The sequence below is a fragment of the Chenopodium quinoa genome, unplaced genomic scaffold, assembly GCF_001683475.1.
Source record: "Chenopodium quinoa cultivar QQ74 unplaced genomic scaffold, ASM168347v1, whole genome shotgun sequence".
NCBI lineage: Eukaryota > Viridiplantae > Streptophyta > Magnoliopsida > Caryophyllales > Amaranthaceae > Chenopodium > Chenopodium quinoa.
In genome coordinates, this window is record NW_018744874.1 from 526,550 (window position 1) to 667,695 (window position 141,146).

The following is a 141,146-nucleotide window of genomic DNA, read 5'->3' on the forward strand; positions in this document are numbered from 1 at the left end:
GTTTAATTTGTCCTGATCAAGCCTATTTTTAATAGGTTAAACAGTTTAAATCACTCCCTCTTACCATCTTTCAAAAAAAAAAAAAAAAATCACTCCCTCTTACCATAATTGACACAATTATGCATAATTTTAGTTATTGCGAAATGAGGATTAGCATAAATAAATAAATTGATTGGGTTTAAAAAAAAATTCTTTGTTTGAAGGATTTAGGGTTTGTTTTGTTCATCATATTTTTGCTTATCTGAATTGACAACCTTATGTGTACGATAATCTATAAAGAACAAATATATCAAGTGGGATCTTGTTATATTCGTAAATATTGTATATATTTTATTAATGTATACTTCTCATAATTTTACACTGCAAAATTAAAGTTATTTAGCGATAAAAAAGGAATATAAAATGATAAAGTATATTAGAACTTATTATTATTTTCTTCTAATCTAATATGTACTTATCATTTCTGTGGTTTTTTTTTTCTTTTTAGGAAAATATTTATGACCTGATCTAATTTGAACTTAAAGTTTATGAAACAAGTTAAAAAAAAATGAATTAAAGTTACTTCATACTTGTATTTTTTTATATCATACTTGTATTTTTTTATAATTTTATTTTTTTATTTTTTTTGTTTGCAGAAAATACTTGTTAACTTGTACTATCATGTTCATAATGACTTTATTTGAAAAAAAAAAAAGTAAAACGGTGTCGCATTACTGGGAGTGAGTAGACCCAAGGTGTGAGGTGTGACCTCGATAATCGCTCCAGCCATAATCAAAGAGAGGGGTTTTAGGAGAGAGAAAATTGAACCAAAAAAATAAAAAGCAAAAAAGCTTTAAAATCGTGAGAAGTGTTATGATTATGAATTGGTCCGACCAATTTGTTGCTTAAGATTTCCTCTTCTCACTCTCTCTTCCTCTCTCTCTCCTACACAATTTCTAAGATCTCTCTTTATGAACTTGAGCTTAATTAATGACATTTCCCATAAACCCAGAAATTTTTAATTATAAATCGTATTATAATTGACAGAAATCTGAGCTTTCTTTGAGATGCGCGGTGCTTTTTCACCGCTTTTCTCTCTCCTCTTCATTCATCATCTTCTTCAACAACAATGGCTGATGATTCTCTTCTTTCTTTCAAGGTTTGCTTGATTTTTATCATTTTTTTTTCTTGTTTTTATTTGGGGTTGATAAATTATATTTATTGCTGAATCTTGTAATTTTAGTTGTAAAATGACTATTTTTATTTGTTTTTTGTGATTTAAGTATGTATTTATAATAAAACATGCATTTATACATAAATAAATATATAAAAAAATTTATTAAGGCATGCAAACAGCACACCTGAAGAACCCAGATCTTTGTTTTGTTTGTACTATACATTTTTATTAGATTCATGAAATCTTTAATTTAGTTTTTATTCTAAAGAATTCAACTTTCCTTTATTTTGTAATTATATGAATCAAATCTGGGGTTTATTTGGATTTAGTTGTTATATTAGTAGTTCAATTTAGTCTATCAACGTGACAATTAATTCCGGACAAACGGAGTATGTAATTATAGTATGTAGGAAGGTAAATCAAGTAAATTAATTGGGTTTTTATGAGTAACATTTGGGTATCTTTTAAAAGAACAGGAGATTTTGATGAGTAACATTTGGGTGTCTTTTAAAATTACAGGAGATTTTGGTGCACAGAAAGTCTCCACTGCTGTTGAGGTTGATTGTATTAGTGTTTGCTATGGTATGTGGAATCTACATTTGTTTTGTCTGTCTCAAGCAGTTTAGTGTTAGTACGATTACTACCACCGGGTTTTTAAACGTTCAAGTGAGTGATCGGCCGTGTCCTAGGCCTGATCTTGAAGATTGGGAGGTTCCTTATGTGCATTACCCTAAACCTGTTACTTATAGCAGGTATATACCATTGTTCTGTGTTTTTTGTTGCAAGAAATGATTCATTGTGGATTTTCAGTCTGACTTATATGCTAGTCTGTTATCAGGGCGGAATGTGCATGCCATCCGGTCCGGTACTTTGCTATATTGTCAACTCAAAGATCAGGTAGTGGTTGGTTTGAGACCTTGCTGAATAGTCACATGAATGTGAGCTCAAATGGGGAGATATTCTCTGTAAAAGTTCGGAGAGCTAATGCTTCGACTATTGTGGAGACTCTTGACAAACTTTACAACTTGGATTGGTTTAGTAGTGCTTCTAAGAATGAGTGTACTGCTGCAGTTGGCTTGAAATGGATGCTAAATCAAGTGAGTGTATTTTATTTAGTACTCGCTGTTTTCATGTTTAGTGGATGTAATTCTTGATCATTTGACAATTGAACATCCCAATGTGAATCTGCTTCACCTATCTGCATTGCTACATTCAAGTATCTATCATTCTGAGAAAAACGAAGTTAATTTATGTGAACATATAACTAAAATATATAAGTTTCATCAAAACTTTCTAATTATCTTGCATTTCAGGTCATAATAAAAAAGGTCATCTTGCACTTAGAACTGTATATTGTGACTGATATTCTGGATTGGTAAGTTGAACTTGCCAGGGACTAAATATTCACCTTGAAGCTTAGATCATTAGATGTTGATGATTCGATGTGGATACTTTCAGTATCAAATATGGTTGTCTACCAGCTTTGTCTTTATTCTTTCAGTATGATATTCTACTAAGGAAATCTGTTAAGTGGAACATTCTCCCCCGTCCCCAATGTAACAGCTTGAAATCATGTTCATTTCTGTTAGCACCACTGTCATTGACGTGTGTAGGCTGTATCTTTATCTACTAATGTTCCCACCACTGGCAATGACAAGAATAGGCTGTATTGTTACAACCAAACAACTGAAATATGGTATGGGCAAGTTCATGCGTTTAATATCCAACCCCATTCTTGATATAACTAATACTCTATGTCAATTTCTTTGGAAGCTGCTAAAATGTGTCATGAAGCAACAAGTTTGCAAATTTAATCCCTGAGCTTTTGCCTCTGTTAGTGATCAGGATGTTAGCAGGTTTGCCATTTTGCCATGATTGTTTTGCTGCCCTTGGTTGCCTATTAAGTGAATTGTGGATATTAGGAGGGTGGGGGTGAAGGGTGTGGAGGGCTGTCCCCTGTCCTTTTAGGCTGTGGCCATTTATTCCATGTTACTTTATCATAGTGCCTGTTGATATTGTTGTCGATGAATAATGATTAATGAGTGTTTGAGAATTTCATCATTGTTTGTAAAGATAAGGAATCCTCACTGGCTTATTTTACCACAATAAATATGGTAGTGCACTAGTGCTTTGTAGAAATAGACTGCCAGGAATTTCTTTGTGAACAGTATAAAATGCCAAACCCTGCAATGTATCCTGTACCCAAGCTAACCTTTTGTTTTTGTTAGTTGAACCGTGAGCTGTAAAAAGTAAATTTTGGTCAATTTATACATACAATTTTGGCAGTTAAAGGGTTATTGTTGCTTGTGTAGCTATTAACAAACCAATTGGATGAAGGAAAAGGGGATTGCTAGAAAGTAGAAACCCTCCATTCTGTTCACTGTTTTTGTTAATATTTCAGCCACTAAGGAACTTGTTTATAAGAAATCTGATATTGGTAAGGTAGCACTGAGCAAATGGAGTATTACATGTCACCACAAATGGAAAATTGTTTGTGATTTGGACTTCGTCCATTATCAGATGCAATTCTTGCCTCATGTGGGGAAAACTTATGGTCTTCTGGAAGACGACAGAATTGGGATATCTCTTAGTGTATGTTTGCCATTAGGTCTAGAATGGCAAATTTTGTTTTGTGCAAAGTATTGTGTCTTTATTGTCTATAATTTTGCTGATAATTTAGTGTTTTTAAGAAGATGCTTTTCCTTAATTGTGTAGAAGTAGACTTTTGCAGGCTGTGATTTCCAGATTGGCAGCTTTACGTGCTGCATTTGGACTCGCTCTCTGAAGCTACTTATTTTTTTGGCTGTTGATTTTTCTGGGATGTTAGTGAAAAATTCTTGTGCATGCCTTGTACAGTACATGCTTTATTGCTTGAATATCTACAAATCAAAACATACTGGGGAAGGATTACTTTTATATAGCTTTATTTTGCGTTTGTTGGATTTTTCTGGGTACAGATTAGAACTTTTATTGGCAGGAAATAGGCAGCTGCTTTTCCTTTGCTTAAATCTTTTGTGTAAATTTCTGTCTGCAAAACCTATAAACTTATGGAGATGATATGTATGCAGGGATTAATGCAGCATCATGAAGATATAGTTGATTATTTCACCAAAAAAGGTGTTTCTGTAATTTTTCTCTTCAGAAGAAATCTCTTGCGGCGAATGGTATCAATTCTTGCAAATACATATGACCGTGATTTTAAGCTGTTAAATGGGACACATAAATCCCATGTCCACTCTCCCCATGAGGTATGGTTTTCCAATTCCTCTGTTCGCACAGACAGCTTTGGTAACTTTTGTAGATAGATGTTTATTGGTTTGCACGGCTATCTGTTGCAGGCTGAGATACTTGCAAGCTACAAACCTTACGTAAATGCCACAACTTTGATACCAGAGCTTAAGAAAGTCCAACAGATGGCAGCCAAAGCGTTAGAGTACTTTAATAGCACCAGACACACATTGCTCTACTATGAGGATGTAGTGAATAACCGCACTGTAAGTCTTCTAGGACTATTACCCCAGAAAGGTTTTGGTTCAATGTTCATGTTTGAAATCAAACATAAGTAATATTTCTTTCTTATCAATTTCCCTTGCAGAAATTATTAGACGTTCAGGACTTTCTAAGGGTCCCTAGAACTAATCTAACTAGTAGACAAGTGAAGATACACAAGGGATCCTTGTCAGAACAGGTCGCGAACTGGGATGATGTTCAAAGGACTCTTAACGGGACCGAGTTTGAAGGGTTCCTACATGCTGATTATAGATTGTAGACTTCTGCATTTACAAATGTATATAGCTTCAGTTTTTAATCTCATTTCTTCCCCTTCATAGTTCATTGCAATGTCGGCATGGGGGGCGACAATTTTGGTAGCAGAAAATTTGGTCATCAGAAATTTGCAGCTGCTTGACTCTAATTTAATGATTCATTTATTCTTTTCTCTTGGTAGATCCACTTTAATGGAACACAAGTTTTGGCATTCTGTTTCGTCTTGCTGTTCTCACTGCTTTTTGTTTGTGTTGTTGGTCGGTTAAATGACTAGATTTGGTGGTAACTGGTGAGAAAGGAGAGTGTTTTTATCAATAGACATTTAATGTGTTATGAAATAAATACTTCCCATGATTTGAGTGATTTGCACCTTTTATTGCACAAAAGAGAAAATATGCAATTATTCGACTTTTTAAGTTGATCAATGTATAATATTTGGTGTTTTGCTACCCCGTAACAACAATTGAGAGGGGATTGGAACCTAATCACCTAGATTGATCCCCAAATCCAAATTAGCCCAAAGAGTAAATCGGGTGGAACCAAAAAAAAAAAAATTAAAAAAAAAAAAAAGTTTTGTGACCATCGAGGGAGAGGTGGTGGTATCGAAAATTATTTATTTTTGGAATTTCGATATATTCTCTTAGATTAAAACCTCCTCTTGCTACAATTATAGGTACGAATCTATGATATAGAATAATGTAAAATAGGAAATTTTATTTTATCTTTGTAAATATTATCTCATCATAACAAATTTCCCATAGAGTTAGGACTACTCTATCTTAGAGTTTTATCCTTATAAATATTAAAGAATTTTATACAATCTAACAAAAATTGAAAAACAAAAATCCTAGAAATTCCTATCATGGCTACCAAAATTCCCATGGACATAATGTTCACAGAAATACTCCTCAAATTGCCTACAAAATCTCTTATTCGTTTCAAGTGTGTTTCGAAATCATTTAACACCGTTATTTCTAATTACAAATTCATAGACCCTCAACTCAATCACTCTCACAATTTACTCATCATCAAAGGTTTCGACAATGATCTCTACTTGTTCGACTCGGACACCCCGAAATCTTCCGCCATCAAACTACCATTGCCTCCGACTTGTTCACGATTTTTTGTTGGATCGTGTTATGGCTTACTTTGTTTAACCGATATTAGGTTATTAAATCCATATACTCAAAGTTACCATGATATATTTTATCCCTATGATTCTTTCTCCCTTACATTCGGATTCGGATATGATCACGAGAACAAGGATTATAAGATTGTTATACTATATTCTAAATTTGTTACGATTTATAGTTTGAAGGCTGATTCATGGAGAGACGTGGTACAAAAAACGAGGCTTGAAGATTTAGGAAGGTTTTGTGGTTCCAAACCTGGTATTCTCGTCAATAGTAATAATCATTTACTCCATTGGTTGTTTTCGAGTTTGAAAGATAATAATATTCGAATTCATTGTTTTAATCTACGTTGTGAGCAATGGGAGGATATTGAGGGATATATTTTGATAATATCATAGGATATATTTTATTCCCTATTTTTATGGCTAGAATATCTTGTGAATATATTTTAGGTAGTTTCCTAATTCTATCAAATTAGGGAATATATTGTATTATATATTTGGATGAGAGTAATCAATGAAATTCAAGCTTTGAGGTTTTACACGATTTAACATGGTATCAATAGCAGGTTAAGTTTCTTTCGTTTTTTTTTCCTAATAATTCTCAAATATGGCCGGAGATGATGTTCCTCCGCCACCACCGCCTCCTGAAATTAAACCCAATTCCCCCTTTTACCTTGGTTCTCAAGATCGGCCCGGGGATTTTATAACCCCTACTCGATTGAAATCTGACAACTATGATGATTGGGCTGCTGATGTGCAAACCGCATTGGAAGCTAGGCGCAAATTTGTGTTCTTGGATGGTTCTATTAATGCCCCTATTTCACCATGTACGCAGTCAGATTGGACGGCTCTCAATGCGATGTTGATTTCTTGGATTACCAATATTATTGACCCAGAGGTACGATCTTCTCTTTCTAAATTTCGTGAGGCTAAATCACTGTGGGAACATCTTAAGAAACGATTTGCTCAAACTAATGGCCCTAGAATTCAACAATTACGTTCCTCGATTGCTAAGTGCGAACAATCCCGTAGTATGTCTGTCTCAGTGTATTATGGCAAATTACATTCTTTATGGCAAGAGTTAGATCATCATGAGCCCTTACTTTCTTGTTCTTGTTGTTCAAAGTGTATTGCTGGCCAATTAGATGAAGCTAGGCGTGAAAAATCGAAATTACATGATTTTTTGATGGGATTGTATCCTGACTTTTATGCATCTTTATGGTCCAATATTTTGTCTCAAGATCCCCTTCCTAGTTTGGATCGTGCATATCAGTTAGCAGTGCAGGAGGAACGGGTACGAGCAGCAAAGCTAGAGCAAGAACAAACGTCTACTGAGGCGGTTGGCTTTGCTGTCCATGCAGCAGCAGGTCGAGGCTATGAGCAGCAGCCTTCTGATCGTGGTAAGGCAGCTCGGGAGGGGCAAGGTTCAGTGTGTTTTTTAAATGCAAGAAATTGGGTCATGAGGCCTCACGTTGCTGGTCAGAAAAAACTTGCAACTATTGCAAGAAACGAGGTCATATTGAGGCAAAGTGTTTTAACCTTCACGGAAGACCCCCTCCGAAGGATGACAGCCAGGGGGGGAAATATGCGAGTGGTCGAGGCCAAGGTCCAGTGCGGGCCAATGCTGTTTCAGGTTCCAATACATCTTCTCAAGGAGGAGTGTTCTCTAGTGAACAATGGAAGGCTATCACGGGTCTGTTTGGTAACTCCAATGTTCCTGATAATCGCTTGAACGGTAAGTTTGATGTTTCTTCCTGGATTATAGATACCGGAGCAACTCATCATGTTACTGGAGAAAAGTCTTGGTTGATTGATTCTAAAAATTTTGAATGTCCGGTTGGTTTACCTAACGGTGACACTGTTGTGGCCTCTTTGATTGGGTCGGTTCATTTGTCGAACAAAATTACTCTTACGAGGGTTCTTTATGTTCCTCATTTAAGCTGTAATCGTATCTCTGTATCTCAACTTGCCGATGAGCTTAATTGCACTGTCCAATTTAACCCTTTTATGTGTGTTATTCAGGACCAAACGAAGGAGCTGATTGGAATGGGAGCTAGAAGAGACGGATTATATTATTTTAGCAATTCGGATTTGGTGCATCATGTTGGAGTTGGTGAAGCAACCTCAAATTTGGAGTTGTGGCATCGTCGAATGGGTCATCCTTCCGAGAAAGTAGTTAAGTTACTTCCTCATGTTAGTAGTAATAAAGATTGTCTAAATAAGGGGTGTGAAGTATGTATGCGTGCTAAACATCCTAAAGAAAAATTTCCTCTTAGTGATAATCGAGCTTCTAGAATTTTTGAGAAAATACATTGTGATTTGTGGGGTCCATATCGACATGTTTCGTCGTGTGGAGCTCGTTATTTTTTTATTATAGTTGATGATTATTCTCGAGCTGTTTGGATTTATTTGTTGGTTGATAAAACTGAGGTTTTTAGAATGTTTTTGGCCTTTGTTGCCATGGTTGACAGACAATTTTCTCAAACCATTAAGATTGTGCAAAGTGACAATGGTACTGAGTTTAATTGCTTGCATGATTATTTTGTTGCTTCTGGAATAATTTTCCAAACTTCTTGTGTCGGAACTCCACAACAAAATGGGAGGGTTGAGCGAAAACATAAACATATTCTTAATGTTGGGAGAGCTTTGAGATTTCAAGCCAATTTACCAATTTATTTTTGGGGGGAGTGTGTTCTTGCCGCTGCACATCTTATTAATCGTACACCTTCACCCTTGCTCCAAAATAAAACTCCCTTCGAAATTCTTTTTCATAAACCTCCTTCTTTTGATGCTATCCGCACCTTTGGTTGTTTATGTTTTGAGCATAATCAGAAAAATACTGGAGATAAGTTTGCAAGTCGAAGTAGGAAATGTGTTTTTGTGGGATATCCCTTTGGGAAGAAAGGATGGAGAGTTTATGATCTTGAGTCAAAAGTTTTTTTATTTTCTCGGGATGTGAAATTTATTGAGGAAGTGTTTCCCTTTGCAACCCCGGATGATGTTAATATTGTGTTGGCTTCACTCGATAATAGTGATATTCATGAGGATTTCATGGAGTGTGTGGCATTCGATGAAGGTGAAATGCATAATCATGATGGTGAGGTAAATATTGGTGATGCGAGTAGTGTGTATGACGTTGTGCATCCCTCCCCACAGAACGAAGATGCTGGCAGCCCACCTCATGACATGCCTATAGCTGCCAGCGAGCAAGAAGCTGCTGACCAGTCAAGGCAGACTGCACATGGGCAGCGCACTGACCAGGCAGAGCACACCGCGGAGGGGTCTGTTTCGCAGCTTCAGCCAGCAGAGCACGCTGCCACCCCGCGACACACTGCCACTGACCACGAGGGGGCCGAGGCAGCTCCTGTTTCACAGCAGCAGCAGCTGGACACAGGGCAGAGCAATGAGCATCAACCCTTGGGTAAAGGGCATCGAGAAAAATATACTTCGGTTAAACTCCGTGACTATGTGACTCACTCCGTTTTTGCTAATAATCCGTCTCCGTCCTCTCTGTCATCCAACACTCCTTCAGGTACGCTTTATCCTTTAGCACACTATATAAATTGTGACATGTTTTCTGTAAACTATCGAAAATTTCTTGCGGCAGTGGTTCAGGAAAAGGAACCAAAATCTTTTAAGGAGGCCATGAAATCAGAAGGTTGGCGACGTTCGATGCAAGAGGAGATAGAGGCTTTGGAAGATAATGGGACTTGGACGCTAGAGCATCTTCCTCCTGGTAAGAAAGCTTTAGGTAGCCAATGGGTGTACAAGACAAAATTTTTGTCTAATGGTGATATTGAACGTCTCAAGTCTCGTTTGGTTGTCTTCGGTAATCATCAACAAGAAGGCATTGATTATAGTGAGACCTTTGCTCCGGTTGCGAAAATGACTACTGTTCGTGCTTTTCTTGCTATAGCAATTGCAAAAAACTGGGAGCTTCAACAGATGAATGTTCATAATGCGTTTCTACATGGTGATCTAGAAGAGGAGGTGTACATGAAATTGCCTCCGGGTTTTGAGAGCTCGGATCCGAGCTTGGTGTGTCGTTTGAGAAAGTCTTTGTATGGGTTGAAACAAGCTCCGAGATGTTGGTTTGCTAAACTCACTACGGCTCTAAAAGGGTACGGTTTTATTCAATCTTATTCTGATTACTCTCTTTTTACATACACTAAAGGCAAAGTTCAGATTAATGTCTTAGTCTATGTTGATGATCTTATTGTTTCTGGGAATGATTCCGCTGCATTGACTGTTTTCAAGGCTTATCTTGGTGATTGTTTCAAAATGAAGGACCTTGGTCCTTTGAAATATTTTTTGGGTATTGAGGTTGCTCGTAGTAAAGCAGGTTTGTTTTTGTGTCAACGAAAATACACCTTAGATATTATTTCTGAAGCGGGTTTATTAGGTGCAAAACCAAGTGGTTTTCCAATTGAGAAAAACCACAAGCTTAGTCTTGCTAGTGGTGATTTACTTGGGAATCCTGAGTCTTATCGTAGACTAGTGGGGCGGTTGATTTATCTCTCGGTGACTAGGCCAGACTTGGCTTATTCGGTTCATATTCTTTCACAGTTTATGCACGAACCTCGGATTGAGCATTGGGAAGCAGCTCTCAATGTGGTTCGTTATTTAAAAGGTACCCCGGGACAAGGTATTTTGTTGAGTGCAGACAGTGACCTGACTTTGCAGGGTTGGTGTGATTCAGATTGGGTGGCGTGTCCTCTCACTCGTCGTTCGTTGACTGGTTGGCTAGTTTTTCTTGGTAAATCTCCTATTTCGTGGATGACCAAGAAGCAACCCACGGTCTCTTTTTCCTCTTCTGAGGCAGAGTATCGTTGCATGGCTGCAACCACACATGAGTTGAAATGGTTGAAGGCTTTGCTTTTGAGTTTAGGTGTTCAACACCCTAAGGCGATCAAGTTGTTTTGTGATAATCAATCTGCGTTACATATTGCTAGAAATCCAGTTTTCCATGAACGAACAAAGTACATTGAGATTGATTGTCATATTGTTCGTGATGCTATTACAGAGGGCTTAATTGCTCCTTCCTATATTTCCACTAAGGAGCAACTTGCAGATATTTTCACTAAGGCGCTTGGGAAGTCTCAGTTTGATCATCTTCTTTCCAAGTTGGGCATTTACAATCCTCATGCTCCAACTTGAGGGGGGGTATTGAGGGATATATTTTGATAATATCATAGGATATATTTTATTCCCTATTTTTATGGCTAGAATATCTTGTGAATATATTTTAGGTAGTTTCCTAATTCTATCAAATTAGGGAATATATTGTATTATATATTTGGATGAGAGTAATCAATGAAATTCAAACTTTGAGGTTTTACACGATTTAACAGAGGAGGATGGCGTACCATTACCTGAATACAAATGGTGTGGTATTAGGACTGATCCAGTTTTAGGGGTTCTCGATGGTTGTTTGAGTCTAATGGTGACGAATATAGAATCAGTTGATTTGTGCGTTATGAAGGAGTATGGAAATAAAGGGAGTTGGGTGAAGTTATTTAGTGTTTCGCATTTAAATCATGGTAACCCGTTATTACAACATATTCCCTTGGCACACAGTAGAGAATCTAACTCGAAATTTTTGATGTTGAAGAATTCGTGTGCAATAACGAGGTGTTTATTGTGGTATGATAGCAAGGACAATACATCTAAGAAAATCGAATTCGATGGGGTTACTTGTGTTTCTCAAGCTTTTATGTGTAAACCAAGTCTTGTTACTATAGAATAGAAAGTTTGAAATTAAGTTTTATGGGTGGTATGATCGATTTGAAGAGGATTGAAGGAGGCTTAGGAAATAAACACATTTACATTTTATTTATGATTTTATATCTACTAATATTTATGGAGTATTGCGCAAGTTCTTCAAATGTTGTGTTTTTATATCTGCCAATGACATTAATAATCATTGTAAATGTCGTATTTTTTTTTATAATCATTGTAGATGTTTTATAGCTTGTACTGTATTACGATTGCTAATGCTAACTTAGGCCTTTTCACACCAAACCTTCCAACTTTGAAGTTGGGAATTCAATCCCCACTAGAGACACTTTGAGGATGGGGATCCCTTGCCCTTCACCTTCACTTTTAAAGTGTATGACCTGCAAATACCGGACCAAAAAAACCGTGAGGATTAAGGGCTTGTTCTCATTGACTGAACTGAAGTGAAATGAATATTTTATAAGAGAAGGAAATTAGGAGCGGAGCTGAACTGAACTGAATTTCAACGTAAGAGAACAGACCCTAAGTATTGTCACAATCTTTCTCCTTATCCAAAAAAAAAGAAAAAGAAAAAAAAAAACTTGGGCCTTTTTACCAAAGTAAAATTCTACAATTACTGGAAGAATTTTACTTTCACTTCCTCAAGACCTTAAGTAGTTAAGGGAGTACACTTTACAGCTTTACAATTATACTTTTTTTTGAGGAAAACTTTACAAATATACTTGTATAAACTACGATGAGTGAATAAGTAATAATGGTCCACAACTCCACATATTAGCCAACAACTTTAAAACAAATATAAAGACAAAAACACAAAACTAAGAAAATTCATGCAAATCCTTCCATGCTCAATCATGACAGCTTCATATAAATCAACATTATAATATGATTAGTTAAAAAAGAATATAAATAAATTATTTAACTAAAATATAAAAAATTGTGGATCATATTGATTTATATATGAAAGGTACTAAAATGGTGCATGTCTAAAATCAAATAAACTAACAACTTTTATACAAAAGGCGGCCTAAAATAAAGCCCAAAAATATATAACCAAACTTCATTTCTAGCTAGCTTCCTCTGTTTTCCTTGGTCAATTTTATCAATCAGCCTCCAAAAACATACTATCTTTAGTTCACCAACTATATTTATCAAACCCAAAAAAATAAATTAAAAAGCAGAAAATTAAAATATACAATAAAATCTTAGTGTTATATTTCAACTTTAAAAACATACTTCTATATTAGTAGCAAAAAAAACCAACCAAAAGAAAGTGTGGGTTAAGGAAAAAATGGAGATGAGAGTTTTGACAGCAGAAAACAATTTACCTGCTGCAGTTGATCATATGAACAGCAACTGCTCAACTCCATACATGAGTGCTGCTTCCAGCCCTCGCCGCCCTCGGCCTCAGCTCGACTTCTTCTTCTACAGCGCTCCCACCAGTCCCCGGTCTTATAATCATCAATCTATGTTTTCTGATGTATATGATGATTATTCAGCTGAGGATATCGCGCTACTGAAGCATGATCATTCCGCGGCTGTGCCTTTTGATTGGGAGCTTAAGCCGGGAGTTGCGAAAAGTACTGGTGTAAGTTACAGCAAAGAAGATAATCAGCAGCATGAACAAGTGATGGAGCATGAAAAGGAAGAGTTCGAGTTTGATTTCAGTGGGCAGTTGGATATGATGGTTAGGCCTTCTTTGTCTTCTGCTGATGAACTTTTTGATGGCGGTAAAATTCGGCCGTTGAAGCTGAAGCCTCCTCCTAGCCTGCAGATCAGTAATGACAGTAAGATCAGTTCAGAAAATCATTCTCCTAGATCTCCAAAATCAGCTATGTCTAAGTTTAAGGACGCGCTTAATGTGTCACCTAAACATAGGAGAAAGGGGTCAGATGAGGATCCGTTTGAGGCTGCTATTCGCAGCAGTAAGAAATGGGATTCTTCTGCTGCTGCTACTGCTGCCACTAATGACGATGACAGTGTTCAAGATAGAGGCAGAGGTAGAGGCAGAGTTAAATCGATTACGACTGCAAATACAAATATGAATAAAAGAGGAAGTAACAGCAGCAGGAAAGGCATCAGCAGGTCACTGTCTCCTTTAAGGGTGTCTGAATTTGCTCTGCTTCATGAACAACAGTTACAGGAACATCAGTATTCGAACGAAAACAGCAATTCAAACAGGTTTCTAGGAAGAGGTACTAATACTTCTTCCAAGAAATGGAGGTTAAAAGACTTGTTTCTTTTCAGAAGTGCATCTGAAGGGCATTACAAGGATACTCAATCCTTTTCCAAGAGATGGAGTGTCAGATCATCATTCACAGGCTCGGGTTCTGGTTCTGGTTCCGGTTCTGTTTCTGAATCAGGATCAGTATCAAAGCGAAGAGGGCAGGCGGCATCTGCTCATGAAATGCACTACACTACCAATAAAGCTGTCTCAGAAGAGATGAAGAAAAAGACTAGTCTTCCTTACAAACATGGTCTATTGGCTTGTTTGGGTTTTAGTCCAATCCTTCCTCAATTTTCCTACACTTTTCCTTCCTCTTCTTCTACTACTCTTTCATGAATTATTTCATTTTATGTTTTCTTTGATTAATCTGTAATTTGGCTATACTGTTCTGTATCTATAGCATCCGAAAATTGTTCGTTGTTTTGGCGTGAAATAATCAATTTCTAGTCCAACTTTGTTACTCAAAAGTTTGTTTATTACATTTATTCATAAAAATAGATTTTTTTTGGTACGTACATGTTGATTAATCATAGATTACATTTCTAAGCAAGAATATATGAAAGACAGACAGTTAAGGCTTATCCAAAATTTAAAACTATGATCTTGATTGCTTTGAACATTCAATTTCAGATTTCATTGAATATAGAATTGATAAGATGAACCAACCTATTTACGCATCTAACAGGAGACAAAATGTCCTATATACCCTTAATAAGCAGTATTAATAATTCAACCCCGTAAAGAAATTGGGTAGAATCTTGAAAGATAAAGAAATATTAGCATTGTGGAGATCAAAACGGATCCTACTTTTTCTTTTTTGCTTTAAATCGGTCAAGTACAGGGGTGGTTGTGGTCCATACTAGCCCCACACCATGTCTCTATCCCAAGGTGGTCGATGGGGTATCATGTCTAGGACCCCTAGGAGATCAAAGCGATTCATACCGGTGTACAAGTTACATCGATGCACTAGGACGACGTGCAAATTGTACGGAAAGTTTGGGCGCTGGAGACAGGACGGTGCCACCCGCTAGGCCGCAATCCAAGCAAATTTGCAACGTAGTGCATCAATGTCAAAAAAAAAAAGCAAAAAACAAGCCTGATTTTTTCAAACAAAAAGCCAAGATTAGACCCCCAAAAGATTTAGTAATCATTTAGTTTGCTTTCTTCTTTTGACCCCTTTGTTTTTGGGGTGGAAAAAATTTACGCAAAGGGAGTAAAAAGTTGGAAGTATATGGTATAATTCACCCACCATAATGTGTAATAATAGCTGTTTACAAAATCAGTACAATAAGTCAATGCAACAAAAGTTTGATTGTATGAATTTGTTCATTCATTGCTTTTAAGAACGCTTGTCATCAATTATCACCAGTTAAGTCTATGATGGTAACTTCAATAATGCTGTCTTTTTACTGTGAATGAGGCTCTACAACTTCAATGCATTCCAATAATGTTTTATAATTGGCATCATGTATAGTGTTCTATAATTACCGTGGAGTACTATGTATATGATGGAGGAATTTTATGGGCGACATTGGAAATATGGATAGATGTACCAAAGAGCTCGAGTGTTCTTTAATAGATTCATTTTGTCAATACAAAACAAACCGAGTTTCATTATGCGTTTAGCTAATCAGTCTAGCATGGACCTGATCTGATCATGATTGACCTAATTTAAAAATGTCCAAGTTTGGGCATAGTTTCTAAGAACAATTTTAAGATCAAATCCACCCTAAATTGATTTTTTTAAAAGTACTATAAAAGGCAGTTTAGATCAAAACCTAAGTCGACCCAATCTGAAATGAATCCTTTTTCGACTGAGACATGGCCTAATCTAACCCGTAACATCAAATCAAAAAGAAGAAAGGGATAGGATGTTTCCCATTGGTCCTCATGAGTCATGAAGTGAATGAATTGAAGATTCAAGAAAGAATTTATGGACTGTATTAAACTATGAAATCATTTTCATCGTGTTATCAAATGACAAAATAATAACGTCAAGACTTTTAAAAAAAATATGAAAAAAAAAAAAAAAAAATCCCAGTGTGGGCATCGTGGTCTTGGATCGTCATTAAATAACATGAATAAATACGCAATAATACTTGTCTCTTTACTACTCTCGTAGTCATAGTCGTTGTGTAGTTTCTTTCGTTTTCGCCGTCATCTTTGAATATAAAATCGATGACTTGAAAACACATTAATTATTTTAATAAATCTACTATTTATCTGCTCCACAAATGGAACCTCGTGTTTTTTTTTTTCTACAATACTGTCTTATTGCCATTTAATTTAATTTTATCAGTTCATATCATTGTCACCTTCACTTCAACAATAGGTATATAGGAATAGGATAATGAAATTAATGATGTATATAGCCATAAGGATCGCATATAAGTTTTTATAGTTTTACATTACTCAATTTTAATCGGTATAGTGAATCACTTCAAACCTGGATTTTTTTTTTTAGTTGTAGTAGATGTTGTCTTGTATGCTCCGTTTATTGCATTTTCTCCGTAAATGAACACACTGTGTGATCAGGGATACTTATTTAGTGGTTATTCGGTCGATCAGGAGTTACTTATTTAGGGATTACCTTGGTCAAGAGTTACTTATTTGGTTAGGGTTATTCAATCGGCTAGGGTTACTAAGTCGGTGGTTACTTGGTGAGGGGTTGGTTACTTATTAAGTGGTTACTTGGTCAAGGGTTACTCGGTCGGTTAAAGGTTACTCGGTCGGTCAAGGGTTACTCAATTAGGAGTTACTCGGTCGGTCAAGGGTTACTCGATCAAGAATTACTCGGTCGGTCAGGGGTTACTCGATCTGTTAGGAATTACCCTTGAATAAGTTACTTTCACCATATTGTGTGATCAACCACATATAAAACTTTGTGTTTATTATATTATTTATATAAAAAAAAATTAGTACGGTTGCTTATGCGTTTTACATCCCTTTGTCTAAAATAATTGTTACAAATCTCGCAATATCTCACTTCCCAATTGTTTACTGATCTACTTGCATTCCTCAGCATTAGATACATTTTCGAAATTGATATAGAAATATATGCATTACAAACGCACACATTATTTGGTGATATTAATAGATGATTCACGCTTATATTTCCATTTAATCCTTATATGTAACCCTTGTCATTTTCATATCCTTAAAGATACACGTAGTACTATCACTTTTCTATATGATCCATTTGTTAAATTAATCAACAGTGTTCTCCAATACTCACTCTTCGTACTCCATAAGTATCTTTAGACAAAGTCAATTACAGACAATAGTTTTTAAAAGATATATGCAAGTATGTGACATCAATTTCCTAACGGAATTAGTACTAATCTACATACATTAAACATTATATTATAAATTATGATAAAGAAACCCCAACAAAACACGTAACAAGTTGAAGGAAATAATACATACTCAGCACGTGCAAATATAATTCAGAGTAATTAAAAATTTATAATTCCATACTTTGGTAAGTAGTTAATGAATTTAGTTCCAATTAAACTTTTGACTTGTGAAAAGAATACGCATCAAAACCAAACAAAGCAACTCCCCAAAGATTTTCAAGCCAACTTTATAGCGTAAAAAAGTCATCAAAAGTTAGGTTTACAACTTTATATTGCTACCAACATTCATCTAATCTGTAATTAAATGTTAATTAGTCAGTCATCATATATGAATTATATAATTAAGCTTCCCTTTCCTAGAAGCTTGATGCGATTTTCTGATTCTATTCATATCTTCAAGTGGGTTATTTCATAATCATGCCCGACTAATGCGCCACATCCAATGATGGGCGGAAAATATGTTACACTTTTAACAATCACACTATTTTTCTGCAAAAGAAAACATAGAAAATAGAAGAAAAAACAGCATACTATGAGGAAAGATACCATTTCATTCATTTACATGCAAGTCAAATGTGTTCTTGGCATACAATAAGAAATGTTCAACAGGGGGCCCACTAAAGGGCCCAGACCCGATAGGGTGAATTGGACAGGCCCAACTAGGTTCGAAGTTACACGTATCACAATTTAAATCCAATGTATGATACAAATTCTTGATCTAGGGGCGCTAACTGTCTACCATGATATAGTGCACAACCATTCTTAGATACAGAAAATACAATTTCTGATTGTAGTCATGAGAATGTTCAACTAATCATGGATTATTCTAGCAAAAACTTTTAACCAGGAACAAAAAAAAGTAATTATTACTTACGTAGGATCTTGTGAATTGTGATGTTGACATTAGCGTTCTGTAACAATTTGCAGTTGAACTATAACTGCATTGTACTCCGTAGTAGGATCACAAATGACATCACTGATCATATGGTCCAAGCAAATTTGTTTTTACTTCCATTGTCTTCCAATCAGCCACCCTCACCTCTAGCGCAGCCATTTCTTCTCGGATACATGCATAAATCCTATTTTTTTCTCAACTGGCGTTTTCTACTTTTCAATCTCCCACGTCAAGATACAGAGGACCATGCCAAAGCATTATGTTCACGTGCAAGCTTGATTACCCAGGTTAGCATCGTTTTATATAGATTGCGCAGCTCAGCACTCCAAATGCGCTATAAGAACATCAATAAACAAGGATACAAGGAAGTGAATCCTTACAACTGCAACCATGTCGCAGAAGAAGCCTACAAACATATAGGAACAATATATAAGGTAAAACTGGTAAGGGAAAACAAGAAAATTACATAGCAGGCCAGAAAAAAATAAGAAAATGAGTCTCAGTGGTTATAAACAAGTGGTTTTGTAAGAGACATCAGTTAAAATAGATTTTTAAAATCCTCCTTATAACAGAAAGGTGACTGGAGAATAACACTAATGTGCATCTAACAGATTCTAACAAATTTGTGCGGTCAAGAAACAAGGTTACATGCCTCCTACTCATGTAATCTGTACAAAGAAGCTTCAGAAGCTCCCAAATCAGAGCTTATATGCTGTCCATTCTCCTTAATCCAGCCAAGATTGAATTGTGTTATATCTCATTTGGATGGAACAAATGGGCAGATTGCCAGATTCAGATTCATATATATTACAGTTCCCTTTACATATACACAGCCAAGTGTTTAGACAACAAATATGTAGAATTCAGTCAACACTTCATGGATTGACTCGAATCCATTCACATTATAGTTTTCTTTAGGAAATATAGCCTAAGTGAATACACAGGCCCAAAATTTCAAAGAAAATCTCACACGAAAAAAGACTTTTACTTCAAGTCTCTACCTTTTCTTTCCAATTTCTAAAGTGTCTTTAAAAACTAAATCAGGTGTTTGTGTGAGTGGGTTGGGAAGGGGAAAGAGAGGAGGGCGGGGGGGAATAAGAAGTTGGAATATTGTAGGCTGTTATATGCACATGCCCCATTATCTACACTTCAGTGAAACTTTAGGTCCGTTTGACTGCCATTGCATTTTTATAACTTTAAAACGGTCAGAGGTGGTTCATAACAGACCAGAAACAGGGTTTCTTCTTATATATAGGTCATTTAGTCATTTGAATAATCAATCCTATATCCATTCCAATCAACCAAGAGAGGGTACATAAAAATTTAAACCTAACCTATGGTCTGTAAATTAGTTTGCTCAACTTCACTCCATTCATATAGCCTTAATATCGTGCCAAGCCTTTTTGAGAAAAACAATAACAAGGTAATACATAGGAAAACCGGTTAGCCTTAAGAAGCTTGGAGGATTTTGGCAGCCAAGAGCCAGAGAAGCAAAATAAAGTTAGAGCTGTAAGGATCCTGTCGATATAGGTACTATGAAGGCAAAGAAAAAGAAATGGACAAAGGCCTTGCACAATAAACTGATTTAGAGAAGATAGAGATCATAACGTTTAATTGAGCAAGATCTGTACTACCAATTTGAAAATGAATGGTGACTTTTGACTTGTACCATCCATTAAATCATTTTCAAAACTGCATACAGTTTTCTGTCAAAAACATTGAGTGATTAACAGAGAAGATTAGATGAGGAATCAGATCCTTTTTTTCAGATGAGAAAATCTAGATGTTAGGAGCAGATTACTGGCATAGTCAACGCTTCTTTTTATGCTTTCTATTTGAGGTAGTTCAAGAATAAAGTTTGTATTTTGTCTATAAACATTATTTGAGATATATTCCCTCCGTATTATAAATTGATGCTTCCGCCTATTAAAGTAGTAATATTGGTGCACGAAAACAGAGGGAGTGTATACATTTTCGATGGGCAAGCATTTGCAACCATACTGACCTACACAAATCTACTATGCAAGCAATTGAAATTACTTTTTAACATTGTTGAACACAAGTTCCAGTGTTCCACTAATTAACCGAGGAGTATTCACATAAACAGCAAAAATACTGTTCTTGACTAGCAATGATCTTTGGGATGCAACATGCAAAAACCATTATAATTTAGAGGAAGGCTACATATTCAAGATGTAAAAGCAATAATTGAGAAACATAAACTCCATGGCTAAACAATAACCTACCTTTTTTTTCAGCAATTTTGGAGGGTAGAAGCTGCGATCAGGTCCAAAGAGTTAAAGTTGTAGGCGTGCACTGTTGTTGTCCTGGTTGATCCTTGATAGGCCACTCTAGATAAAAACAATAGCAATTTGAATACTCAAATACTGTATCTGGCACACCACCAACAGCTCATTAAGGTGAAGACGACAACTCCTTAACTACAAAAACCAGGTTTCTGTAGTTCATAACAAAGAAATCATCATACAAGTCGAAAATCACCTCCTTGCCCTTTGCTAGCTTGTAATACAAATGGCTATGTCTGCATGCCCCACATAGAAACCTATATGAAGTACATTGAAGGCTTTCAAGCAAGCTCAAACACTGGCACCCTCAAATATTTATCGCTTATAACTAGCAATTCTCCCACTTGTTGGGAGCAGGCCATCCTTGGCCATATCAGTAAGCGCATTAAATACTGCATCCATATTGCCTTCTTTATGGTTAACCTCAACAAGAACCTTTCCAAGCTCTGCATCATTAAGCTTACAGCTTCTCAATACATTGTGCAGGACTTCCTCTAGCTCCTTGTTCATTTCTCCTTTGAAAAGAGCTTTGATCAAAGCTATTACTGTTATAGTGTGAGGACTGAATCCAGAACTCATCATTTCCTTGTACAAGACATACGCTTTGTGTGGATTCCCACACTTAGAATGACCATGTATGAGTACATTATATACAGCTTCAGATGGCTTATGGTCTTTCTGAAGCATTGACTCAAATACTCTATCTGCTTCTTTCATCAAACCTTTCATGCAAAATCCCTTCAAAAGAGCCACAATGCTCCTAAATTCAATGTCACTACAGCTCTCTATCAGTGTGTCATAGGTGATTCCAGAAGGGATGGAATCATCATAAAACATCTTAAGCAGAAGCTGCTTTGCTTCCTTTGTCCGAGCTTGTTTATTAAGACCATTGATAAGTACACTATATGTGACCACATCAGGAAGGAGACCCTTTTGTATCATCTCATCATGAAGTTTAAAAGCTTGTTGAATATTCCCTTCTATACAGTGTGCATTTATCAGTGTAGTATAGGTAAATTCATCAGGAGGCAAGCCTGCATTTAGCATATCATTGAAAAGAACAGAGGCTTCAGCAAGCCGATTTTGCTCACAAAGTCCTTTGATAAGTGACGAATACGTAATAGCATCCGGCAAAATCCCCCTCCCAACCATCTCATTTTTCATCTCAAAGGCACGGTCCACGTCTTGATTTTTGCAAAATCCAGATATAAGTGTACTATAACTCACAACATCGGGTACCAAACCTCTCTCCATCATATCCTGAACCACACTAATGGCCTCCTCCATCCTACCCAAAATGCAATGCCCATTGAGAAGAGCATTGTAGGTCACAATAGACGGTTCAAATCCACCGGCAGTCATCTCATTCAATAAATTATAGGCTTCATTCAGCAGACCTTGCTGGGAAAATCCATCAATCAAAGTAGTATATGTTTTTCCATTGGGTCTGAGCCCTCTAGAGCACATCTGCTCCAAGAATTCCATTGCTCGATTCATATTACCCGCCTTGCACATGCTATTAATAAGAGAAGTATAGGTAACAACATTGGGAGATAAACCATTTTTAAGCATATCAGAATGCAAAAGGAGTGCCTGGTGAAAGTTACCATCTTTACAATACCCATTAACAAGTGTGTTATAAGTCACCTCATCGGGTATAAGCCTCTGGCGGTACATATGATGAAAAACCTCAGAAGCTTCCTTCATCTTCCCCTCACAACACAACCCATTAATCATAATATTATAAGTAATCAAATTAGGCTGCAAACGGTTCGACTGAAGCGAACGAAACAAGCTAATTGCATCGTCCGCCTTCTTAAGCTTAAAATGAGCATCAATTAGAGTATTATAAGACACAATATTAGGCAAACACCCAGTTTTCTGCATATCAGAGAAAAACTTCAAAGCCTTAGGCAAATGAGCAGCCCCAGAAAAACCCCTCATCAAAATATTATAAGTAAACACATTAGGAGACACACTTAATTTGTTCATATCATCAAACAGCTCCATAGCTAACGACAACGACGACGAAGACGGCGGCAAATTCCGAAGAATAGCATGAAGAATCGAATTATACGACAAAACCCCAGGCATAAAACCCTCAGTTTTAGCAAAATTAAGAGTATTAATAGCTTTATCTACCATATTAAGCGAAGCATAAGACTTAACCATCAAATCAAAAACATCAGACGAATTCGAATTAAAAGATTGATAAGAGTTTTTCAGAAAATCAAACACTAACCCACCATTTGAATCAATAAGGGAAACTTCGCGAGCAAGTTCTTCAGCGAGAGATTGCGCGGTTTTGAAGAGGCGGAATTTGGTGAGAATGTGGAGGGCGTAGCATTTGGATTTGGGGTCTAGGAAAGTGGGGTTCGAGGAAGTGCGCGCCCAATTGAGGAATTGGAGGGTTAGGGGTTGATCGAACTGGGTTTTGAGGAGGACGAAGCAAGCGGATTCTGGGTTGAATTCTGGGAGTAAGGAAGGGAGTTGTTGAGGGTGTCGCCGGAGGTAGGTTATGGCTTTGTCGGCGAGATAGGCGTTGCGTGGGGAAGATGGTGTTGTGATGGAGGAGGAGTGGTATTTGCATTTGCGTAGCAGCATTTTGGTTTGCTGGGTTTGGGTGATTGCACCACTGAGCTTGTATTAGATTAGTACTAGTAGTGCTGGTCTTGACATTGAAGAGGGATATTCTAACTTTGCCACAAAATGAAATTTAGGGTCCGTTCTCTTCAATTATTTTCAGTTTGAGTATGTTCAGTTTAGTTCAGTTCAGTTCGTTTCAACTTAATTTAGTCAATCAGAACTGGACCTTAGTGGATTAGGGCCTAGTTCTGTTCAGTTCAATTTCAATTCAGTTCGAGTTCGGTTTCTAATTTTCTTCTCTCATAAACAATTCATTTAAGCTTAGTTTAGTTCAATTCAGTTCATTCGTTTTCAATAAATCAAAACAAGCCCTAGGTATAGGTTGGATCAATTGACTTATTTGGCATGTGGACATTCGATTTAAAACTAATCCAATCTAAATTTTGACTTTTTATGGAAACAATGATTTAGCATGACTTAAACTTACAGTCTTTGATAATGTATAACTGAACTCAATCCGATTATTCGAACTGACACTTATGATTAATGAATATGTAAGAGCAGAGCCCAGGGGTGTCGATGGGGCTTAGCCTTCCCCTTGGCTCAAGATTATAAATAAAATTTGCTCCTACTTGTTGTTAAGAGTATAGAAGTTGGTTTTTACCATGTATAGTAAACACGATATTAAGTGTGCAAATTGCAACTACACAAAATTTTTATTTATTTATTTGTCTATAAGTTAAGGTAATGAATTCGATAATAGTTGCAAAATTATACATACACAGATATGATCTTGGCCCCCTCACTTAAAAGTTTTGGCTCCACCACTGTGAATATGCACATGATTTGGTTCATCAGGTCATGCGTAACGTTAAGCTAATTTGCTAGTAAGTTATTAGGATGTTTATCATGACTTAGTGTCTATTATCTTCAGATTATTTTCAGTTCATTTCAGTTTAACTCCAATAAGTTCAGTTCAGTTCAGTCCTTAATTTCCTTCTCTCATAAAATATTCAGTTCAGTTAGCTCCAATAAGTTAAGTTCAGTTCAGTTCAGTTCAATTCAGTCAATCAGAACAGACCCTAAAACTTACCTGATTCGATAAGCATAATTGAACCAACTCGATTATTTGGATTGATACATGTGAATAATGAATATGCATGATTTGGTATATCAATTCATGATTAGGTACATCAATTCATACCTAACGTTATGCTAATTTGCTTAGTAAGTTTTTAGGATGTTTGTTTTACTTTCTTATAACTGTTTTATGAAGCCTGTTTCATAAGTATATTTAAAATAATTGTGTTAGATCTGATTAGGTCTAGTAGGATCACACCATATCTACTTCGGATTTAAAGCACAACACTACTTATACGGTTATATCTTGTTTAGTTCAAACTTTTTTTTTTTTCATAAGTTTGATGTTTATACCAGATTATTGTTTTGTGTTTATTCATAATCATAATGGTAGGTGTCGCTCGCTGGTTGTGCCACGTGTTTGTTGAACACCACCAAAATCCAAGACCATGTGCGACAAAATGCCACAAATACACAATCAGCTTATCCAATATCCAATGACTCGAAAGAAAGACGTTTGGATGAGAATAACCATGGAGTGGGAAACACCCTCAAGGAAGCTTTTCCGATGACAAAAATTCCGATTCCGGGGTTACCAGAATCAAACTTCTTCGTCAACAACAATGGCGGCTGCACCCTCTTTCACTACAACTACTTTCTTTTCCAGAAATAGCAATGACAACACCAAAATATCTCACTCTCTATCAAATCACCTTTGCGCCATTCCAATCTCAACTAATTTTACGCCGCCAATTTTACGTTACGCCACCCTCCTCCGCCGTCATCGCCGCCGCATACGACGTTACAATTTCAACGGAGTTGGAGATAATGATTACAGCACCACCACCAGCGGCGGCGCCGGCGACGGAGAAACGCCGACTACCCCTGTTACTAATTCTGAGAAGGGGTTTCTGGCAGCCGTGATTGACAGTCTTCCTCTTCCGCAAGGAGAAGCTAATACTGCGATTGTCTCTGCTTGTGTTGTCGGCCTTCTTACTGGTGTCAGTGTCGTCCTTTTCAATTATGTGGTTCGTATACCCTAACCCTAACCCTAACCCTTTTTTTACACTCATCATTTCATTTCATTGTCTTTCGATTTTATTACTTCTTCCGTCTCAAATTAATTGACAATGGCAATGTTTTCGAGAAATTTGACATTAAATGATGAATATTATATGATATTTGAAAACAATCTAACACGATTGCACGTGACTATTGCGTGTTTTGCAAAACAGTTGTGGTAGTTATTTTGGGACGGAGGGAGTAATTTTACTAATTTATAATTTTTCACTTTGAGTGTTATCTGATCAATGAACAAAAGGCCTTAGGTTCATGAATTACGTGATTTTTGTTGGGATGGAGTACCATACCGAGGTGCATCATGGTTAAGGGAGGAGAATCTTGAAGAAACTTGGAAGAGGACTATATTCGTACCGGTTGGTGGGGGTGTGGTTGTTGCTGTGTTGAACTATATTCGAGAAGGACTTGATTCCACTGAAGGAGGAGACTTTAAAACCATTCCTCAAATTCGGGCTGTATTTCAGCAGTTCCTTAAGTCGTTGGCAGCATGTGTCACTCTTGGAACCGGGAATTCGTTGGGCCCTGAAGGTCCTTGTGTTGAAATTGGTTCTTCCATTGGCAAAGGAATTGCTTCTTTGTCTGGTAGGAGTGCTGGGAAAAAGGTTCCTCTTGTTGCTGCAGGATCAGCTGCCGGGATTGCTTCTGGTTGGAATTCTTCAACTATAGATTGTAATGCACTTACCTACATTGTTTTACATTCTTTGCCGGGATAGTAGCCCTGCTCTTTTATGCCTAATGACTGCTCTCGCAATAACTTTGTGTCTTAGTTTGTGTATGTGGTGTCTCCTGTTTTTGTTATTTAGTTTTGATCATAAAGATAGAGGAGTTCAGGGGTAAATTTTATAGTCGGGCCAATTTAGAGTCATCAGAAGGTCAGACTAAGCCTTTTAAATAAGTTTACTTTAATTAAGATGATGAAAATTGAGGAGTTGTGGAAGCCTGGTTATATGTTCTTGCGAATGGACCTCAGAGACTTAAGAAAAAACAAGAACTGCCAAAGTGCAGGATTAAGGCATGCCAACTCTATCACGTATAAAGTTTGGTTATACTATATTTTCTAGCATGTAGTTCAAGGCATTCCAACTTAATCAAATTTTAAAATCTCTTCATAGATATTTAGGTTCCTATCTTTTTTATTTGGTTATTTTTGCTAACATTTAGTTCTGAATTCATTTGTGTGCTTCTAAAGGCTATAGGTTATACTTGCTTTTTTGGCTGCATCTTTTTCAAGGTTATTTTCAGTAACGTAGGAAAGTTGTATTTTTCATACATGCTCTTGACCTGTATAAGTTATTTTCACACAGGATTCAATGCTGCTGTAGCTGGTTGTTTTTTTGCTGTGGAGTCTGTTATACGGCCATCACCTGATTCAGATGTATCTCTTACAAATACAACCTCAATGATCATACTAAGTGCTGTCATAGCTTCTGTATTGTCTGAAGTTGGTCTTGGTGCTGAACCAGCATTCAAGGTCCCTGATTATGATTTTCGTTCTGCAAGTGGTAAGTTTTGAACTCCTCCTTTCTCACTTATTAGTTACCAATGTTTGTACAAGTAGATTGGCAACTCCTTAAAATTATCTGTCTATTTGTATTCAGAATTTAATCCTACAGCGTACAAACATGAACCAACCTTCTATTTTCACTGCAATTTCATATAAAAATTGCCAATGTTGCTTTGAGGGTATCATATGTAATATTCAGTCCATCATAAAGAGACCATTCTTTCCAAACATTTCTAAAAAGACTTTTCACTCAAGGAGCTTATCTTTAATAGTTGTAAAATTTTCTGCATGAGTTATTATATTTAGATTCATTTAGTTAGCTTTTGACTTTTCAGAGCTTCCGCTGTATCTTTTGCTGGGAATTCTATGCGGCTTGGTTTCTTTGGCCTTGACTAGGTGTACTACTTTCATGTTACATAAGGTTGAAGAAATTAAGAAAGCTGGCCGAGTACCCAAAGTTGTTTTTCCAGTAACTGGTGGCTTAGCTGTTGGACTCATGGCTTTGGCATATCCAGAAATTCTATACCGGGGTTTCCAGAATGTTGATATTTTGTTGGAATCTCGACCGTTTGTAAAAGGTCTATCAGCTGACATATTGGCTCAATTAGTGGGTGTTAAAATTATTGCTACATCTTTTTGCCGAGCCTCTGGATTAGTCGGGGGATATTATGCACCATCACTTTTTATTGGTGCTGCTACAGGAATGGCATATGGAAAATTTATTGCTTTGGCAGTTTCTGAAATCAGTCCAATCCACCTTTCTTTCATTGAAGTGGCATCCCCACAAGCATATGGCCTGGTACCAGTTATTATTGCTTTTATGATTTCAATGAGCAATATATAAATGCAATTGTTGCTTTGACCAGCATATAGTATGCAGATCTGTATTAATTTTATATCAGTCCTCATGTTTGTCCTTAATTGTGGATTTGAATTTTCCGAATTTCTGGGAGCTTTAGACTCTAATTGCTTTGTGGTTTGTTGGTGTGTCTGAGATTAATGCTGCGAGTGTAAAGATTAAAGAACTTGCTTTTTATCTTTTAGGAACACAAAACACTTAATATAATTCCACAAAGAGGAACTAAAAAAGGGTATTGTCTTTACTTTCAGTAATTTTTATATGGTTTGCATTGATTTGATCGACTCTATGAGTAGTGGAAAAAGGCACTATCATAGTATTTGTGAACTTGTGTAAATTGTCAATTATCCATGGGTTGTGGTCCTTGTGGTTTTTACACCATTCTTTGTCTGTTTTTTTATGCTTAGTGTCCAGTTAGCTTACTTAGCTATCAGTCTTAATTATTTTCATAATATTAAATTTTACCATTTGTCATTCCTGTTGTTTCCTGCTTTCTTCAAACCACAGAGGGAGAATAAACATTTAGACAGGAAAATTCTTTCCTGGAGTAGTGTGTTTCTGAGAACAGACCTTTTGCAGCCATCATAAGTTGCTCAAAATTAGGCCTGTTCACAGTGATTTCGGATCGGATATCCGAAGACTCGGATATCAAAAATTGATATCCAAATCCGATTTGAAAAATTCGGATATCCGATATTCGGATATCCAAAATTTTCGGATCGGATGCTTCAGATATCCATTATCCAATATTACGTAAAATTGTTATGATTACTTTCGAAATTTCACTAATTTTACCGTTTTTTTATCGCTAAGTTGTATAAAATATTTTAACAAAAATAGTAGTCCTTTTGCAATTAATATTATCATCAAATATATTAAGACTATTACAATAAGTTAATAATACAGGGTTAGTTTTATATGAACAATTTAAAAATTATATTATTTTAGGCTTTGTATTTCGGATATCTTTCGGATATCGGATATCCGAAATTTTGAAAATTAATATCCAAATCCGCATCCGATATCCGCTTTTTCGGATCGGATATCCAAAAATTCGGATCGGTTGCGGATCAGATTATCGGATTTTCGGATAGTTTTGTACAGGCCTACTCAATATGCCTCTCTTTATCTAGTTTATGAAAGTTGCTTTTACTAAGTGGCTCAAATAAATCTCTCACACTAGCTGTCTAGCTCAATACTATCCTAGTTGGAGGTTTAAGAAAATAAGCTGTTCATGTTTATGGCCCTTTATAGATTGGGCTAAGATTTGATTTTGTCAACCTAGTTATTGTTGCTGATCTAGCTGCAAGTTTAGGCTTTATGATTCATTAATATATGTTAACTTTTGGAACTACAGGTTGCCATGGCTGCTACTCTTGCAGGGGTTTGTCAAGTACCTCTGACATCGGTGCTGCTACTTTTTGAGCTTACTCAGGACTACCGTATTATTGTACCACTTCTAGCAGCTGTGGGCACGTCATCTTGGATTACATCTTCAAGGATAAAGAGAACGGATTTGAGAGATTCCAAGACAGTTAATGAAAGTTCCCTTAAGATTCAAGAAAGTAATGGATCAAACAATAATGCTAGTTTACGTTCTTCTGGCAACTCATACCCTGTAAAAGAATCTAATACTGATAATATCTGTGAAATTGAGAGTTCAAGCTGTTTTGATGATTCTGATGCGGAAAGTGATGAAGTTGAAAGGAAAATTTTTGTGTCGCAGGCCATGAGGACAAGTTTTGCGACTGTCTTAAGAAGTACATCACTTATTGAAGCTGTGACTCTGATGCTTGCAGAAAAACAGTCTTGTGCACTTATTGTTGATGAGTATAATTATTTGATTGGTATACTATCTCTGGAGGATATTCTAGTGATCAGCAAATCTGCGCAAGCTAATGGAAGAAAATCTGAGGTATAGGTTCCCACTTCCCAATTCTTCTGTTGCATGTGAAGCTAATGAAACGAGATTATCCTTCCTCGTTAATATTTTATGCAGCACAAGTGAGTAGGTCTCCTGATGTCAAATTGTAGTTACTGTCACGCAGAGTAGCTTTTAATTGCTGGACTAAACTTTCTGTGTTAGTTCTTTGTTAAATCTACATTCTTTTCAACTTATATTGACTTATCAGTCATTTCATAATCTATGAAAAGACTTCAGTACTTTCCAGAAAGAAGGAATTCCTGAACATGTTTGTGGAATGAAGTTTCAATTTTTTTTTTTTTTTTTCCCTTTTTACGATCTTGCTATTGTGGCCAATTTCACCTGTCTTTAATTTTGCAAAAGAACAAAATAAGCAAGATGTTTAAGTGAAAAAAAACAAGGTTGGAAATCTAAATACTACGTATATTATAGCTAACAAAGGTGATGAAATAATAAAGTTTTTCTTCTGACAACGGAAAATTGGAAAGCCGTTTTGTGGAATATTCCCTAGTGCAAGACTCATGCCATCCCCCCACCCCACAAAAAAAAAAAAAAAATGCTTTCTCCATCAATTTATGTGATAGAAAGTGTATCACTTTAGATTTGTATGAGAATTGAAGTATGGATTGTCAATTGAAGTTACCTCTAGTTTCTAATGGATGAAATTGAAATGGCCTTTTCTAATAATAAATTGAAACTTACTGTCAGTTAGCAGGGATCATGCTATATACATAGTATTTACATTTTAGGTCGTGGAAGGATATTTACTGTCAGTTAGCATTTGGTACTTGACGTACTTCATCTGAAATCAAAATCCTGATGGTTATCACTTCATTGTCTACTCTCTAGTCTAACCTTTCCATGGGTTAAGGAAATCAAAGTTGAATTAGTGAGCAAGTGCAATGCTATAGAGGATGATTTTGAATAGTGCTGCTTTTAAGTGTGCTATTCATTTTCTCTTGCTTATTTCCAACCTAAGTCTGCTGAGATTTTGCTTATCCAGGAGTTCTGCATGACATGGTAGCTACCTCTGTTCACTTGTTTGTTGTACCAATGAATTTGACTGTTCTGCACATATCACAGGAAATTTTAGTGGCAGATACTTGTTCTCTTGATGGTGAAAAACATGAGGTGTTGTGGACAGTAACCCCGGACATGGATCTTCTCTCGGCTGAAATAATTATGATCAGGCATGGTTTAAGTCAGCTGCCTGTTATCTCTGAGGTTGGGGAGGGGTGCAGAGGAAAACCAGTGGGCATTATAGACATGCAGTGCATCAAGCTAGCTTGCAGGTATTACTATGCATCTGTTCTGTTACTCTGTTAGACATGCATTGCACTGAGGCTGAAACTATATGAATTTAGGATATTGAAAAATGGCTTTAAAATCAATTTCTGTCTATGCCAGGTATATGATAGTACTTCTGTCAAATTGATGACTAGTGTTGGTTTTACTGGGATAACTAGTAGTTTGTGCATTATGTAGTTTGTGCATTATGTCATGGTTGTTTTAGTGAATGCCTTCGTTTAGACATATATGTTACCTTAAATGCCTACATTATATGGAGCTTCGCTGTTTTCACCCTAAAAAATATCAAGTATGAGGAATCAACCGCCAATTAATTTAGTTTAGGGCCTAATGGCAGTAAATTCAGAAAAGAGCAGTTAGTTTAGAATAGGGAAATTCAGTCTCAGATTTACTCCATAAGACTAATAAGTTCAAACATGCTCTTATTAGCTCAGATAATGGTCCCGTAGTTGTAAAGAATGGTGCTTACGTTTGCTGACACTAGACTCTTTTTTCTCGGCATTATTCTTTTAAATGGACAAGTCGGGGCGGACTTGTTTATACAAGTATACAATATTACTCTGGGATTGCTGGCATTTCTTCCATCTAAAAATCAGTTCACGAAATCTTGGTTATTTTGATTTATTTTATTTATGTACTTTTTTGTGTGCAGAGCTGTTGCCGTCAAAGAATATCTGAACAAGAGTATTAGATCAGCAGAAATGGATCCCTTCAAGCCCAGGAGCAAGTCTGCACCTTGATTATATCTTTGAAGGCTAACCTGCCAGTCATCATCATGAAATTTAAACCTGGAAGATGACAAATAACCTCAACAAGGGTACTAAGTGGTGACATAAATAGCAGCTTCTTTACGCCTAGAGTATTTTGTAAATACGGCATGTGAAGTGGTTAAGTTTGTTCACCATATTTAAGAGCTGCAAGGACTGGTCAATTGGTCATATAATCTTTGTCGTCTTTTTGTCCACGCTTCAAATTGGCTTGTTCATCGGAAGGTTTATATATTGGCTGGCTGCTATCCAGACTGGAATACAAATTTCATACAGGAATGTCATTGAGACAGTGGTATACATTGTACAGTAGTACTATTATCATACGAGTAAGTTTTTTTTTTGCAAGGGGTAATTCACTTTGAGGCTATTGAGCTACAAAGGACAATACTCATTTTTTTTTTTTGGTTAAAATACTCTTATTGTTAGAATGTTAGGAACCCAAATATTTTGTACCAAGTGTGGTAGACTTTTTAGGCTGTAATTGGATATCTGTTATTTTTCAATTTTCATTTATAGCACTTGATTATCAAATGATTGACTTTTGTCATTAACTTTATTACCTTAATTAAAGTATAAATCACTTTGAATAAACCTTTATGCATTACATGAAACATGACCATAAATATAGAATACTAGCCTGATCAGATACTTTGAAATTATCAGCAAACATGTTACATATACAAAATGCAAAACGTTCAATTTTCTAAACACAAAATGTCTTATTGATTCAAAACAAAATGTAAATAAAACACAAAAGTATAAAACCAAATGTAATAAACGTGTCGTGTTGTGTTCCAATCCCCTAGCACAGTAACATGCCTTCGGCTGGTGGTGGGACAAGAACATAGCAGTTGCGGCGAACTGTTAGTAACTAGTTCCAGTAGTGAAAGATAGGCATGACAGAGAACTTCATCATGCCAAGGTTGCAGTGGATGCCATTGTGTTCTCCACAAGCAAAGTAATGAGGCTGCCACTTGGTGAGCTTGAACTCAAATCCGCTTCCACCTCCTTGGGTGGTAGTAGCCACTCGCTTTCCTCTGCTTAAATCACAACTTAAGTAGCTCTGCAAGTCTGGCAGTAAGTATACACTGTGGCCTGGTGCCCCGTTTACTGGTGCATTGAATTTGAACACTGCCAATAATACCATTAAGGTTAGTTTATATAGTAGCATGCATGCATTATAGTATTACTTAATGAACAGATTTGTATACAACATTTGTGATCACGCATGTACATACCTAGGACATCATTGACATAAAAGGGTCCATTTTTGAGAGCCCAATCACTGTAATTGAAGCCAAAGTTCCAATTGTTAGAGCCTCCTACGACAATCTTGTTAGGCCCGTCTGTGCGGTTTCTCTTAGAGAAAGGGCAGTCACCCTGAGGGGTACCTGCAGGAGGAGGCGACTCAGCCTGTCCCCGAGGGGTACCAGCAGGAGCAGGGGACTCACCTTGTCCCCGAGGGGTACCAACAGGCGGTGCATGATGACTCCTTCGCGCCCTTCCCCTACCCCTTCCCCCACGCCAACCCCAACCACCCCACTCCCTTTCAGGGGGAGGAGAAGGCAATTCCTGACCCCTTCCCCAACCCCAACCCCAACCTCGTCCTTCAGGAGGAGCAGGCGGTGTTTCCTGTCCTCGCCCCCACACCCAACCTCGCCCTTCAGGAGGAGCAGGCGGTGTATCCTGACCTCGTCCCCACCCCCAACCCCAGCCCCAACGTTGTGTTGTCAATGGTTTTTCCTCCTTGTTGGCCATGCATGTTCCCAACAAAGAAGCTCCTAGTATTGTAATAACTAGGATACATACTGATGAATTAACGGTATTCATTTGTGACAATTGGTGTATTTCTTACACTTTCAAGTAATACCAATAAAATGTACTACTAGCTAGTATGATTAATGTTGCAATGAACATCTCTTTTGGTACACAAGGCTTATATAGGGGATATAATGCACATTTGTGGAGCAAAGATTTACAAGTTTCGCCGAAATTTGGTTTGTCAAAAATAGACAACCCTTAGACTTTGCAACTGAGCTGAAGAGAAGTATTATTGTGCCAAATATTCCAGCATTATTGATCAAATCAAAGTCAAGAGATATACTGCTAAAGTGCTAAGTGCTAACTACACAGTTTTAGTGGGTTGGTTTGAACTGTTGGTAGAAAACAGGTAATTAAGTTGATACTGAAGTAGCCTTTTTTACCATTTGTTAATTTGAAGAAAATAAGTTGAGTTCATTTCATACATGAATGGCTTTAATTAGTGCGCATTTGCCAAATTTGGTGACAAGTTTAAGTAGTAATGATGCAAATATGCAATGGATGTATTACTGTGTAAAAGTTGACCAAATAAAAGTTTGGGGAAGTAGCAATTTACTACTTTTACTATACTAAATCCGTAGAACTTTAGGTCTTACTACAAATTTAGATTATTGTAGTGAATAATGACGTGTTTATGACATAATAATGATGCTATATTAGTAACATGACTAATAACATGGGATTAATTATCAACATCATTGTTATGCAACAATTGCATGACCAAAATGTTGGGGCGATAGCAATTTTCTATGAACAAAGTGTTGGCTCACTTGACAAGATTCTTACCTCAAATCCTAAAGGTATGAAATTCGAATCCTACCAAATGAGGCTATTTTGGGTAGAGATTTCCTTACCATCCCCTCTACTTTCAAGTGTCGCAAATACTGACTAAAAAATCGTGAGGGTTGAGATCTGGTAAAAAAAAATAACAAAATAGCTTAAATTTTATTAATTTAGTTTTTCTCGTATTACGCCTTATAGTTTTTTTTTTTATTATTATTTTTTAATGTGGCCTAGGTCTGGCACTTACGGTATGCAATGTCGTGTCACGGTTTTTTTTAGGTACCGGGCTGTACCGACGTACCGTGCCACTGCCCGACCGTATGCTGTCGGGCCTAGGATTATTGGGCTGGAATGATATCCGCTCCTCTGGGTCGGAGTCTAAGAGGGATCAGCGATTGGAATATTGGATGACTGATGTTAGAAATTTGAAATTATGAGAAAACACCACTAAAAATAGTAAATAGAAAATCAGACACCATTTTTCACCAAAGCTCTGATTTCCCCACTCATCAACCCTACGCCATTGTTGCAGCTTCAAGGTAGGAGAGAGAAAGTATGGGAGGTCCAGCGACGAAGAGGACGATATCACAAGAAGCATTCGATGAAATTGTGAAAGAAAACATTGAAGATTATGAAATGGAACCTGCTGAAGCTGTTCAAGACGCCATTGATTCTCTCACTCTTCAAGGCGTCGATCTTTCTGGTAATCAATTAATTCTTTAATTTCTCAAACATTTGTCAATCTTTGAGTTTAATTTCAAAATTTGAATTGAATTTATTGTTGATTTGTGTTGGAAAAGGTATAATTACCTGTATACCGGGGGAAAGCTCGGTGGAAGATAATCCAGTGATGAAATCAATTGATGATTTGATGAAATTTCTTGATGAATTTGAGGAGAGAGAATTGCAGAATTTGACGCCATTGTTGCGTAACCTTGCCAATCTTTGTGATCCTAATGATAGCAAGGATAAAGATTCGAATGCGAATGCGGCGATTGCTGCTAGAAATGGAGGAGTGGAATTGGTGACATCGATTTGTGAGAAGGTTTCTGGTAGTGGAAATGAGGAGGTTGTTGTTGCAGCTCTCTTGGCACTCACTTCTTTGCTTCGTGGTATGGATTTTTATCCTTTTCGTCTCGAGTTTGAATCTTCTAAGTTATTATTGATAATGTGAATGAATGTTGTTCAAATCTTGATGATTTTATTTTTCAAATGTGTTATGTTTGCATTAAATTTTGCTACCTAATTGTGTTTTGATACTTGTAGGATCACTTTTTCGCGGTTGTGAATAATTAGAATGTGTTAGATTGGACTTGAAAATTAGTTATTATAGATTGGACTTGATGATTAGTTATAATAGAATGGACCTTAGAGAACTAGATATTAATTTATTGTAGATTGGATTGAGAATTGATTGTTGATTATTATAGGTTAGACTTGCTAATTGTTGCGTTTTGTGTGGTGGATTTGTGTGACTCAGATGTTCAGACTGCTCAAACCTTTCACAAGTGTGGTGGCCCGGATATAGTCATAGGCATTTTGAATCAAGATGCTCAAAGTTCTGAGATATTGAATGCTTGTTTTTCTGTCATTGCTGCCTCGGCAACTGAGAATGAAATTCTCAAGGAAGCATTTGTTAACTTGAAGATTGATCAAGTCATGGTCAACACATTGAAGGGGGATAATAAAGGCAGTTTTCCTAGTATGTATGATTCCATACGGGTTTTACTGACTCCTGATGACTTTCGTGTTGCTGCTTCTCAAGTATGTCAGTGTAACCCTTACCTAAGAATCTTTGACGTTATGCAAATGGTGTTTGTATTTGGTTCATTTAGTAAATTATTTGTTGTATATATGCTTGTAGGTTTATAGATATGCTCGTCAGTTTGCAAAAGCTGGAATTGCTGAAGCTCTTGTGGATGCACTCCAGGAGGGCCTCACTTCACCCACTCTAGTTTCTGCAAGTGTTGCTTTGAAGGCTGTTGCTGTAAATGTAAGTATATTGCTTTAAGTGGCAGTTCGGGTTCAGCTTTAATTGTATCATCCCTTCTATAGATGTGATGATTTTGTGTTCTATCAGTAGTGGCAAATTTTCGTCTATCTTCCACTAGCAGACAGTACCATTTCTTATAGCAGCAGCCAACATATATGGTAGTTTAGTGAACTGAACTTAGCATGAAGGAACTTTGTCAAAACAATTAAGCGCATTTTTATTTATATAATAGATAGATTTCCATGTAGTTTTAGAATGACTGCAGATTGGAATGAATAAATTAGCCTGCAAGCATTGACCTTGTACTTGTCTGCGTTTGCTTTTCACTATCATTATTCAACAGCTTAAAATGTCAAACATATTTTTTGCAACTTCTCTTATATTCACTTTGACATCTGGTTTTCTGAAGTTTCCTATATGCATAGTCTCTGCCTGTCATTAATAGTAAGTTTCAGATTCTGTTGAGATTTCTATGAGTTTTTGGTGTCTTACATTGCATTTCTATACAGTATGTGTGACTTAGTGGCTACAATGTCGGGTTAAAGCGAGTCTTCGATATTAATCAATGAGCTTCACCTTGCTCACTCCTTCACTTTTGGCATTGTGTGGTCACAGGATGAAATTTGCAGAAGTATAGCCGATAGGGGTGGTATTGATGCTGTTCTCCGATGTATTGATGATAGTGGTGAACAATTGAACAAGTCTGTAGCCCGATCCTGCTGCATTTTACTGACTAAGGTGTGCATTTACTGCTTATATTGTAATATAGTTTCATGTTTTTTTCCAAACAACATAACTAGGGAAGTTGGAGACTTTAAGTGAAAAAAGACTAACTAACAAAATAAAGTGCACTTCATTGTGTTTTGTCATTATATGTAGTTAAGTAGCTTCACAGTTAAATTTATCAAATAATCATGGTGTCAGTTTTTTTCATTATTAACTTGGTAAACCAAAAAAATAAATAAAAGAAAAAAAAGATCATAAAATAAAAAATTATACTTTCCTTCAGATGTCACAACCTATGCCAGTCTCAATTAAATAGGGGTAAAATTACAGTCGTGACTTCCTCAGATTCCACTAGTATCCCTGTAGGAACTATGTTGGATAGTGTGATGTGAGTAGTGCTTTGATTGCTGAGTTTGGACAAAGAATTGGGAAGACTTGCATTTCAGTATGTGACTATTTTTCAGGATCTAGACATAAGCATCTGAAAAAAGGTGAAACCTGCCCAGGGGTTTTTTGAGGATGATCCTCCCTCTGAGGGTTGACAAGTGACTATTAAGTGAGCGTGGGTGAATTTAAGAATATACTTCAAATTACCATTAGAAGGAAAGTGTTCGCTAAAGACCCTAGAGTGAATGTCTGACAATTGTAGGGAATTGCATTTACGAAACATTGTATTGATGTGTATAAGTCTGCGTCATAGGCCCATAGCATTAATGGATGGAATATTCAGAGTTTTATAACCATACTTGAAAGGTGGGCATTACTCAATACACTTAGCATTGCCATCTTCAATGGACCTCCTTTTGAGTTAGAGACTTGACAATCTCATGGGTGTTTGACTCATGGCATCAGAACTCAAGAGGGTAGTTGACACTTTTTCCGTGCAAGTTCAGTTTATCCAGGTCTAATAGGAAACTGATATATGACATGGAGTGCCATGCACACCAGTGTGTGCATGCCTTTAGTTAGGGCATATTTGTGTGGGTTAACCACAGGTCTATAGCAGGGTGGTTTGTATTGGTTTTGTGACTTTGGTTTTCTGGTTGAGTAGTGTTTTGTTTTTACTGGAGGGAAAGGTGTACAACTGTGAAACTAACTGTTGGAATTACTTGTGTGGTTCCGAAAACGTTAATTTCTTAATGCATTCGTTCCTTTGTTTATTTATTTATTTATTTAACTCACTCATTTGACTGTAGCTTATAGTTTCTACATCTCTGTTGCTCGTTATGCATCAGTTAATGAAGCTTAACTGTTGAATATTTTTTAATAGTTGGCTGGAAGCGACTACAATAAGAGTGCAATAGTGGAGAAAAGAGGTTTGGATAGATTGATCAGCCTCTGTGGCAGATTTGCAGATGAGCCAACTGTAATACAAGAGGTGAGGAATGTGCAAAATTAGTGTGGAACTTGTATGGTCCTTCTAGTGACCAGTCATTGTTTATTAATTATTAAATCAATTTAAATGAATTCTAGTAACTCTGCCTGCCTTATTGAGCACTGATCAGTCATATACTTCCGTTTTCCCCATAATATTGATTCATCCTTTGACCTAGCTTGCAAGCAACCATTATATGCCTTTTTCAATGAGCTATCTTAAGTTGGCAATTATTGTATATTTGTTGTGCTGATGTGTGCTTTGACAGTGCACAAGGGGTTGTAGTAATAATTTTCTTGCTCTACAGGTTATGTATATAATTAGTGTGCTTTCCCTTAGATCTCCTGATCATGCATCTCGTGCTATAGAAGCTGGAGCAGGAGATCTGGCTATCCAAGCAATGCAAAGGTTTCCTTATGCGCAGCAATTGCAGAGATATGCATGTATAATGATACGGAATCTTGTGGTCAGAAACCCAGAAAATAGGTAAGCCAGTAATCATTGGGTTCACAGATTATGACATGTAGTTCCAAATGAGCTAGAAGTCTATTAGTTTTGCACTATTGCAAGAAGCATAGATTCCAAGGCTAATTTATTTTATTTTATTTTTTATTTGCCATCGTTCACAGAAAAATTTTGCTTGACAATGGCATTGAGAAGATCATCAGAAAGGGCAAGGAAAACCATCAGAGTTGTAACGCTGCTGCAACAGATGCTCTACGAGACTTGGGGCTTGATAATTACAACTTGTAACTCCTACTGATGCTGCGGCACAAGAATGTTTTCCTCTGGAATATAAAGAGAAGGCTCATGCATCCATAAGAAGTAATTTTCTGCACTCGACTTTAATCAGACTTGCTGTTATTGTCAACGTGTCTTTGTGTGATAGGATGAATCTGGCAAGAGATAGTATGAATGATCATGTGGAACCTGAAAGCCTGAAGTGGTCTTATATTGTTAGCAGTTACTAGCTTCCATACCTAGCAATAGCATGCTTATGAATAGAGAATCAGCTGTCCAACGTTTAGTCTATAGTCTCTATACGCTAGTTTTTCTTTTTGGTTCTTTTACACTTCTGCGAATGGATCGCATGTCTTATCCCTTTAGAGCCATATATTGGAATCGACCTATTTGAGAGGATTACAAATTTACAATGCACCTTCTGTATAGATTACTTAAGCACCTCTTTGGTTCAGAAACTTTCTAGGTGCTCTTAAACAGAAAAAATGTCATGTTCTGGTTGCTTCATTTTAAAGTTTTTTTATTTTTTAAAAGTTTATTTGTCATCTCTCTGTTAATGAGGGTATTGAACATTCTCAATCATGTTGGTGGGAGAACAACTTCCAGGGTCTACCACCACCACTTGACCCACTATTACCCATCAGGCCATCACCAACCTCCGAATTCGACTTGTTCATGACCCATCAACTAAAACCTGGCCAAGGATTTGAATTCGTTCATGGCTAGATTACTAGATAAGTAGATATGGCCAGTGTGGGGGGCTAAAACAGCACCCTCTGAGCTGAGAGAAAAGTAGATTGTTGGATATAATAATTACTTTGTATTATACACTGCCCTAATTTTTACTAGAGAAAATACAAGTTCCTCAACCTGAGAAACATGTATTGTATCTCAAAGGGGTAAATTCATCATTTTCAATCCACAAGTTGGGTAGTATTGTAATTTTGTCTAATAAATAAAGTAATCTAAGTTACAGCAGAGCAGTTTAATGGAGAGCCAAAGAACAACTTACATGGATATATGACTTTTTTTTTTTTACTTATGGTACCAAACACCAAATTTGAAGTATCAAATCATTCAATAATTTCAATTCTTACCGATTTTTTTTCGAGCACCCTGTCAACCAAATCTACTCAAAGTCTTTGCCAGAGGTTAAATTTGAACAGCATTCAGTTCATATTAACCCTCCTAGTATGATACCTTAGTATCTAAGGACTAAGGTAAACAATGTAAAAAGGAAAAAAAGCACTCATTTCTGTTACTGATTTCTGAAGAAGTGAAGAGTGAAGAATAAGAGAATGATTATTGCATAGGGTTAGTTAATGATCTAAATTGTCGGTTTCCGTGACTTTAGAACCTATATTATATAATCCGGAAAAGTAATTAAAAAAAAAAATTTGAAACTGAAAAAATGAGTTCAATTTCATTTCACCAGTTTTAATGGCATGAATGGCTATCACCATTACCAGTCTACCAGTCACCACCACACATCAATTTAAATGGAAAGACAAAATTACAATAAATTTCGACATTTCGTTTTCAGTATAACTGTTTTTTGTAAAAGAACTGAACTCGTTTGTCCTCCAACCCCCCCCCCCCCCCCCCTCCCTATTTTCCCTCTCAAAGGCTTTACTGAAACAGAGTTCTGATTTCTGAACTTCCCCAGCAAAACCTGGCTCATGCTTTGTACTTTGCAGGCAGCACCCCTATGTTTTCATCAGCATTTCACCACAAACTTTACGTCGCTGTGATGAGAGAGGAAATTTTATATCAGATTAATGGATAAACTAATAATAATGCTTAATCTAAAAAAAAAAAGCCTAATAAAATTCAGTAGAGCATAGACCACAATGAACATAAATGATACAAACTTCACATAATTACTGGCATTATACAAAATGTCAACTACCTCAGTATAAAAGGATCTGAGCGATGTTCACTAAGAACAGAACAAGAAGCTACAAACAGGAGACTCTTCACTTGTAAAATGTGTTAACTAGAGCATGTTCATACCTCATTTAAGATGGAACGAAGCCTGTAAAGAATGCCTGAAGCCGCTGACAGCATCAACCGTGATATATTTATTCAAAACATTAGTTATACAACCCAAAAATTAATAAACCAGAGTTTAAAAGATGGTACAGAGTAAAAGTCATACTTCATATCAACAAAGAGAATTTCCACATACCAAATAGTGTAGGAGAGCTATTGGAACATCTTAGAGAAAGCTTTCTTCTCCCGGTCACGTCGATCAACAATCTGCATCAACACAGTATCGTTTGAATTCTCCCTCATATCTTAAGTGCAGTATCACGATTCATAATTAAACACACAGATAACACTCTTACCTTCTTTCTTGCTGCTGCTAGTTCTCTCTTTATTCCAGCTGAGCAAACACAAACATTTCAAGTATATTTAGTGATAAGCAAGTCACAATTTTTCCAAAATGAACAGCTTACAACTCCAAAACACAATACACTGATTCATAGTTATCAGGAATAAATTTTACTTACCATCATTAGGTTCCAGATCTAATGCCTTCTTGAAACTTATAACCGCAGCATCTATGTCGTTAAGAGCCATATGGGCCTGAGGAACAGACAGAATGACAGATTACATCAGGTCAAACATTAACTTGCAGTTAATACAGTTGCTCTGCAGCCAATGTACAGTTTTTGTTTTTTAATTTATAAATTGAGATTAGAGACTAATATGGTGCCCAAAACAAATGCCTGGAGTCTAGGCGCCTAGCACTGTTTGTTACTGCCAGACTTCTAAGGTAACTATGTACAAGAACAGAGTACTAAACACCCGTTTTAAGTCGGTTAATCTGTCACAAAGATAAGAAAAAACCCCTTTAGAAGGAAGTGAACACCCCTGTTTTAGGAACTGAAAAAATAATTTTGGGGTATCTGAAAATCAAATATCAGACAAATGTTTTCAGAAAGAAATGTTGTAGAGGAAACCACAGCAATACAACATCTTACTAGTTCAGAAAAGGTAAACTTTCGGAGTAAAACACCAACCTGTCCTTGGCGAAACAAAGCCTTGGCATTATCCTCATCACGCATAGCGAATTCAGTGTCCAACAAAGCACCCTTTAAATCTCCAAGCTTCAACTTACAAGCCTTGAATATCATAGACAAATAAACAAGTTCAAACAGATTAGTACTCCTTACTACTACTTCAACATGAGGATAATCAATCCTATGTGAAGACTAGATACAGATTTTTTCCCTACAATCCCTCACAGTAAACAAACTTGCTGCTTAATCACTGATAGTTAAGACATGATATATTTCAAGTTCAGATAACTTCCCATAACTCTAAATTCTTACATTTCAACAACCATGCTTAGTGCCCGGGAAAAAAAACAAGATATATCTATGAAAAGCTAAACACTACAAAAGAACAAGTGAGAATGGAAGCTTACAGAACTGTTTGTGAAAATCTGTGACTTAATCTTTCTCAAGGCTGCACTTTTCTCTGATGAAAATAAAAGGAAAGCGAGTCAGATTTTAACCGACAGCAAGTAGGTTGCTGAAGCACCATAACAACTACTCTTAATCACAATGAACATCAATAAAGTCGTTCACCTTCATCAACCCCATCTTTCTCCCAGCATAAATCCAAGTATCGTTGTGCTTTCCTATACTTTCTGAGAGCCATCTTATAGTCTTGTTTCTGAATATAAGAGCAAAATTTAGAATCATAAAACACTGTAATAGCAAGTAAAAGACAATCATAAAACCAGCTCACCTTAAAATGTTCATTTCCAAGAGACTTAATAGAGTCAACAGCATCAGTCCACCAAGAAAGTTCATCAGGACAATGGTCAAGATCAGCAGGCCAATCCGGATAACTATCGCCATCTTTATAAAAATTCGAGACTCCATCATCAGTCCCCTCAAGAATTTCTCCACAATCAACAATAACAACATCCTTGGAAGGGCGTTCTTCATCATCATCATCGCTATTGACATGTTCAATGGATCGAACAACACCCATACCTTTGATCACTCTACCAAACACTACATGTTTTCCATCTAAATGTGGAGTCCTAGTAGTAGTAATAAAAAACTGAGACCCATTAGTATTAGGTCCACTATTAGCCATTGACAACATTCCTTTCCTTTCATGTTTTAACTCAAAGTTTTCATCCTCGAATTTTAATCCATATATAGACTCCCCTCCAGTACCATCCCCAGCTGAAATGTCTCCTCCTTGAATCATAAAACTCTTTACAACACGATGAAATCGACATCCCTGCAGCAGTGCAACATAAATTTGATAATTCCCCTTACTATTATAAGTAACATATTTGATCCATACTTTTATTTATTTATCTCAAAGTTCCCCAAATTAGCAAGAAATGAAAATTAGTACAAAAACCACCATATTTGATCCATTCTTTTATAATTTTATCTCAAAGTTACCCATATTAGCAAACAAAACCACCACAACAAACAATAGTACCAAAAAAATAATACTTATCCTACATAAAGTTGAAGGTTTTAATTCACAAATTATACTAGAAACTTAGAAAAATATGACAAAAAATAAAGAAAGAATTTGAAGTTGACAATGATAACAATTAAAGTACTCTTTGTATTTTTTAAATGACAACCCATAAAAAATACGAAGTATGTACACTACATTTAAATCAATGGCTCAATAAGACAATAAGTCTTCCACCTAAGGCAAACTCCATTCGAGTCAATCTTGTACCCGAGTACACCTAGCGTTACAATATATCCTTGGGTACACCTAACTCTAGAATATTTAGCCAGTCGAATCGATTAAATCGAAAGACGATTCGCTAAATCAGAAGATAAAAACACTAAACAGAATCAAATTGAGAAACAAAGGAATAGAAAGAATACCTTGTAATGAAGTGGGACGCCGGTATGAGGTCCGATGCCTTTTTCGCCGGTACAAAGAGCTCGGAAATTCTCGGCGGTTTTGGGAACGACGTCGTTGTAAAGCTCAACGACAATCCTACCTTCGAGTTCATCGCCAATGCTTACATCAAGGTAGCATCTATGTCTTGCCATTTTTTCTCTGTTTTTTTTAAGTTGCAGTTGAGAGTTTACTTTTCCTCTTCTTGGAAGTAGTTAAAACAAAAACAAAGGAACCTTATAAAGTTGTATGACTGTATGGTGTGGAGTTGTCGATTATATATTCGGGTGTATCATGCGTTATGTATGTTTGTCATACGAGTACATATACGCGGGAGTAGATTACTCTGTAATTTTTAAGTGAAAGGGTTAGATACTTAGATGTAAAACAAGTGGAAGGGGGTTTGGACTTTGGAGTAGTTAGTTTGATGGGTTGGTTGGTCCCGCTTTTTATTTCAAAGCTTATGTAGTTATGTACCAAATATGTCCCTTGCTTACTGTTAATCCTGTTAGATATTGACTTCTGGTTTTGTCTCTTAGTTTCTTTCAAGTTGTTCATTTGTCATTTCATTTCATCTTAATTTTGACAACTATGTAGGGTGTAAACTTGTAATTATACGTTTAAAGTATTATTACATGTAAAAAATACGAGTACAAAGAAATATAACTACAAAAGTATAAAGTAACTTATAAGTGTCATCGTATGTTTACATGTCCAACAATTCAACATGTACATAAGTCTTGCTTTCATGGATTACTTCGAGCGTTCATATTTCCTTACCTTATATAGTTGTGTACTTGTGAAGTCATGGATGTCGTGACTCATGTGTGCTAACATATGTAAGTATATACTTATGGTTTGTTCACATTTACTGAATTGAGCTGAACTAAACTGATTGAAACTGAACTGATTGAAACTGAACTGAACTGAGCTAAAATGGATATTTTATGAGAGTGAGAAATTATGAGCTGAAGTGAATTGAACTAAAATGAACTGATTGGAGCTGAACTGAACTGAAATTAAATAAATGTGTAAAGGCCCTTAGTAACACGTATTCAATCCAAGTAATTCGAGGTTGTATAATTGAAATTGCAATACTATTGGCAAAGAGAATGGAGTACGGAGTAATACTTCAGCTAACTAGCCATATTATTACATTTGGGATCTGTTGATCTTTTTTAGCTTCTAATTAAAGCTAACTCACAAACAATTTTACTTTTCATGAATGGTTCAATGATCAACCTTTGTTTATCTAAAAAAGGGTGCTAAATCGTCGGGTCAATTTACAAATTGCCTTTTTTCCTTTCTATAAAAATGTTTGAGAAGCTTCAAGAAGATTAAACCCCTGGCCCTAGCCTTCCCCACAAGTGGACCCCACGGTCTCCACCACCCTCACTCTCCAAATTAATCACATTGGTAGATGGTGCATGATATAGAAGCTTCAAGATCACAAATACTTACTCCTTGGTCCTCATTATACCTCGGATAGGTCTTGTATACAACAGACTTAACCAGTTACATCATCTCTGAACACGTCAAAAACAAAATTATATTATATGATGTTGTTCACACAAATTATTTTATTGTACACGGAGTATTATACACTACACTACTCGACTACCTTATTGTATACATATACAAGTTTTTGCCACTTGTTTTCTTATAAATTAATCACGTTATTTGATATTGTTAAGGCAACTGAACTTATTGTAGATTTTTTACTCAACTACTCGGACACTCGTGTTATTATTATTATTATTTGTTTTTTTGAAAGACTATTCAGACACTCGTTGTATACAAGTTTTTGCCGATTTTAGTTTTAAATTCTTAAATTATTCCAAGAATTATGTTTCCTGAATTCACACTCTAGTCTCTGGCATGTAGTCAGTGTTTGTTTAAGAGGGGGAAGGATGGTCGTTAAGTCAATTAATAAATCAGAATGGGAAAATACAAAATTTAATCTCAACTTGTTTTCTGCTACTACTCTCGTATATCTGTCTCATTTTCTTGACTATGTCCCTGCTTTTTAGTTCATGATATAGTCACATTGGAATTAATAGTTGAATAATTAATTAATGCCCATAAAATAGTTGAAGAAAAGTAATAATATTACAAAAGTGATTAGACAAGTTCATTGCATTATCCTTATAAACAATGAAATTAGCAGTTTTTTGTCTTCAATTTACCTTTTTTTTCTTGTTAATTGACTTAATTAATTCATGCATCATATATTCATATTGAATTAGAGCAATAGTACATTAATTATCATTATTGAACCAAATTTCATAATGTTGACATATCACATATTTATTCAAATGTTGTATAGATAAACTACAACGACAAAATTTAAGTTTTACGCATAAAAGTACCTTTTGCAATTTATTTAATTTCTCTACTATAAAAAATTTTGTTTCATTATTAAATTAGTGAAAAGAAGATGCTTGTATGTTCATGTAGCATCATGCATGGTATTATACATTTATACTCCTTTATTTTTTTGACAAAAATACCATTTAATTAAAGTAGAAGGAAAATAGTACATGCTACGTACATATCTTCTTTAACTATTATAAATCTTCGTTATGGTATTGTGCAGTTTATGTAGATTGAGGAATTTGAGTTCCAATATGGTGAGAGAGATTGTTATGCTCATATCCATAGATTATAGTTACAACGTTTTCCTAAAATGGAAATGTCATAATAGTTGAAATGCACTATAAAAGAAAGGTTTTTATGGTGAAAATTGTATTACTACCTTTATTTAAAGCTCATAACTCACTTTAATTGTATTGTACTTCCTTCGTCCCTTAATACAATGTTTCTTTCTCTTTATTATGTGAGGAATAAATGCTCAAAACAGGCATTGTATTAAGGGACGGAGGGAATATTATGTAATGTCTACGATTCTTGATAGAGTGTGTTGCAATTATAGGAAAACAGAGGAAGTATTCTAAATAAAAGGTAGCAACTCCAATCTGCAAGAGAATATTTATTACTTTGGGGTACCACGGAAAGTGCACTAGTTAGTAGTTTAGTGTCACTAATTAGTCTTTTCTAATTGGATCTGTGGACCAACTTTCCCACTAATTTAAATGATTAATATCAGGACCACCAAAAAAATGATAAATAATTACACACTTAGCTTGTGAGTTGTGACACTTCCATTATATTGATCATAGAGGCATTGTTCATATGAAGTATGTTCGTTTATTGTTGCCACTAACAAAAGCAATTTTGTTTCTATCATTATTATGAAGCTTATAAAATTGTGCGACTAAGTAGTAAATTAATAAGTTGTAAATTTGTAATAGGTTTGCTTCTTTCCTATTATGTGCGTGAGGACTTAGTGATGGTCCATTTAGGGAAGTTTTTTTTTTAGTTTAACAAGAGTGTGGATACGGGCTTAACAAATCTAACAATCACTCTCACCATACCGTAACTCAAATTCCTTAAATTTGTACTAAATTAATACTTGTAAGTTGTAGTAAATTGATATTATGTCAAGAGATATTATAATTATGTTGGTCTTTTCCTTAAATTTTGGGATTTTTTTTTTAGAGTTTAATATCATTTTTTAATAGTTATGAATTAATGTGCTTTGTTGAAATGGTGATAATTTAAATTACTGTATGCAGTATGTCATAGCTAAAAATAATATGGTGAACATGTTCTATTAAAAAATTGGGAAAAAAATTAGCATAATAATCTTTTAAAATCAGAAATTTTTAAAAATAAGCCAAAAAAAAAAAAAAAAAAAAGTTGTTCTAAACCTGTTGGATTGACGCAACCCGAAACTTTCGGTTAGGGTTAACAATGTGACCCGACGGACTCAATTGACAGATTTGATGACTAATAAAAGTAAATATGACTTATCACATAATTATCAATATGAAGAATAAAAATAAATAAGTATTACTACAACATAACTAGCTAGCTCGTTGTTTCAAATATACTTTAGTCTTTTAACACTTTTTAACTTAATAACTTATTGGCTAGAAGATTGCACCACAATAAATGGTTTTAAGAGAGATGGGTTTTTATGCCAATAGCTCCATTATTTGATTATCTAATAAATCTTTATTCTTTAATCTTTACACTTGGTTCAATCACTTTTAAGATATAGTAGTTCTTAGGGCCGATGTCAATAATTATTTAAAAAGCCTATTTAAAGCATGATCGCCATTATTGCAACCAACATTGCAAACGGCATAGATTCATAACATTTCAAAAACAATAAAATTAAAACACCTTAAAATCCATTTTGTACGACTATATATTTGATTTTTTTTTTATTTTTTTTGACAAGGACTATATATTTGATTAAAAACATATAGTATGTATAAATTTAGTTAAAGTAGCTAGCTTTATCAAAAATAATCTTAGCATCACTTTATAAAAAAAATAAATTTATTGACTTGTAAGTAGTTTGTATGCGCCTTACCGGTCTTTTTAGAGTTTTATAAATAGTCGATTACTTGCTAGTAATAATAAGCAATAGTGCTTAATTTTTTAGGATGGGAACGAGCCTATAAATAAAAGTAATTAAAAGACAACTAGTCCATAACTTATTTAGACCCATACAATTTTTAAGAATGGCATCAGTCTTAACATGAGATTTATACTCTAAATAACCTCTTATTTGATCATAATATCCTAAGATTATTAACTTAGGGGCAATACTACTAGGTAATACTACGTACCTACTATCACTACCAGTATCTTTTTACCAATTGGATGAATCGTGGACCAACTTCCCCACTAAATGATTAAAATGAGGACCACCAAGAAATTGGTAACTATTAGTCCAGGCTACTTCAATTCCTTTAATTTGATGATAAAGCCATTATTCTTAAGTTTATTGCTGCACTAAGATAAGCAATCATGTTTTATCACTATGCACCTTAATAGTAAACTATAGGCTTATAGGCAAATAGCATATAGTAGGTGGTGCTTCTTCCCTTGATCCCTTGTAGTCCCGTAGCGAAAATGACACCATCTTTTATTTCATTTAACTTGTGTGACGACAAACAATCAAAATGAACACTAAAGAAGCACATTTTGGAAATAAATGAAGAAGTAACATGTTACATACCACTCGTACTATTAGTGACTTGGTTATGAAAAGAAAAAAAAAAGACTCGATTTCATCCTTAAAATTAGGTTACTAGGCCGATTCTCAATTTATTAGAAATTGGCTTGGTTCGGCACCATAATAATTTGGCATAATTTGTTCAGAGTTAGCAACACATTGATTGAATTAGATTGGATTAACTTAAAGTTGAAGCAAAATGAATTGTATATTTCATCCTCAACGATCATCACAAAGTAAGCATAAGCATGCACCCGAGTGTGACCACTCCAATCCCATCATCACTAATATATAGTCATACATGATCTTTCTTCTAATTGGGTGAAGAAAAGAATGAAAGCAAAAGTCCCATCTTAAGATTGATGCCCACCATGGTGTGGACCTTGTATGTAGCAGTGGTCGTCATACTCTAGAAGACTAGGATCCAATTAGAAGGTATGGTTCTTTTTCTAGCATGTACTCACAAAGTCACAAGTTATAGCTACCTATATGATAGGTCGGATCTCGGATGTGTGCTGTGCCAACGAGCCTCGTGATTTAGTAGACCGTGACAAAATTGGGCTTAGGTCTAAGGATATTTTGTGTTGTGTCAATCTTTAATACGTAGTAAATAAGTTTCAAACACAACCCGTCATTTTACACATCGTGTTGTTCTAGTAAGCCTCTTAATAATTTTAGAAATTTTATTAATTAGTTAAAATGTGCAAATCGACAATCAAGCCGACCCCTTAGGCTCATGCCACAATTTAAAATTGATCTGCACGCTTGACTTATGTAGTATGGGTTGTATGTTCTCTTCAGCTAATTTTCAGTTCATTTCAGCTCTAATCATTTCAGTTCAGTTCCTAATTTCCTTATCTCGTAAAATATTCAGTTTAATTAATCAGAATAGACCCTATGTCTCATCAGTGTATCTCTTATGCAATTTTAAGCTCATTATGGACTTATTTATGTTGGGTCTTACCAATTTTGTACTAGCCTGGCCATGCCTAACTCTAGATAGGCTGAACTTATATCATAAATTTGTCCAAGTGCATAGTATATACATCTAATCAAAATATTGATCTTTCTTATTTATTTTCTCATTTCCATTTTGTATAAATGGGTAGTTAGTTATTTATGTAGGATGAACAATTACACACTATATATTTGTCCCTATATTTCAGATGAACTTTTTTTTGTGTGCATTGTTTAACTGAAATTTGAGATAATCAAAATATATAATCGATCAATCGAAATTGTTACTTTGTATCTATCACATTTTCACTTGGTCTACTAAAGTACTACTCTACTACTGTAGTACTGTATGACTTAAGTTAACTCATCTTTGGGCCCCCATCTTTGGGCTTCTATATGAATTCCACCTCAAAAATAGAAGCTAATTTTAGAACTCTCAAAAATTAGCAAGAGAAAATTTTTGGTAGGTCACAAGACTTCAAAGGATGAGCATGCAACTAGAGAGTACACTACAGTTTACATGAGTAAACCAGCTGTAGTGCTAGTAATTCACCAGTTTCAGATGTTTATAATGTGAATGGGGGACCTGTTAGATCAGGTGCAGATTGTCCTGGTAAAATTTATGAAAGAAACAACATGATTTTAGGACACCAATAATTTTGGCTTCTCATAAACATTATTACAGTGGATTTTTGCCAAACAGACCTATCTTACCTTTCTTGCAACTGTTGTATCGAACATATTTCAAGGAAACGTCTAGTAGCATAATTGTACGCGTTCTAGGTCATAGAGTATGCATTACAAGAAAAACGGGCAATTTTAAGTTAATGTGACACTATCTTACTAAAGACTTGCTCATACGTACCATAAGTATATCACACGGATGGCCTAGATACGAATCAATAAGATCTATCATGGATTAAATTCTAATTCCAATTCTAAAATATTGGAGTAATCAACAGTAAATTAAAAAAAAAGGGGGGATGATACACACATACACACATAAAAATTGGGTTGGTAAATAGACTAATAATATTTGTACCCCGTAGTATTTTCACTTGGTTTTCTACAAGTTGACAAAATCAAAAACTAGTATCACCAATTAATCAACAAATCAAACTACATCAATGCGGTGGATATGGCTGTTGTTGTTGTTGTTGCTGCAGCCGCTGCTGATGCTGCTCTCGTTGTTGCAACTGCTGCTGATGTTGTTGCTGCTGCTGCAGCTGCAGCTGATGTTGTTGCTGCTGCTGCAGCTGCAGCTGATGTTGCTGGTGCTGCAGCAACTGCTGATGATGTTGTTGCTGCAGCTGCTGCTGCCGATGAAGCTGCTGTTGCGGGTGCTGGTGTAATTCGTGTTGGTGTTCGTGTTCATAATCGTGGTCATCATGGTCATGGTGACACTCTTCATCTGAATGATCTGAAAAATCACTCATATCATCCTCATCCTCAACACCTTCATCCACTTCCTTTCCACGCTTCTCTTCTTGATCCCTTACTACTCTTATCTCATCCTCCGAACGCCCAACAGCCCCCTGTTGAGTAGGAAGCGGTCGCAACAGCACCTCCGAATGCTGCTGCTGCTGCTTCTGCTGTTTCTGTTGCTGCTGCTGTTGCGGCCGCAACATCACCTCCGGATGCTGCTGCTGCTGCTGTTGCGGCCGCAACAACACCTCCGGATGTTGCTGCTGCTGCATCCGCTCCACTTGCTGCGGCTGCAACCCTTGTAGCTGCAGCGAAACATTCTCATTATGACCACGACTACGACCACGACCGTAATCATGATCACCACTGCCAGCAGCGCCGTGAACAGCAGCAGGAATACTCTCCATAGCAATGTGTGTGTTCATATGCATATGCGGCTGCGGCCGATGCGAAGGAGGAGCAACATGACCATCAAGACAAGCAGAACACTTAGCCTCTAACCAAGCCTCAACATCGAAACGCGGGCCATACCCCATTACAGACCTCCCACCACACAATCTCCCAACCAACCCAGCTAAAATACCCAACACTGCAATCACCGCTAACACTCCTATTACGGGCCCCACATGCCCGCTTGGGGCCCGGTAATGGCCCGCCGACTGTTGGTTTATCACCGTCACAGGCGGCCCTTGTTGATTTGTTAAATACCCTGGTGGGGCCGTGCTTGCTTCCATCTTCGCCGCCAACTTTTCAATCGATAATGATCAATTAACCATTAATAGCAGTGATTTACACTACCAAATTAATAAACCCATTAACAATTTTATGGGATAAGTTTGGTTTTTTCAGCTTATCTTGTTTTTCTTCCATTTTTTTCTTTTGGGGTTTTTGTTTAAAATTGATTATTGGAAATTAAATTGAAGTTGTTTGTAATAATTTGGTGGGAATATGATTGAAGAAGAAAAGGGGGGTTAGAGAAGAGTAAATGGAAACTGGAGAAGAAAGTAGGAAGTTGCAGAATACAGTTTTACAAATGGGAAAGGAAGAGTGAGTGACTCGTAAAGTGGCTAATTCGACTTCAAAAGGAAAGGGAAGGAAGATGGGGTAAGCAAAGGAAATACTACCCTTTTTCATACCTTAGGTTTTTACAGATGGGATTTTCTTTTTTTGGACTGGGCCTTTATCATTATTATTGTAAAATAAGTCTTGTCGTGTCGAGCTCAGGTCATGTGTGGGGCCGTGGGGGGTTAACTTAGTTGTTAGAGTTTCCATCTCAGTTTAAAGGGATCTTAAAATCGATTTTTATCATCTGCTCTTGTGACAAGGTTAAGTAAGATTGTTTATTATAAATAAGTCGGGGCAAGTCGCATTTGTATGCAAACACTAATTTGACCCACTTGTTTAATGGAGTCAATATGTTTATCCATTATAGTAACAAAGAGTTGAAAATTTCCACCACTATCAATGTGGATCGGGCCCTCTAAGAGCTTGATTTGAATAATAATGTAACAACAAATCAATACTGAGTACGAAATAAGAGAGTAAGTTGTACAAGTATAACAAAATAGGGTCACTATATTGCAAAAGTATCACCTGACCTTCAATTTCTACAAGTAAAACCTGTTGGACTAGTGGGGACTCCATACTAGTAATGCCAATTTCAAGTATCATCCTCTGTCAACTATTAAATGTTCTTTGCCAACCTTACTAATCTTAACTGTTATATACTCTCATTTTTCGAGTATCCGATGTTGCTTCTTCCTCTTTGGAGGGTGTGAGTGCCTCTAAACTTAAGCACGCACATATATAGTCTAGACACGTTATACTCGATATATTTAGTGTAGATATGTCATTATAATAACAGATCTAGGGCTTGTTCACATTTACTTAATTTCAGTTCAGTTGAGCTCCAATCAGTTCAGTTCAGTTCAGTTCAGTCCAGCTCTTAATTTCCCTCTCACATAAAATATTCATTTCAGCTCAATTCAGTTCAGTTCAGTTCCAATCAGTTCAGTTCAGTTCAGCTCCAATCAGTTCAGTTCAATTCAGTTCAACTCAGTTCAGTAAATATGAACAGGCCCCTAGTACATTGTATGGTTTTCCTCACGAGAAAAAACATCTATTTAAGACATGCAATGTCACTGAATAATAATTTAAGTATGCGACGAGCTTTTCAAATAACACCTTTAGCTAGTTTAACTTTTAATCGATTGGAAGGAACATGAACATACTCAACCTCAATAGAAAACAACCTAAAAATTCATGTAAGTCCTTAAAGTTTTTTACCATTCCAGGGTTATAAAGAAAGAAAGAGCCCAAAACATGAATTATTGCCAACCGCACTATGTTTGAACCAAGAGAGGTGCATAGGTCCCAAACACTATCTAAGCATAACTAAATTATTTCTACCCATAAGTTGCTTTATTATAAGTCAAAAAAGTTGCAACTTTATGTGCTGAAATCGAGCTCACCTCAACCTTTTCTTCCTTTTTATTTTTTTAGGGTTTCTTTAATTAGTCAAGTTTCTTTTATTTGATCTATAATTAATGGGAGTCGTATTTAATTTGGCTACATTACATATTATAACAAGTAAATTTAATTAGGATAAACTATAGAAGAGAAAGGCCCATGTTTTAGAGAAGGTTAATCATATGGATTCTTTAACAAATGATATTATACTTAAACCGGTCTAACAATAATAAGAGAAATCTAAACCAAACCTGACCGATAGACAGATTAGTCTAAAAAACACATATTTGGGGGTTTTTATAATTTTATGATTACAGATTATTTAGCATTTTTTCCCCTTGCAGTTTACTTTAATATGAGTAGACTTGATAGAATTGACCCTTATTTAATTAACCTACCCAAATATCCGGTCAAGACCCAAATTTTGTCCGAAATTATTGTTTCTCCTTGATTCATAGCTAACCTATTCCGACCTATTAATTTTTTCAATTAAGCATATTGTTGATAAATCAGTAAATAACTAGGCTTGACCTGACCCATAATAAATTCAAACAAGCCTTACCCGAAAATGGCCCGACCCAAACCTACCCAAATGATCTGACTGCAACCTCTAATCATGACTCGAAATCGATCATTAACCAAACCCTAACCTCACCCGCTCACATTAGACATTCACTCCAATCTTCTACGCCATAGGCAAGGAATGAAAATGGAGGTCCAAGAAAAAAAACACCATAGACAAGAATCTGACAAAATGCAGGCTGAGAAAAAAGAGGAAAATAAAACAAGTAAATTAAGCATGGAAAAGCCAAGCATGAGTAAGACAAGGGTTAGAGAAATCGAGATGTCTTTGTTTATGTTTAGTACACACTAGCAAGTCGTTGGTCTCAAGTAGCTTTGCTTTTTACGCACTCCTTTTTAGCCCAATTAGCCTATGTTTTGCCGGCTTTTTTTTTTTTAGCTCGAATATTTAGCTAATTCTTGCCATTTCTTAGGGGGGAAAATATACCTTTTTCAGACATTTGGTGAATGATTGTTCAATCAACCCAAGAAAAAAAAATAAATGAATTTACTTTAAGGAGGATGTCTTTGTTTTATGATTATTACTTAAAATACTAATATTAGTTACTTTAATCGCAAAGTCATACATAGAACGGTTTCATAGAGAATTTTTCGTGAAAGGCAAATATTAGATGATTTCAGCCACCAAATAAGTCTCTTGGGTGTAGGAAGAAGCATCTCGATGCCTAATACTACTGAGTTTCAAAATATTTATTAGAGGCAAAATTAAGTCTTTATAATACAGTAATACACGATATCCCTTTTTGGGGCTTTTATTTAGATTTTCGAGATTGATGTCAAAAATTCAAGTGATGATAGAGAATGTTTTTTTTAAGATTATCAAAATTTATTTGAATTCATATACTAGTTGGTCACATAAAGGCCTAAAATGATCTTGAATCAATAAAGCACATACATACTTCATAGCAAACTAGTTAAAAGGCAAACTAGATTTAAAGTTCCAACCTCTCAAGTGGCATTCTAGAGTCTCTAACTTATGAGAAACACACCAACCTTTAACAAATATACTTGGTTATGTTTAGCCTTTTGTTATGAATTACAATAAGTACCATATAAAATGTTACGCTTACTATTATGTGTATTAGTACATCAAAATATGATTACCTACACATACCATTTCATTAAAAGCTACAATCGATCCCGCGATCCACATATTTTAATTCACCCAACATATTTTAATTCACCCAGCATATTTCAATCCACCACACGATTACATATAACATATCAATTGCTAAATCACTTATGTTATGCTCAAGTCATTTACTCATTTGGTGTGTGATGATACATTACATTATTCAAATTAAAACTCCAATTGGCAATACATAACCTGACTTAGCTAATATACAAACTTAGCACTGACTTCATGGAGGAAATTTTATTAGATGCTCAAAGGTCATATATATGTCAGAAGTTTTTGTCAACCAAATAGCCAATATTTTGTCTTAGTTTGGGCAATCGCCATCAAATAAGACAAGGTCAAAAGGACCACCTGCGCATTTGTCCAACAAACCAAGCACCGACGTACTCTTTTTGCATTGCTCCTTAGCTTGAATAATTAGCATGCAATTAAAGATGAGAACACCATGAATATGATAGTATGATTGATTGTGATGTGAATATATTTTTTGACTTCGACATTAAATATATGTGGTTTTTGTATGATATTTAATTTGATCGACTTGGACATTAAATGGTATAATAAATTGAACATTTTAAGCAAGATCTGGACACTTCATTGACATGGATACTCTATGGTATGTATATCCCTCTATAGTTCATATTAATCATTTTCGCCTTGTAATTGAACCGTTTATTTTAAACACGTGTATCAAAAATTGTGTTAAAAAAAATTAAAAAAATTGGCCCATGCAGGGGTCGAACCTGCGACCTTGGCGTTATTAGCACCACGCTCTAACCAACTGAGCTAATGGGCCACGTTGTATAATAGTTGAATCATTTAAATATTAACCTCTTTTTTTTTTAGTACACATCCTAATAAATACGTTCCAAATGACATTATAATTAAGATTACAAATTTTGATTCCATAATTAAATATCAACATACAATGTACGAGTATCTAAAGAAAAAATATGTAAATGCAAATAATTTGTACATAATTTTCTAAAGGACAAAAATGATAAATGAGCAAATTAAAAAGGATTCAAATAATTTTGCCTCTTTGATGGCTTGAGTGTTTGACATGAGTTACATGACATATTATTGCTGAGTTTCATGCATATTAAGATTTTAAGATTTTGGCCTTTGTAAAATGCTTTAATTTTAGTCTAAATTTAACGAAATTTAATGTTTTTTTTTTTTTTCTTACGCTCTTTCTCAATAAGGTTGACTCGTGCCCTTATTTATATGGTTCTTTTTATGCAACAGAATCTGTCAGTAATAATGATGACGAAATTAAAAATCATCTGTTAGTATTCGACCTATAACATTATCCTTTGATTCTAGATTTTCTTAGGCTATCGACCTATAAGATTTTCTCAAGCTATTTACATTAGCTGCGTGTTTGATGCTAGATGTCAGTTAGGCTATCGATCTTGGTGTTATGGCTTAAAGCAACTCAAAGTACAAATGTACTAATGGCTTTCTACAGCCACTCTATAATTCGTCTTAATATTCGACAAAACACTTCACACCTCTTTTACCATTAATCAAGCATGGTATAGATCAAGCAACAACACCAAAGAATTAGAGCAAATAGAAAGAACGTGAAATCTTATTATCAAGTAATATCAGCCCTAGAAGTTCTTCAAGAACCCTGTCTTACAAAATGTGTTACATATTTTAACTTTGTTTTCATTTTTTTTGTTCTTTTTGTTTCTTTTTTGATGAATATATAGTAATCAATCTCAACATACTCGACTAATAAATGGACTTCGCAAACAAAAGAATGAACCAACAACCAAATTACATATCATTATTGTTGTCTATGTTTCACCCCACAGGTGAGCTTGGAGTCGAGGATGTTCTAATTGGTTTCCCTCGTCCCATAGTGAAGCCTCTAGTGCCATCAGGCATTCGCGGTCCCTTGTTGATGAGCTTTGTTGTTAATGTATCACATTGCGAGACACCAATTGAATGTGTAGGAGAAGAAAGCAAGCCACGATCATTTAGACTTTGATGAGCAGCTCGTCCTTTGGTTTTAGCACGCCCTCGTGGTGATGCCAATTTTTTTGTGACACCAGAACTTTCTTCACCCTGCAATCAGAGTATGTAACTAATCATCTGTAATGTAAAAATTACTCGAAATTTTATCTAAGACAGTATTTACCGTGTCTTGTTAGGTTCTGTTCTCCTCGGCTTATTTAAATAACTTTTAGTTCAATAAATTAAGTTCAGTTCAGTATAACTAAACTGAAAACAGAACATTATTATAGTACTGCAGTTGTTTAATTGTCGCGTATTTATGATGTTCTTATCATTATCTATAACTAGTAAAGGAATGTTACATTATTACTTACAAGACTGTTTTCTTTAACCAATTCTGAACCATTTGGTTGGGAGATTTCTTTAGGCGATTCACCATGTGTCGATTCATCATCATCAGTAAGCAAATCAAAGTCCGACTTTCTGGTCTTCAGGATAGATTTTGGCTGCAATTTCAAGTTCAGAAATTGTATAGTAAGATATACTTGTACATACCATGATGTATCTATACATTTGTAAGATTTTTGAAAGTAAATAATAGTGTGCTGAAGCTATTGATCAGCATACATACCGTGCGTCGTTGCATGACCCTAACTCGAAGTCCTTTTCTCCAATCTCTCTCGTCATTCAACTTCTCAGCCTAGAGATGTGCATCAAATAATTAGTATATGAGGCAGAATGAAATAGGATGTTACATACACTATACAAAGTAAGGGAGTATAAACATATACCGCCTTTTCTGCAAATTCGGCATTCTCATACTCTACAAGTGCATGAAGCTGTCATTACAACCACAACAGTCATATACTTAGCCATATCCTTATATATCAATAATCTCTTGAATTAAGCATGTAGCAAAAATTATCTCTACCTTGTTACTAATGATAATAGCTTCGTTTTTGGACCGAGAAGGATTAGCTTCCGGGGGGTGGCATAGCCTGATGGCCTTCACACTGCTTATGCAAAAATCAAAGAACCATCATGTGTGTACTAGTACTAAACATTGACAGTAAAAATGTAGCAAGATTAACACATAGTTTGGTACTGACCTGCCAACTACACTAAATATTTTCTCAAGGTTATGGTATGAATGATCATCAGGCAAATTCTCAACCATTACAGTACGACACTGCAAAAACAAACCCCGAATCATAAGCTTCATCTATCATAGGGTCTACATTATTCAATATGTAACTAGAAAGTTTATCGCGTACTTTGCTAATCAAGATTCTGTAAAACAGAATAGCTAAAGTGGAAACATAGACAAATCCTTACAAACATGGAAAATATGTCGAATTAATCGTTCAAATTCGATACATTTATAGACAATCATATCTCTACAGGAGGAAATATACAATCAGTACCTGAAGCTCATCTCTGTAAGTTTCTGTAAAGGGGCTTCTTCTTTTGACCTTCTTGTTTTCCTTAGTTACAACCTTAGAAAATATTCCATATTAATAAACACCCAACCCAAAAATCATCAGTACATAAGCAAAAAAATCAAAGAATTACTTAAAAAAATAATCTCTTACAGTAGATTTTCTCAAGCTATTTACATTAGAACAGAACATGCATATGCTAAGTAGGAGTGAGTAATGAGAGATTAAGACTAACAAGTTTCGTAGATGAGCGAAGTGCTTGGACGAGCATATGGTGGTCGGTAACAAGGGCTTTAATCTTCTTCATAGATGCAATGACAGGAATAGGAACTACAATATGTAATACATGAATTACTTTAAGAATTGGCCTTTTCTTAGGAAACCAAAAAAAAAAAAAAAACAGGACTAATTTTGTAATGTTGGTGCTTACCATAACCTTCAGGATCTTTGCTTACATGTTTTGCCATTGTATCATTTGCCATCAAACTCAGATCACTGAATAGGTATTCTACCTGCCACATTCAAATAAAAACACGAATTGGAGTACTAAACCTGTAAGTTTTAAATATCATGCACTATGTTCATCAATATTTCGCTGTTTAAAAACTTATGCATAACCTTAAACAATACTATTGCCAAATGCAACATTTATGAAGAATTAAAATCATTAAAACCAGGTCTCCTCTTGAAATGTACATACATAGCGTATGAAAATGTTATACTTTGTATGATCAAATTGTTATATGTTTGCCCTAACAATGAATAAAAATAACAAGATTGTACGAAGAACAAAAACATAACACTCATCATATAAATTGAACCAATGTAGACGATCAAACATAAATTAAAACATCATGTAAACACTCAAAGGACTAATTAAAAACGTTACAAAATTAATTCTAACCTGTTTGACGATCTTTTGATGTAGATCATCATTGAGGGAATTCGACCGAGACAAGCTAGATTGAGATTGTGAAGTTGGAGAATTGGAGAAGTTGGACGGGTGTACCGGACTTAAATCGTTACCATTATTGTTGTTATTGTTATTGTTATTATTATTATTATTATTATTTGTGTTACTATTATTGTTACTAGGGGAAGGAGGGGGCGAAGGACTAACATAGTACCAATCCGTAGACGGGGTTCCCATAACATGATCCCCGTCTTGTAAAAATTGCACACACGGGTAAAAATACCCCGTCGATAACATCTGATGATTGCCATAACTACTACTAGTAGTGTATGACCTTGGCACGAATTCCGCCGCTTGTGCATTGAATTTGAACCCCCCGCCTCCTCCTCCTCCACCTCCGCCTCCTCCTCCACCACGTCCGTTATCTTTGTTATTATCACTACTAATACTAACACTTCCTCCGCCACTTTTTATTTCTTTTTCCGGAATCCTCTTCATTTGTTCGTGTGCCATTCTAACTCCTCACAACTTTTTTTTGTGTTATTAAGGGCTTTTTTTCTCTAATTCCTAATGAATGATCAAATAACGCACGTACAAATTCGTGCTCTTAATCTTAACTATTGTTACGAAGGATTAATAGTTCGGGACCATACAATAATTTTTCGATCTAGAGGGATGCCCATGAGTTTAGTAACAGTAATTTCGACATTTCATCCACGTTTCTAGTCCGATTTATAAGCATCTGTCATCTATTAGTTCCCTTACATTCTTTGTGTGTTTTCCTCACACACAAACCCCCGTAACTCTTGCCTAATGAGTATTTTGACCACTCATTTTCATCCTTCTATTTTTTATTTTCAATATTGCTATTTTTTTATCAAAAAATTCCACTAATGAAACCAATTTCGATCACTCCAAATATATAAAGATACAAACGCAAATTCTTGATTAATAACAATTTTACAAGTTTCTACTCGTATTAAACTTTAGCCATTTTTTTGTGTTTCATAACTTATTCTCACCTATTAATGTAGGCAAAGTTTTCAAATTTTGACTATTTATGATAAATTATAAAAAGTAACTTTAGATTCCATCATATTTAATTTTATATAATATGAAATGTTATTAACATTAACTCAAAGCTAGAATTTAAACATATAGACAAATATAGACTTTTTATTCGATCCATACATTGGAGACACAGATGGTGTATTAAATCCAATTGAAAAGAATTATATACACGATAGATGGAAAGGTTGAAAAAATAAATGATTAAGTCGTAGAAAAATTTCATTTTGCAATTTTATGATATTTTATTATGTTAGTTAATTGAAAAACTTAAATACATCACACGGGTCAATTGTCAGGACTTGTTACGCTTTTTTTTTTTTAAGGCTTGAACTTATAATTTCAATTCACAAATTGTGTTCCCGGCCTAGCCCACCATCCACAAATCTTGATTGGTTCACACTTCAAATAGTAGAAATTTGTATACAAGTGGATGGATATAACATGCGTAGGAGTGGAGTCATTTAGCAATGTATTCGAAACTATTGATGAAATTATAGCCATTGAAATCAAATTATGGAGACATATACAAGTAGTTGATTGATGGTGTAAGAATATCTACATTTAAATACATATCCAATCAAACGGATATGTCTATAGAGTTCAATAAATCTAGACCCTCCACAAAAGATCAATGGCTAATATTCATCTTGCATGCATTTCAAAATAAAAAATAATTTAAAACTCTCACTCTCACTCTCACAACTCTACAACTCTATAATTTTCAAACTCTAGAGGATCTCAACTCGTCTACTAAACATACAAGATCTCCCTTTTTATTTAAATCACCAAATTTCTAGAATATATACCCATTGTAAAACCTTAGCACTTAGGCAAATCAATCAATCATATTGGATATATACACTCAAATGTATAAATTGGCTGGTGTACTTGACGCTAACCATTCCCTCATTTTCTTCTCATATTGATTTGATTATTAGTAGGATACGTCTCCTTTCATATAAAACATGACGGAATGGGCCAGTCGATAAACTCATAATAATGTAATGAGTTTATGAGTCCAACTACCTGAATGATATCTTAGTGAACAATTCATTCACTGTATTATTTATAGAAAACCCATGACTAAATAAAACTATAAATGCAGGAAAAATCAATTTGAGAAGAATGTAGTGATTATAAATTCCATCATTTTCATTCACATGTTTCACTCTATATTAATTATTGTATTAATGGCCCCTTATTATCTTATATATTTGTAGGGTCCATTGTATCTTGTCTCAAAGATTCTCCAACCTCCTACTACCCATCATTAAGCTTTGTGAGTGTGATTGGTTTGTCTTGCATGATTCATTTTTAACGTTTTATATCCCTAGTTAGGTGTAGTAACTATTACAATTACGTATACTATTAAAGAATTGGAAAAGTTGTTAAAAATCTACAACGTTTCTTAGCTTGATTGATTAGATTTCCGTACATATCTCTACGTAACCTAGCTAAGTGATAGAGAGGGGGTTGGATATTTTATAGGTACGCTACCATGGATTATTTATTACGAGTACGAAATATAATAGATAATTATGTATATTTTTGTCATAATCTTGACTGTGTGAGATATTGATATGTTGTGATAACTAATTCTCGATAGAGGAAATAAGTCTTGTAACATTGATTATGAGCTTTATAGGCTTGTAATAAGGAGTGGATGGATGAATAAGAGAAAAACCCACAAACTTAGGGTATGTTCTCTTCAACTTAATTTCAGTTCAGTTTAGTTCTTGATTTCCTTCTCTCATAGATCAGTTCATTTCAATTCAATTCAGCTTCAATCAGTTCATTTCAATACAGCTCAGTTCAGTAAATCAAACAAGCCCTTAGATCAAACAAAATTTCATATCCAATCAGTTGGCTTGGATGTGAAAGGAGTAGCCAATTTGATTCAAACTAAAAGTTATTGTCTTCATTTTTAGTATAAAATGGCATACTGGATAACACCTATACGACTGTATCTAACTGTATACAGCCGTGATTCTAACAATTGAACAAGCATACTAAAGTTTATTACCCAAATAATTAAGATACATAAAAATGCATATAGCTTAAACCTATGAGTGCTTTGTTTGCATAATTAGGATAGAAGCATCACAATTTAATTATCAAAGGTTTATTCATAAAACATCCCCCGGATGCTCTTAGGTAGACAATGATGTTACTTGTCAATTACTTTAGAAAATAATAATGCCTTTTAAGACATGCTTTTTTATTCATCTTCTTTACGTGTAGCTTTTATGATGGATGATTTATTTTCAATGAGATCTATTAAATATGATTAAAAAGGTATAATAGTCAAAATGAGATTGCTTTGTCTTGGTGGTATATGGTGTCATAACGTAAACTTCTTATTCAAAATTTAGTATTTTATACACTTGTATATAATTAATTTATTAAGGCCTCCACACAATAGGCTTAGAAAATAAGGGTTATATTTAGGTCAATTTTTAAGAGTTTCATAAGCTATTTTTTTAGAATTTTCTCTTTACTGAATTGAGATTTTCACAATGAATAATAACAATAGTTTTTAATTGAAATTTAGTTTCAATTACAAATACGATTTTATTAAAAAAAAAACAGTTAAAAATTTATTAAAGATGGTTCAAATTATAAATATGATTTTACTTAGAAAAGGTTCATAATCTCATAATTCAGTAGCCAATTATAATTATAATTATAATTATAAATATGAACAGCTCAAATTTTCATGTAGTAACCAATTATAATTTGATTTAGAATTGGTTTAAGATATCATTATGTAGGGACAAATGAATCTATAACTATTTAATTAATATCTTATTGAAGAAAAACCATTTTTTTTTATAGAAAGCAACTATGGGAATTAAAATTACACCCTTCCAATACAAGTTAAACTTGTATGCATCATGGGGTTGGTGGCTATTCAAAAGGTATAGAGAATCCGATCCACTCAATGCAATTTTCAGCCCTCCAACACAAGAAAGGAATTTAGCATATTGACACTTTCTAAATTCTAACCGTCTTGTGTGGCACCTAAATAATATGAAGTAAGATTTGTACAATAAATATTTCACTCGAATTCTCACATCAACCCCTAATATTGTCATACGACACATGTTATACACATGCTAATATTTTAATGGAGCGAGATACAAATAGTGTCCTATGTCCATATGATGTAGACAACTACCGAGTATTAAGTGAATTATTTTCCGGTATCACTCTCAAGTAGTAGTTTTACAACTTCTAAATTTTTTTGAATTTTATAGAATATGGAGTACTTACAAGACTAATGTATGTGATATTGTGATATACTCGGTACAAATATTGGGTTGCACACGCAGCCGCATAGGGCATAAAATATGAAGATAGTTTAGTTTTTTTTAAGGTCCGCCCCCTTATAAAAATCTTACACTTTTTAAGTTTTAATTTTAATTCTATGGGTTACCTAAAGTCTTACAACTTTGAAGTGTTTTTTTTTTTTTTTTTTTTTTTTTTTTTTTTTTTTTTTTTTTTTTTGTGACAAGACAACTTTGAAGATACTACAGAGTACTAGCAAACAATAGGGATTCTATCTAACTCAAATTGAAAATAAAAAATACAGGTGTCAACTGTATATAGTCAACCTCTAAAAATTGTCCAATTCTATTCTATTCCACCTATTTCACGCCAATAAGTGCACTATCACGCATCATGGACCTCATGGCAATCTCCTATTGGCTCGAATACCTTTTTTATCAACCAGAATTGACATCAACCAATATACCATTGCTCAGAATATCTGACATAATCCATAGAAAACTATCTAGATCCCATTTGAGTATAGAATTCTGTAAACTAAAATTATTGTTAATTTACGCGGAAAATATAACAAGTGTTGTATGTACGTGTATATCCAAACTTAGTTGTCACATTATCGACTTGAATTACACCGTCGTGTGAAACAGAATAAAGCATCATACACATGAGCAAAAAGTTTGATCTATACTTGTAAAATACTTCAACAATGCATGATCCGCGCCTTAGCCGCCCCAACCCCCCCACCAAAATGTTCTGTTTTCACACTAAACTCTGCTAGTTCGCACCTGGATCTTGAACATTAAGCCGGCGATATTACAAAGACTAAAAACAATGACTCAAGAAGATACAGAGTCAAGATCCAAGGGAACTACACTCCTAATCCTGCAAAAATTCATCAGTCCATCCCAGATTGCCCTCTATCAAGTATAAACTCGAACCCGGGTTATTAGGCTGTAATAATAATCAACTTTAAGTACTATGTTCGTTCTTGTTTGGAATTCTCCATGTATAATTATATCTGCCAAAACTTGATCTAGTAGTAGTTGTTATACATTTACTATACATCATCCTTTCCTGTTTTGTGGGCATGACCTTTCCAGCTATGGCTTTCGGATTTATCATCGTCTTCATCGTCCATGCTATCACCTCCAGTGGTTGAGGTACACCCTGTAAGCCCTGGAAACTGTAGAGGACCCTCGGGTGAGGCAGACTGCGAGCTGCTTGGCTTCGAGGATTCGCTGTACTGGTCCTGAGCTGTCCATGAACCACTCAAGGCCTGCCCATTTTTGTTCCCTGAATCACTCGGGACTTGTCTACTGTGAAGCCTGTATTTCTGCACATTGTAGGGTAGACAGCATCTTAGTGATATGCTCAACAACACATCATAAGAGATTATCACAAACTACACAAAAAGGGTTCGAAACTCACTTGCAAATGGCTCTTAACTTCATCATTTGTTAGCCCATCCACCCTCATCAGCTCTCGAATTTGCTTCGGAGTTGCCACTGCAATCATATATCACAATCACACATTAATGCAAGGTTTTTGCCACAATCAACAATCAAACAATGAACTAGTGATAAATCTCAAAATGTTCAACCAACTGAATTCCACCTTCCTAAACAAAACTTCTATGCTTATAAAGCTTTACAAAATACAGTTTACATTCTTGTGTTCTTTACAAGATGAAGGAAGCCAACTAATAAACTCGAACCTCTACCAAAAACTACTGATAATTTAACCCCAAATTCAAAAGAAACAAGCACCAATACACAATACAAATTAGCAAATGATTTTAAAACCACATTCATATGAATTATGAATACAATATTAACATTATACATGAATGAAGATACTACCTTGTGGACCACCAAGCTGTGTCAAGGCATCAACAAATCTCCTATGCAACTCAGGTGACCAACATCTCCTCTGCTTCCGAGCAGACGGCTGCTGATGCGAAGGCCGTCCAATGGAAGCAGGGGGAGACGAATTCGAAACCCGGGTGCTCCCTAATTTAGGATTAAACACCCTAGAAATCGAATCATCTTCCAGATGATTGATCATTCCAGGTACCACCAAAGTTAGTCCTGAAACACTTACATCCTCTTTATCCACTTTCCTTGTTAACTCAGGGAAATTGCTAGTAGGGTAATTATTATTATGATTTAAGGGCACAAACCCTTTTGATCCTCCCCTAATTTTACTAAGATCATGTATTTCACTCCCCAAATTTTGATTTTGTTTCACATCTTCCTGCAAACACATAATAAACTAATCAATATATAATCCCAAATCAATCAATTAATCTATGATCATAATTATAGAAGTATAACCAAATTGCATAGGATTCAAATATAATGCTACCTTTGGTGATTCAGAAACATGGTTTTGAGCTTGGTTTGAATTTGAATTGCGAATCAAGTGAGGCGAATTCCATAGTTGAACAGAGCTCATCCAATTCTTCTTATCTTTCCCAGAATCATCCTCACTTGTTTTGTTCAATTCAGTGTTTTCAGACTCTTTCTTCAATGGAATAAACTCTTCCAAAACTGGTTGATGAGCATGTCTTGTCTTGTATTGTGTTGATTCTTGCTTTAAATATGAAATTGCTGCACAAAATCATCATGTTCATCAATTTCAGCTTAACAACATTAAGAACAAATTTTAGCTAAAATAACAAAATTAAACAAAAACTGTAACAAAAAATTCCAACTTTAAGCCACATTTATCAAACCTAGAAAAAAATCAAAAACACACACAAGAAATTATATGAATTAAAAGGAGCCCATTTCAATAAAATCCCATTTTAATACGATACACAAACTCGCTTAGTTAATTAAAGTCTTAACACGGTTACCCAGAATGCCCAGATCAAATCCCGTCTACATCATTATCATTTCCATCCGAATAAAATAAAACAGAAATCGGATTAAAATAAAAACCCACCCTCTTTTAAGAGAAGCATGCAAAGAGGAAGTTCTCGTTTAAAAACTTCAATCTTGTTTAATTCAGCTTCTAATTGGGTGACAAATCCATCAACCTTATTTAATCTTTCAGAAACATCACCGATCATCGAAACTTCACTAAGAAACCCATTAATCGTTTCAGAAACATAACTCGGTTTCAAATCTAAACTCAGCTCAGGACATACCAACCCCATTATTTATTTTCCTTCAATTTTTTTGGGAAATAAAATTTAAAAAATAATAATAATAAAAATAAAAATGGTGAGAAATATGAAATTTGTGATTCAGTGAATGAAAAGCTAAAGTACAGATATGGAGGAAAGGGATAGTGAAGGTGATAAATAGAGGAGAGAGAAAGACAAGAAATGGAATCAAAGAAGAGAGAGAAAATTGAAATAGAAATTAAAATTAAAAATAAAATGAAATGAAGGGAGCAGAAGAGTGGTTTAGGGAAAAAGCTGGAAAGTTGGATTGAAATGCGAAGATTCTGTTTTGGTGCATCGGCGATTTTTCACACACCAGGATTGCGTTTTCATTTTATTTTTTTTTTCATTTATTTTTTTTTATTTGGATTTTCTCTATTATTTTATTCTTTTATTACGAGACATTTCCTTTTTGGTAGTCATACTTCTCACGTAATAAGCCCAATACTCTTGTTAGGGTTAGACTTGGCAAAATCAAAACCGTTCATTCGGCATGAATTCTAAATTTAACCCTAAATTACTAACTTGATTTTAAGAAATATATTCATTAGTTATCTTAAGCGAGTCTTTTTTTTTTATCATTATAAAAACAAAATAAATAAAACCAAAAAGCCAAGGAAAGTTCAAGATTTTCTAGTCACTAGGGTGGATAACACGGAGCTCTTTTGGTTTGAGCTTAAATCACAAATTTAGTTGTTGACAATATAAATGAGAGAATATACGTAAATAAATATTTTTAGAGGTATAAATGTCCGCACACTATTTTAAAATGTTTGAAAAAATATACAATTAAGAGCATGTTCTCTTCAGCTTAATTCTGATTCAATTCGTTCACTTTAGCTCCCATCAGTTAATTTCAGCTCCTATTAGTTCATTTCAGTTCACTTCAGCTCCAATCAGTTCATTTCAGTCCACTTCAATTCAGTTCCTAATTTTCTTCTCTCATTAAATATTCATTTAAGTTCAATTTACTTCAGCTCCAATCAGTTCAGTTCAATTCAGTTCCTAAGTTTCTTCTCTTATAAAATATACATTTAAGTTTAGTTCAATTCAGCTTCAATCAATTCAATCCAGCTCGATTCAATAAATCACAGGCCCTAACATTAATAAGGAATAATAAGTAAATAAACATTTTTTAAATAGTATATTTGGCGAAACACTACTCATAAGAGTTATCTCATACTTTTTAAAAAGTGGATATATAGATTGAATTAGTTTAATATGAATCGAGTTGTTGAGGATAAATCTGGACTCTAGGTTGAGAAACCTGTCACCTATCGTACGACATATATCCCAAATCTTAATTACTAATTCAATATCTTATTAGTAGTTATTTGTATTTTATTCATTAATTAATAGAATAAGTTGTTTATACCATACCCTTCACTTTTTTTCACTTCATGTCAAATCAGTTTTGTGATGAGGATAAAAATGGAGTATGGTTGACGTGAAGATATAGGTTAAACACTCTATCAAATCAGTATCTCGGTTACAACTCATACGAGTTTTATTTTTTCTAACTCTTTTGATAAAATAATTTTGTACGATAAATAAATAGTCCCTCCACCCTTAATCGTTTCCGTTGTCAATATTTGGGTCAAATTTTAAAAATTTTGTACTATAAATTTTCATGGTTAATTAATCTATAATTCTATATGAGATAACTAGCCTAGAGACGTTCATCATAACTTCGTCTCAATATTGTCTATTTTATTTGTTGGGTATCGCAAATTTTATAGGCCCTTGTTGGTGGAGTATTGTGCATATTTTAGAAGCTTCCAAAATGATCAAGTAAGGCCATTACTTGCTCATGATTTCTTTAAAATAATAACATACTTGAACGTTCTAAAGCATAATACATGGTTCATGAATTTTCAAGAACATTATAGATACAAGAATGGTAGATGAATTTCTGAAATATTCCGGCCATTTCTTCCAAGCTCTATTTACAACTATAATGTCTATAAATATGAGTCATGAGCATTCAAGACACATACATTATACATACACAAGAAGTCATACCTACACTAGTCTTCTTAAATACTACAGAGTACACCTCTGTGTACTATACATCTCTCCATGTATCCACTATTCCTATTTTTGCACTACTCCTTTTTTTTTAAACCAAGCTGCGAATTAAATGTTAGAGAAGATCAATTTCCGCCAAAGTTGTCAAAGCTTTGGGGAAAAGGACCAAGAGAAACATGTTCATTACAACCTCTAGTGTCCCATCTTGCAGCATAGTATTACCCGCATGCTTAATATGAGAAAACGAGAAAGAATTAAAACGGAAGTCAAATTACAAATATCATCATATAATAAGAAAATAGGAGAGTAGCCTAACTTGTTTGAACTTATTTCATTATTTAGGGCTCTTCTAATTAGTGTTTTTTGAATCCTAAGTGGAAATATGACTATTTCTAACTCTTCCTTTTCACTTGTTCGTGTTTTTAGTTACATTGTTTGACTATTAAAAAGCTCCCTTAAGGTGGATTTTGTTCAAGTTAGGGCATGTTCTGATTCAATGAAAACAACTTACGTAAATTATTGAGTTGATTTGATTGGAGCTGAACTGAACTGAATAGATTATTGAGTTGATTTGATTGGAGCTGAACTGAACTGAATAGAGTTGAAATGAATTGTTTATGAAAAAAGGAAATTAGGAACTAAACTTAACTGATATGAAGCTGAATAGAACATACCCTTAGTTGTATAATATTTATATATAACAAATTGTTTTATGAATAAAGATTTTAATGGGAACCTTCAATTATAAATAGATAAATCAGATGAAAATTTCTTTACGACTACAACGTATCAATAGAAAGACGGTATGAAAAATGTACGATTTGCAACAACAATCGTAGTTTTTCATAAATAATATGTTTTATTGAATTCAATTGTCAAGTTCTCATTAGATTTAAATCTCTTCACAAATGTGTTATGAATTTTTATTTGTGAATTAATCTTTTTATTAGAAAGAAAACTTATTCTATTCTTTATTTTATCTAATTTTATTTGAACTTAATTTTCTAAAATATAATAAAATAAGATGAAATAATATAAAACAAACCGTCAAAAGTTGAAACAAATTCTTAAGACTCAAATCTCATGGGATTCGTAAAAAAAAAAAAAAAAAATCATGGGATTCATCTGAGAGATTTCTTTCATATTCGCCTTAAGCGTGTCTTGTTTTTTACCATTCAAACCAAGATAAATACCAAGATAAATAAAACCAATTGCAAAAACCAAGGAAAGTTTAAGATTTTTTAGTCATTGGATCAAATCCCACTATGGGCTATTCTAAATTGAGGATTTACATATGACTCGCACTCTCTTTCAATGTCAGTTTAAGTTGGAATATGGATCGGATCGATTGGTCAGTCTGGTCTCTAGGTTTGCTCATAAACTTGTGACCTATCGTACGAAATATATTCTCAATCTTAATCATTTTGTACGTTGTATTCACCCGATTTTCACTTATATGAACTTATCTAAACTTAACAAAACTTATCTGAATTTGTTAAAACTTATTTTTTTTTTAGTTGTATTTTGAACTTAGGGCCTGTTCCGATTGGCTGAACTCAGCTGAACTGAACTGAACTTATTAATTAGTGATTTTTAACTACGGATTAGTGATCTTTGATTATTTATTGATTATTTATTACTATACATATGTGTATATACAAATGTACACATTATTATTATTATTATTAATTATTGATTATTATTATTATTATTATTATTATTATTTATTGATTATTATTATTAGTATTATTATTATTATTATTGTTATTATTATTATTATTATTTATTGATTATTATTATTATTTATTACTTATTGATTATTATTATTATTGTTGTTGTTGTTGTTGTTGTTGTTATTATTATTATTATTGTTGTTGTTGTTATTATTATTATTGTTGTTGTTGTTGTTGTTGTTGTTGTTGTTGTTGTTGTTGTTGTTGTTGTTGTTGTTGTTGTTGTTGTTGTTGTTGTTGTTGTTGTTGTTGTTGTTGTTGTTGTAATAAGAGCTTAAAAGAATGAAATTTGGCTTTATATCATTAGCAATATCATTAGACGTAAATTAAGAGCTGAACTGAATTGAACTGAATTTCAACGAAAGAGAACAGGCCCTTAGAGTGTGTTCAGATCTATTCACTTGATTTTTACTTATTTAAACTAATTTGACCTTATCTGAACTTATTTTAACTTACCAAAACTTATCTAAACTTATTAGATCGACTTTATTAAAACTTTTAGTTCTAACAGATTAGCCCCTTGGGTAAACCTTATTTTCACTTATTTTAAGGGTAATAAGTTATTTGTATTTTATTCATTAATTAGTATAATAAGGTGTTTACTCCCTTCACTTTCTTAATTCCAAGTCACACAATAATTAAGGAAGAGATTTGTGACGAGGATAAAAATGTTGTATGATTGACATCAATAAATAGGTTTTACACTCTATCAGATGACCTCACACGAGAGCTTATTAGGCTTTAGAAATGTGAATACAGTATAGGGCCTATTTTCATACCCAACACTAATTCATTAGCTCTTTAATTTAATCCAAATGTGGATACAACATATACCCTATCTTCATACCCAACACTAATTCATTAGCTCTTTAATCCAAATGTGGATATTGCATAGACCCTATCTTCATACTTAACACTAATTCGTTAGCCCTTTAATTCAAATGTAGATACAACATAGGCCCTATCTTCATACCCAACACTAATTCATTAGCTCTTTAATCCATCAAAGCCTGGCTAAAATCTTACTTATTAAAGTTAAGTGTATTTTAGTTAAACTATTATTTAAAAAAAAGAGTCTTTTGTTAATTGCATTTTACTTGTAAGTGATGGTTACTTGTTAGCTGTTTTCAACTCTTTCCTCCCATTATATTTTTCTATATTATCACTAAACTGATTGATTAGTGTAAACATTGAGATAATCTACCTGACTTGGACAATCTTTAAAAAAATTTAATTAATAAAAAAAATATAAATAAATAAATAAATAAAGGACACGAGTTAAAGGTATAAATAAAATCTTTTGGTTAATTTATGTATTGCACATGATGATCATCGTTAAGTTGGATTATCAAGCACTCAATGATCCTAGTTGGGCCATGTTTGCAGATTTTCTTGAATTAGATTAATAATAATCAATATCTAAGCAGTCAATTTTATTCCTAATTACATAGAAGATGAATTCGCCTGCAATTCTAAAGTCAAAGTCTTCATTCATTCCTTTTTACCAATTTCTTAGCCCGTTATAATATTATATGTTCAAATTCTTAGGTCAATGTATGAGTGGTAATAGTTATGATTTATGAAGTACAAGTATAAACTAGTATTGATTAGCCATTAAAACAATCATTTACTTAAATTACCATGCATCTTTTATATGATCGCTCCACTTAATTGAGATTGTTTTTTATTCACCTGATATCAATTTATCTAAATTGAAAGCTTTTTTTAATTGTATGTTGAGCTTAGACAACATATTCATAAGTGACCACAACTTTTACTAGTACGAGACTTTGACCACTGTTGTATAATTTATAACTATTAAATTTTTATTTTTTTTACATGTATTTAAAATAGAGATATATTTACGTTTTAATACGCGTTTTGAGATAAGTTAAAAGTTAAAATGATGAGGTAAATAAATATGGATGGAGTGAATAGATAAGAGAGTTAGAGATAAGGAATCTAAGATAGTGTGGGGTTTCTTAATTAATTAAATTTTCCAAAATTCTACAAATTCATTCAATAAGAGAGAAGAGGAAAAAAGACAATGAATGAATGAATAAATGAAGATGCTTCCCTTTCAATCAAATACACCCAATTTTCATAACCCGACAACCCTTTTTCCAGCCATCTGATTCCCCACTTCTTCATAAGAATCTCCTCACCTCTTTTTTTTTTTATGTATTTTTTTCTTGCTTAAAGACTAACCAATCAATTTATTATAGTACAATTATTATTTTTATTTTTTTCCAAATTCATTTTATTAATATTTTGTATTTGTACGTTCTTGGTTGGCTGCTCCTACTCCATACATCTGGCGAGTTTTGGTCAAAAGAAATAAAATATGGATTAACATTTACTAATTTTGACAGAATATAATCTAGCCGCAAAGTTATCTTTGATCAACCGCCTTTTGTTATATTTAATTAATTTGTGTACTATATAAATCATATAATTATGAAGATCAAAGTTATTACTTGTATTATTGTCTTTCGTATATTATTAAGATCATCTTATTAGTACCATCTGATTCATTCCGGTTTGTTTTTACTATGAGTAGTTTGTATAAACAAAATATTGTTGATTATTATTTTTTAGAACAAACGGGAAATTGTTGATTGTTACTTAGTTACATATAAATTAGTAACAAAGTATTGGGTAATAGTTTATCGATTATTAGCTTTTAGGTCTGGCCTCATGAAATAACTGAAGGGAGACTGAAATAATGATAACTACAAAGAAGATAACAAAATATCAGACACTATATATACTCGGGTGGATGGTTTTTACTACTCTTAAATTAACACTCCCTTAGTCACAAGAAAGTTTTATAATTAGTGATATATGTCATATATCAATGATAAAACCGCTAATTATTGAACTCAATTAATTAGTTGTTTTGTAATGGATCAATTAAAAATAATTTAAATTTAAATGTACAAGAAATTTGCTAAAGTCGGAGGTTAAGTAAAAGGGGAATTATTGTAAAAAGGGGTGTAATTTATTTAGAAATGTAATCACCTTTGAGCATTTTCTACGAGAAACAATCTTGTACATTGAAACATTTATAGAATGAAATATATATATATATATATATATATATATATATATATATATATATATATATATATATATATATATATATATATATATAACTTACAACGTAATATGAAATGGAAGTATATAATACTTGGTATATCGTATTTGAGCTTTTAAGACAAGCATGTCATCCCTTAAAGTAATACTCGTGACAATCGTTAAAAAAGTAGCAATCTCTTTTACTCCCATATAACCCTTTGCTGTTTACATATGATCATATTGTAGCTTATGATTAATGCCTCTTATATGGGCCATAGTATGGCATGACCATAACTATATTAATTAAATTTATAATTGAAAGAATAGGTAAATTGATTGATAAAAAAAAGAGTGCAAAGTGTACAATTTACTCAAATTGGACGTATATTGAGAAGTCATTATTAGATGAGCATCTTTTGGCATACAGCATATAGGAATCCAAGAACAATTACCCAAAAAAAAAAAAAAAAAAAAAGGGTATCTTTGTGTTGTGTAGTGTTGTGTTGTTATCAGAAGTGTACCACCATGAAATGTTTTCTAGTATGAAGCATTATTACCACCTCGCTTTCCTACAATTTTCAAAACAATTTTTATTTGTGACCCATAAATTAAATTAATTAATAAAAAAAAGTACAATTTGAAGAATCATCCAAAAGCTGTTGAATTCGTTTGTCACAGAGAATCTCTATTATTGGATTCTTGGGGTAATTCTATTTATTTTACATTTACTGCTGGTTGGATGGGAGGATAAAAAGGTGCAACTCTAAATGTGGCAAGTTGGCAACCGGCAAGTCGGCAACAATTTTACTCCTTGTATACTTGTACTACGGTAAGGTGTTTATGAACTTATAACGGTATAAAGGTATAACGCTTGTGTTTACGTGTAATTTTATAAGAGTTTGTGTTTAATAAGTACTCTCTCTGTCCCAAAAAAAACGATCCATTTGGATTGATTACGCGGGTATTAAGGAAATTAAGTAAAAAGAAGTAAAAGTATATTGGAAAGATAAATTTACATGGGGTTTGTAAAAAAAATAGAGAGAGAAAGTAATAAAATAACATGGAAAATCAAATTTTTATACGGGGAAGTTAATTTTGCACAAATATTGTAGCAAATTGGTGGGTGTTTTAATGCAAATGAGTCATTCTTTTTGGGACAAAATTTTGGCCAAATGGGTCGTTCTTTTTGGGACGGAGGGAGTAATATTTAAATTAATAGACTCGTGTACAAGTTGAGTTAATAGTTTAATACTTTAGTCGGATCACTAACATCATCACTTTTATCTAATCATAAATGAAAGTGGAAAAAAAAATGTACATTAATTAGGTAGCTTAGTTTGATGCTCCTTTTGGCTTGCAAAGTTATATTCAGAAAAACAGTTAATTGTCTAGTGATTAGTGTTATGCCTATTTTGTTTGAATTGAATTTTTGTCCATCATCAATAATCAATGCATTATGTCAAAAATAAATTACTCGTAATGAATATCAATCTAAGTACGTTACTCCATAGACGAGGAACAAGTGTCTTCTACAAACCATATTGAATGTAGTAATGACTTTTATTTACATTTGTGTTTTCACAATCTTTGCAATTAGTAATGTAATTTACTATACCTATTCATATATGTAATTTTACTACCTCCTACACATTTTTTTTAGCTCTATATAAAAATATTTATTGTTTCTTTATTACAACTAAAAATATTGACATTATGAATATTTCAAAATTGGTTCATTGGTGATAATTACATTTCGGACATAGAATAGTAGTATTATTCATTTATTCCTTATGATAATGGAGTATAATATAAGCAAATAATCAAGCACAATAAAATAATAATAATAAAAAAATAAAATAAATAAAAAAAACCAACTACCTAATAAATTTTAGGCTAATCTTACAAGACGACATTGTTTATAAAATGGGAAATTCTAGATTAATCATATATTCAATTTTTATATCTTCCTAAATGGCTTTCTCCTGTGGGAAAATTGTTGGAGACTTTTTAATGGTTAATGCTATCACAAGAGAAAATTGGTGAAATCAAGTAAAATATGTATGCTACTAGACAAACTCAATAAGATATCCGGCCTAAAAAGGAATACGAAGCGATCCCATTAGAATGAAAGGCAATACGTAAACATACAAATATTTATTTATGCCACTAGTTTGTCTTTAAATTAAACGACATATGTGCTATTATTCGTCTCATCATTTTAAGATTTAACTATGTATAATTGGCAAATAAAATCAAACAATTGAAATTATCTCTTTATAATTGATGATATTGTTGGAAATATCTAAGCAAAGATTCAATGAACAAGGCAAGTTTTTTCTTACTTGATGTAGTAAGAAAATCTTAAGCAAATCAAAAAAAATATTTTAGGATTCTAAAAAACAAAATAAAAGGGGAAGAGAATAAATAGTGACGCAAAAAAAAACCTATAGTTTGGATTACGAAATAGAAAAGGACAGAAAAAGGCGTCTTAAGCAAATGAGAGAAAGCATCTTACACGTGACGATAAGTTGATATATTCATGGAATTTTCATGAATTGGGCCCCTCTTCATGGTACCTTTTGTCCTTCTATCTATTTCTTTCTTGTTTAAATGGAATCTTTCTAAAATCATCGAGTTGTACTAACTAACTACTCCTAACCTAATTATTAATGTCTTTATTTTTCACTTTTCCACAATTAATTAGGAAAATTTTTTATTATTTTGATAATAACATAAAGTCTCGGTCCTCTCAAACGAACCTTCTGGCCGAGTCATATTACGCAAGTCTGATGAGCTACTCTATCTATTACTAACTGATTTGCTCTTTATTGACTCATCAAAAATCCCTCCTTTTTACGAGGATTAATCTAATGAAAATTCATCATATTTCATACTTACAAATGATACATTGATAAATACATTCCACAAATAGTTGGAATTAGGCATTAACTTGCCCAACCCAAAAAATCATCAAAGTACTAATACTTCGTATAATTTTATTATTATTTTTTTAAGTACAAATTACTCGTATAACAATATTACAAGATTTAAACATAATCCAACTTCAAATCGAATAGCATAACACGCGGAATCCAAACTTATACGAGTACTTAAGGGCTTAAAGGTTAAAGCTATGAGTATTTAGCCTTAGGCTACATTGAATAGTTATATTACAAAGGGTTAAAGTGTGGACTGTGGAAGGAAGGGTTGAAATACACTCCAAATTATGCAATAATAAATAAATTAATTAATTAAGGGAAGGACAATCTAAAATTGGTGGACAAAGGAGAATATGAAATTGTGACAGTTTGACTAAGAAAAAGAGGAGAGAGAAATAAAGGCAATTTTCAGGTAAATGTGGAGGTGTCGGCTGATTCAATTTCATATGAACATGCCAGCAATTGTAGATTGTAGAATCGCTTCATCTTATACCCTTCTTCAAGATTCCTCATCTTATATACCCTTCTTCAACAATATAAAAATATTATGGGATATGATCTAACTTTAATCCGAGATTCAAATCAACATAAAATTGATTTCAAATAAGTTTTAATCAGTAAAAATTTGTTTTAATCAACAAAGCAATTGTTAATTAGGGCCTGTTCTCATCGACTGAACTGAACTGAGCAGAACTAAAATGAATATTTTATAAGAGAAGGAAATTAGGAGCTGAACTCAACTGAACAGAGCTAAACTGAACTGAGCTAAACTGAATTTCAACGTAAGAGAACAGACCCTTAGTTACCTCCATTTTTATCCATCACTTTAAAGAAACATTTAACATGAATCAAATATACAATATATTTTATTTAGTAAAAAATTAAGTTAAGCGAAAATCAAGTGTAGAGAATAAGCTAAATGTGCCACTGACTTTTTAAAGAATCTATAGATTATATAATTTGACTAGATCAAAATTTTACTCCGTAAAACAGTAGGTTAAAAAAAGTGTTGAACAAAGATAGATTTGGTAGTAGTTGGAGTTATAGGTAATTAATAATAATTATGAAGAGACAGAAAGCAAAAACCAGCAAGTTCACACTCTTTAATCCTAGCAAGCTCATGGTGCCAACCTTAGACAAAGTCATGGATAATATATTAAAACTGGTAATTAGATAATCATGTTTATTAGCTCTTATAATCAAGTAATACTTTCTACTTGCTCCCTATCTTAGAAAATCAATCAAAGTCCAACTAAACGAAATTAAAACAAACACTAAATTAGCTGAAAATTCTAAGTTGGCTCTTACTCTCCATAAAAGACTATCCTAACTTCTGTAAATTTTTTCTTTAAAAATAATAAATAAATAAATAAATGACTAGTGAATAAAATATTAGTGTAAATTAAAAACACGCTTGGCGGTACACGGGCCTGGCCACAGGGAACACAGGCTTGTTTAGGCCAGACCCGATTGTACCACATTCAAAGATCCATTTCTATTTTGGCTCAAATAAAGGACAATGTCAACAATCTACTCACATTTGGATCTTACAGAAGGCCTTAAGTCATGGCTTTGCCATTGTTTAGCTGAAGCACTTCCTTTGATAGTAAAAGATTACTAGGTGTCTAGGCTAAGCCAACATACAGGATGGCAAGGCATATCCTAACACGATTTTGGCTCGGTCCGTGGACAATCATTAATTTTGAATATCCAAGTATAATACACAATATATATTTACAGAGTTTAAAATACAAAGAATATTACAAAAGAATAAAAAAAATAAATACAAAGCACAGAGTTCAGTCAATAAAACTCAGAATAATCTAAGTTGTTGGTTCCCTTCATGTAACAAAGTGTTTTGTTTATTTAGGGCTAATCTTAGACTCTCCTATAAAAACTGCAGGGTCAAAATAACTGAAGTAACCCAAAGACACAAGCAGGAGGGATGGGCAGTGTCTCGGGTGATAATTTGCTTAGGACTACAGACAGTTTGCAGCAGGTTGAATGGGCGACATGACACAAAGCCATTTAGACCACGCAATGGCCAAGGCCCCGATACAAAGGTAGGGCACATGAGCTAGGATCGACAACCAGCTGACATTTCAAACTACAACTTCGACAAAATTGAAGAGTATCTTGAGGCACTTGGCTTTGGGGGTAGTGGCTAATGAGGAGTAGGCACTTGAGCAGAGTAAAACCTTAGCTTTGTTAACATATCCTACTAATGGTAATTGATACATGAAAATGCAAAAGGGAGTCACAGTTCAGCTTCATTACAAAGAAGCTAACAGGTACAAAGGCACTTGTATTAAACTAAAAAAAAGGCTAATTACATCCATGAAGGTCAAGCGGGTCAGAAAAGGAAAAATACAAACTGTTAACTATCCTACCGAACCTGCATCCCACTACTGCTTTTCAAATTGTATACACGGTATGCTGCACTTCCACAAAAATTGCTCACCTATATTGCAGGGTGAACTACTTCCAAGTTCCAACACTAGCACTCTGCTCATTGCTCTACTTTAGTCAAATGAGCAGTTAGATACTTTGAGACTGAAAAGCCGTTGAAAAAATCCACGTCAAATAGTTCCTTTAGCTTTTCATCACACAAAATTCTCCTCTTATCAGAAGGGTCCTTCAAAACATAAGAGCAGTAGTGTTGGTCAGGCATGCTGCGGGTCAAAACTCAAAACTTAAAAATTACAACTAAAGACATGGACAAACAAGTAACTCAGAATATTCCAGAGGTATGATGGTATCCTGTTAGATAAGCCTAGGAAATCAGAAAGATGATGAAAGACCAAGAAATTCCCCAAACCCCAACAACTTTTGAAGTGAGCTACAAATCTTCTAATAAGGATGGTAAAAAAGAAATACTATTGAGCAAGATTATTGGAAGCATATTATGAAGAATCTGCTACAATGCTAAGTTCCCGCAACAGTTAGATAGATTTAGAGGTGGTCTTCCCCAGCAGAAAATTTGAGAATAGATTCTATACCTAGTGATGCTAATATTTAAAATTTACAGAAATAATCTTTAGCTTATATAATAAAGATCATAGAAAAGCAAATAAGACACCTTGCTTGGACTGTACATTAGCACTTAATTTTGTTAAATAGCTGAGACAAGAATGTAAAGAAGAGTATAGATGTGAGAACTTTTACAGAAGCTAGAGACCATGTGAGAAGAAGTTATATATATAGACTTAAAAAAATGACTAAGTGAAGGCTTTTAATATCTCGATGCAAGTTTCACAAAAGCAAAAAAGTTTCCAAAAAAGGATTAAAGAAGAAACAGCACTCTACATGCAATTTTTGTTTGGATAGGTGCAACTACAACTGACCCACTATTCTACTTCATATAACTTATAGTTTGAAAAACTGTAGTAGATAGTTATAGTAAGAGAGGACAGTGGAGTTGAAAAAATCGCCTACAAATGTGGGAGAGTTCTTGGTGACTGTACTTCACACAAAGTAAGGGTTTGTTCTATTCTCCAGATATCCACTTTTATGAACTTATTTGAACTTAATTTAACTAACTTGAACTTAAACGAGCTTATTGAACCTTAGTAAAGCTTATTTTAGTTGTAAATTGAGCTTGGGTAACCCTTATTTACCCTTTCCGAACTATCTGAACTTATTGACCTCCTCATCTAAACTTAACTTTCCTGCAATAAGAGGATATAAGGTGAAGACAACAGGCCTAAGAAGGTTCAAGTAGTTTGATTTGCCTTTGATATTCCTAAGCATATGTTTTGGTGGCTTCTTCAACTTTAGTGACAGCAAATTAGTTGCAGTTGTCAGAGTATGTCTTAATGGAAATGGAGATTTGAGAATAAGAATAAAAGACCACAAATGTGGCAATGTGGATAGAGTAAAAAAGTATACAGCTTTACCCTTGACCAATTAAGACTAGCAGAGATTGCCCATGCTTTTCAAGAAGGCCCAAAATCATTTTAATCAATAGCTATATTCTAAAGAACAAGTACAACATGTCAACATGTTTAGAGGTAAAAATTCTCTTTTCAACAGTTGCACATTACCTTAATATTAGTGATATGGATGATAGAATCATAAAGCATGAAGAAGCAAATCAACAATTGAAATATAAGAGGATACACAAGCAACCAGGCTAAAATGAATTGCATCTTGCTTCGTCCTATATAATTTTGAAATTAGGAAAAGAAAAGTTTCTATCATCACGCTAAAGTTTCCTACCCTTTTTATTACTTCTGACCAACCATCAAATTTTGTGCACATTCAATGCTTTAATTTGACTACTTATAGAGAAATCCAAAAACGGAGATTTTGACATCAATTATAAGAACCAAGGGGTACATTATACGAGTACTGGATAAAGTCTCATGTGTAAGAGCTGCAAATTGCAAATACAACTAAGCTTCCCAGTTGCTCAGGGGTTGAAGTTGAAAGCATGTTGCAGCATGAATGGAAGGTATTTTCGCAATTGTTTCCATTATGTAAGCAAAAAATCTTCAAGTTATACATATTCACATTAGAGGCCACCAACCCCAACCCCTCATCCTAAAAAAGGAAAACACAGGAGAAAACGAAAGGAATGTAAAAGTTTCATTGAATAGTTTAGGCAAGCAATACCATACCTGGAGCTGATTCTGCTTTATATAGTTCCAAATCCTCTTGACAGCGTCTGACCTACTTAGAGTAGTTTCACCAGTACCAAGGAACTTCACAAAAGCCTCAGAAAGTTGTAGGGGTATAAGAAAACCAGTAGTACCTCCCTTTTTTTGTTTAGCTTTTGGCTTTGATTTTTCCGTATCAAATTGAAGTTATAAAAAAAAAAGGGGGAAAAAGAAGGAGAATATGTAAATACAAAAGGCAACAAGACAGCAATAGTTTATCCATATAAAATAAAATAAAATAAAATTAATTTTTTTTTTTTAAAAGACAGCAATCGTTCATCCTCATATGCAAGCAATTAATTTTGACCTAATACAGGATATCACCAAACAAATTAGCAGCCTATCTTTAATAGTTCAAAAGTATCACCTACGTCTTTCTGACGTCTTTGCTTCTTTACTGGAGGCCGCCTATCAATTGGATGATCTATAATAGAAAGTTCAAGAAAAAAAGTTATACAAGCAAGTTTGACGAACTATCTTTTTTACAAAATGCACATTCTGAAGCATAAATTCGCAGCCATTTTATGCAGGAACACAGACAGTGTACATGCGCACAGTAGAAAACACCATAAACTGTAGTAGTAGAAAGAACTCATGAACCTGTCTTTTATGTGCTTTCTTCTTTAGCATTTAAAGATAGTAATTCAGGTTGACATTAAAGTAAATAAGAAGACATTTTTTCCAGGGCGAATCTTCCAACATACAGGAGAAACAACATTGTGATGGCACCAGAAATAAAACCGCGTCAAAGAGAACATAGCAAAGACTAGACATCCAAAACAGCATATGCTTTTTTTTTTAATCAACTTATGGACCCCTAAGAAACAGCAACCGGACAGCTCCATCAAAAATTTATACAGTTAACAAAATAAAGAAGGAAGAAATTGTAATCTAAACTCCTAATCCACCATGTTCCAGTATAGAGCAATTTACTTTGAAGTATAATGTCCCTGGATTGAGCTAATGCAGTCAGAATTATTCTTGGAACAGGAACTACTATTGCATCTCATAATTTTTTATTTTATTTTATTTTGTTTTTAATTTTTTTTTTTTTATCAACATCAATTACCACCAATGCCTCTACAGAGGATCCAGCCTTAGGCTGTATAGGTATTTTTTATTTACTTTAGATGTATACAAGTCGATTCTTGTTCATTCAGCTTTAAGATTAGCTCCATTCATGTCAGAAGGATATGACAGCAAAAGTAATGGAAATAAAAGATGATCACAAAACAAGCAATACATACCTTCCTCTGACTCAAGCGGCCATATATGCTTGGAGAGAGCTTTATTCATCTGGAACATATTGATGGTATCTACACGAAAAATCGAATGCAACATCTTGTCACATTTTATGTTACGCCTGTTACTAGGATCTTGCAAGTCCTTCTCTTTAATATATGCCCAGAGTTTCTTAACTACCTGAAGCCAAACAGAATTTGGCAATACAGAATCCACGGTTTAAACATTGGAAGTCTAGCAACCCTGATTAAAACGAAATGAGATGATAGAAGCAGTAGAATATCACCTCAGTTCGAGCCATCTCAGGTTCACCAACAAACTCTTGAAGTTGGGGAGAAAGACTACATAATCTGGTAAACCCGGTTCCTTTTCTTTTCTTCTTTGCCTCCTCATCCTTGGACCTAGTTTTTGAAAGAAAAGGCAAATTGTCATGGCAGAAAGCAAGATGCATTTAAGAATCAAAGGCAAAGAGTTCTTAATGACTTCATTGTTGCCACATCAACACCGACAACACATCAAAGAGATGTTGCATATGAAAAAACTTTATATCAACCTCAAAATGCTTCAAAGCATTAAGATTTGCAACCAATTACCTATGGTGTCCCAGTGAGGTACTTTTTTAGAGATATCAAAAAGGCCAAAAACCCTTATTCTGTTTTTAATTGGGTGAAAAATCATTTTCTAGGAAAGCTGATATCCCATTTTCCTGGATTTGGTATGCTTAGCAAGAAAATATTTTTGTCGAGAGAATTTAGGTCAGGAAGATGTTTATCCTATTGTTCTTTGTTTGGTTTATTTGGAATCGAAAACAATTTTTCCCAATAGTGGAATACTTCCTCCCAAGGGGGTAAAACATTTTCCTTTTGTTAGACAAAAAAGCTACATGTACCTTCCTCTTTCTCCCTTCCCATCTATCCAACCCTTCCATATTCCCTTTTCATTTCCTCTCCATCTTTTCTTGCAAACCCGAAATTAAAAGCATTTTACATTGAAAATGCTTTCCGTCAAACCAATAGAGCCTAAGTCGCAAATAATTTTCCTAAATGCAGAAAAAATAATGTATTTTCCGAAGCCAAGGATTTCAACAATTCCTTCTCCATCCCTCCCTCACCTCCACTTCTCCTCTCTTCCATTCCTTCCTTACCATTTCCCTCTCTTGTTAACTTTTTGACCAACAAATCAAACGTTCCATAAATTCCCATTGAAATACACATTCCAATCAAATTATAAAATCCAATTCAAAATGTACTACTGTATCATTCAATCAAATGCACGAAAAGAACACGTCGTTGAGCATGATGCGCATCATACTCTCGAAAGCATATTCTAAGTATTACCAAACACACCAATCTCTTAAAGATTAACTACAAATTCTTCAATACAATAACTAATCAACTGTAAGAACATACATGCAAAACCAGTCAACAGCAAACACTCACCTAAAAAACAACTACTAATTCAATCTATTTATTAATAGCTATCATTTCATTCTTTAAATAGAAAAATTCATGATAAAATTCAAACAATAAAAAAAAAAAAATCATCTTTCTTTTAAATTAGCCGAAATTACAAAACCAAGAAAAACAAATAAAATTAATATAAACTAAATAAATAAGTAAATAACAAACCTCTTTTCTTCCTCTTCATCATCTTCCTCCTCCTCTTCCTCGTCTTCGGCTTCGGCTTCTTCCGCTTCCGCTCCGTCTTCCTCCGCCGCTTCTTCGCCGTCTTCTTCACCGCCGCCGCCGTCATCACCGCCGGCTTCCGGCGGCGGACTCACATTTTCGTCTTCGTCGGCGCCATTGACGTGACCTTCATGAAGAATTTGATCAATTTGTTGAGAAATGAACTTTTTGCGATCAGTCAAATCTTCGCCGAAGTCGGTTTGAAGCTGGCGGCGGACGGCGGCGGGAGTGGTGGTGTTAAGGTCCGACGTCCGTAAGATTTCGCGGAGTCGGTCGACTAGCTCCGAGTCGGATACCATTTCGGGTTATTTGACCCGGATCCGTTTAACAAAACTTGAGAAGAAGGGAAGAAAGGAAGTTTGTAAATTGTAAGAGAGAGAAAATAAAAGAGAGGAAGAGTTTGCTTTGACACTTGGATTTATAAAAAGTGAAAAATTTGTGGTGGGGTGGCGTAATTTGGATGACAAAGTTACCAACAAAGCAACTAACATTCGGGTTTGGGTTCGGGTTTGGAGGCGGAGTCGGATTTGGGTTTGGAAGAATGGAAGTTAGGACATGGAGTTTGACCCGTTTGAGGGAATTTGGAGGTCCGATAGGTGTTGTAAACTCACATGTTTCACTAAAAGCTAGGTCTTGGAGTTTTCATTTAGAAGAACATAGTCTTATATAGAGTAGTCAATTTGAGCCACAAGTGTGATTGTTTCATCCATATCTCTCCTTTCAGGAAGCAAATCATAACAATTTTAAGGTTTATAAATCAGGAGGATTGTGTTTAAAAGATTCATGTATCTTACCATGCAGAATTATAATGGATATATTTGATATCTGTATCAAGCATGTATGTAGACTGAATAAATGTTAGATGTTGTAATGTGTAGAATCATAATTGATACATATGTATGAGTAATCATCATGTATTATACAAGTTAGATAAGTGTGAGATGTTGTAATCCGTAGAATGAATACACTTGACAGATGTATTAGACGTCAGCATCTATTATGTAGGATGGTAAGTGTGGATGCTATAATGTGCAATATTATGATGGATACACTTGTCAGCTGTATCAGACGTCAACATGTTTTATAAGTGTGAATGTTGCAATGTGTAGAAATTGATACACTTGCCAGTTGTAACAGACGTCAGCATGTATTATGCAGGTTGGATAAGCGTGAGATGTTGTAATGCACTTGACATCATGATATTATTGATATGTTTCTTTTTAAAAGTTTTTGTACTCTTCCACTTTTCACGGCGAGATTTAGGCGTAAGTTGTGTCACAGCTGTTGTAACGTTCATTTTCACATGAATTCTATAACACATTTATTTACACCAATCTTACAAGGTTAGAGTAATTTGTCAACATAATGACATTATTGTTTTTCTTTTCGTTTTTATTGCGGAATTTCAGGCTTAAGTTGCGTAACAGCGATTGTAGCGTTCAGTCTCTCATAATTTTTGTTCAACATAAAACTCTCACATGTACAATACATTTACACCAATCTTGCAAGGTTAGAGTATTTTGTCAAACTTTAACTCTATGTATTTCGTAACAAATTACACAATAACAAAATAGGTAAAATGACATATTTTCTTTTCAATACAACAATTCAATAAGATTGTATGGCATCCTAAATTGACTTAATTTCTACCTCACACTTTTGACCTTTTAAATGTTCTCTCCTCATTCAATTTTTTTTCTTACACTATTTTTACTCTTGTGAGTGGTGTATTGTGCTCCTTATTTACATGTTTCCACATATCTAATGAACACACAATGCATGTTGGGATTTGGGAGAGCATGAATAACACTCCTTGAAGACACAATTAAATCTAATCCATGATTCTAACAAGGTTCAATTTCATTGTAATATGACAAGACTAGAGAAACTTGTTAGCTTTTGATTTGCAAGTCATGTAACTAATTACTCAATGGTGAAAACGGTAAAATGATTCCTAACTTCTTTTCTTAGCAATCCAAAATATTCCATGGTATACAAAAGTCACAAAATTAAGTTGATATAATATGACAAATAACAATTAAAGGTTAAAATTAACCTTTTAAACCACCAATTTATATATTTCAAGCATCTTTATGATGGAATGTGGTCCAAACTACATGTTCATAAGAAATTCAGAAAGGGATAGTCTCTCTATTTCTCTGATATACCAAACTTGCTGTTGTCATAGAGTAAGATATTTATATAAGAGAAACTCTAAGAGGTTTTCCTTGATGCTGTTGTGGATAAGGATTAAGGACATGTAAAGCTCATATCCAAACATCTGAATGACCATCTTCTCTTCTCTTTGGCTCTGCAATCAGCAATCAGCATGATAATGACTACCTAGCTGTAACTTGTCCTCATCGTTGTGACACCGACAAATCTAGAATCCCTCTGGTTGACATTGTCAGAAAGCAAGAATGATCTTACTTTTGGATAAAGCCTAGAGGAAGAGTGGAAGGTCGTGAAGTCTCGTTTTTACCAGTGTCTTTGATGAGGGAAGATAACTCCCTCTTAAAGATGAGCTGAAACTGTACAATCTTTGGGCATTTTTAATGCGTTATTACATGCATCGTTGCCATTGTACATAGGCGAAAAGACCCTTCAAGATTGAATTGAGCCCATCTCTAAGATAGGGTCTCCATGACATTTTCTATAATCTATAGTCTCTTAACATCAACCTTACATTTCTCCCACAGGACGAAAGAATAAGAAAGTACAAGAAATGCACATCTATAAAACATGAGTTCAGCAAATCAGCACCATAGGTTAACTCAATTGGTTCCTATCTAAATTACAAGCTGAAGTTTCTACTTCTTTTGACTATGTACAGCCCTTTGCTCACATAAGTATCAAAAAACAGAGAGCCTCTGATGTACTCAATTGCAGCAAAATGAAGCCGATGCATTGACATGGTCATCACTTTGGAGGAGTTCTCCTCAAACTCATCGTGTAAAGATATTGAGGTCAGGGGCAACCAAGCAAAATCTACACAAGTCTTCAAGGATCATCACTGTCACACCCCAACCAGAATGAGCATTCCTGCCATTTTCAGAATTAAACTCGCTACAAGATCAGACACTTGACTTTTCTGCAGTTATATTCTCCGAGGGCTGATCATCCGCTTTTGGGAAGTCTAATAAGTCATTTAGAAGGTAAGGTTCTATAAGTCTCCAAAAGCTAGTAGAATGGCTTCCCATAAAGCCCAACCAAAATACCTTGCCCTTTTGCTTTATCCTGAACTCCAATGACTTCAATTTTAATGCTTTAAACACCCTCTCTCCACATCATCCTTGCTTCCTTTTACCTTCAAAAAAATATCCCCATTTGGTGTAGTGTATCCACCATACATAAACCAGTAAGCAAGAACACGAGGTGTTAACCACCGATGAATTAATTTGGGAATGCTCTGTTTTCCTTCTGCCCAGAACTGATGAGCATAAAACCCAAAACAAGTATGCGGGACTGTCAAAAATTCTGAAGGGATGTCATCACTGTCATCTGTAGAGCCATTGGAATGTTGTAGCCATTCGTGGAACTCATTATATATATGTCTTTTCAAGATTGTATGTATACCAGAATCATCCTTGAACTTAAAATGAACAAAATGTAGTTTTTTTTCCCCTGCATACTCTATTTGCAAGCCACCAAGCAGCAAACCCACCAAAATCTCTCTTTGTTCTGGAGTCAGTTTCAAGGTCACATATTTCTCAATAAATTTTTTGGCGGAGGTAAAAAGGTACTCCAGCTTCTCCATCAAAGAGGACTCGACCTCATATTTCTTCTGGCGCATGAACCTATAGAGTTTTTCAGCCTTCGCGTTATCCCCACAAGCTAAGTACCCGCTTAAAAGGCTATTACATGACCTGCTGCTGACACCAATAGCCTCATTCTCTAACATCTGCTTGAAGATGCTCTCTGCCTTCTCAATATTGCTAGTTTTCACCAATGAGTCCAAGTAGATACCATAGATAGCCCGATTTGGGCGGCATTTGTCAAGGCATTCCAAGAAGGTGGACTCAACTTTATCATGTAAGCTTAATTTGTAATACATATTTAGGAGATCCACATAAGATGTGGTAAGAGACTTTAGACCACTCCCGACGAACTCTTTCATAAGAGACTCAGCAAGCTGTACCTCTTGACTATTACACATAATCTCTATGATCTTCTGGTATGCCACATTGTTTATCTGTCCACACTGCTTCTGCATTTCTCTAAATATATCCAAAGACTTCAGAGGATCCCCAACCTCAGCATAGACACCCATTTTATACATATAAGCTTGAGGAGAAATACCACCATCACAATTTAGAAGCTTAAGCCAGGTCTTTTCCGCTTCATCCACTTCACCTACTTTCGAACAAGCCCTCAGAATGGATAAGAGAGTATCTTTGGTCTCTGGAATTTTCCTCAGATTCATCTCCTTCAACAGATAAAATATTCGCTCTTTGTCAATGGTATCCTGATGACTATGAAGCCAAAGGAGACCACTATAAATTTCCTCACGTATCTCTAATCCACAGGTTGCAAGATTATGAAAAATGAACTCAGCCTGTTTAAGATACGGTTTCGCAGAAATAGCAGGTTTGCTTATTAGAGCTCTGAAGAGAGCATTATGCAAACTAAGCCGAGGATGGTATGCTCCTAAATGTATCATACGATAGTAAATTTCACATGCTTCCTTAAGGCAGTCCTCACCAGGGGCACTGAGATATGCAACAATCAAGATATGAAATGTTGATTCACTAGGTACCCGTCCCTGATTGATAATGTCATCATAAATCTCTCGACATTTTGCAAACTTCCTCTCTCTACCAATGCAATCAGCAAGCTTGGTAGCCAGAGCAAAATCGAATCGAAACCAGTGTTGCTGGATCATCCACTTGTACACCTATCATGTTTAATGGATATATAATATAAGAAAAAGGTGCATATAAAGTACATCATACAGAATAAAGTCTGAGGAACACAAGTCATAACTCATAAGCGTATATTAGTCATCTTAATATACCTATAAATAACTAGAAAACCTAAAATGCATTCCACAGACAAGGAACTAACACTTTGTTTGGATTGACAGAATGGAGAGAAAGAAAGAAGGGTAGGGAAGGGAAATGGAAGGATGGATTATTAAGGAAGGGAATTGGAGGGGGGAGAAATGGAGGGATTAAATTGTAGGAAATTAATCTCTCCAACAATAGAGAGATTTGGAAGGAAACTCATCATTTTTCCCTTCCCTTCCCCCCACCCCCCCTCTCTCTTCCCCTCCCTCCCCTTCTTTTCCTTCCCCTTTCTCAAATCAAACACACTGTAAAGCAATTGTCTATAAGTGATTATTCATTTTATTTTTGGAAGCAATCCTAAAAAATGTCTACAGGCATGCCAGGGAGCAGCAGATGAAAAGCTGGAGCAGTTGCCTATGCAGTGATCACAATTGCATTCAAAAGGAATCATATCGAATGTCAATAGTTCTTGACAATAGGACAATGCCATAAGAAATTACCATTGCTTCACTTTTAGGAGGGATAGAAACAAAATTCTCTAGAAAAGGGCATTAGCAAGTGTACTAAGGGGTATACAATTCTATTCTAGGCAAGGCTTTATAATCTCTGAATATCAAACTAGTTTTGAGTCACCTCTCACCATAATCAATCCAATCTCCAACACAAAGATTTAACTGGCAAAAATGGATTACTTTGATTTCTACCACAGCGTAAGGGAGCCCAACAAAGTAAGGCAGTGAACTTTAGGAATCAATGTTCTCCTTCACTATCTTGTTGGATATCAAAATTGTAACTTTGCTTTCGTCATCCAAACGCACAATGGTCCCTTGTACACTAAAAGAGCATGAGTGCTAAATGGCACCACTGTAGATCCGCCTTGTCAAGTTAACTTTTGGGGGTGAAATTCTATACTAGCCAAGCCCTATAATCTCTAAACATCAAACTAGCTTTGATTCACCTCTCACCATAATCAATCCAATCTTCCATACAACGATCAATCTAGCAAAAATTGTTTGCGGAGTACTTCAGTTTAAACCACTGCTTAAGGGAGGCCAACAAAACAAAGCAGCGACTTTTAGGCATCAATGTTCTCCCTCACTACTTTGTTGGATATCATCAATGTAAACTTTGCCTTCATCATCTGAAAGCGCATCATTCCTAGCGCACTAAAAGAACAAATGTGGTCATTGGCAACCATGTCCATGATCTAGTTTGTATGACCTTATCTAGAAGTTAAACTATAGGTATGAAGCTCTATTCTAGGCAAAACTCTTTAATTTCTACACACCAAAATAGTTTTGGGTCACTCTCATCATAATCAATCCAATCTCTGTTACAAAGATTAATCTAGTGAAAAATGGATTACTTTGGTTTCAACCACTACTTAGTGGAGGCGAACAAAGCAAAGCAGCGAAATTTAGGTGACAATGTTCTTCCTTACTATTGTGCTGGATATCATACATGTAAAATTTGCTTTCATCATCTAAATGCACAATGCTCCTTATACACTAATTCACTAAAACAAATGCTCATTGACATCCATGTCCAGATCTAATTTGCTTGGCCTTACCAAGTTAACTTTTGGGTATGAAATTCTATTCTAGCCAAAGCCCCATAATTTCTAAATATAAAACTAGTTTTGAGTCACCTCTCACCACAATCAATACAATCTCCTATACAAAGATCAATCTAGCAAAAAATGGATACTTCAATTTCAACCATTGCTTAAAAGATCCCAACAAGCAAAGCCACGAACTTTGGGCATCAATCAATGTTCTCCCTACTTATTTTGCAGGATAACATCAATGTAAACTTTGCTTTCATCACCCGAATGCACAACGCTATTTGTACACTAAAAGAACACAAGTGCTCATTGACACCCGAGTCCATAATCTAATTTCCATAGCCCTATTTAGGAGTTTAACTTTTGGGTATAAAATTCTATGCTAAACAAAGCCCCATGATTTCTAAACATCAAACTAATTTTGTGTAACTCCCACCATAATCAATCCAATCTCCATTACAAACAACAAATCAATCGAAAAACCGATTTCTTCTCTTTCAATCACTAAACTTTGCTTCTATCATCCAAAACCATACTCCAAGGTATAACTTAATTTCTGTCTACTAATCCAAACATAGCAATAACACATAAAGTTCATAATCATAAACAAAAAATCCAACATCGAATTCAAACTAAAAAGATAGATAAAAACACGAAATCATACCGAAAACGCAGCATCATTTAGACGAATACGAAGAAAATGGTGCGCAATATAAGTAGCATCCTGTTGCTGCATCCATTTTTTCTGGGCAGTAAGAAGTCGAATTTGGGTAGGACGTTTTTGACTAGGTAACTCCTTACAAAGCCAAGCAATCTTCGACCGCCGCCAATTTTCCGGCAATTCCTCCAATTCCGTCACCTCCACCACCGGCGAATCGAACTGCATATCAATCTTCCTCATTTCACCACCATTTTTATCCCATTCAATGTCAAAATTATGCAATTCTATCTCATTTGAATCAACACCCACATCATTATCTGTTTCGGTTTCGGTTTCGAGTTCGCCCACCAAGTGTTTGATAGAAGTTCCAGGTGAAGTAGCGCGGGGTGTAAGTGGGGTGGTTTTCAGGCATGGTGGTGATGACGTGGTGGAGAGAGAAAGGGGGGTTTTGCGGAGGGGTGAAGATGGTGGATTGAGGAAGAAGAAGGGGGAGAGAGAAAGAAGAGAGTTTGGGGATTGAAGGAGGAGGAAGAGAGTTGAGGAGAGAGAGTGGATAGAGTTGTTGTTGTGGTTTGCTCAGGTTAACTAACAGCATTTCTGAGTTTTGATTTGTGCTTCAGCCTAGTAGTTTTCCAGTTCTTATCTGGTTTTCTTAAGTTCTCAACTCACTTCAACACTCAAAATAATGCACACGTTCACTTCAAGCTTAATTTTAATTCGGTTCAATTCAGCTATTAATTTTATTCTCTCATAAAATATTCATTTTAGCTCTATTTACTTCAGCTCCAATCAAACCTGTTCAATTCAACTCAGCTCAGTTCAGTAAATGTGAACAGAACCTAAGTGTAACACAAAAATACCAACAAGAATTAGCTCAAGTGGTATGCAACTTTATGTCTCTTAAGAGAGGTTTTTAGTTCGAGTTGAGCCGAATGCAAAAAACCGAGCCAGTGAATCGGATGGGGCAAACTAAAAAAAAGTGTAACACATACACTGTGTGTGTTTGTGTTACCAAAAGCTCATTTTTTTTGGTATGAGACCATTAGACGTTTATTTGGTACATGAAACTTTCACATAGCGTATGAAATATTGTATGTCATGAAGATTATGACGACTTTTATAGAGTATGAAATGATTTTTTTTTTGTGTGTAATAGCATGAGTCATCTACATTAAGAGTTATATATAGTCTTTTTCAAATTAATATTATCAATACTTCTAAATTTGAATAACACTTTACACTTACATTAAAGTGTTAGAAAATTTAAGCATTTCAATCTATAAAATGTCTAAATAACCAACAATAATTATGTTCAATAGCGATTATATTGGCTAATACCCAACCTAATGGAGTCTTAAGAGTCAATCAATGAGGGTGTGAATATAATATGATCACCCACTTCTTTTATCTCAATTCTAATGTTTCAACTATTGTAGACAAAGTTGTCCCCTCTACTGACTAAACCAATCTACAAAATAACTCTCTTTTATTTATGAAAGTCTTTTTTCCCATCTTCAAGGGAGTTAACTCATCATAACAAGTGATTGATGATTGCACCATAACTATTAACTAATGATTGATGATATCATTGATCCTATGAGGCTATAACCACCAATGTTTATCTATAAGTTTCAATTTCGATTGTATCTTTGATTTATACATTTTTTATTTGAAAAATAGATCATGTTTAAATTTTTTCTTTTTTTTTTATCAATATATTATTAATATTACATCATTACATCCAAAAATCGGGTAATTTTATAAATGATTGGCGTATATATAAAGCTAATATACACTCAAATCATACCAAATCAAATTAAATCAATGCGAGAAATTGACCATATGAACGATACACAACCCCACATTTCTTTCTTCTAGAACTACGTGCCAATACGCCATACAAACCTTTATGAGACAGAGGAAGTACCCCGTAGAAGCTTTAATTGGTGACTTGTGAACCTTATCTAAGCATGGGCAAATCAGTCATAAATATCTCCCACAACTTGCTTTTTATTACATGTAGTAGTTGCCTACTTTAATATTCAGCCGCTAATTCAATTCCTACTATAAACACCTTCTTCATCATTTCCCGCTATTCACATCCCTAAAATCAAATTTTTATTATTTTTTTAAAAATAAAAATAAAAAACGGTTGGCTACATCATCTTCAACCATCCATGTCTTCCATCTTCTGTTAAATTTCCCAAAAAAAAAAAAAAAAAAAAAAATCACGAGTGAAACACCCAACTAACTCTGCAAAACCCTAATTTCTGAACTGTGATCATTTTTTTTCTAAAAAGGGGAAAATTTTGGGATTTATAATTGCAATTCACAGGATTCTTACTTTAATCTTCAATTACCCTTTTCAAATTTCACGTGATTTCATATCTTCGACACGTACCCCTTTTTCTCAACAAAATTTCCCCTTTTTTTTAATTTTTCTTTTGGGAGTTATTATTATTATGAAGAAGATGATGAAAATGGTGTATTTTATCAATTAGTTGGAAATTTTTGGTGATTGAATTTGGGAAGAGAGAGAAAGTGAAAATGGATCGGACGGCGGCGGGTGGCGGAGGCGGCGGCGGAGGTGGAGGAGGAGTGAATTTGAGTGCAGATTTGCCGATAATGCACAACAGTGATCGTTATGAATTGGTGAAAGATATTGGGTCTGGTAATTTTGGGGTTGCTAGGTTGATGAGAGATAAAACTACTAATGAACTTGTTGCTGTTAAATATATCGAGCGAGGTGAGAAGGTCAGTCCATTTTTATTTTATTTTATATTACTTCGTTTATTAATGTTGGTTTATGTAGCCGACCCTTATTGGGATTACGGGTTTGATGTTGTTGGTTTATGTAGCCGACCCCATGATTTGGATTACGGGTTTGATGTTGTGGTTAGTTTTTGTTTTGGGTTTTGTGATTAGTTGTAATTTAATATTACTTCTATAATTTAATAATGTTTGTTTTAGTGATTATATAATTACCACTATATGGTTAGAGATTGTATTCTGCAGTAAATGTGATCATTCTGCTCGATATTATGTGATCATTCTGCTCGACATAATGTGATCAAATGCACAATTCTTTGTTTACATTCACTTTTTCTGTTACACAAAATTGAAGATTTGCTATTTGTATCATTTTATTAGTGTTAATTAGATTAGTACTCATGCAAAGCACGATTTTAAGCACATACAATTTTATAGGCAATACTAAATACAAATGAAAGAATTTGGAAAAGTGTTGCAATAAACATGCGTGGAAAAATGTAAAATCATGTGTATTTTGGAAGATTAAAGTATAAATTTATAATGAGAAAGAAGAATTAAGAAGAACATGTCATGTGCACAATGATGATGTTAGCGGCTTTTGTTTTTAGTGATAGTTATATATTGATGATTTGAAATATATAAAGGTTACTGAGATTTTGCATTGTGTTAATAAGTTGATTATGTTATGTGTACAGATAGATGAGAATGTGCAGAGAGAAATTATTAATCATAGGTCATTGAGACATCCCAACATTGTCAGATTCAAGGAGGTTTGTATTTGTCTAGTGTATACTCCTCTTGCTTGTTTCTCTTGAAGTGTTTGGTTGTAGCAAAGTGTCTTGACTGTTGATTGTTTTTTTATTAGGTTATATTGACTCCTACACATTTGGCTATTGTTATGGAGTATGCTTCGGGTGGAGAGCTGTTTGAACGTATTTGTACTGCTGGACGGTTCAGTGAGGATGAGGTGATCGATTATTTACTGGCTTGTGATTTTTTGTGCTTTTTGCTAGTAACTTGTTATTTGACAATGATTTTCCTCTTATCGTAGGCACGTTTCTTCTTTCAACAATTGATATCCGGGGTCAGCTACTGTCATTCAATGGTACTTCTACCATTAATTATCTGTCTATTCATGGTTTTCTTCTTTTTGTATACATTTTCTCATTAAGGCCAATTTTTTTCGTGCTTTTGCTTCTTGAAGCAAGTTTGCCATCGAGACTTAAAGTTGGAGAATACGTTACTGGATGGAAGTCCTGTTCCTCGCTTGAAGATATGTGATTTTGGGTACTCTAAGGTACATGCTTTTTCTAAAGCAATTTTGTTACCGTTGCTCTGCATACTTGTGCTTCACATGCTGTTAATTTCCCCTCTGCCCCTCATTCCTGTTATCCTGCCTCAGTTAATGTTAGCTGCTCCTACAATTGATTCTCACATTTATTTGTATGTGTTGCTCACTTTCAGTCCTCCGTTCTGCATTCTCAACCCAAATCAACTGTTGGAACTCCAGCTTATATTGCACCTGAGGTCTTACTCAAGAAAGAATATGATGGCAAGGTTATATGCTCATCACACTGACTCTTGTGTGCATCTGTATATTTCTCTTCCATTTTCTTATATCATCTTCAGGGTGTACATGAGAAATCTGGGTCATATTGAACTATAAATGACTACTAATGTTTTGGATAAAGCTTGTCATTCGGAAGCTAATATAAATTGCCATTTATGTTACGAGTATCACATATTACCAGTTCTTGAAGAAGTGGGAAATTTAAACATGCTGCACTCCTTGATGTTAAGACTATTAAGTGGTGGCTAGTTGGCTACACTTGAATACTCTTATTCATCTTTGCTTCCATGCCATTTCAGATTGCAGATGTGTGGTCTTGTGGGGTAACTTTGTATGTAATGTTGGTTGGGGCTTACCCATTTGAGGACCCTGAGGAACCCAAAAATTTTCGCAAAACAATACATGTAAGTCATTTACTATTTTATATACCAAGGTGGTGGCTTCTTTGGTTGCCTGTCTGACCCTTAGTGATTTCTGCTGGTGCAGCGAATTTTAAATGTCCAATACTCTATTCCTGACTATGTACATATATCTCCAGAATGTCAACATCTGCTTTCAAGGATATTTGTTGCTGATCCGGCAAAGGTAAATCTCTTATGAGTTCATGAAATTTTGTTTGATTCTTCTCATTTTTGTTTGTGTTCATTACCATGTATTTTTGTTGCATTGCTTGGTTGATATCTTTGTATCTGTTGTTTTGAACTTTTGATGATAGTGCCCCCACCAAGTTCAGTCTAGCTTGTGTATTACTATTACTCCATCTTTCAAGTTTGTTGTCACATTTTCTAGCAGTTTCTGATTAAATGTATGACATGATAAAGCCCATTACTTAATTTAAAGTAGTGGCAAACTGGCAATGTGGCATATTGGTAATTTATATTAAACCTTACAATCCACGTTAGAAAATATGACGCCTTTATTTGGACATTTTAAAATAGTTGTAATTATTAATTCCGAACAGAGGGAGTATAATTTATTTCGATAGGAGCTTGTGTGATGGTTTAGTGACTTATATCAAGAACTATTTGCCTTGAAGGAGTAGCTTTTTGGTGTTTAATCTATTACCTTTTGTGTTACATTACCAACCTCACCATCCAATGTGAGATGAATCTGCTTTACCTGATAACTGAACTTGTGAGTCATTTATTTGTCAGAGAATAAGCATTCCGGAAATAAAGCAGCACGAATGGTTTCTGAAGAACCTACCAGCAGATCTCACGGATGAGAACGCTGCAAATAATCAGTATGAAGAGCCAGATCAGCCTATGCAAAGTATTGATGAGATCATGCAGATTATTTCAGAGGCAACTATTCCTGCAGCTGGATCCCAGAGTCTAAACAAGTATTTAACTGGCAGCTTGGACATTGATGATGATATGGAAGATGATCTAGAATCGGATCCAGAGCTTGACCTTGATAGTAGTGGAGAGATTATATATGCTGTTTGATGAAGTACTCCGTATATGTGCTAGAAAATGGGTTGGAATCAGTCCCAAAGACAGTCGACTGTGAACAAGTGATGGATTTTCGAAGGGGGAGAACGAAAAGAAAGCTTTAGTTCTCTTCTATTCATGTCATGATGTTTATATAAAATTTGTTTTGCTACGCCTATGGTATGCAAACTTTGTAACTCTTCACAACAATGTATGGAAGGTTGTTGTAACATTATTTGACGCTTGTGTTTTCCCTTTGTAAATTAAACAAAGTCTGGTGCTATAATTAAAGAGTGATAAATCGATCTCCTATGACTTCATTGACCGATTTTCTTAACGAGTTTATCATTTTTCCCTTTAAAACATCAAATTTATATGTAGAAAAACCATAAATTTTTTTTATCCTAACAATATATAGTGAAATGAATTTAACAAAAACCCACACTACAACTTTTTTTTTTTTACTCTTGAGAGTTTATTTAAAGATTATGGTGTACATAATTGGCATTTAAAAAAAAAAAATATTCCGTGATGGGATCGGGGGTTTGAACCCGACGTGAGATCCCTTGTTGTAATCTTAAGAGGCTTTTAATTATTTAAATACAATTACTCGGAATCTTCTAAAAGTCGGAATAAATACCTACCAAATCAAGTACTAAGTGATAAAGTATGCCACACGTGAGGAGGAAAAAAAATAAAAAACCTCTAATGTAATTTTATTTATTTTTTTAGATTAATTAATCTTTTTAAGTGTATAGATTTTATTGGAGTTTTTTTTATATATCCTGATAATTTGTTTATTCACCGTAGGTCCCCTAAATTTAACAAAAATATTGTCAAATGTTCAAGTGACAAATAGATTTCAACTCCGGGGATTAAAAAAACCAATTTTTTTATTTTGATTTTGTACTTCACATATTTTTAAAAAATATTAAAACTAATGCACCAGCCGGGAATCGAACCCGGGTCTGTACCGTGGCAGGGTACTATTCTACCACTAGACCACTGGTGCGAACATGAAATGAAAGCACTAATAACATAAAATAATGTTGATTGTATAGTACTCATGATAAAAATTAAAACTAATTGCTAATTGGTTTTCTTGTGCAAAATATAGATAGAAAGTTGCAAAACCCAAGTAATTCTCCACCAAGTACTTATTGTATCAAGTTCCACAGAAGAAAACAGCAGACTAAAGAGTCTTCGCCTATTAATATTTTATAATCCAAAAGAAATTTCTTAGCCTGTAATATCAATTCTTGTTCATTAATAAGGCACAGGATATGTGAAAGAATCTAAGATCACATAGCCAACATAAACAAAATTCAAACAAGTTAACTCAAAAAATATTCGAGCACCTTCAAGTCAATCATGAGCCCCTACAGTTTTCGGGCAAATGGTAACAATAAAAGGAAACTTTCACTGAGAAGGAACTTTAAGAGACAGAAATACTACAATAGAAGGGTGCAAACACAACATGCCCCTGTCAACTGAATTGTCAGCTTTGGGGATTTTCACTTTCCTCAGTAGCAGCAGCACCAGAGCCAGTAGTTGAGTCTCCACCGTCTGCATAAGATGTTTGGGATGCACCATTAGTTGCTTGTGGCTGGGATTGAGGTGGCCCTTGTGGTGGGGCAGCGGCTGGAGGATAACCACTCTGATAATAACCTGCTTGAGCAGGGGCTTGGGATGGAGGGTACCCACTTTGTCCGTAATACGAGTATGATGCCTGGCTTGCAACTTGACCTTCTTGCTGCTGTCCATAACCTGTCTGTGGATAACCTGCCTGATAATAACCTGGCTGAGTAGGTGCTGCACCAGAATAACTTGGATAAGCACTGTAACCATTCGCAGGGGCAGCTGGGGGTTGACTGTAGCCTGTTGCATATGCAGATTGGGGTTGAGTTTGGGTCGTACCATCAGGGGCTCCATAACCTGGTTGAGAAGTTTGAACGGTAGCAGTCCCATCTGGCTGGGATGATGTAGTCTGAGCTGAGACATCTCCGTAACTTGGTGGCTGCTGGGGGTACCCTGGATAACTATATCCTGCAGCTGGTGGCATCTGGCTGTAGTTGTAGTTCGCATGTGGAGGAGTTGAAGATGGCGGTTGAGCTTGTCCATACGCACTATAGGCAGTACTCTGCTGCTGAGTTGGTGCAGCTGTTTGATTTTGGTCCCAAGCATTGGGCTGCGGAGCATAGCCACCATAATAAGGAGGTGGGGCATAAGCTCCAGGCTGTGAATAGCCATATGCAGGAGCCTGCTGTGCAGAAGGTTGACCCTGGGCAGCCCAACCAGCACTAGGAGGATATCCAGACTGTTGGTATGTATTAGTCCCAGACAAAACCTTCGAACGATTCTGGAATTGACACAAGGAAATTTAAAAAGTTGTACAAGAATGCTAACAGCTATACAGAATACATGAAGGGATTTATGACAAGTAAATTGAAGCAAGAAGGCTGGAACAAGTCAGTCAGCCATTTCTATTTCCCAAGTTATCAATTGATCACAATGTGTGATCATGTCAACCAGTAAAAATAGCACCACAAAGATGCAAAAGTCAACAATAACAGAAAATTTTGCTAATTGATACACGGCTTAGGGAACGAGAGTTAATAACAGCTTACCCCACTAATAACTTCATTAACCAGCTCTTTGGCAGACTCAATTTGCTCTGGTGTTCCATTAATAAATATATTTCTTTCTGTTGATGCATCACCAGGAGGAAGATGAAGCGGGACAACCTGTAAACCCAGAACATCACGAAAATGAGAGCAATTATAATAACCAGAAAAATCTAAAACTAAAGTGAGAATGTGTCACAACCATGTAATAAGATGCAAAGAAAATGAACCAACTGCCTCAAGTCAGAGCAAAAAAAATAATAAACTGCAAAATCTGAGATAACTCCATCCCCCAAAACAATAGGAGACTAAATGTGTCACAAATGTACAATGCATTGCAAAGAAACTGAACCGACTGGCTCTACCCAGAACAAACATGACATCACCAAACTGTGTTACCTGACATAATTTCCAACCATCAAATGAAAAAGAAAAGGCAAAAACTAACTTGCCAGTTAATAAAACATCAAAAGCGAGTTTAGTGTAAGAAATAGCATTCTCGTAAACAAACAATGTACAAACCTGAATACGAGCTCCAGATTTGCTTTGCATCGTTTTTATGGTTTCACCTCCTTTTCCAATTACCAAAGCCACCTAATATAAAGATGTTCACATATAAATCAAAGCAGAAAGTCATAAAATTTCAAAAAACAGTTATAAACTTAAAATACCTTGTCATTGGGAACTTTCATCACAAACTGTTCACCTCCAGCTTGTGGGGGAGGAGGACCTCTGTTTCCAGATGGAGCAGAACTTGTTGCATCTGTCTGCTTAGCCACAATAAAGTATTGATTATAATAAATTTAACGAAACATAATTAAAAATAATCATATTAAGGCATCATTCTCACCTCAGCAATGACTTCATTAATTCGTTGTTCTGCTCTGCTAATCTGCTCCTGGGTACCCATCAACTCAACATCCCTTGTCAAAGAAGAAGGATCAGATTCTGAATCCCGAGTTATCTGGATCCTTGCACCTGATTCTAGTTGAAGAGTTTTAATCATTTCTCCTCCTCTTCCAATAATAACTCCAACCTGCAACCAGAAGCAAAGCAAGTAGCATACACATGAGAAGGGTAAGGTCAGGTAATGGCAATATGGCATACATCGTTTTGAGACAATTGCTAGACAAAACTGACCTTGCCATTTGGAATAACGATTTTCTTGCTGCTTGGTACATTACTGTACTGATTTGTTTGAGTTGTATACGGCACTGGTATCATGCACAAAGAGCAAAAACATTCGTTATTGGACTGCTACGGAAAATGTGGGGTTATAGGCATTAGTTCAATTCAAAGGCAAGTATAACACAACTATAATCAAATTACTTATCAACTACACAAAATAAATAAATAATTTCAAAGCTCTACACCTAAAGATGACAAGCAATAACCCAATTGCCAAGAATATAACAGGCATCTCCAAAAACATCAAACAACACTGACACTTGCAGTTCGAAATTAATAATTTCATTTCTTTTAAAACCATTAACTGCACCAAAAATTGTGGAAGAAATATAACTAAAATTCCGAGGAACACCCCTCTTAATAGTTGCTAGTTGAGCAATCAAAAACACAACTTTAAACATGCGAAAAAGGGACAAAAAATCATCAATTACCAATACAAATAAGGTTATGGAACAATTCTCATTGCATGGCATACAAATTCCCAGGTCATACTTTGAACATAATCAAACACAAATTCAATGAACATATAACAAAATCAAATAGAGAAGAATTCCATTGAAATCTGCATTCTGAAACTTCAATTGCAGCTTAATTAAATCAATCCACCATAATTTACAGAAAAAAAAATTAGCAAAAAACTCTCAATAAATTTCACAGGCAAAGCAAGTACAATACAAAATTCAAACCTAAAGAACACAATATCAGAAAATTAAAAATTGAAGAGCGATGAATCTGAAAATGGGGGGAAACCCTAAATTGCAGAAAATTGAAAGTATACCAGGAAACGAAGAATGAGAGGAGGTGAAAGAAGGAGAAGAATAGTCAGGAGGAGTCAAAGAAGAATCTGGAAGAGTACGAGGGCGCTTAGAATCGGCGTCGCTGAGAAGGCGAGCAGCGATAGCTTGAGCTTTTTGCTTCGCAAGTTCAACTTGGTCTTCAATCTTTCTCTTTCCTCCAACCCCACCTCCGCTTCCGCCATTGTTATTCCCAAGAGACTCCATTTTCTCTCTCCTATTGAAGGTCCTTCAATGGCTGCCACCCCACTTCGAATCAATTGAATTCAGAAAAACCCCACGAAAATTAAGGGTTGAATCTTATTGTTTTGGGGGTTTGGATTGATTGATTTGGGAAAATGGTGGGTGGATCCGAAACCCAGGTGAAGGGGAGGAGAGGAGAGAGAAAGTGAGGAAATTTGGGGGGAAGAAGAGAGAGAGAGGAGGGGGGAATGAGAGTGGTGTAGTAGTGAGTGCTACTGTAATCTTCTCTGAGGTTACGGCGTATCTACTTTGACTCTCCTCGATCCCACGATCGCTCGATTTTTTTTTTCTTCGAGTTTCGGCGACCGGCGAAATTGTAAATTCTTTTATATACTTGGGTGTCTTAATAAAAAAAAATGTATTGTTTTTGATGGTGGTGTGAGTTTGTTTTGGTGTGTGATATAGGTTAAGTACGTGTGAAATGTGTCACTTGAATGTGTATACGCTCGACTGAGGTACAAGTTATGATTCGAACTTCTACTTCATTTTAGATACTCATAGAAATGATTTATTGATTTTAATGGTGGTGTGTTTATAGTAGACTTGCATTGGTGTGTGAATGAAGTATTATGTTAAAAATGTATGGGATATGCGTTTTGGAACGTTTGTATGCCTATGTGTATCATTTATTAGTTACTCATATTTCTTTACCATACAACCGGTTGTACCTTGTAAATTAAAGATAGATGTCTTCTTTGCATAAATTAGCAAGTCGATTTTGCCAATTTGCATAAATGAGTAGATTAATTTTATTTTATTGTGTAATACATGACAACTTTGTTCTGTTTGTGTAAGTAATATAAAAAAGTTGAAATGAAATGAGCGAGACAAGTTTACTTTTGCCATTTTGTGTAGATAAACAAATATGATAAATTGTTGGGACGTTGTAAGGTACAACCGACGGTATATAATAAAAACTGTCACAATGGAGTAGCTATAATTGTATCTTTTATTCCCATTTGTTCAATTGACAGTATTGACACACAATTGACTTTCAGTTCAAATACTAGATGATAAGTGGTTATGTTTCAAACATTCATTACACTAATTAATTTGGGCTTTTAATAATTCATATGGCTCATATTGAATCTTGAGCTTTAAATAATATCACATGTTGTTTGGTAAGAGAGATAGGGATGAGGAGGATAGGAAGGTGAGATGAATGATACGTAGTATGAAATTAGTAGGTAAGATAAGGATAAAAAATTATGTTGTCTTTTGCTTGGTAATAATTGAGAAGTGAATTGAGAAATAAGAGAACTATTTGTTACCTTTATTAATTTTCTCCTCTATCCACCAATCCTCCTCTTTCCCTTCCATTAAAGGTCATAAAGTCTTTGATCCTTTGTCTTTATCTCGATCCCTTATACCACCCCCCTAGTTATTATTTTGGAGAAATAACTATTTTTTTTTTAAATCCTTATCCACACCCCCCTTATTATCCTCATTCCTATATATATATATATATATATGGATTTTTTAGATTTTAACACCTCACAAAAACCCGAAAATGGTTTTTAACACCTCCATAAAAAAAAAAAAAAATTTAACACCACACAAATTTCCAAAAAATGGGTATTACCACCACTTAACTGATTCCGTTTAGGAATCCGTTGAGTGAGCCCATAAAGCCCTGTGTCGTTTTATTATTGGCCAAAAAAAAATTAAAAAAAAAAGAAAATTAAAAAATAAAAAATAAATAAAAAAACCTAAATCTACCCCAGCCCCACCACCGCCCTCCCCCCAACCCACCACCGCCCTCCCCAAAGCCACCATCGGCAACGCGTCTCCGCCCCCTCCCTCACTCAACCCACCAGAACGCCCCCTTCCCTCCCCCTCAACCGCAATCGACCCAAAAACCACCAAACTCGCAACCGCAAACGACTACGAATCCCCTAAAACAAACACGATTCCGGACACTCAGCCCTAAAATCGATCGATTTCGGCCATATGTGGCCGGATCTGTGGTCGTTTTGGGGAAGGAAGGTTTTGGATTTTGTGGTTTTTGGGGGCGAAGCAGTTGCGGGAAAGGGAGGGGGAGGGTTCAGATGGCTTAGGGGTGCGACGGCGTCTCCGGTGGTAGGTTCTGGGAGGTCAGTGGTGGGTTGGGGGAAGGGCGGTGGTGGCGCTGAGGTTGTGGCTGTGAGGTTTTTTTTTTTTAAAGATTTTTTTTAAAACAAATAAAAAGGTGACATGTGTCACCGTGATCACACTTAACGGAATTCCTAAACGGAATCCGTTAAGTGGTGGTAATACACATTTTTTGTAACTTTATCTGGTGTTAAAATCAATTTTTTTTTTTTATGGGGGTGTTAAAAACAATTTTCAGGATTTTATGAGGTGTTAAAATCTAATATACATCCGTTTCTTATTATGTGCAACAAAGGGGCATTATTTGTGAGATATACAATATTCCTTCGTTGCACATAATAAGATTCGGAGATATTATATAATACTTTCGAAGGTGCATCAAAGGATATATTTTTTGCTTGATCATTTGATAATTAAATAAGCAATAATTGTAGGTAAAAAAAATGGAAAAAAAAAAGCAATTATTACAATACTTTTTCCTCGATCATTTGGTGTATATAAGAATCTATCTCTCTCTAAACAAATAAAAGAATTCTCACATCTCTTCTCTTATGCTGACACCCAGACCTCTTTTATCTCTCTAAACAAACAAGTTATTAAAGGATTAATATTGAGCTTCCCTAACTATTATTATGTCATACTTACATTTAAACTTACAAAATATGTCATACTTACATCCCAATTTAAACACTAGTACAAAAGGTACATTATGCCACCTTCTATTAAGCCTAGTTTGGAACCTTATTAAATTTATAAGTTACTCCATATTTAACTTAAATAACCTTATTTCTATTCAAAAAAAAAAAGAAACTTAAATAACCTTATTTTACTTAAATAACTTAAATTTAGAGTGAAAGTTTAGAAATTCAAATCCCGATCTCTCTAATATTTTCAGTCAAGATAAGTAATAGGTAAATGCATGATTGTGTTGATCAATGAAGTGTATTAAGTATGTGCAACACATGTAGCTTTCCCAATGTATCCATGACTAAATGTACCTCTTTTTTGTATTTCATTATTATTTAAATTATGTACTTATAATTTAATACACTCTGTATTTAAATAAAAGATTAAATTTCCTTTAATTTTACGACTGTATTCAAATAAAAGCTTCATTTCTGTTTTTGGAACCTTTCAACAATTTTACTATTTTTCTCCTCACTCTTGGTTCTCTCATATCATATCATACCAATGTTTCGCTCATCAATTACACTAATCAAATTGGACTACATATTATTGATATAAGAAACATCTCATAACTCAAAAAAGTAAACCACAACTATACTAATCAATGTTTTGATGATGTCCTTTTCAACTCGTTAATTTGTTTGTTTCTCGTCTTCTTATATATTCTCCAAGTTCAATGGAAAGAGAGATCCAATAATAGAATGTTATATTCCTCATTGGCCATTGCATGTTCAAAGGCAATTGGTAGGTTTCTCAAACCGGCAAGATCAAGCACATAAGATGTCCTTTAATTTAATATATATACTCGTTATAACAAAAGAGCTAGTAAGGCTCATAGTTCATAATATTGTTACATTTATTTAAACCGTTGTAAAAAAAAAAAAACTGTAAACTTGATTTCCCCAACGATGCCCTTGGTAACTGTAAACACAAATATTAAATCTGAAAAATTATATAGATTCAAAACTAATGCAACAACAAGTTAATTTTATTAATTTGATGATTTATGGGTACAATCTCTAACTTGCTCCTCCAATTCGATCTTCACTTTGACTTTGACGTAATTCAAAGATTGACTTGATTCTTGAACGAGGGCCGTTGAGGCTTGTTCTCGATCAAAGGTTTTGATGTAGAACTTTGACTTATGTTGATGTAGACCTTTGACATGTTGTTGATGTAGACTTTTGACTTGAGTTCTTGATTGAGGGCCGACGAGGTTTTGATGTAGAGGTTGAACTGGTGTTCTTGAGAGGTTTCTTTGAAAAGGTTTTAAATATTTGAGAGGCTTTCTTTGAATTTTGTATCTACTTATTTTCCTCTCTAGGTTTTTCTCTCTTTTTCTCTCCCTTTTAGGTTTTTCCTCCCCTCTTAGAGAGAGCTCTATTTATACAGTGAGTGACTCATAGGGTTAGGGTTTGATGTACAATGGAGGTGGGCCTGCTTGATTATCATAACCCATTTTTATGTGAAACGCTAAACATCGCCCACAAATTACCACATAAAGCCCACAAATATGTTATGATTTGACCATTATGCCCTTTTGCTAAAATTGAGATAATCTCGGTGTAAAAAATGTGGAGCCGTATTGGCTCGTCGGGGGAGACCGGATGGCAGGCCGGAGATGCGGGGGACGCCGGAGGTACGTCGTCGTCGACGGAAAACGAGGTAAGTGACCGCTAAAATTCACGGTTTACCGTCGTAGTGGCTACGGCGCCTAGGATGGACGCCCAAACCATAGCCTGGACGTCCAAGCCGGACGCCAGAACCACCAGAGTGGCGTCCAGGCTAGACGCCCAGACCACCTGAGTGGCGTCCAGCCCAGACGCCCAGACCACTAGACTGGCGTCCTGGGCAGACGCCACTCCACTGGGTGAGGCGGCCCTGCCAGGCGCCAGTCCAGTGGGTGTGGCAGCCCTGGCAGACGCCACCTTTAATAATTAATTTTTATTTTTTCCTTTTTGATTTTGTTGTTGTTTTTTATTTAATTTTTTTGTGAAAATAAAAAATCGAAAATGATTTTTTAAAAAAATTCGAAATGGGTTTTTTGTAAATTAAATTTGAAAATTCGAAATAGGTTTTTTTAAAATTAAATTTGAAAATTCGAAATGGTATATTTTTAAATTTTGTTTGAAAATTCGAATTGGGTTTTTATAAAAATTAAGTTTGATTATATATAATTATGTTTTTTTTTGTGTTAATTATGTGGAAATATAGAAATTAAATGTATTATCCGTTAAATGTATTTATTGTAATATATAATTGATGCAGGAATATGGTGGAGACGGAAATGATTACAGTGAGATATTTGGACATGATGGTCCATTCGAAGAAGCTCAACAGGCGATTGATTGGGCAAAACAGGTTGCAATTGCAGCTGGATTTTGCTTGGTAGTAGCAACTCATAAATCTCAACGGGATGGTAGAATGGATCGCATTTTGAGATGTGACCGTTATCGCAAAAGAGAAGAAAGAGATTTTCGTACAGCCACTCGGTTTGACACAAAGCGGAAAGGTTGTGGGTGTGAGTTCAGAGTAAAGGTTCGACAACTACGAAGTCGTGACGGTTGGGAAGTGATAGGTTACTCTAAATGGGGGTATCACAACCATGAGATGATAGTATATGAAGAGGGTCATCGACAACTGAGCGGCTTAAGTCCTGCTGCGAAACTAGTTGTGAAAGAAATGAGTGATGCTCAAGTGAAGCCTGCTAAAATATTAGCATCTGTGTTAGAAAAATTTCCAGAAGACCATCCAAACCGAAGACACATCTACAACGTCAGACAGCAACTCAGGTTTGAACGGTCAGAGGGAAGGAACCCTATACAGCAGCTGCTACACCAGGCACAATCACGTGGTTACCTGTTCTGGTTTGATTCTGATGAAGATACAGCGGAGGTGACTCATCTTTTCCTTGTGCATCCTGATTGTGCTGATATGATCAAGTCTTGGCCATTTGTGATTTTGATCGACTCAACGTACAAGACAAACAAGTACAAGTTCCCTCTGGTTGAGATGGTTGGGATGGCTCCAACGAACCAGAACTTTCTGATTGGTCATGCAATCATCAGGGATGAGACGGCTCCAAGTTATTATTGGGTTTTGGAGAAGCTGAGAAACTACATCGGGCCTAATGTTCATCCAGCAGCCATCGTCAGCGACTGTGAGGGAGGTCTCTTTGCCCCCATAGCAGAGCTGTTTCCCGAATCGAACCACTTATTGTGCACATGGCACATCAACAACTGCGTGAAAGTGAAAGCCTACAACCTTTTCAGGAAGAATTTGGAAATGGCAGAGAGATTGGTGAATGGTAAGTGGCGGAAGATCCTACAGGCTACCACAGAGGAAGCGTATGAGCGAGCATTGGCTAACTTCAGGGATTCGTACCAGTGGTGTCCGGCACTGGTGGACTATGTGATGCATCAATGGGTCCCTCATAGGGAAAAGTTTGTCAAATATTGGACAAACCAGGTACTTCATTTTGGGAACACTACAACATGTAGAGTTGAGAGTGCTCATAGAGCTACCAAGGACTGGATTGATTCATCGACCGCTGCTTTGGATACACTGTTCGCTAGACTGAACAAGTCAATTGAAACTCAGAAGAACGACATCAGGAACTCTCTAGAGGACTCCAGACGACGACATGGTACGATGTATAGCCATTTTATATTTAAGATTCTCCATGGTCGTGTGTCGCACTACTGCTTGGGGTTGATTCTCACTGAGCTGAACAGGGTGAGGGACTTGGCTGACGAAGTGTATACTCGGTGTGGGTGTACTATTTCAGTAACTCATGGATTACCTTGCGCATGCACCATTCATCGCGTTATTACAGAAGAAAGGGCGTCGTTACATGTTGATCAGGTCCATTCATTCTGGAGGACGCTTGTTATTGGTGAGCATGCAGACAATCAAACGGCCGACCGTGAACAGGAAGAGTTGGAGCAGTTCCGTTCGATGTACGACCGAGTGTCCTCCAGCCATCCTTCTATTATTCGTGACGCTACTCATGTGCTTCATGACATGTTCCACCCGTCTAACTTAGATTATGAGGAACCCGAAGGAGTTGACCGTCCTCGAGGTCGACAACGGCGGAACAGGAGTGCGTTTGAGTATATCCGTGGTCATGGTCGTGGTCGTTCTCGTGGTCGGACATCGTCATCTAGTCGTAGTCAATCTTCATCGTCTGTGAATATGCCCCTGAGAACTGGTACGTTTTGGTTGTTTTTATTGCACATAGTTTTAAAGTGTTACTCCTGTCTTCTTAACTGTCTATAATTAATTATTTGGTGAATAGGAAGAAACGATGTTGATCAGTTTCCGTACAAGGAAAGGATACCTGCGATCATCATGTCGTACGTGGAAGGGTGGAATGATGTAATCGGTGGCGTTTAGTCTAAGCGTCGCAACCGTGGCGGTGGCGTCCAGCCCAGGCGCCAGCCAACTGGTGGCGGCGTCTGCATCTGGCGCCACCACCGCCGGCTGGGCGTCCAGCCAGGGCGCCCCACCGCGTTCACGACGGTTTTCCCCCTTTTTTTTTTTTTTTTAAACAAAATATACCTTTCCACGTTGGGACATCCTTCCCTCCGCCGCCGCCGCCACTTCCTTGCCTTGCCGCCTCGACATTGCCGTTATTTTGAATTTTTTTTTTTAGAGAGGTTGAAAGAAGATGAGCAATGAGAGTGTGAGTGATGAGAGTGTGAGTGATGAGAGTGTGAGAGTTTTTTTTTTTTAAGGTCAAGGGCAATTTAGGGAAACCAAGTGAATTTTGTGGGCTTTATGTAGTAATTTGTGGGCGATGTTTAACAAATCCCATTTTTATTGGGTTTTAACTATTATAAAAATAATTTAATTAAACTAACTGAAATGGGCTAATTAAATTTATTCACCCAATATAATTAATTTTAATTAATAGTCAAATTAGTATCAAGTCAATAAATTGACTTTTGACCCATATAATATCCAATGTGACACTTATATAAATTTTTCGTGCTTATAGTAACTTTATGCAATCATTATAATGTAACTATGTAATACTTCTTTTTAATCAAGTTTATTAGTAAGTAGGTAAATTAAGAATATTTCATATACGAAGTAATTATTTCCTAGAGTATTTCTTGCACAATCGCAATTTCTTCCCAACATCATATTAACTTAAGTGACAACAATTCACAACGCATGAATTGCTATAAACACTGATTTTAACAAAATCATACGTATAAGTTACATACAACAAATGAATAAACCTATACAAGCCAGCAAACTAAGCTTACATTTACTGGTAAATAAAGAATACACATATTTACAATTTTGCAGAAAGTTATTAACTTACTGCTATACATGGCCTAATTAGTACTCTGTGGCTTCACCTATCGATCAAGTGCCGAAAAAAATGGTGATTGGGAACCTCTTCTAGGAGTTTGGCGATTATCCCCTGACCTCGACCTAAATGGTGAAGGATCTTGCCTAAGCTCTGATAATCGGATTCGTTCGTTGGTGACCCTATTCTGTAAAGACCAGCATTATACATATCAGTACTGAAATCACAGCAGCAGAAGCTAATAAATACAGTAAGTCGCGATCCTATTGATATACTAGTAATATTTTATCACTTATCATGTTATCAAGATATAGAATAGATGTAAATGGCTAGGTAAGTATATGGACCTTTAATTTTAAATCATCAACTTCTCTCTCCAATGAAATCACTCGAGTTGCGAGCTCCTGGAGAGCTTCTTCAGCTGCAGAATGGTTGACTTCAGATGCTGGTTTCCTAGCTCCTGCAGCCTATGGATAGAAAACTCAGACATTAGCAACACGATCAAGCCAAATATAAGGCTAGTATTATGATACAGCACAGGCTGAATTTAAGTGTCTACCTTTAGAATGCTTGTATATAGCTCAAATAATGTCTGTGCCAGGTGTAGCTTTTCCTGTTCGATCTCCTGTAAAAAACACACATTTTGTCAGTTGAAGAACCACTTAAAACTACCAGTGCTCACTCTAGCCAGAATCAAACAATTTTGCCTAAACTAACCTTTATTTTTCTCTTTAGTCTGTGTTCCTCGTCAAAAGAAATGTAAGGACTTCTTCCATTGCAAGAACGATAATGAGCCAGTTCTTCCTTTATACGTGTGAGATATGACTCAGCTCTCCGCAATCTACGACAAAGGTCTTCATTTTGGCTTTTCAGCTCATAGTTTTCTTCCTGATACAATTATAGAAAATAATATCTGAGAAATTGTATAAAATCTGACAAAACGCCAGTGCCTTTGTAGCTAACTATGATTTGGGGAGCAAAAGATATAAGTGATCATCCAAATTAGATAAGATTAGATACTACCTTGATTTTGGTGTGATGGTGTATACGCTGTTGGATGTTTTGCTGACCTGATAATTTCTTCACCTCCCCTTCAAGCTCCGTTACTCTCTCACTATTATTATGTATCTTTACCTGCAACTTACACAGGAAAAGTAAGTACGGTGTATATTTTTCAACAATTTCAAAAGAGAAATCTGTAAGAGGAGGTATCCTAACCTTTAAATCTTCATTTTCCGAGGCAAGGAACTGCTCTTGCTGGAGGTGTTTTTCTAATGCGTTCTGTGCAGCAACCAACTCAGCCCGTTTACTGTCAATTTCTTCGAGCCATCTAAAATTTAATTCAAAGCATGTCAGTGAGGATGAGTAAAATCATTGATAAGTCTAAATTCCATTAACAGATTTTACCTTTGCCTTTCTTCAATAAACTCATTGAGTTGCTTTTTCAACTTGTTCACCACCTCCTGGTCCTGAGCCAAACAAAAAAAGAAGCCAATGCTTTTTAGGACTAAGGTATCCCTACCAAACAGATCTGTATTAACTCGTTAAAACTTATACTTCACCTGCGGCTGTATATTATCAAGTTGAGCCTTCTCTGCAATCTTTTTAACAGCTTGTTTATCTAGCAGTGTCTGCAATCAGTAAACGGGGGAGCAATCACAATCAGATTTATAAAATTGTGCAAATACACACAAACTAATTAACATCTAAGATACATTCTAAGTGACTCGAATATGTTCCAGGCCAATCACGACCTCCACACACTTACCACATAATTGCTCATATCCATTTTTACTCCTAGTAAATCTCGGATTACATCATGTGTCATACTTTCTGCAGTGGCTAATCTTGCATTTAACGTAAATATCTGGAGGGAAAGTAATTAAATTAGAGAGGAACTGCGCATAATATAATAGATGACATAGTATTCAGAGAAAGGAAAGCAAAAGTCCTAGTGTCAGAATAACCTACTTCTTTCTGTCTACTTAAAGCTAAGGCTTCAAGCTCCTCTATGCGTTGCCTTTCAGCACTAAAGTCCTCATCCTTCTCTGATCTAAGTTGATATCCTAGACCAATGCACTTGAAAGGGGAACCAGAACCCTTTGGTTTGAAAGGAGAACCTGAACCCTTAGCCTTGAAAGGGGAGGCAGATCCCCTCCCTTTGCTGGTATTTTTCTCCAACTTATGGTTGGAAACCTCTTCTGATTTAAGTTGTTCAACCATTGCTTCCAACTCCTTGAACTGCACGTCAGTTTATTAATATAATATAAGAAATGCAAATCAACAAATTGTGCCATCAGGGTCCCAGAGAAGACAGCATGAACTTCAAAACCTTGAGGGATAAAAATAAATAAATAAATAAATAAATAATAAAAAATTCTAACCTTGTGTTTGTACTCACTAGCCTGTGCTTCTGCATGCAGTGCCAACTCAGTAATATGTGCTTTGCACTTAGCAATCTACAAACAGATAAAAGAACCAAAATCATATTTGGATCAGGTCACAGTTGAAATCTTCAAACAAGAGAAGTAAGATAAGTTATCGGAAAAAACCTCTGTGTCTTTATTATTCAACTCTTTCTCAAGAACTTGTATACGCATTAAGGCTTCTTGGAGATTTCTTGATTTATCATCAAAATGCCTGCAAAGAAAAAAAGATCATCACCACAGTATCAGTAACATGTTGTAGCAATAATTTAATCCAATCAAATACACAACATTTAAATGACATTCAAAAACCTTTTAATGTCAGCATCAGCATTTTCAACATTCAACATCTGGGTTTTTAGAGACTGAAGCTCCAATTCTAGCTCCTCCCTCTGCAACCTTTGCCTTTCAGCTTCTCCTTTTAGTACATCAAGCTGCATAGACAAAAATAATATATGAGATCACAATAAAGTGAGAGTTAACTGAAAAGTAAAAAAAATGTGAAAAGAAAGAAAAGCACCTTGTTTTCCAATACACTGATTGTCGAATCCAACTCTTGAACAGAATTCTCTAAAAGCTGAACCTCTTCTTCTTTCTCTTCAGCATAAATCCTCCTAGATTCAGCTATCTGCATTTGGAAATGGATGAATATTCTCTGCTTCTAGATTAAAAGAAAAATTATATGTACAACACATGCTTATATCAACAGGTACCTGTTGAGCTTCTGCAGCAATGGCTTCATTCTCCTCAGCAAGAGCATTAGCAGTTTCCACCTTTCCTTCTAGATTCTGTCGCTCCTCTTGGAGTTGATCCTTTTCATTGTTTACTTCATTCAAGTTGCTCTTTAAAGATTCAACTAAATCATCCACATGGCCTAGAGTGTTTCCCATTTCAAGTAGTTCATTCTCTAAGCTGTCAATTATGCTCTTTTTCTCGCTCAATTCTCTCTCAAGAGAGCTTCTTGCTGCCTGCATATCCTCAACTTGAGACCTCAACAACAAATTCTCATCAGAGAGCAGGTTTACAGACTGGTTAGCCTTATCCAAGTCCATTTCTAATGCAGATACAGTATCTCCTTGTCTCTTCACTTTAGCTTCAAGCATTTGTCCATAGGTGACTGCCCCGTCAAGCTCATGTGATCTGGTAGCTAATTCACTTTCTGTAGATTCCAAAGCAGCAGCTAGTTCTTCAATCTCATCCTTTTGATCTTTACTGTTGGCTGCAGACTCTTGCAAAAGACGTAGGTCAAACAGCAATCCATTCAGAACCTCGTCTTTCCTCAGCAATTCTTCTTGCATGGACAAGTTCTCAGATACTAGGTTATTGGCCATAGAGTCTATGAACTCCAACTCCTTTAAAAACCTTGACACCAAATCCAGGTTTTGACAACCATCTTCAGACATTTGATTCAGAATCATCATGATTTTTTCTTCAAGCTGTTTAAGCATCCTGCAACTCTGTAGCTCTGCAGTTTCAAATGAACTGGCACACTTGGCGACCTTAGAACTGGAACAGCTAAGCTCTTCAGTGTTTCTTTGCTCTAGAGACCGAACTTTGTTTCTCAAGATGAGGTTCTCTTCCTGTAGTGCATTCACTTTAGTGGTGTAGCTTTCCAAATCCTGGCTCTTGTTGCACAGTGCCTCAACTGTAGAAGATTGGACACACTGGAAGTCAATAAGCTCTGCCTTTTTCAGATCCAAATCATTTTCAAGGAAGGCAATTTTAGACTCCAAATTAGAAATTCTCTCTAGTAATCTCGAGTTCTCCATCTTGAGTGTATCAATAAATCCCGTAGATGACTTTTTATTAGTGTCTTTCTCCTGGATATCCTTACCCAGGATGCAATTTTCACTCTTCAGATCAAGTAATTGGTTTTGCATTGATTCATTTTCTCTTTCCAACATCAATAGGTTGTTTTGAAGATCTTGAGACGAAGATTGCAGTAAAAACATCCCATTCTGCATATTCTTGAAATCATTCTCCCTCAAGGTCAGCTGCTTTCTTAAAGACTTGTTCTCTGCATTGAGTGTTTGTATCTGGCTCAACACTTGTGCCTCACCATACACAGCTTCATCAGCTCTTTTCTGCATTCTAATGGCATCTTTTTCCCTTTCAGACATGAGTTCTTCTCTCAGATCTGCTGTTATCTGGAGGATAACAACCTCTGACATCAAGAAATCAAAAGCAGACTGGAAGTTTGTTTGTTCCTTTTGCATAGAAGCACAATTGACAGCCAAGTCCTGAAGCTTGGAAGTCAATATAAGCTGCTCAACGTCTTTTGAATGCCGTTCAACAGTGTACAGCTCCTCTTGTTCGGCTAGGGATGCCATCATTTGTGAATTGCTCTGACCCAACTCCATCATCAAACTAGAAAGCTCTGAACTCATGAAGTTCGACCTTTCCAACATTAACTCTTCCTGATGCTGAAGAATTGATAGCTTTTCTTGAAAATGGTCCAGCTTCAAGTTAAGCTCTCTGGTTTCACCTTCTTTCCTTACGATGCGATCAAAGCTGCTCTTAAAGTCAGCCAACAGCTTCTTCTTGAGCATTTGGCAGATTTCAAGCTCCTCTTTTGATTTCAAGTCGTGCTCCCTCAAATCATATACCACAGCATCAGATTCACATATTCTGTGGTGAAGAAGTCCATTTTCTGCGTTCAATGATGTCACTGCCTCTAACAGTACCCCCATATGGCAAAGATGTAACACTGAAAGAGCACAATCCTTCATGAAAATCTGTGACCAAATGTCCTCAAGTGATGAATGCATCACTAGGACAGTATCGTGAAGCTGGGACTTTATACAGTTAAAATCATGGGTTAAAGACATAAACGCCTCCTCAGATGTATTCTGCATTTGAGAAATGATACCCTGCAAGTCCTCAATAAGACTCAAATTTTGTGAAACATCCGTCTCAAGTTGTTTCTCAAGATCTCTACATGTCTGATCATTCAATTCATTAGCAGATTTTAGTCGCTTTACTTCACTAATTAGACTGTCTCTTTCAGTAGTTAGCATGTTGTTCATATTTCTGAGGTCTTCTACTTGAATTTTCACTGTTTCATTTGCTAAAAGCAGTTCATTGATCATTATATCAGCCTCTTCCATTGTGTCCTGAGCTTCTTCAAACTTAGCAAGAAGGCAAGAAGTCTCTACAGTATTTTGAGCAGTAATTGATTTGGCATCTACCAATTGCAGCTCAAGTAACTACAAAAAAGAGTATAAGGGAATTAAGAAGCAAAAATCAGGATGATCAAAAACAGAAATCATGATGATCAAAAGCACAAAAGCATAACAGATTATGCAAAAAGAATATAACAAAAGAAAAAGAATTCCCACATTGTTCATAGCAGTTTTTTTTTAAATAATTTTTTTTTTTATTATTACTAGATCTAAATGCACGTGATATGAGCTTCATATATTATTTAACAAGTATAACAACTCATATTATATTGAAAACAATAAATTGTAAAAGTGTACATATAAAAGTAGGGGCAGTTCGAGTAATTTAAGTGCACACTAAACACCTCAAGAGTTGTGCTATATGATAGAGATTGTTTCGTTATGAACATGGAGTTTGATCACATGCTATTTTATTTTCAAAGAGTTAAATTTAATATGCAAACATCGAAACAAAATAAGAAAATAAATAAAAAACAAACCAAAAAAATCAACCTGTAGCAGGAAAAGAGAATAGCATAAGAAAGAAATAAGACAAATTATTATTATTTTTTTAAAAAATTCTAACCAAATAAAAATTAAAAAAAAAATAAAAAAACTGTCCTCAATCTTATAACTTTGTACATTTTGCACTATGATAACAGTAATTAAGACATGTCCAAGATTTAGGAGTAATAGGAAATGGAAAATGAACAAACAGAACGTAGTAAAGTGACGTGCTTGCCTAATTGGCTCATGTGACAAAAGATAAATGGCGACGGCTTGGTATAAGTTATTCCAGATGTAAAATGCATTTGTCACCAACATATTATCACATTCATCAGAAAAATAAATCGAAAAAAAATACTTACTTCTTTTCTTTGGTGCCAAGAGCTTTTAGCTTCTTGAGCACATCCTTCAACCTTGTGCAATTTATGATCCAGAGCCAAGATTTTACTTTCGCATTTATTTTCAAAGTCAGTGAAAGCTGCTTGCAGGCTAAGCACTCCGGCTTCCACAACTTCTTTGCTTTCACAACCCTTCTTCTCAGACATGTATATCTCTTCTTCTTTAGCAGAGAGGTGAGCCAATAACTCTGCTCTCAGCTGCTGTATTTCAATCTCCTTCTCATAACACTCTTGTTGGTGAGACTCAGTCATGGCCATTGCTGCACCTCTAAGAGACATCAACATACATTCCATGTCACTGGCTCTACTATTTGCATCCTTTAAACATCGGTTAAGCTGTTCAATTATTGATTCTTTGTCAGATACCTGCCTGATCATTTTACCAAATTGTTCAGAAATCCAGCCCCTTTTATTTGAAAGGGAAACAGAAGCAAGTTCATCAGAGGCACTTGTAAGAGCATCATGCCCCTCAATAAGAGATTTTTCAATCTCACAGCTTAATGTCTCCCAGTCTTTCACCAGTGATTCCATCTCTATGTTTTTCTCTGCAAGACTTTGACGTAGAGCTTCATTCTCACGTGACATCATGTCAGAAGATTCCTGCAGTTCCTTCAGATTGGTCTCAAATGTATGCAGCTTGCTTTCTGCCTCTTTTTCTTTCAAGTCACTCTCCTGCACACGGTGCTGAAGCACAGAAAGTTCTTCCTGCAAGCAGACAATCACTTCAGCAGTTTCTGCCTCAGCTTGCCGCCGTACTTCATCCATTTCTTCTTCGTTAGATCTCTGAGAAGCATGGTCACTTTGGTACCACGTATTTAAACGTTTGGCCTTGTCTAGAGAAGCTTGCATCCTCTTCAGTTGTAACTGCAAGGGAGAATCTTCAGATTCAGACTGCTTTAAACATGAGAAGGTAGACTCTTGGTCAAGTCTTCGTTCACTTAGTCCAGCAACTTGAAGTTCCTTCTGGTTCAACAGCTCCAAATAATGGCTGTTACGGATTTTAAGATCCTCAATCTCACTGATAGATAAAAGTTGTTGAGACTCAAGTGCTTCAATTACTGACTTAGCTTCGGTTAGATCCCCTTTGGCATCTTCCCACTGCTTCCTTATTAATATCGCTCCCTCTTCTGCCAATTCGACATCTCTAGTTAATGAAGACACTGTCTCCTCCACTTTTCCACGCAAATTCCTCTCTTCTTTCAGAATTATTTTCAGTATATCCAGCTCTAGTTCCAGATTCACTAATTCTTCAGCATATCTTGCCTGATCTCTATCCTTATTGGAACTCTTTTCATCAACTGCATCAATTGCTTGAACTCCGAGACATGGAACTTGCATTTTCTGTGATATGAACAAGATCTCATAAATATTTTTATCACTAAGGAACCAATGCTTCGACGAAAGAACAGCATAATAAGCAACAAATTTTATTGGCCAAGCTTCAACTTGTGCAAGCTTTTCTTTCTATATAGACATAGCCATTCATATATATTTGACCCGGTAATATGTTTATAATACCTTCATTGTACCAGGAATTAGAATTTCATCATGTATTTCTGCTTCTTTATTCTTAAAATAAGCTTGTAAGTCCTTGATTTCTCTGCAGCAAATTAGATACAAGTCAATTGAAACAGTTTAGTTAACTAAAATACAAAAGCTCTGGAAAACCTATCATCCTAGTAAATACCCAGAGAAGCAGTTACCTGCTTAGTTTTGCATTAGTTTCTAGGCAAGACTTAAGCTTGCTTTGGCACTCTTCTAACTCTTTCTTTGTACAAGTTAACTGGAAAAAAAAAAGGATTGAATTTGAAAAAAGAATAAAAAATGAAAATTAAGACTTGAAAGTACTACCAAATTTACAAGCCATTAATATAGCTGGGATATGAAGTTGCTACCTCGGAATGGACACTTTCAGCTTCTTTGCTGTTATTTGGAACTTCCTGCACCACCTGCAATATGGACATTTGTAAGACATTGTAAAATAGTTCTTGCAAACTCCTCAGCCGCAAACTGAAGTTCCCATATTCTAATTGTATTTTGAGGAAAATATCTCAATCAGGCTATATTACTCTGACAGTAATTCACTACTCCAATCAAACATGCTTCTACACTTAGCAGAAAAACAATTAGAAATTAAAGGAAATAGGCATAACATACTTGAACCAGGTCTCCATGGTTATGCTGCTGGTTAATGTTATCAAGAGAGCGGATAAGCTGTAATAGAAACATGATAAGAATTACTCGACTGTGGAAAAGAAACTGAACTGTAAGGAAAAATATCAATTTTCATATCAATGCACAAACCTGGGCCCGCAGCTCAGATATCTCTTGCAGTAACATATCTCTTTCACCTTCCTCATAAAAGTCTTGAAATCTGAAAATGCATCAAATTACACCAGTTAATTCTGAAACAATGAATAAGGTTTCTATTTTTTCTAGGGGAGGTTAAACCTTCTAAGCTGCTCTAGAAGCCGAATATTCTCCACAGCAAACCGGGTCACTTCTGGGTTCCGATCAACTTTAGCTCGCAACAGTTGAATCTCTTCTGAGAGCGCAGCATTTTCTTCAAGCAGATAAGCATCCACTGGTTTCAAATCACCCACAAGGGACTCCATTCTTTGAATCTTGTCTTCACGGAACTTAAGCATCATTTTACTGCATCTAGCGTCCTCTTCTCTTTGACGAACCTGAAACATAGTATATTAAATGAGTCCACTACCTTGAACTGTATTATCTGCAATTTTACACACATGAAAACACAGCAAGTACCAAACGATTCAACTGCTCAATTTCAGCTTCAAGCTTCTTGATGGAACTTTCTGACATCTGCTCCCTTCTCAAGGCTCCAGCAAGCATCAACTCCATGGATTTTAACTATCAAAAACATGAAAATATTATGAGACACTGCTGTGTTTTAAGATTTGCACAGTATAACATGGAGTACATACTTCAAAACTGAAAACATGATATGAAATCCCTGTTCTAGTAACTAAAAACATAAGCCAAATTCACAACAAATTTATTGAGACAAAATATGCCATGATTTAGCTCATTTTGATGATTTAAAAATAAAGTTTTTAAAAAAAAAAAAATTATTTTCTCGAAGCATAATAGTTTTTAGAGTTATCCAGAATACCTGTTTGGAAGACAATTGTAGGTTCCCCTTGGATTCACACCCGGGCGACTCTCCAGGCTGTTCGTCTTCTTTTCTACTTCCAATGTCAGTGTTTTCCTGGACTCTCACCATACAGGGATCGAATGTCAAAGCTCGAGAAAGATGTTGACGTTTCAAAGCAGAAAGCTCCTCCTGTTTTAGGACATTGCAACGTCAATTAGCTGTTGAAAGACTCAAAACCAATTTCACAATCTTTATAAGCAACATAATTTCCTAAGCATACTTTTAAAAGCCATATTTGGTGATGTAGCATAGCAACATCCCCGGAAGAATCTTCATTCACCACAGCCTAAAACAATATAAACATGTCAAATCAACAGAAAATTTGATAGCTGATATGTGTAAGTGTATGTAACGCTTCTGAGGGAAAGATAACTTACATTGTTTTGAATCAATTTTGCTCTTTGAGCAAATTTTAGTGTGTTAAGTGTTTCAGAAACGCAGCTGGATAAGACCACATCAATTGAGGTTAAGATGAAGAAGAGTAGTGTTAAAACTTGTTAATATAAGTCACATAACTTCCAAGATCCGTACCAGATAGAAGGGCTTATGTTGGCAATTATCATGGTTTTTGAATTACCACCAAGTGAATCCTACATAACACAACCTCTAAAAGGTGAGGTCTGATACAGGCAAGCATGAAAACAGCTAGTTTTAAAGATGAACTGTAACCTGAAGAAGAAAGGTCAGCCTTGAATCTCTGTAAGGAACATGCCTTGGCTTCCCATGAGCTATATCCACTAGAAGCATTATTACATGACTGCAGAAATATTTTTCATGCACAACATCAATCGTTAATAAAAGGATAATGAAAAGTTAGCGAACAGTTGCAAAGAAAATTCAGCATCTAGTAGATTACCCCAATGTTGACAAGGATTTGTTAATATTTGCAGCTTCTTTCAGTCGTTCACCTTCAGCGCCAGATGATTTTTGCCTGCAAAGGGAAGTCATGGTATCAACATGACATCACCAATCCAAAGGAAGTACTGGGAAAAGCAAATATGCCAGGAATGAAATCTCTTAAAGTTCAGGTGTTACCTTTCTGAACCAGCCAGATCGACAAGATTAAGTCTAGCAAATCGTAGGTTAGTTGTTGAATCCCTCTCCCACTTACTCTCGATTACACATGTGAATACACTGTGAGACCTGCTGCTCTCTCTATTCATATTAGTTGCAGCAACTTTCCTATTTGAGGAACCCTATTGCCAAGCATTCCAGGATTCAGACACAAGTAAACGTATAGAACAAGAAGCCAACAGGGGCAGAACTGATCGCATAGTAAGTTTGCAAGTGATAAAAGCTTAGTAAGTCAACAAGCAATAAGAATGAAACCTGGATCAGGAGTCTCAGGATATCGCCTACAGTGTGAACCTCAAATTCCGAAAGATTTTCTACATACACACCATTGTTAACATCTTCACGAAGCTGTTTAGATTATGTAACAGACCATTAGTAGAGTTATTGCCATTCATGAATATTAAGGACTGGATGTTATTAAGTTGTGAAGCTTACAAGCAAATTTGTTGATGATGGATCAAGGAGATCTGTAATCTGCTCATTATAAATCTCTAAGAAAGAGCACCTGCAGCTGTACTTCAATTTCTCATCACTTCGGCTTTCCTCTTCCTGAGATATCAGAACATATGGAAGATATTCTTAGCTCACATGAGGTCCAATAATTTGTTGATCAGCCAACATTGTTGAAGAAAAATAATACTTACTGCTCTGATTCTAGCAAACAAGAATTCAAATATTCTTGGTGTCATTCCACGATGTGCACTAGGTGTGAATTCAACACCATCCATTTCCCCAAGCATTGTGTAAGTTTTTCCACTTCCAGTCTAACACAGGAGAGATGGCCATTGATTAGATCAGTATAGTAAGGGATATTATGACCATCTTAGCTATCCCTTATATGAATGAACATTTGCAAAAACAATAATGAAGTACATTCTTACATGGCAGTGGGATCAATAGCCACATATAACTTATCAACCTAGGATACAAGGAAAATTATACAATTTTACGCATAAAAGACCACAATATGTATACATTTCAATACTATATTGATGCTTTTTTCCTCAAATTTATCATATGGATGTCGTATATGCAAAACTGTATACCAGCTAATCAAAATAGTAAAGAGCTTTTCAACACCAAAATCAAAAAATTACATATACTAAGATTAGCCTTTTCACATTTTAACTTAACATGAAGAACAAAACAAACAAAAGATGAATTACCTGCCCGTAGGCAAACATGCAGCTGTTATATCCAGACAAACAATTCTCTACCATTGGCAAGCCAGCCATCCTAAAAAGCATCTCCTGCAATCAGCATATAATATCAGAAACATTTTCAGACTTAAAAACATAAGGTTGCAAAAGATAATCAGATTTTGACTATACCTGATCTACTGTTTCACATGCTACATGATCAAATGTAAATCGAGTTTCTGGCTGCCCAATCCAAGTAATGCTCTGTGCACTCTCCTGTCTCACGCATCTATTGTATCCTTGTGTATTTTTCTCAACACTGTTGAGGGGTCGAACCCTTAATATAACCTAAACATTGCACCATATTACAAAAAAAGAACTCCAGAATTCAACTTTTAACAACCACTGAAGTATGCTAAAATTGTTCCCAAGTACGAGTTATTGGAGTTAACTAACCAAACATCGGATATAACAACTAAATGTACCTGTACATTGTGATCCATCCAAAATGACGGATCCTCTTTGAGATCAAAATGTGGAACATCAGCACTATCAACAACACATTGCTGAGCACCAGACACCGAAAACCTCCTAGACAACGCGGGATAATTCACAACACGAACACTGCTATTTCCAGGATATCGTTGGCTACTCATTGGTGCAGCATACCCAGGGTTTGGAGGCTTACTCACACTCTTAGTTGGTGTAGTCTGAGTAGTAGTTGAAGTACTCTCAGAACACCCACTATAATTCCTCCCATTAGCATTAACCCTAGGTGTCAAATTCAATGAACCTCCATTTCTACCAGATTGTCCCAATCCCAAATAACTACTCATCTCAGACTTACCATCATCAACCACACCCGAAAACCCGAACCTCTTCATTCCTAAAGTCCCAAACCCTTGCCTCTCCGGGGTCCGAAGAGGTTCCGAGGTTTTAACCTTTGATTTCACAGGTGTTCTCTCAAATTTACTCTTAACAACACTCACTTCTTGATCTAAATTAACTAGTGGAGCTCTACTAGCATCTAAATTGCTTAAATTAACAGATGGGTCATTAGGGTTTATAGGTACATTCTCAATTTCTTCATTCTTTTCGGGATTACGACGCGATAACTTGAAATCCCGCATCATCCTATTTCAATTCAGCATTAACATTCATCAATTTCACACAAATTACATCAAATTATCAACAAAATCAAAATCTTACAACTATAATTCATCAAAAAAAAGAAAACAAAAAATAATTACCTGACTGACGAATTAAGAAACAAAATATGCAACGGACGAAACCCTGAAATTGTTTTCTAAAATGTGGCTCAAATTCAGCTGCTTATTTCCCCAAATTTTGAATAAAATCCTTAAAAAAAAATCGATGAAAATTTTGAAAAAATTAAAGGGTATTTTCCCTAAAATTTGAATTAATCAATCAAACATGATTTTGAAATTGTTAATCTAATTTCTCTCTCCTCACTTACTCACTGAGTTTCTCTCTCTTCCTCACTCCGACATTTTTAGTTCACTCTGAAGTTTGAACTTGAAGACAATGAAGAGAGTGAAAATTGAATTTTGGATTTGAAAATTGAGGGTTGAGATTATTTGGATTTGAAAATAGGTTGTAGATTGGACGGTGAGGATTAGGTTCGCGGTTCAAATAATTTAAATTTGCCTTAATTACCCTTTTAGAAAAAGGACAAAAAGAAATAAAAAAAAAAAAACTAAAAAGTGGGAAAATATAGTTTGTTGAGTTCCGTAAGATCGTAATAAGTTGGTTTCAAGATATGTAACAACGGCTATGGAATTTGAATTTTTGTAATTATTGATGAGTTTCTTTGGATTGGGACCTTCCTTTGACTTTTGTGGTTTGACCTTAATAAATCTTGGTTGGTTGGTTGGGTTGGGTTATCCTTAGGGCTATTCAGCCCAATATATTGGGCTAGATTGGATCGATTTTTTTAGAGCAACTCCAACGGCAAGCTAATTGCCAAATTAGCTTGCCATGCCACTTAGGATTGCAAAGCTATTCTTTCTTCTAGCTAATTCATTATTTTTTAAATAATTAGTATTTTATTAGAGACAATTAATTTCTAAGCTAATTAGCTTAGTTAAGCTAATTTGCTTGGCATTAGCTTGGCCAAACTAATTATCAAAGTATCCTCCAATGGTTTGGCTATTAGCTTGAAAATTATTAAAATTGCTAGCTAGTCCTTAAAAGCAACCATTGGAGTTGCTCTTAGAGAATTAGAGTGGCCTTATTCATAATTTAGCTAGGGTTGTTATGAGGTGTCAATTCGGATGTTCGAGTTGGGTTCGATGTAGTTAGGTAAGTTTGATTTTAAACTTGAGTCATACTAAGTACTAAATAATTGTGTCTATGCGAGTCGAAATATGAATAATTATAGGGTTATTCGTAGGGATGAGCAAAAATTCCGGATACCCGGAATTGGAACCGGAACCGGTTAGGAACCGGCGGGTCCGGAACCGGAATTTGACACGGTGGTTCCAATTATGGGTAATAAATTAAGGACCCGGTAACCAATTCCAATTCTCATTCTCAACTTTTTGGAACCAGACCGGTTGGGTACCCGGTTACCTAATATATGCTAAACTAAATAAATTTTAAATGATAAAAATATGTTGAATGTATCTAATTTGTAAATTAAAAAAGTATTATTAATACCTAACATATGTACAAATAGCTTAATGCATATATAAATATAAGTATTAAACGCTAAAAATGAACCTAACTAAAATAAGAATTATAATTTGTATTATATTTTAACAATTACATACATAAGTGGGTACCCGGAACCGGATCCGGTACCTGGTGGTTCCAATACCTATTCCTAAATTTAAGGACCCGGTTGAACCAATTCCAATTTCGAATCCGAATTTTAGGACCCGGTTCCAACCAATTCGAAGTCCGGGTCCTAAAATTATGACTGGGTACCCGGTTTGCTCACCCCTAGTTTTTCGTGAACAATTCGAGTTCAGCTCGGTCAAAGCTTGTAATACCCGAGATTTTAAAACATGATTTATTATATTCTAATCTATATTATAAGCTTGATTAAGTTTTAATCTCTATTTTAACCATTAAAAATGTTTTAGTCTTAAATTTTATTATAAGAATAGATCATTTCAGAAGCAAATTTTACAAAAGAAAGTAATTTATTGTTAAATTTATTTCGTTCAAATGATATTTTTATGTTTCGTTAACTATTTAAAGATTTGCATCAAAATCTATATTTTTAAAGAGATAGTGAAATGACTAAATTCTCTCGCTCACCAAAAGAGACAAAACCTGCCTCTTTATTTCTCCTTCTCCTTGTCCTTCACGGTTAAGGAATTAATGATACAAAGTCTAGTTTTTGCTCCTTTATAATTATTGCTCAAATCCATGATTATCACAATAGGAAATTTGATCTTATCATTCCTTTTCTTTCATGTTATTTTAATAATACCACTTAAGTGTTAAACGTTACCACCTCACCTCTTCCTAATTCTTCCTTTATGGTTAAGAAATTACTTGAGATAAGACCAAGTTTTGCCTCATCCAATTTCTATTTTTATCAAACTATAGTTATCACTTCTTCACGGTTAAGGCAAAGAGGACTATTTCATCTTTGCTTCAATTTTTATCGTTTGTTGCACAATTTCCATGATTATCACGTACCAAACTTTATCTCTTATTTTTCTTCTAGAAAGCTTATTAGCAACACTTAATACTCCTACATTTATTCCAACGACTTAAGAAGCTATCGACACCATGGCTGTCGCTCATCATTCACTAATCCCTATCCATCATTCATGATTATGTTCTTGCTCCAAAAATAGTCTCCTAAGACTAAGTTCTTGAGCTACTTTTCAATAAACCCAAAGTAAGTTACTCTTTTTGCTTGTAATTTTGGTATAAGTTTGACTTTTACTTTGGGAAAACTACTCTTATTTCTTAAATTAATGATTATGGTAGCATTTGCTTTTAAATGGTCATACTATCATATACTTAGATAACTTACGTAGTAATAATACTCATTTCTCAAATGAGTTTTGTTATTGTTTTCATACTAAATATAATTTATGATTTTGAGTGTTTATAATTTTAATCTTATTCACTACTAATATGAATAGTAGTAGTATATATGTTTTTAATCTATTTTCTACTAGTAATATAAATAGTGGTAGTATCTATTTTTAAAGTAATGCTCATTTTACTCAAAATGAGGTAATACTTGTTTTGTTTCTAAAAATATTTTTATACTTGTTTTATCAAAGACTTTGAATTAAGAAGTTATTAATGAGTATTTATTATTTTTGGGTATGATCGAATAAATCATGATGATGAGGAATTTATGACGGAGGTTGAGAGTTCGAATGATGATTATTGGAGAACAAGCTAAGTGAGATGATTAAGGATGATCGAATGAGGTAACCATTATGTCTAGCAATTGTGTTTAGTCTCGTATATGTAACTATTATGTTTAACAACTGTGTCTAGTCCCGTATGTGTGACAATTATGTCTGGTAATCATGAATGCACTTGTGTAATCTTAAATGGCCTGTTACTACCTCACATGTAAGCCTATATGATATGTTTGGTATTTTATGATTTAAAAGTGTATTATGTGCACATGACATGACATGATCTTTTATATCCTTGTATATATTCTTAATGACTTGCAATATGATAAACATGTTTATTAATGTATTTCAGTCTTCTGATATATATGAATGATTTTATATATGTACAATGTTTTATTGATTTGTGGATCTCTCGAAAGTATGTTAATAATCTACGAATAAACTGTTAAAAGGTACACAACATGATAAATGAAAGTGAAAGCCCTAGTTCGTCTGGCAGTATATGTTATGTTTTGGTCATGCAATGCATGTACCCATGGGCACCAGCCCAACTATGTCGAGCACCTGCTCTATGTTATGGGCACCGGCCCATCGCGGAAGACGTTTCGCCATGTCATACTGTCCAGCGACTAGCATGTCCACAAAAAAGATTACGAATACATGAATTTTATTAAAGGACTTATGAGAACTCACAAGGATACTCTATTGATGAGTTTTACGATGTACTGATATGTACGATAGTTCATAAAGATATCTTAACATCATACAAGGTGATAAGAATGCTATGAACGACATGTATTTCTAGTTATTTTATTAATTTATAAATTATGTGTAAGTGAGTTGTTATGTTAAGCCCCTGTTAAATGTTTACCATTAATGATTATTTTATTCAATTAAGTGTTACGAATTAATGATTATGATATGTGTCAATGTGCTATGAATTTTTATGAAGTGTAAAGTTGTTCTGAAATGATTTAATATGATACGATAGATGAAACTTTTGTCGGCATTGGAAAGTGAACTGAACGTTGAAAATAGGCGAGTTACAGGTGGAGGAAAGTATGTTAATGAAAGGGGGAAACATTCCCACACGAATGAAAGTTATGTTATGTCCAAAACTTGTACTTACCTATGATCTTACATAAAGGGAATGATCCTTGCCGACACAACTTTTAAAACTAATGATGTTAGATTATTTCTGAACAACTATGTATGTATGATATATGCTCAAATGATTTTGAAAGAAAAACTGTTTTTACAGGCTAGAGTAATGTTACTGAGTTTTCAATTCATTTTTGGATTTTCCTATGTTTTCTATTTTTATGGATAATTACAGGGATAATGATGACAGAGCTGAAATTAATCAAAAGCAAAGGGATTAAAGGAATTTAGTTAGTTTAGGGATTATGGAATCAAGGCTTATGTATTATGGATCATCGAGAGCTGAGATAGATTGATTATTTTATTACAGTTTGGAAGACTGAAGTTGTATTTTTTTTTATTGAATATTCTCATTAAGGAGTATGTTTATTTGTGGGCCCATAACCCACAGGTGGCTATGAGATTATCTATATATAATTGATTCTGCTTAGTATGATGATTAAAGAATGGTTTATCTATGGTTAATTAATTTCGCTGCGAATGACGAGTTATATACGGTCCGATGACGCCGATTAAAAGTCGGGGCGTTACAAAACTCGACTCGCAAAGTTTCAAGCTTGGCTCGCGTTCGAATAAACTTAAATGAACACAAGTTGAGCTTACCATATTTCGAACTCAACTTGCCCGATTAGCCCCTAACTGGGGGCATTTGATAACACAACTAAACGAGAATACTACTATATTAAATTAGAATAAGAAAATAATTACACCGATCGATCTACGAATGATTTTGGTATGTAAATCATTATCTAATGCCTTATTAAGGTGCTCATTAGCAAGAACCCTGTAAAAATATCCCAACATTGTAAAGGAAAAAGGATTCATTTTAGTTATTTAATGCATAATTTTTAACTAATAAAAACAAGTCTAGTCCAAAACCTAATAGGATTTTGGACATTAGACCTGAGAATTATATTGTTTAATCCGGAGTTAGGAACAATTTTCTTCGTTTAGTCTATCAGTTTAAGTAGTCCGATCCATTTTTTTGATCTAGTCTAGTTTTTTAATTAGCATATATCCTTAATTGAGACTAGCTAGTGCACTAGCTCTATTTTTTTTTTTTTTGACAACAGCGTGTATTGTAAGCATCAATACTACAAAAGTGTCTAGTTAGTGCATATGTTAAATACAAATTTTTGTATGTGGCTAGGGTGTTACTTGTATTATGGGGTTACTTGTAGGGTGTTACTGGTTTTGGTCAGAGTGTTACTTGTATTCTGGGGTTACTTGTAGGATGTTACTGATTTTGATCGGGTGTTACTTATTTGGTATGGGGGTTTGGTCTGAGGTTACTTGTAGGGGTTACTCAGAATACAAGTAACTCATACAACTAACCCCAAAATATAAGTAATAATACCTATAAGTATCTCATACAAGTAACCCAAAGTAGAAGTAACACTTACAAGTAACCCCTGATAAAACCAGTGACACCCTACAACTAACCTCTGCCACACCATGTGGCCCGCCACACGGAAAAACCTCTATATACTAAAAGTTAAAACATAAAGGTTACATGTTAAAGTCTTGAAACTATGTTGTATATAAAGTACTTTCTTTTCTTAATAATTGAAGGAACTCTAATATCTATCATTTTTACTTTAAGACTATGCCCTCGATTAATTGAAAATTGAAATGAATTTTAGCAAAATTAAATTTTGATCTTGTATCCTCTAAGATCAATCATATTCAATATTTGAAAAAAAGTCAAAGTACACAGCAAAAATTGACAAATAAACACCAGCGAATCCTTGATGTATTGCAAAGGGTCATTCCAAGACCATTTCATCAACATGAAAAGACCATGTTGATCATGTGATTTCCAGACTTCACCTTCAATAATAAAATAAAAATAAAAATAAATGACGGACTTCTTACCACTAGATCAAGGCTAAAGGCTTTGGCTAATTCAATTACTAGTTCAACTTATTACCACTAAGGCCCTGTTCTTCTAAATTACTCTGCTTTGTTGAAATCTGCTCTACTCTGCTATAAACCACTCTCCTCTGCAGTGTGTAAAAGTCATGCCCTGCTCTGCTATGTTGAAATCTACTCTACCAAAATCTGCTCTACCCCTACTCTCTCCAGAAGCTCAAAAGAACCAGACCAAAGCCAAAGTCACTAAAATCTTACATTGATTATTACTTGATACATAGTAAAATCTCACTATCCATCCAACATTCGCTTTAATCACACCTTCTTGATCTTACTCTACATTTCATTCCCATACGAAATAAGATGCAAATTATACGGATATGGTAGCTAGAAATGAAATGTACATATCACGTCCCGTATCAAGTAACAATCTTTTGACGCTATCATTTTACATGGGCGTAAGACCCTGTTCACTTCACCTTAAAAATAATAATATTAAATAAAAATAATTTCAATTCAGTAAAAGTAATTTCAGTTTAGTAAAACTAAGTTCATTTTAGCAAAAATAATTTTATTTCAGTAAAAATCAGTAAATTTAAAGAAGAATTATAATAGAAAATCAGTAAAAATAATTTCAATTCAGTAAAAATAATTTCAGTTCATTAAAATTATTATCATTTCAGTAAAAATAATTTAAGTTCATTCAGTAAAATTAATTTCAGTTCAGTAAAAATAATTTCAACTCAGCAAAAATAAGGTGAAGTGAATGGGATATAATAGTAAAGCTTCACACGTTTGATCAGGATAAGAAGAAAATTAAAAGAACACAATGTGAAGATGTCACAAATAAGATTCGATAAACCCACCAAATCCTTTAATTATACTCCACCTAAATTGCGTAGATTTAGTGAACAACTGGCATATGATTAACGTTACAAGCTGTATATTTTATTGCTAAATAATTTCATATATTAATTTACGTACCAATAAACATGCACTTATCTTAAATAATATGAACAATTTTTATAATTTCATAATATTCTATTTTAAGTCTTGTATAAAAGTAATCATAGTTTATGTGACCTAATGGAGACAGGATGACCCGTAATTTCCATTCAAAATCAATGAATAGTGAACACGGTGTCAAGTTGAATTCAATCACAGACTTTTTCTTGTAACAACAAGTATTACTTTAATTTAATTTTGTCTCAATAAACTTACTTTGATTTAATTAATAAAGATACTTCTTTTGGTCTTAACAGACTGCCTAATTGGATATTTACTTCATTTTTTTTTAATGCATATACTTCGTATATACTACAAGTATTAGCTATTAAGTGATGATGCTTATAATGTTGTTATTAATTCCTTTGTCTCTAATTAAAAGTCTTACTTTTGTATTTTGCACATGTTTTTAAGAAGTTGATACAATTTTGTGGATGAAAATAAGGTTAATTGATTAAACGTAATTGTTTGGGTCCAATTTAGTCCAATTGGGCCTGGTCACTGAATGATCCAATTAAAAGCCCAAGGTTAAGGTTCAACTCTCCAAATGTGCTAAAGTCAAAAATCAACATCCTCAAAGCCATGTCAAGGTCAGTCAACGGCCCAATCAGCTTGGCCCAGCCCAACTGACTTCCGGGCCCAATCCGCCTCCTTCATTAGCCAAGGTATAAAAGCCAACAATTTGGTCAATTCTTGGTAAGACAATAAAGCCTCAAGCAACTAAACTCTTGCACAGCTTTCTCTCTCTAATATACTGACTTAAGCATCGGAGGGGCCTTCCTCGGCGTCCCCCCCGAGGCTAGTTTACGTGTATTTGTTGTGCAGGAAACCCTCGGCTCCTGCGTCGTTCGGACCGAGACCAAGTTCCCTCAAGATAAAAGGATCTTCCGAGATTCGATTGTTTTCATCCGAAACAATTTGGCGCCGTCTGTGGGGAACGCTACTAAATTTCGCGTCAGTCATCAAACACTCCGGCAGTCGCCATGACTAAGAGTGGAAAGAGTTCCAAGAAGGCTAAGAAGGGAGGAGGCCGGATTACGGTGAGGGAACGCCAGCCGGTTTATCCCTCCCCGGAGCAAGCCTCTTCCGAATCGGAGGCCCCCATTTCTCCGGAAAGGGAAGCCTCAAGAGGTCCTAGCCTCCAGGAGGAGAACACCTCGCACCACACTCGGCAGCCGGGGCCATCCCCGAGACCGAGTGGCTCAGGTGCGAGGAACTCCCCGCCGCGCCATAGCGTGCAATCCAGGTCACATCCGCGGGAGACTCCTCCCTCCGGACCCTCCACCGAGGAAGTGGCCAGAGCAGTGGCCATCTGCATGGAGTTCCTTAAAGCTCAAGGGGCTCCAATCCAGATGCCTGATGATCACCAGCCGAGAAACCTGAAAAGGAGGATCGGTCAGGATGATGGTGGACAAGTTCCACCACATAGACAACTCGGCCAGAGGTGGCGAGGGGACATCCGAAACAATTTGGCGCCGTCTGTGGGGAACGCTACTAAATTTCGCGTCAGTCATCAAACACTCCGGCAGTCGCCATGACTAAGAGTGGAAAGAGTTCCAAGAAGGCTAAGAAGGGAGGAGGCCGGATTACGGTGAGGGAACGCCAGCCGGTTTATCCCTCCCCGGAGCAAGCCTCTTCCGAATCGGAGGCCCCCATTTCTCCGGAAAGGGAAGCCTCAAGAGGTCCTAGCCTCCAGGAGGAGAACACCTCGCACCACACTCGGCAGCCGGGGCCATCCCCGAGACCGAGTGGCTCAGGTGCGAGGAACTCCCCGCCGCGCCATAGCGTGCAATCCAGGTCACATCCGCGGGAGACTCCTCCCTCCGGACCCTCCACCGGGGAAGTGGCCAGAGCAGTGGCCATCTGCATGGAGTTCCTTAAAGCTCAAGGGGCTCCAATCCAGATGCCTGATGATCACCAGCCGAGAAACCTGAAAAGGAGGATCGGTCAGGATGATGGTGGACAAGTTCCACCACATAGAGAGCTCGGCCAGAGGTGGCGAGGGGACACCCGAAACTCCAGTAAGGAGAGGAGGAGGAACCCTCAACCCTCTGACCACTCTGAAGCTCAGAATTCCATGGGGCCCTCCAAGGACCCGGAATTCGCCCGCCAAAGCGTTCACGAACGCTTGGGTTCGAGGGAGGTGAGTGTGCATAGCCGCCTCACCTTCCCAGAGGATACCGGACCCCACCCAACCTTGTCTCAGCCGGGGACGAAAACCACTTCCACCTCTGAGAGAGGAGGGAGCGAGGTCCCTGAGGCCGGGTACAAGGGGAAGGCGGTCATGGTTCCATCGAACTCGCCCTTCCAGAAGTGGATTCTGGAAGAGCATGTGCCAACGGTCAAAATCCCGGCACATATTACTTACGATGGTACCTCAGATCCTAAGGATCACATTGCCTCTTACGAGGGGCACATGTATCTGAACCCGAGGTCTGAGGCTACCTGGTGTAAATACTTTCCTACGACCCTCAAAGGTGTTGCCCAATCCTGGATCACCAAAGGGCTCAAGGAAGGCTCCATAACCGGTTGGAACGACCTCTCCAACAAGTTCAAGAGCAAATTCTCTACGGCCAACCGCCGAGAGAAGACCACTGCAGAGCTAATGAGTCTGCAGCAGGCGGAGGACGAGAGCCTCCGCGACTATCTGACTCGCTTCAGCAACGAGTCATCCGGAATCACAAGCCTGGATCAAGGCCTGGCCGTGTTCGCGCTACGGAACGGCCTCCAAGCTGGAAAGTTCCTGGACTTCATGGTCATGCATCCCCCGCAGACCCTGGAGGAAGCCTTGGAAGCATCGGATAGGTTCATCCGAGCCGAGGAGTGGAACAGATCCAGGTCTCAGTCTCGTCCGAGAATTGAGAAGCCGAAAGGGCAGCAGCCCGAAGTCTCGGCGCAGAGGAAAGGGAAGGCTAAGGCCTCAGAACCGTCCTCTGCTGCCGAGCCGAAGAAGGAAAGAAGCCTTGGAAGCATCGGATAGGTTCATCCGAGCCGAGGAGTGGAACAGATCCAGGTCTCAGTCTCGTCCGAGAATTGAGAAGCCGAAAGGGCAGCAGCCCGAAGTCTCGGCGCAGAGGAAAGGGAAGGCTAAGGCCTCAGAACCGTCCTCTGCTGCCGAGCCGAAGAAGGAAAGACACTTTCCCTACACGGGAAGGTACGATTCATACACTCCACTCTCCCTTCCCCGTGCTAAGATTTTCAGCACGACGAAGGACGAGGGGAGATTCAAAAAACCTCGTCCGTTGCCTCCCTGGCATCAGACGAGGGGAAAGGACCAGTGGTGCGAGTTCCATGACTCACCCGGACATCGCACCGAGGACTGCGTCCAGCTGAAGGACCATATTGGGGATCTGGTCCGCAAGGGGTACCTGAGCCAATACCTCGCGGACAGGCGCGAGGAGAAAAAAGCTGAAAAAGATTCTCGGCAGGACCTCAACTTCGCTCGGAAGAAGGATAAGGGACCTCAGGGCAAGGAGTCCCTCGACATCCTAGTTATTTCCGGGGGAATCTCGCGAGGCACAGCCAAACGCCAACTGAGGGGTCTAACCCATCAGATTCATCAGGCTGAGCTTCGGCAGTCCCAGTCACCGGCGCCGAACATCCTGTTCACAGCCGAAGACTGTGAGGGGGTGGTATACCCCCACGATGACCCACTAGTAATCATTCTGGGCATCGCCAACCGCAACGTCTGGCGGACCCTCGTCGACGGCGGTAGCGGGGCGAACATCCTCTTCCGAGGAGCGTTCGACCAGCTGAGGATGGGAGCCGAGCACCTGGCCCCCGCACCCTACCCGGTGTCTGGATTCAACGGCTCTTCATCGTATCCTGACGGGAAGATTACACTTCCTGTCACCATCGGCGAAGGCCGAGCAGCTAGGAATATCATGGCCGAATTTTTGGTCATAGATGCTCCATCTGCATACAACGTGATCATGGGGAGACCCCTCATTCACGGCATTCAAGGAGTCGTCTCCACGTATCATCAAATCATGATATACGTTTCAGACGAGGGACGCTCCGAGAAAATAAAGGGCAGTCAAAAAGAAGCCCGCCGATGCAATCACCTCAAGCCATCCACGTCTCGCCGAGGCGACCGTGGCGATGGGGAGGAAAAGCACCGGGACCGAAACGCCAAAAAGCCGAGAGGCTCAGACGTTTCGGCTAATGAAGCCCCAGACAACGAGAAATCTGATGGGGGCCAAAAGGCTGACTCCGCCTCAGAGCCGAACGACTCTGATGGCCAGCCGCGGTCAGGAAAGTCTGCTAATATTGATAGCAGGCCGGAATTCGAGGAATCCAACTCTAAGAGCATGGAGACGGATGACCTGACCGAGTCAATAGAACTGACCGTAGGAGATCCGAACAGATGTGTTAGCATCGGGTCGTCACTGGAGCCAAACACCCGTGCGGCACTCGTCCAACTCCTACGGGCCAGTGGAGACGTGTTCGCCTTCTCAGCCGCAGAAATGCCCGGGATTGATCCGGACTTCGTCTCCCATAGGCTTAATGTCGACCCCTCCAGTCGACCCATTAAGCAGAAAAGGCGGAACTACTCCGCCGAAAAGAACCAGAACATCGCAGCTGAGGTCGATAAGCTCCTAGATGCTGGGTTCATTGAACCCTGTCAGTATCCGGAGTGGCTGGCCAATGTTGTAATGGTTCAGAAGGAAAATGGTAACTGGAGGATGTGCGTTGACTTCACGGACCTGAATAGGGCATGTCCCAAGGACTCCTATCCGCTGCCGAGGATCGACCAACTGGTCGACTCGACAAGCGGGCATGCTCTGCTCAGTTTCATGGACGCATTCTCGGGATACCATCAGATCTTCATGCACCCCGAGGACCGAGCTAAAACAGCGTTCATAACAAGTTCCGGGTTGTACAATTACAGAATGATGCCCTTCGGATTGAAAAATGCGGGGGCAACATATCAGAGGTTGGTTGATCAGGTTTTCGCCGAGCAAAAAGGCCGAAACATGGAGGTTTATGTTGACGACTCAATCGTCAAAAGCATAAAAGAAAAAGATCATGTCACGGACCTAGCCGAAACCTTCGCCACCCTCAGAAAATACAAAATGAAGCTGAATCCGAAGAAATGTGTCTTCGGCGTGAAGTCAGGCAAGTTCCTCGGCTTCATGGTCAGCAAGAGGGGGATTGATGCAAACCCCGCCAAAGTACAAGCTGCTTTAGACCTCCCCGAGCCGAAGACAAAAAGGGATATTCAGCGTCTAGCCGGGAGAATGGCTGCCTTGTCCAGGTTCATCTCACGAGCCTCAGACAAAGGGCTCCCTTTCTTCAAGGCGCTGAAGCTCCAAAATTCAAAAGGCATTGAATGGGGAGACGAACAAAAGTCAGCCTTTCAGCAGCTCCGTGAACACCTGGCTCAACTCCCAACACTGGCAAGGCCAGTCGTAGGAGACATCCTATACTTATACGTGGCGGTCAGTCCAGCCACGGTAAGCGCGGTGCTGCTAAGGGAAGAAGAAAAAGTTCAACAGCCGATCTATTTCGTCAGCCACACCCTGACGGATGCCGAGACGCGCTACCCATTGTTAGAAAAAGTGGCTTATGCAGTGGTGGTGGCTGCTCGGAAGTTGCGACCCTACTTTGATTCTCATCAAATAGCGGTTCTAACTGATCAGCCGTTAGAGAAAGTCCTCGGCAAGGTTGAAAAATCCGGTAGACTAGCAAAGTGGGCTTTCGAGCTCACCGAGTTCAGTATCGGTTATCAGCCGAGAACAGCCATCAAGGCGCAAGCCTTGGCAGACTTCTTGGCCGAGTGCTCCTATCAGGAGACTCTGGATGCAAGGAGGAAAATCTGGACCGTCTTCACGGATGGGTCCTCCACCGTGAACGGTTCGGGGGCAGGGGTCGTCATTACCTCTCCCGAAGGCAAAACCTTCGAGTATGCACTAAAATTTTCATTCAAAGCCTCTAACAACGAGGCCGAATATGAAGCAGCCATTGCTGGCTTAGACCTGTGCATATCGTTGGAAGCCGAGCATGTCTACCTCAAGACAGATTCTCAGCTGGTCGCCAATCAGATCCGGGGGGAGTATGAGGCTAAAGAGCCTTCAATGGCAGCTTACCTCACAAGGATCAAATCGACAATTGCGAAGCTGAGATCTTTCGAAGTAGAGCTGATCCCAAGGGGTCAAAATGCTCAAGCGGACGCACTCTCCAAACTTGCAAGCTCAACTCTGACTGAGTTAAGCCGTTCTGTCTATGTGGAGGTGCGCCGAGAAAAGAGTGTAGCCGAAGCAATATCAATCTGCTGCGCTGCACTCGAGCCGAGCTGGATGGATGACATCCTGGCTTATAAACTCAGGGACGAGCTCCCCGAGGATAGGAATTCGGCCTCCAAGATAAAGCGGATCAGTTCACGATTCCTCGTCTTCGGCGGCCAACTCCTCAGAAAATCCTTCTCCGCTCCATTATTGAAATGCGTGGGTCCAACGGATGCCGACTATATTCTCCGAGAGATTCACCTCGGCATCTGCGGAAACCACATAGGAGGGAGAACCTTAGCCCACAAAGCTCTCAGGGCAGGGTATTTTTGGCCTACAATGATCTCGGATGCAAAGAACATGGTCAGAAAATGCGAGAAATGCCAAAAATTTGCACCGATAATCCATCGGCCATGCCTAGATCTCCAGCCAATTCTTAATCCTCTTCCATTTGCACAATGGGGGTTGGATATTCTGGGACCCTTTCCCGAGGCCCCATACAAAAGAAAGTGGCTGATAGTCGGAATCGACTATTTCAGCAAATGGATTGAAGCGGAAGCTGCTTCAAGCATATCTGAGCAAACTGTCAGACAGTTCATCTGGCAGAACATAATAACTCGGTTCGGCATCCCAAAAGTTTTTGTGTTCGACCACGGCAGACAGTTTGACAACCTGCCCTTGCGCCGATACACTGATCAATTCGGGATAAAATTGGCTTACTCCGCGGTTTGCCACCCTCAGAGTAATGGCCAAGCCGAAGCCGCAAATAAACAGATCCTTAACGCTCTCAGAAAAAGAGTAGAGGATCAAAAGTCCAAGTGGGTAGAGGAACTTCCGGGAACCCTCTGGTCACTCCGGACAACCGAGAAGGAGGCAACGGGGCATTCACCTTTTCAGCTGGTGTATGGATCCGAAGCAGTGCTTCCAGTGGAAGTGGGCTCAGAAAGCCTACGAGTGAATCTCTTCTCAGCCGAGGAAAATGAGCAGCTCATGAAAGAGTCCCTCGACTTCCTTGACGAGATTAGAGATCTAGCCCGAGAAAGGATGGCTGCACACAAGCTCAGAATGAGCAAGTCCTACAACCGAAGAGTCTATCAACGGCCTCTCAGAGTTGGGGATTTAGTTCTGAGGAATGCTGCAGCTGTTCAAAAAAGTCGCATTCATGGCAAACTCTCAGCATCTTGGGAGGGACCTTATGAAATTTATCAAGAGCTTCAGCCCGGTACCTTCAGACTCAAACAAATGGATGGCACCGAGCTGGAAAACCATTGGAATGCCGATGTGCTCTAAAAAAATACTATGTGTAAATCCTTCGGATAGTACAATCTATGTAAGTACACTGATTTGCGTGTATTCTTTAAGTCTTTATGCTTTCTACGGTTTTTCAAAAATTCAAGGTTTCATTCGGCGCTGTCCGGGGTATTGCATAATGATGCCTTGTACCTCGGCAAGCCGTAAAACCTGCCAAAAAAAGATACAAGCCCGAAGTATTGCATAGTGATGCCTTGTACTTCGGAGAATCTGTTCCTTTGGGCAAAAAGGCCATAGACTTATCCGAAACATAGCCTAAAAAATAGGAACTGATAAAGCCCCGAAGTATTGCATAGTGATGCCTTGTACTTCGGATGAATCAGTTCCGGGTGGTAGTTGCAACTCTGAAGTATTGCATGATGATGCCTCGTACTTCAGATAAACTGCTGCCCCGGCATGGTGTTTCGGATAGTTGTTCCCTTGGATGAATTGAAGAAAGTGTCACAAGAGTACCATCTCTAGAGTGAAAACTCTCAGGTGGGAAATCAGTACTTTAAAAACAGATGTAGAAAATAAAGCAAAGTGTTCAAAGATCCTCGGCTTAGCCGAGAAAAATTATCAGCCATTCCAGAATTCAGAAGACCTCATCTTCAGATTTCTGGGGGGGCAGAGGGAAATAGAGAAATGGCACAACTGATCTAATACCCTTCAGCTCAGCCGAAGTTTGATACTTATGTCAGTTTTTTCACAAGTTGAAAACATCCGAGTACAAACGGCAAAAAGAAGTCTCAGCAGAAATGATTCTCGCTAGCCGAAGTTCTGCACTTAGCAAATATTTGAAAGATCATTCAAAGAAAGCAGTAAAGTGCGAAGACTGGTAAAGCGAAGAGAAAAAAAAAATACACAAGAAAGCTGAGAAAGTGAACTTCTTTGAAATAAAAATGTTGAATTACAAAAATAGTCGGCAGCCGCCCACAAGCGGAAAGTAACAGCTGCCGAAATACGTACAGGCAAAATAAAAATATAATAAGCTGTTGTACGATAAGGCAAGCTGAAGCAAAAAAAAAACAAAAGGCAAAAACTCAGAAAGCGGCAAGTCTAAAGTTAAGCACATGATGAACCGCAAGATTCTGAAGACGACTGCCCGAGTTCCTATGCTTCAGCCTGAGGATCAGACTGATCAGCTTCATTGGGCCCAATGTTGGTCTCAGCTCCAGCAGCAGAAGAAGCAGGCTTTGCACTTTGCCGAGCCTCCCTTTCCCTCTGCTCAGCCTCCAACTCCATCCTCTCAGCTTATTCCTCGGCTTCCTCAGCCTTAAGGATTTCAGCTTCGATTGGAGTGGCATACTTCATGTGAGGGTCTTCGGGATCTTGGACCCATTCAGCACATTTGGACCAGTCCAGCTTCGGCTCAGCATGAAGGCAGACCCTTCGGCACACTCTGAACCCGTTTCTAAAACCCATTTCATACTCTTCTTGGGTATAGATACGGACTTTGAGTAGAGCCTCAGCATCGGCCAACTCCTTCTTCGTCTCCTCCAAGTCTTCCTCGGATCACTTCAGCTCATCGACGAGCTTGGAGGAGGAGCCTTTCAGCTCGGTAAACTCTTGCTGAACCTGGGAAGCCTCGGCCTGAACTTGGACCATTTCTTCCTTCTTGGCAGTGAGCTGATCCTCAGCCTCTTGTAGCTTAGCTCTTTGAGCTTCAGCAGCAGCAGCAGCCCTTGAGAGTTGGACATCCCTAGCTTGGAGCATCTCTTCAGCAGCCACTCTGCTGGCTTCAAGAGATTCTAGCTGATGCTGCACTTCAGCCTGTGCAGCAGCTCCTTCTTGGATTCGGCTCTCGATAGCAGCCTTGAACATGGAGATGTCCACCCCCAGGTGCTCTTGGAGGAATTTTTCCCCTTCCATCAGTGGGGGAAAAACTTCCTTCTCCATAGCGTCGCAGAAGGTCTGGAGGGCTTCAGCAGCCTTTTTCTCGTACTCCTCAGCCTTCTGCTGCTTCTCTTCAGCTGCTGCCTGCTTCAGCTTAGCAAGCTTTAGCTCTTCCTCGGCTACCCTTTGATCTGAAGCAAAAGTCGCCGATTTACGAATTGGTAGTGACAAGTCTCAGCTTCTAAGCTTAATGCTCGGGGAATTTGCGAAGTTTTGATGCGGGCTCTTGAGCGTTCTTGAGAATTCTGGGTTTGTGTTGACGAATGAGTGGGGAGAGAAGACGCGCCTCTATTTATATCTCCAGAAATGGGAACTCAAGGAGTCTGCGTTTCAATTTCTCTCAAGCACCCCACTAAGTAACCGTTAAACACACGACCTTGCAGTTAAATCGCCCACTACCCGTCCAACTTCCGCAATTATCCACATTAACTGTTGTTATCTCATTAATCATGGGTTAATTACGGTTTAAATTCACATTTTTGGATTAACAAATCATTCACTTCCCTCCTTTTCTGATTAAATCAAACCCGACCCGTCATCCTTCCAAATCGGGTCTGGGGGGCAAGTTGTTTGGGTCCAATTTAGTCCAATTGGGCCTGGTCACTGAA

At 36.2% G+C, this 141,146-nt stretch overlaps 16 protein-coding genes, 1 long non-coding RNA gene and 2 other non-coding genes across 20 annotated transcripts; 7 read left to right on the forward strand and 12 right to left on the reverse strand.

Moving 5' to 3' along the window:
- Positions 1-438: 438 nt before the first annotated feature.
- LOC110704971 (nodulation protein H-like) lies at positions 439-5,135 on the forward strand. The gene is made up of 6 exons (XM_021882781.1): positions 439-1,138; positions 1,676-1,908; positions 1,995-2,253; positions 4,225-4,404; positions 4,495-4,650; positions 4,752-5,135. The coding sequence occupies exons 1-6, from the start codon at positions 1,109-1,111 to the stop codon at positions 4,923-4,925; spliced, it is 1,032 nt and encodes a 343-aa protein (XP_021738473.1). The 5' UTR covers positions 439-1,108; the 3' UTR covers positions 4,926-5,135.
- A 1,504-nt stretch (positions 5,136-6,639) lies between these two features.
- On the forward strand, positions 6,640-7,788 carry LOC110704970. The gene has a single exon (XM_021882780.1). It carries the CDS (start codon positions 6,664-6,666, stop codon positions 7,786-7,788), a length of 1,125 nt encoding a protein of 374 aa, XP_021738472.1. The 5' UTR covers positions 6,640-6,663.
- A 4,942-nt stretch (positions 7,789-12,730) lies between these two features.
- On the forward strand, positions 12,731-14,586 carry LOC110704969. The gene has a single exon (XM_021882779.1). It carries the CDS (start codon positions 13,084-13,086, stop codon positions 14,353-14,355), a length of 1,272 nt encoding a protein of 423 aa, XP_021738471.1. The 5' UTR covers positions 12,731-13,083; the 3' UTR covers positions 14,356-14,586.
- Positions 14,587-17,908: 3,322 nt separating this feature from the next.
- Positions 17,909-23,225, reverse strand: LOC110704972 (pentatricopeptide repeat-containing protein At5g39710-like). Its single transcript, XM_021882782.1, has 2 exons — positions 20,517-23,225; positions 17,909-18,676 (listed from the first exon to the last, which is right to left on the reverse strand). Exon 1 carries the CDS (start codon positions 23,178-23,180, stop codon positions 20,892-20,894), a length of 2,289 nt encoding a protein of 762 aa, XP_021738474.1. The 5' UTR covers positions 23,181-23,225; the 3' UTR covers positions 17,909-18,676; positions 20,517-20,891.
- A 1,500-nt stretch (positions 23,226-24,725) lies between these two features.
- Positions 24,726-32,218, forward strand: LOC110704973 (chloride channel protein CLC-e-like). Its single transcript, XM_021882783.1, has 7 exons — positions 24,726-25,270; positions 25,571-25,967; positions 26,627-26,824; positions 27,162-27,625; positions 29,043-29,600; positions 30,693-30,901; positions 31,570-32,218. The coding sequence occupies exons 1-7, from the start codon at positions 24,866-24,868 to the stop codon at positions 31,655-31,657; spliced, it is 2,319 nt and encodes a 772-aa protein (XP_021738475.1). The 5' UTR covers positions 24,726-24,865; the 3' UTR covers positions 31,658-32,218.
- A 21-nt stretch (positions 32,219-32,239) lies between these two features.
- LOC110704975 lies at positions 32,240-33,862 on the reverse strand. Its single transcript, XM_021882784.1, has 2 exons — positions 32,926-33,862; positions 32,240-32,818 (listed from the first exon to the last, which is right to left on the reverse strand). The coding sequence occupies exons 1-2, from the start codon at positions 33,515-33,517 to the stop codon at positions 32,559-32,561; spliced, it is 852 nt and encodes a 283-aa protein (XP_021738476.1). The 5' UTR covers positions 33,518-33,862; the 3' UTR covers positions 32,240-32,558.
- A 572-nt stretch (positions 33,863-34,434) lies between these two features.
- LOC110704976 (armadillo repeat-containing protein 6-like) lies at positions 34,435-39,659 on the forward strand. The gene is made up of 8 exons (XM_021882785.1): positions 34,435-34,994; positions 35,092-35,403; positions 35,772-36,055; positions 36,156-36,284; positions 36,900-37,022; positions 38,281-38,388; positions 38,693-38,871; positions 39,015-39,659. The coding sequence occupies exons 1-8, from the start codon at positions 34,847-34,849 to the stop codon at positions 39,136-39,138; spliced, it is 1,407 nt and encodes a 468-aa protein (XP_021738477.1). The 5' UTR covers positions 34,435-34,846; the 3' UTR covers positions 39,139-39,659.
- Positions 39,660-40,719: 1,060 nt separating this feature from the next.
- Positions 40,720-44,478, reverse strand: LOC110704977 (peptidyl-prolyl cis-trans isomerase CYP40-like). The gene is made up of 10 exons (XM_021882786.1): positions 44,010-44,478; positions 42,886-43,392; positions 42,723-42,810; positions 42,560-42,612; positions 42,153-42,254; positions 41,640-41,715; positions 41,475-41,512; positions 41,315-41,385; positions 41,140-41,183; positions 40,720-40,871 (listed from the first exon to the last, which is right to left on the reverse strand). The coding sequence occupies exons 1-8, from the start codon at positions 44,178-44,180 to the stop codon at positions 41,332-41,334; spliced, it is 1,089 nt and encodes a 362-aa protein (XP_021738478.1). The 5' UTR covers positions 44,181-44,478; the 3' UTR covers positions 40,720-40,871; positions 41,140-41,183; positions 41,315-41,331.
- A 6,590-nt stretch (positions 44,479-51,068) lies between these two features.
- On the reverse strand, positions 51,069-52,895 carry LOC110704978 (adenylate cyclase, terminal-differentiation specific-like). The gene has a single exon (XM_021882788.1). It carries the CDS (start codon positions 52,228-52,230, stop codon positions 51,196-51,198), a length of 1,035 nt encoding a protein of 344 aa, XP_021738480.1. The 5' UTR covers positions 52,231-52,895; the 3' UTR covers positions 51,069-51,195.
- Positions 52,896-56,407: 3,512 nt separating this feature from the next.
- TRNAI-AAU lies at positions 56,408-56,481 on the reverse strand. The gene has a single exon. It is a non-coding gene; the product is annotated as a tRNA-Ile (tRNA).
- A 782-nt stretch (positions 56,482-57,263) lies between these two features.
- Positions 57,264-60,888, reverse strand: LOC110704904 (la-related protein 6C-like). Its single transcript, XM_021882715.1, has 10 exons — positions 59,994-60,888; positions 59,520-59,601; positions 59,325-59,419; positions 59,075-59,146; positions 58,760-58,839; positions 58,582-58,663; positions 58,442-58,489; positions 58,282-58,350; positions 58,025-58,156; positions 57,264-57,761 (listed from the first exon to the last, which is right to left on the reverse strand). Exons 1-10 carry the CDS (start codon positions 60,513-60,515, stop codon positions 57,498-57,500), a joined length of 1,446 nt encoding a protein of 481 aa, XP_021738407.1. The 5' UTR covers positions 60,516-60,888; the 3' UTR covers positions 57,264-57,497.
- A 3,647-nt stretch (positions 60,889-64,535) lies between these two features.
- LOC110704979 (transcription factor HHO6-like) lies at positions 64,536-67,884 on the reverse strand. The gene is made up of 5 exons (XM_021882789.1): positions 67,308-67,884; positions 66,726-66,970; positions 66,221-66,614; positions 65,790-65,866; positions 64,536-65,694 (listed from the first exon to the last, which is right to left on the reverse strand). The coding sequence occupies exons 1-5, from the start codon at positions 67,519-67,521 to the stop codon at positions 65,419-65,421; spliced, it is 1,206 nt and encodes a 401-aa protein (XP_021738481.1). The 5' UTR covers positions 67,522-67,884; the 3' UTR covers positions 64,536-65,418.
- Positions 67,885-79,553: 11,669 nt separating this feature from the next.
- LOC110704980 (upstream activation factor subunit spp27-like) lies at positions 79,554-85,633 on the reverse strand. The gene is made up of 6 exons (XM_021882790.1): positions 84,837-85,633; positions 83,495-83,609; positions 83,214-83,388; positions 82,338-82,390; positions 81,928-82,086; positions 79,554-79,943 (listed from the first exon to the last, which is right to left on the reverse strand). Exons 1-6 carry the CDS (start codon positions 85,190-85,192, stop codon positions 79,818-79,820), a joined length of 984 nt encoding a protein of 327 aa, XP_021738482.1. The 5' UTR covers positions 85,193-85,633; the 3' UTR covers positions 79,554-79,817.
- A 1,874-nt stretch (positions 85,634-87,507) lies between these two features.
- On the reverse strand, positions 87,508-94,312 carry LOC110704853 (pentatricopeptide repeat-containing protein At2g15820, chloroplastic-like). Its single transcript, XM_021882668.1, is given in 4 exon segments — positions 87,508-88,174; positions 88,177-89,787; positions 92,128-92,699; positions 94,297-94,312. Coding segments are annotated over 4 exon segments (2,406 nt in total). The 3' UTR covers positions 87,508-87,967.
- On the forward strand, positions 94,136-98,231 carry LOC110704981 (serine/threonine-protein kinase SRK2E-like). 2 transcript variants are annotated; one of them, XM_021882791.1, is made up of 9 exons: positions 94,136-94,878; positions 95,592-95,666; positions 95,762-95,863; positions 95,948-96,001; positions 96,101-96,193; positions 96,361-96,453; positions 96,766-96,870; positions 96,953-97,051; positions 97,621-98,231. In XM_021882791.1, the coding sequence occupies exons 1-9, from the start codon at positions 94,672-94,674 to the stop codon at positions 97,912-97,914; spliced, it is 1,122 nt and encodes a 373-aa protein (XP_021738483.1). In that variant the 5' UTR covers positions 94,136-94,671; the 3' UTR covers positions 97,915-98,231. The 2 variants fall into 2 exon arrangements, with proteins under 2 accessions (XP_021738483.1, XP_021738484.1); XM_021882792.1 differs by having other exon boundaries at positions 94,704-94,870.
- A 609-nt stretch (positions 98,232-98,840) lies between these two features.
- TRNAG-GCC lies at positions 98,841-98,911 on the reverse strand. The gene has a single exon. It is a non-coding gene; the product is annotated as a tRNA-Gly (tRNA).
- A 169-nt stretch (positions 98,912-99,080) lies between these two features.
- Positions 99,081-103,042, reverse strand: LOC110704982 (far upstream element-binding protein 1-like). Its single transcript, XM_021882793.1, has 7 exons — positions 102,490-103,042; positions 101,664-101,737; positions 101,374-101,559; positions 101,195-101,290; positions 101,046-101,117; positions 100,527-100,643; positions 99,081-100,258 (listed from the first exon to the last, which is right to left on the reverse strand). Exons 1-7 carry the CDS (start codon positions 102,710-102,712, stop codon positions 99,398-99,400), a joined length of 1,629 nt encoding a protein of 542 aa, XP_021738485.1. The 5' UTR covers positions 102,713-103,042; the 3' UTR covers positions 99,081-99,397.
- Positions 103,043-110,712: 7,670 nt separating this feature from the next.
- LOC110704983 (kinesin-like protein KIN-12F) lies at positions 110,713-124,686 on the reverse strand. Its single transcript, XM_021882794.1, has 37 exons — positions 123,980-124,686; positions 123,215-123,863; positions 122,922-123,077; positions 122,757-122,840; positions 122,235-122,354; positions 122,026-122,139; positions 121,846-121,938; positions 121,552-121,712; positions 121,373-121,447; positions 121,186-121,273; positions 121,048-121,106; positions 120,894-120,957; positions 120,737-120,802; positions 120,475-120,645; positions 120,108-120,212; positions 119,790-120,025; positions 119,643-119,712; positions 119,496-119,552; positions 119,234-119,287; positions 119,042-119,121; positions 118,857-118,938; positions 117,303-118,679; positions 113,986-116,478; positions 113,793-113,900; positions 113,585-113,706; positions 113,399-113,486; positions 113,231-113,305; positions 112,818-113,087; positions 112,615-112,713; positions 112,409-112,477; positions 112,254-112,315; positions 112,065-112,176; positions 111,870-111,980; positions 111,564-111,734; positions 111,406-111,471; positions 111,194-111,313; positions 110,713-111,033 (listed from the first exon to the last, which is right to left on the reverse strand). The coding sequence occupies exons 2-37, from the start codon at positions 123,860-123,862 to the stop codon at positions 110,896-110,898; spliced, it is 8,064 nt and encodes a 2,687-aa protein (XP_021738486.1). The 5' UTR covers position 123,863; positions 123,980-124,686; the 3' UTR covers positions 110,713-110,895.
- Positions 124,687-126,197: 1,511 nt separating this feature from the next.
- Positions 126,198-128,692, forward strand: LOC110704984. The gene is made up of 2 exons (XR_002508028.1): positions 126,198-127,153; positions 128,424-128,692. It is a non-coding gene; the product is annotated as an uncharacterized LOC110704984 (long non-coding RNA).
- Positions 128,693-141,146: the final 12,454 nt, after the last annotated feature.

Coding starts and splice junctions, on each gene's coding strand:
- LOC110704971 (XM_021882781.1), top strand. CDS start 1,109: ATGGCTGATGATTCTCTTCTTTCTTTCAAG. Junction 1,909..1,994: donor AAACCTGTTACTTATAGCAG/GTATATACCATT, acceptor GTCTGTTATCAG/GGCGGAATGTGCATGCCATC. Junction 2,254..4,224: donor TGAAATGGATGCTAAATCAA/GTGAGTGTATTT, acceptor ATATGTATGCAG/GGATTAATGCAGCATCATGA.
- LOC110704970 (XM_021882780.1), top strand. CDS start 6,664: ATGGCCGGAGATGATGTTCCTCCGCCACCACCGCCTCCTGAAATTAAA.
- LOC110704969 (XM_021882779.1), top strand. CDS start 13,084: ATGGAGATGAGAGTTTTGACAGCAGAAAACAATTTACCTGCTGCAGTT.
- LOC110704972 (XM_021882782.1), bottom strand. CDS start 23,180: ATGCTGCTACGCAAATGCAAATACCACTCCTCCTCCATCACAACACCA.
- LOC110704973 (XM_021882783.1), top strand. CDS start 24,866: ATGGCGGCTGCACCCTCTTTCACTACAACTACTTTCTTTTCCAGAAAT. Junction 26,825..27,161: donor TGATTTTCGTTCTGCAAGTG/GTAAGTTTTGAA, acceptor TTGACTTTTCAG/AGCTTCCGCTGTATCTTTTG. Junction 29,601..30,692: donor CTAATGGAAGAAAATCTGAG/GTATAGGTTCCC, acceptor CACATATCACAG/GAAATTTTAGTGGCAGATAC.
- LOC110704975 (XM_021882784.1), bottom strand. CDS start 33,517: ATGAATACCGTTAATTCATCAGTATGTATCCTAGTTATTACAATACTA. Junction 32,819..32,925: donor TTATGTCAATGATGTCCTAG/GTATGTACATGC, acceptor TATTATTGGCAG/TGTTCAAATTCAATGCACCA.
- LOC110704976 (XM_021882785.1), top strand. CDS start 34,847: ATGGGAGGTCCAGCGACGAAGAGGACGATATCACAAGAAGCATTCGAT. Junction 34,995..35,091: donor TCAAGGCGTCGATCTTTCTG/GTAATCAATTAA, acceptor GTGTTGGAAAAG/GTATAATTACCTGTATACCG. Junction 37,023..38,280: donor GCTGCATTTTACTGACTAAG/GTGTGCATTTAC, acceptor ATTTTTTAATAG/TTGGCTGGAAGCGACTACAA.
- LOC110704977 (XM_021882786.1), bottom strand. CDS start 44,180: ATGGCAAGACATAGATGCTACCTTGATGTAAGCATTGGCGATGAACTC. Junction 41,716..42,152: donor CTTTGTTTCGCCAAGGACAG/GTTGGTGTTTTA, acceptor TCTGTTCCTCAG/GCCCATATGGCTCTTAACGA. Junction 41,386..41,474: donor TAGCAGCAGCAAGAAAGAAG/GTAAGAGTGTTA, acceptor GTGTTGATGCAG/ATTGTTGATCGACGTGACCG.
- LOC110704978 (XM_021882788.1), bottom strand. CDS start 52,230: ATGGAAGCAAGCACGGCCCCACCAGGGTATTTAACAAATCAACAAGGG.
- LOC110704904 (XM_021882715.1), bottom strand. CDS start 60,515: ATGGCACACGAACAAATGAAGAGGATTCCGGAAAAAGAAATAAAAAGT. Junction 59,420..59,519: donor CAAAGATCCTGAAGGTTATG/GTAAGCACCAAC, acceptor TACATATTGTAG/TTCCTATTCCTGTCATTGCA. Junction 59,147..59,324: donor TTCGCTCATCTACGAAACTT/GTTAGTCTTAAT, acceptor ATATTTTCTAAG/GTTGTAACTAAGGAAAACAA.
- LOC110704979 (XM_021882789.1), bottom strand. CDS start 67,521: ATGGGGTTGGTATGTCCTGAGCTGAGTTTAGATTTGAAACCGAGTTAT. Junction 66,971..67,307: donor CATGCTTCTCTTAAAAGAGG/GTGGGTTTTTAT, acceptor GATTTTGTGCAG/CAATTTCATATTTAAAGCAA. Junction 66,615..66,725: donor ATGTTTCTGAATCACCAAAG/GTAGCATTATAT, acceptor ATGTGTTTGCAG/GAAGATGTGAAACAAAATCA.
- LOC110704980 (XM_021882790.1), bottom strand. CDS start 85,192: ATGGTATCCGACTCGGAGCTAGTCGACCGACTCCGCGAAATCTTACGG. Junction 83,610..84,836: donor GATGAAGAGGAAGAAAAGAG/GTTTGTTATTTA, acceptor TTCAAAAACTAG/GTCCAAGGATGAGGAGGCAA. Junction 79,944..81,927: donor TAAAGCAGAATCAGCTCCAG/GTATGGTATTGC, acceptor TATGTTTTGAAG/GACCCTTCTGATAAGAGGAG.
- LOC110704981 (XM_021882791.1), top strand. CDS start 94,672: ATGGATCGGACGGCGGCGGGTGGCGGAGGCGGCGGCGGAGGTGGAGGA. Junction 95,667..95,761: donor ACATTGTCAGATTCAAGGAG/GTTTGTATTTGT, acceptor TTTTTTTATTAG/GTTATATTGACTCCTACACA. Junction 96,871..96,952: donor ATTTTCGCAAAACAATACAT/GTAAGTCATTTA, acceptor CTGCTGGTGCAG/CGAATTTTAAATGTCCAATA.
- LOC110704982 (XM_021882793.1), bottom strand. CDS start 102,712: ATGGAGTCTCTTGGGAATAACAATGGCGGAAGCGGAGGTGGGGTTGGA. Junction 101,738..102,489: donor CTCTCATTCTTCGTTTCCTG/GTATACTTTCAA, acceptor GCATGATACCAG/TGCCGTATACAACTCAAACA. Junction 101,118..101,194: donor TGAAAGTTCCCAATGACAAG/GTATTTTAAGTT, acceptor TCTTTATATTAG/GTGGCTTTGGTAATTGGAAA.
- LOC110704983 (XM_021882794.1), bottom strand. CDS start 123,862: ATGATGCGGGATTTCAAGTTATCGCGTCGTAATCCCGAAAAGAATGAA. Junction 121,107..121,185: donor GGCTGACCTTTCTTCTTCAG/GTTACAGTTCAT, acceptor TGTGTTATGTAG/GATTCACTTGGTGGTAATTC. Junction 119,553..119,642: donor TATCTGAGCTGCGGGCCCAG/GTTTGTGCATTG, acceptor TTTCTATTACAG/CTTATCCGCTCTCTTGATAA.